General features: G+C 36.7%; 1 protein-coding gene across 1 annotated transcript; it reads right to left on the reverse strand.

The window, feature by feature from the left end:
• Window positions 1–35746: 35746 nt before the first annotated feature.
• LOC131151787 (lysine-specific demethylase JMJ26-like) lies at window positions 35747–116934 on the reverse strand. Its single transcript, XM_058103204.1, has 13 exons — window positions 116073–116934; window positions 115810–115922; window positions 114345–114441; window positions 114109–114250; window positions 113395–113458; window positions 112505–113249; window positions 101901–102230; window positions 89016–90110; window positions 88381–88453; window positions 88202–88287; window positions 43677–43796; window positions 36449–36510; window positions 35747–36235 (listed from the first exon to the last, which is right to left on the reverse strand). The coding sequence occupies exons 1-13, from the start codon at window positions 116772–116774 to the stop codon at window positions 36115–36117; spliced, it is 3750 nt and encodes a 1249-aa protein (XP_057959187.1). The 5' UTR covers window positions 116775–116934; the 3' UTR covers window positions 35747–36114.
• Between the last annotated feature and the right edge of the window lie 27245 nt (window positions 116935–144179).

Here is a 144179-nt window from a genome sequence, read left to right on the forward strand (position 1 = left end):
CCAAACTTCTTTACCCATAGGTGATGAATTTTTAGATATTTTTCCAAATGATTTATCGGGGCTGCCTCCAAAAGGAGATTGAATTTAATATTGATTTGGTGTTAGGAACTAAGCCTATATCGACTGCTTTATGTAGAATGGCATTAGCTGAACTAAGGCAACCTAGAGTGCAACTAGAAGATCCCCTCGACAAGGAATTTATTTGTTCTAGTGTATCACCATGGGTTGCACTTGTGTTATTTACTAGAAACATAATGGGTCCTTGAGGTTATGCATTGATTATTGTGAGTTGAATCACGTTACATTAAGAATTGGTATCGACTTCTAGGAATTAGTGGATTATTTGACCAATTGGAAAAATTCCAAAATTTTTGAAGATTGATTTGCAATCAAATTACCACCAATTGAGATTTGGGGATTAAACATCCCAAAGACGGAATTTAGCACACAATATGATCACAATAAGTTTCTTATGTTACTATTTGGGGTTACCAATGTATCTTACATTTTCATGGGTATGATGAATCAAGTTATTCAACCATACTTGGATCAATTTATTATAGTTTTTATAAATGATTTTTGATATATTCAAAGACTCAGGAAGAGCATGAACAACATTTGTGATTAATTTTACAAACATTATGGGAGTATCAGTTATATGTTAAGCGGGAAATGTGAGTTCTAAACAACTAGTGCGAAATATTTGGGTCATATCATAATCAAAGAATGGTTATCTATTGATTTTACTAAGGTTGATGCTGTATTGAGTTAGGAAACCCCTAAAAATGTGGCTTAAATTCATAGCTTCCTGGGTTTGGCAGGGTATTATCGCTGGTTTGTGTGGAATTTTTCTAAAGTGTTTGTACCATTGATTAAGTTTACAAGGAAAGGAAAGAAATTTGTGTGGAGGTGTAGAATGTGAATGAGAGTCTTAATAATTAAAACATCGATTAACAATAGTTTCAACAGTAATTCTTCCAAATAATGAGAATTAAAGTTGTTCGGTGTTAGTTATGTAGTAAGGGGTATTAGAGCATGTGATTCAATCCATCTGTTATCAGTTTTTAGTAGAGTTGTTTACGAGATTAACTTAAAGCTTGTTGGGTTAACGATGGATTTTATTTGGGGTTATATGTAGCAAATTTCAAGGAATAAATTTATATAAGGATGGGAGAATGTAACGAGCCCAAAAATATTATACCTGATTAGGGTTATGAACCTAAAAAAAAAAGTAATTAATTAATTAATTATCTAATAATTATTATTAATTAATAATAATAATAATAATAATAATAATAATAATAATAATAATAATAATAATAATAATATATACATATATAAACTTAACTCCTGAAGCTTAGAAGCTTTAGAAGCATTTACAAGAAGGATCCCTCCCTTTTCCTGAGAGCCTCACTGTCTCTCTCATCCCTCTCTCTCCTCCGTCCAACTCGTCCTCTCTCCTCAATTTTCTTAACAAACGTGTGTCAATTGAAGAACGAAAAATATCTTTGGGTTCCAATTTCGGCCACCAATGTTTTAATCGGGGAGATTTCGCGGTTTGGGCGTCATAGACACCACTCCTGAGATAAGGTAAGAGAAATAAATTATGTTAGTTATTTTTAAGGATTAACCGATTAAATTGGAAAATATGAGGATATGGATATCAGGTTGGTTGTTATTCCAAAATCTAACCAATTAAACGGGAGTATGTGAGCCTAAGGATGTTATAATAGTTGTTATTCCAAAGTTGAACCAATTAAACTAAAGTATATGAATACAAGGCTTTGTGCTCCGAACGCTGTAGGTATCGTTTCGGGATCCCTACAAACATATCTTCAGTAAACAGGTAAGGGGAATAGATTCTGTCAGTTATTTTCAGAAATTTAATCGATTAAATTTTAGTATGTGATTACAGAAATAATATATATGTTTTTTTTGAGTATTTAGGCGTATGGAAATGGAAATTTTGAATTATTATATGTGTATTCTGGGAACATTTCGGAATTCAGTTAAACTGTAAGGATTTGATTAAATCAGATTTTAGGAAATATTTTGAGATTAAATAAAACTGCAGGGATTTGATTAAATCAAATTTTTGGGATTTAATGAAATTAAATTATGAATTATCACCCAAATCGTATAGCATGAGTATATACTGATTTTAGAAAATGTTGTAAAAATTATGGAATTAAGATATGAGTACAAATGGCTGTGTGCCGATTACAGATGATCGTGTGTCAATTATAGACGGTTGTGTGCCGAGTACAGATGGTTGTGTGCCGATTATAGATGGCTATGTGCCGAGTAATGAAATAATGATTTTACAAAGAGTTATGAAATGATTGATTTTATAGAGAATTGTTATTATATCATATTTTATACAAATTTATAAAAAGTGATAATGTTACAATTTGACTATATGAAATATATTATATGGTAGTAGAACCTCGATGGACCAGTTATGATTCATATTCAGAGCATGGTACCATTGTTAGTATGATATGTCAGTGCAACCACACTATTCAGAGAGTGTTGGTAAAGGAAGTCGATTTGGCCTGTGAAGAGTAGAGTTACTGTTGGAATTAGTGTGTTCCTAAGAGAGAGGGGGGGGGGGAATTGAAAATTTAAAAATTTTACCTCCGTCAATTCAGATTCCTCAACCAGTATTGCACAAACGTAGGGTATTTCTATTTAATCAAAAACTTAATCAAATATTAAAACAATTAAACTCAAACATTCAAGTGCTATAATTTAAATGCAGAAATTAAAAGCAGGCACAAGAAATATTATTAGGGTTCGGCCAATACTACCCATGTCCTCGCCTCAGCTCGTAAGCCCGAGGTTTACCACTATTGCTCACTCAATGGGTGGAACAGCACCGATTACAACCAGGTCAAATTACCAGAGCTGACCTCAACCTTTACAACTTGATCCTTATGGATTAGATCAATTCCCCCTCAAGCCATGCCTAGAATACACAGAATGATATAAATTTTTATGTACAATTCAAATGCTTCTACACAAGTAGATATGCTCAATACAATTACAAATTGCACTTCCATATGATATGAAAGTATAAGCTCAGTGAAGTCTAAATGTGACTACTCTCAAGATAATGTCAATAGTATCAAGCAATATGTGGTAGTGGTGTGAGTATATCTTTGAGTTAAAAATGTGTATATCAATCACAAACAATAACCACAAAGAATTCAAAAGAACAAATATTAAGTATAAAGTATACGAGATATTTGAAATGAAGCTTGTTTGAAAAGTATTTCACAAAGCACAAGAACAAGCCTTTGAATACTTGCAATGATAATGCAAGACTCACAAGCTCTAGAGAGTATTCCCACTGAAAACTTATAAATTAAATCACAAGGGAAATCTCAAGCTCACTTTCAATAAAATCAACTACAATGAAAGTGTGAGCTAATATGAACAATCTTGGGTGGGCAATCATACTACAGACATAATAGTTTTGACTTAGCCTGGTAGGCCAGCCATAGCTAAGTCCAGCCTTCAGGCTACACAACCCAATCATAGGGGATTATACATGATGTTATATGATAGTTCCATCAGGGAAATTATTTTATGTATATATATATATATGTAGATTTATGGAAACATGATTATCTATTAAGTTAAAGTATGTTTGAGTAGAAAATATGTATTTAAAATTGTATAGGTGTGAGTTATGATATATAAATGCTTTTTCAAATTAATGTTAAATTAGTGGTTATGTTTTGCTTATGTAAAAACTCATCTGCCATACACTGATGATAATCTATTCCGTCTTACTGAGAGGTGTCTCACCCTATCATTATCTAATATTTTTTAGATGCCATAAGGAACATAATAGTAATCAGAGTAGTGCAATGGAAGTGTGGGCGGGATAGAATGTTTTATTTAGAATAGATCTTTATTAAATTATGTTTTTTATGTATTTAGAATTTTAGGGGTGTTAATTTTGATATTGGAAATGATATTGTTATATTGGGATAATTAGTACTCTAGTAATGTGTATTTGAGGTCTTCTGTTGTATGAAATATTCAGGTCACTGCAAGTGGTATCAGAGAGTTTTAAACGAAATTTTACGAGTCGCTACAGCCTAGATTTTCATTTTTGGATTTTGATTTATCATTAATGTTCCAAGATGAGTTTAGGGTTGTATGGTACACAATACTTACATTGTAATGATTAAATCCCTAAAGTTCAAATCTGTACAATGGACAATATATGCTATACTTTGTTGACTTTATGAGTCCTATCCCGTTTTGATTATGACAAATCCAAAGTATCTTACTTATGCATCTAGTTCTTGAACAGATAATTCTCTTAGAAAGCACGTAGAGTTGAGGTGCGATCAAAGCCATAAGGAGTTAAAAGTTCACTTCAAACCAGCATATGTCATGACAATCAGGAGAGCAAAAAGAGAATTAAGACATTTTCTATGTTGTACTATAATTGCATTTAATTTTGGGTCTGTAAAAATGCATTCATGCATGATAGGATTGACAGCTCAACAAAGACCATAGACTGACCTTAGGTCCCAAAACATTTCATGAAAAACCCCTAAACTTAAAGGCCATATTCATATATAGAGGGTTGAATTGTTTAAAGTCAAAATCAAGGCAAAAACATGGTTTTTCACTTACCTTGGTCGACTGACCCATGCAAGGTATATATGCCCCAGTCAACCGACCTTGCCACGTGAGCTGTTTTTGTAAACCCTAGGCCGATCGATCCTTTTTACTTTTGAAAAAGTCTAGCCGACCGACCATCATTGGCCGACCGACCATCGTCGGCCAATTGACCTAAATGACCTAAGAGTGCCCCAGTCAACCGAACCTCCGTAAGGTTAGATTTCCTTCTTGGCACAGCCGACCAACATTGTACCCAGTTGACCGAGCCCTCGAGCTTTTTCAAAATTTTATTAAAGGCCAGCCAAACGGCGCCTTGGCCAGTCGACCAAACCTCTTAGGCCGCCTGATATTTTTAACGCTAATCATCATTAATTTTTCAATTAAACAAATTTTAAACGACGAGCGTGTCCCCAATGGTCTGAAATCTCGGGGACTCTATATATAGCCCACTCCAAAACATGATTCGCACTTTTGATTAACAAGGAAACTCTATGAAATTTTTTTGTGTGCTATATCTTTCACACTCCCACATTTTCAAGCTTATTTTTTATTCTCTATTTTACACTCTATTGATTAAATCATTTTAGAAAGAGAGCACTGTATTCTTCATCTTCATTTGCAAATTTATTGCAACTTGGAGATTGTTTGAATACTCAATCTTGTGGGCATTCTTACATTCATTTTCAAAGCTAATACTCTCATTCATTCATTCATATTTGAAAATTAATTTTAGACAGTTAGCTTGAGCTCTTCCCACATTATTTGATTCATAAATATTTTTGGGAAGACTCTTTTTAGCTTGTGAATCTTTGTAAATTCATTGCAAGATTCAAAGGCTTGCTTTGTGATTATTGGAAAAATATTTTTGGCAAGTTAAAACCCTAATATCTCTTATACTCCATATTTGAAAAGAAAAAATCTACTTTTGAAATATTATTTGGGTTCTTAAGACCTTTTGATTATACACTTAGTGAATATCATATATCTTGAATCAAAAGTCATTTCTAAATACTCTCACATATTATCTCATACATAGATACATTTTTTGAGAGTTGTCATATAAACTACAAAATCTCTATTAAGCTTAATCTCTTATCAAACTAGAGTGCATTTGAGCTTCATTGTTGTAGACATTTGCTTGTTGAAGAAGTACTTTGCTTGTACACAAAAATTCTTATTTGTTGTATTCCAAGCATGGCTTGAAGAGGGAGACTCGCCCTATAAGGAGTCCCGATTTGGCTTAAGCCCAGTTAGGTGAGCTAGGATTTGCACCATCCTGTAAAGTGTGCACAGTTTGGCTCAGCTTGGTAATTGAGCTGAGGTGTCTCCCCCTCATAAGGAGAATTGGTTGTGGCTTAGCCTCGTAATTGAGCTGGGGAGTCTCCGCCCCATAAGAAGAATTGTAAATAGCGTCGCTTCGCCAGGTTGAGTGAGCATTTAGTGAATCCTTAGGTGGGTTGGCTTGAGGCAGGGATGTAGGCACAATTGCCGAACCTCGATAAAATCCATGTGTCACTTTTCCCTAACACTTTTTACATTTCAGTATTTAAATGCTTAAATTTATCTGCTGATATAATTGCTTGTGCGTTTTCTTTAATATTAATCTGTGTTTGATTGAAACATACTGGAATTGTGATAATTGTGTAAAGTATTTAAACGTTCATATATCTGTTGTATTAATAATTGATTAGACAGACCATAGGTTGAGTTATACGGATCGTGGCTATTAAAATAGAATACTTGACCTAGTAATTGTTTAAAATCTCCAATTCACCCCCCCCCCCTTTTGGGATTACACCAAAAACAACATTTGGTATCAAAGACTGGTTGCAATTAGCTTAACCGCATTTGCATGAAGATTTCAATGGCTTAGTTTGGTGGATCTTAGGTTTGTGAGGGTCGTTCCTTCTCAAGACCTCCATTGTTTTGTGGTGTCGATTACACTGCCTAGAAACAATGCAGGACTATTTTTATTCAATCTATTGACTGGAGGGCTTGGAAAGTAATTGCACAAGGGAACCATGTCCCAATGAAAATTATTCAAAATATTGAGTATCCCAAAAATTTGGATGAAATGGATGAGCACAATTTAAATTTATTGCAAATTAACTCTAGTGCCATGAACATGCTTTATTGTGCTTTAGATACTAACATTTTCAGTGAAGTCATGGTGTGTGAAAGTGCTAAGGCCATTTTGGAGGAACTCAAAAAGGGATATGGAGAGAGTGAGAAAAAGGAGTTCACTGCTCTAGAGGTATCAAGCTTAAATGTTAAAGAAGGTGAAAATCATTGCCTAGTTGCCCTAATCAATGAGGAGGTACATTCATCACCTTCTATATCTATTGTTGACTCATGTGCTATATCATGTGATAGATATGTTAATGAATCATGTTCTAAATTTGATCATGAATGTCTGGCAACTTATGAGGATTTGAAAATAGAATACTTTAAAACTCATAAGTTTCTTGTTAAAATACACAAACTTTATACTGATATGAAAAACAAGAATGGGGCAGCATTAAAAGATTTAGAATCTAAAAATCTTGATATAAAATAAAGGGATTTGAAAATCATGAAATTGGATAACATGAATGCAATGCTGCAAAAAGACCTTAATGATGTAAGATCCCACCCTTTGAAAACAAAAAGGATCTTCATATTTCTGATCTTGAAAATAAAGCAAATAGTATGACTAAAGAATTTGTAAAATTATAAGCTGTTTGCAAAAACCTAAAAGATTTGTAAATATTAGGCTTAGAAAAGAAAATAGAGGACCAAGCTAAGATCATCCATAAATTCACTAGTGGCCAAGAAATTTTTGAAAAGCTTTTAGGTTCACAAAAGATGACCTTAGACAAATAAGGTTTAGGTTGTAATGAAATTGAAAATAAGAAAAGAAAGAACTTATACATAGGGTACTTTGTAAGAGAATCTAAACATTATGCTAGTACCTCCTCCAGCCCATATGCTCACACCACCTGTGTCTTGTGTAAGAAGAAAGGGCACATAAAATTTGATTGCCCGTTTAAAAGGAAAGATGTGAAAGCTAAACAGGTCCAAAGAGTCAAAGAACCACCTGGTCCTAACCCATCGAGACTCAAGAGCAAAGGAAGAATGGGTTCCAAAGGGAATCACATAATTATTTAGAACAACTCTTCCATAGATTTTAGGTTTAGTTATAGAGGGAGTAGTGATGGCTAAAGGCTTGGGAAGTGGTATGTGCTTAAAAATTGAAATCCTAGTATACTTATGTCATACCAAGAACATTAGAGATTCAACACAATATGTAATCTCAAGTGATATATCCAATCTATTTGCCTAACACGTATATATCATTATGATTGGTAAATATATGAATATATTGGGAAAATGATCTTATCTTGTTAAATGATTTTTTAATGCTTTATATTCTTAATTATGAATATTTTAAATATAGCATATTTGTCCATTACACAAGCTTGAGCTTTGGGGAATTTATTATATTACTATCGTTTAACCCTAGACTCATCTTAGAGATTTATTGCTTAATCACATTCTAGAGTTGCTAGCTTTCCACATACTTAGTATGAACATTTTTTGTGGAATACTCGGATCGTATTATCAAGATAAACCTGAATCCTTTTTGAAAAAGCTATGTCTTTTAATTCCTAAGGATTTACTGGAGTTATCTTTTTCACTTATAAATTTGGATATTATTCTAGAATTCTCTTCCACCTTTCTCTCTAAGCTAGTGATTTTCAAATCATCTTCCTTTTTAGGAGTGACATGTGATTCTTTTGAATCTACTAATTCCTTTGCCAAGCTTTCATTTTCACTTTTCAAAATAATATTCTTTTTAGACATTTTTACTAGAATCTTATGCACTTTAAATAACTCTTTTTGAAGTTCTTTGGAAGAAGGCATGCTTTCATCACAAGAATCATCATATGATTCATCACAAGATTCATTACAATAATTAAATGAGGTAGAGGGAGAGATGTGTACCTCTTTGTCATTTAATGTCATCAAGCAACAATTTGCTACTTTTTGATCACTTGAGCCCGAATCATCCCAAGTGGTAGCCTTCTTCTCTTTGGTTCCTTCATATGTATTTTCTCGTTCTTCACATATTTCCTTAGCACTTTGAGAACTCATGATCCTATTAAATTCATTAGAATCTAAAGCACAATACAATATATTCATGGCACTAAAATTAATTTGTAATAATTCAATGTCATTTTCATTCATCTCATTTTCTAGTTTGGGAATTTCTATATCATTAACAATTTTCATTGGCACATATTTTCCTTGAACAATTACTCTCCAAGCTCTCTAATCCATTGTTTTGATAAAAATACTCATTCTTTGTTTCCAAGTGGTATAATTTACACCACAAAACATTGGAGGCCTTGTAGAGGTTTTTCCCACACAAAACAGGGATACACCTAGGCTTGCCATTAGATTTTTTATGCAGCCATTTGTTAGGTTTTATTGCAACCTCACTCTGATACCAATTGTAAGTCGAGGTGTGATCCCAAGAGGGGGGTGAATTGGGTATTTGAAATATTTGTGGAAGCTTAATCAATTTTTACTTTGATTTTCACAAGTTATCTAATTTCTCAATAACAATAGTATGCACAAACAGTGATATATGTCAAAATAAATATGTTTAAATTATGAGAGACTTTATGCTATGATTCATTAAGTGATCAAACTACCCAATATTGAAAATATTCACAACAGATTAATATTGATATAAATATGCTTAACTATAACAACGTATTTGAAATGATTTCAGCAAGTGACCAAACAACACAATGAATATAATATTCATAGCATTCACAGCAGTTAAATATCAATATCAATAAGCTCAAATACAAAAGAGTTAAGGGAAAGAGTGACGCCATATTTTTACAAGGTTCGGCAATCCGTGCCTACGTCCTTGTCTCAAGCAACCCGCTTTGAGGATTTCACTATCCCTCCTTCAATAGGCGGAGATGCCTCTCTCTTTTAGTAGGCGGAGATACCTTTCTAAAAAACTCCTTCAATAGGCGGAGTCACCTCTCTTCTTTACGTAGGTGAAGTTTCCTTTCTCCTTTGCTTGGGCGAAGCACCCCACTCCTTCACTAGGCCAAGTTGCCTCTCTCCTTCAACATGCAGAGATGCCTTTACAAATAGAATCAACAAGATTTGTGTACAAAGGGTGCTCCTTATTTGAGTGAATGAGTACAATAAGAAATATCAAACTAATACACTCTCAAATGAATATAGATGAAGCTTAATGAGTATATAGAAGGTGTCCCTCTTCAATTAATGAATTTCAAGAGTGATTTTGAGCAAGAGAGTGAGTTTGTATTGAAAAAAAGAACTAGAAATAGCAAAGTGCTTAAATAGATTTTTCAATGAAGATCAAAAGCTTGGATGTGTATAATAAATGTATATTCCTCTTTTCTCATCAATAAAAACAAGTTTTGAAACTTGTATTTGTAGGCAAGAAGGACAAGTAGCTGTTTTATGGTCATTGGGCTTTAAAAGATACTTTATTATTTCAAAAACTAGTCGTTTTCTAGTCATTGCGGCTTTCTGCCACAATGTTCGATTAACTGAGCTAAAGGTTCGGTCGCCCAAACCACCTGGAGATGGAAATTCTCAAAGTCAGTAGCACTTTGGTCAACTAAAGTGCTGGTTCGGTTGACTTAACTACTGGTTCAGTCGCCCGAACTTCAGGTTTGGTTGCCCGAATTTCTGAGAAATTTTAGCTGCAAACACCCTTCAGTATTTGGGATATAACTTTCACTATAAAACTTCAAAAGGGGCAGTCTAGGTATCAACATAAAGCTAAGAGAAAATCTCACAACTAATGTGTTGAATAATTTTGAAGATGGGAAGTTATTAAAAGAGAAAATTGCACATTAATTCGACAGAAGAAAAAAAAAGGAGAGGATTTGGAGAATCTTGTTTTGGGTTTTTTTTTTTCCCAAAAATGATTTTAACACTTTGAAAAAGTTTTTGAACATTTGTAAAATGATTTTTATGAAATTATAGAGTGCCCAAGGTCCAACTAAGGTCACTTGTAAGCTTCTTCACATAATCAATGATAGTGTACTCACATAGGTCCTATTTGCAAAATGCATGAAATAAATTCTTTTAATTTCTTCAAGCTTAGACTTCATGAGCTCCATAATCATAGCAATAGTCTTCAAGCTTGATCTTTATAAGCTCCATGTTCGTAGTCAAATAACATTGCCTTATACACTTAATGGTTTTCCAATTTGCATCTTGTATTGTGCTTAATGCCTTAATAACCGTGTATACACTTAGTAGCACAATTAGATGCGTTGGTTTGTCATTATCAAAACGGGATGAAACCTAGATAGGCCAACAACTTTGGCTAAAACTGGATAGTCAATACATATCTAAGTCATTGACGAACAAGTTGTATCTTAAGTAAAAACTATATTGGCTTAAGATGGCAGAGGGTTTGGATCTGAATCAACACATCAACTTAATCAATCAGATCATCAATGATCTAAAGCTAGTTGATGTGAAGTTAGAGGACCAAGACAAAGTATTGATGCTGCTGAATTCTCCACCTACGTTTCCCACGTACGAGAATCTGGTTACGAATCTGACATGGGTGAAAGAAACTCTGGAGTTGGAGAATATCACGAGTGCATTATTGAGTTTCCATCAGAGGAAGAAGGTCAGCGACGAGAATTCTCAAGGTGAAGGGCTTGTGGTGAAAGGTAATCAGGATCATGGGAGAAGCAAGTTTTGGGGTGGATTGAGAAACAATAAGGCTCAGTCCAATTCTAGGAAGAGGAAGGACATACAATGTTTTAAGTACGGGAAAAAGAGGCACATAAAACTAGATTGTTCAGAGAGGAAGAAGGGGAATACTGAAAATAAAGAAGGTTCATCAAACATGGTGAATATAGTTGAGGAAGGAAACTCTAGGAGCAGTGACGATGATATGCCCTTGGTTTTATCTGGTTCAGATGGTCTCTCGGATTCTTGGATCTTAGACTCGGCGTGCCCTTATCATATAACGCCAAAGAAAGACTAGTTCACCACTTATAGATTAGTGAATTTAGGTTCTATTTTGATGGGAAACAATTCTTCATGCAAAGTTTTCGTAATGGGGAACATCAGAATCAAGATGTATGATGGTGTGGTGAGGACGTTATGTGATTTTAGGCATATACCGAAGTTGAGAAAGAATTTGGTTTCATTGGGCACTTTAGACTGTAACGAGTTTAGTTACAAGTTTGAAAGTGGGGTACTGAAGGTGAGCAAGGGTGTTCTGAATGTGATTAAGGGACAAAAAGTACCGAGGAATATCTATACACTGCTAGGTACTATAGTTTTTGGTGGAGCTGCAGTTGCAGGGTCTGAGTCAAGTAGTCTTATAACATATGCATTTAGGGCATATGGGTGAGCGTGGAAAGAAGGAGCTTCACAAGAGAAATCTTTTGAAGGGGGTCAAATCATACAAATTGGATTTCCACAAGTACTGTGAGCTTGGGAAACAGAATAGGGTCCAGTTCATGGCAGCCACACACAAGATGGAGGGAATCCTCTATTACATTCATTCAAATGTTTAGGGGCTAGTAAGAGTATCATCACAAGGAAGGCATATGTACTTCGTGAGTTTCATTGATGATTACTCATGAAAGGTCTAAGTATAGTTCATGCGGCATAAGTCAAAGACATTTACCAAGTTTAAATTGTGGAAAGTTGATGTGGAAAATCAGACTGGGAAAAAGATTAAGTGCCTCAATTCAGACAATGGCACTGAGTACACAAATTCGAGTTTCTGAGAGTTTTGCGAGTAACATGGTATAAGGAGACATTTTACAGTACCCAAGATACCACAACAAAATGGTGTGGTGAAAAGGATAAACTGAACTCTAACTAAAAGGGCTTGGTGTCTCAGGTTGAATGCTGAGCTCGTTAAGAATTTCTGGGTCAAGGCGGTGAGTATGACTTATTTCTTATTTAATAGATCACCAAGGGCATCACAAGATGGGAAAGTTTCTAAGGAGGTACAAACAGGTAACGAGGTAGACTACTATAATTTGAGAGTGTTTGGGTGTCCAACTATGTGCACATTCCTAATGAGGAGAGATCAAAGCTTGAGGCAAAGTCTAGACGATTCATCTTTCTAGGATATCAAAAAAGGGTGAAAGGGTTCAAGCTGTGGGATCTGGTGGCGAACAAAGTGGTGATCAGTTGAGATGTGGTTTTCGATGAGAAAGTCACGTTGTAGCGTACTTAGGAAGAATAAGAGAAATAGGTGCCACAAAGCTGCAGCAGCAATTAGCGTGTGGTGTAGGGGGAGTTAGAGACTCAAGGTAGAGATGATAGTGGTCAGGATATAGGGAGTTCTAGCTCAAGAGACCAACAATAGCATCGTAATATAGCTATAGTAGACCTAGAAAAGTGGATCAGGTCAGATAATCTATGGCGAATAAGGCGGATTATCGAGTGAAGAAATCATAATCCATATTCGACTCGTTTAAGTGGCATATTAGGCGATTTCGAGTCGGATAATTCATAGCAGATGAGTGAATAATCTGTCTTTCTCAAATATAATTTTATTAATAATTTATTTTGTGTCATAATAATTTCAGTTGTATACGACAACTTGCGACTAGTTTGTGTATTAATTTTTTCTAGTAACTAGATCAATCATTCATTCCTTTATACTAATTAACGACTCCTGATTCATGTAAGTAAAACTGTAAGCATGAAACTCAAAATAAAAACTCAAATCGTGTGACTCGTGTGAGTCTCTCTAAAATATAAACATTATAGCTGTTCTTAAAGCATGCAAGTTTCTTTAAACATGACTATTTTCAAATCGTGTGAATATCTCAAAATAAAACTATCAATGAACTAAAAAAAAATCTCAATAAATCCCTCAAACAACTTCAAAATCATTTGAATGTCTCTAATTAATTGTAATGCTTTCATTTGTGACATCAAAGCTTCCATCTTCCTCTCCTCGTGTGCCTACCACGAAAGAATTAAAAATATAATTTAATTTATGGATCGAAAAATATAAATGGAACTTGTTAATTAGCATCTCAAAAGTTACAAGTTATCAAACTAGAAAAAATATTTTCAAATAATTTATTCAACACTACATGTTAAAACAATAAATAAACAATAATTTATTGACTACATAATTTTCAAAGATAAATAGAAGTGCTAGCTGCACTAGTGTAGTAGTGTTTAAATAAAGTCAAATAGAGCAAGATGATACACTAGATGAGGTACGCCCTGCTCTTTTAGCTTGAGCAATATCTTCAGCAAGTTCTTCCTTATCTACAAAATCTTCAACTACATTCAAAATTAAAAAGATAAATAAATAAATATTGCATAGTACATAGTAATTACAATGACATAGAAATATAATTAAATAAGCATACCTCCTCAACTATTCAGCCAATCACGAGTTAAAATGATAGTTTCAGCATTATCAGGCGTAAGAGAACTACGTGACATATTTATCACTTTTCCTCCAATACTAAATGTTGATTCCGATGCAATAGTTGATATTGGAATTGATAAGATATCTCTTGCCATTCAAGAAAGAATTGGATACCTATATTCATGACTCTTTCGAAAGTCAAAAATATCCAATTTTTTTTATCACAATCTACCATTCGTTCTCTAAAAAACATGTCTAGCTCTAACATTGGAGCTTCTTTTTCTTGATTAACAAAAATTTAAAACCCTAAAAACAAGTATATAACAATAGAAATATAAAAATTGTATAGATGTATAATAAAAGTAAAATAAAATGTGTACTTAAAAAACATCTTACTTTTAGTGTCACATCAACTGATGTTACAATAGGTCTTATATGACCTCGATCATGACTAGTCATTGCTTCAAAGGAAGGTATTTTCTTAGAAGTCAAAGAGAGTGGTGCTTCACATACTCATCAAAAAGAGAATACATCTCACGTCGGATGTCGTTTACTCGATCTTTCCAAGATATTGGTTGCACTTCTTTTAATCAATAAGATGCAAATTGTATTTTGAAACCAGGATCCAGAATAACAGTCATTGCCAAAATTTTACTATAATATGACCAATATTTGTCAAATTTTCCTTGCATTTGACAAGCCACGTCCCTTAAAAACACATCATTACCTAATGCTGCATTAAGTAAAAGTTACTTGTACCTTCCATACTCCTTGAAAGTACAAATTTGCAGTTAGATAAGATGTGCCAGAAAAAAATATTCGTCATGTTATAAAAAATCTTCAAGAAACAAGTAATTTTCTCAATTTCCTTCCATTCATCATCATTTGGGAAAAACTTGAAATTTTCCTTACTAAACTTGAATTGGCAAATTGCATCCCTATAGTACAAAGCACTTTCAAGCATCATACAAGTAGAATTCAACCTAGTAGGACAATCTTGGCGAAATCCTCTCGCACGTGGCACTCTCACATTTTCACAACATTCATGAAATCTAAACTTCTGATGTTGTGAATGCTTCACATATTTGACACAATCTCATATTTTGTCCACAACCAAATGAAATAATTTTATGCCATCTTGGACAATGAGATTTAATATGTGAGTGCAACAACGAACATGTAAAAAATTTCCTTCCCTTACCAAAGTATTTTTCAAGTTCAGATTAGACTTAAAAAACTTTGCAAAGCAGTAATTGGATGTAGCATTGTCCAATGTTATGGAAAATAGTTTTTTGTCTATACCCCAATTCACCAATAACTCCATGAATTTGTTACTAAGCTAGACCAATGTATGGAGGAGGCATGCTTGAAAAACTCAACACTTTCTTCTGAAGCTTCCAATTTTTATCCACAAAGTGTGCAGTTAAACATAAATAGCCATCAGTATTTAATAAAGTCCATAAGTCTGAAGTAAGAGAAATTCTACTAGAATTATTCAACAAAAGTTCATGAATATGTTCATTTTCCTTGAAAAAAACTCTCATAACATCAACTTTCGTAGCATTTCTCGTCACAAAGTTTGTCTTTGAATTTAATTCTAAAACCCATTCATAAATTCCTTCATACTCAAAAAAAGAAAAGGGCAAATTGTGTCTCACAATTGCCATTACCAACTTCCTACATTGTACAACTTGATCAAGTTTTTGTGTATGCAAAGACAACTTCTATTGACTTTTTGGGTTCGTCTCCTGTTTGGATTATGACAAACCACAGTATCTTATCTGTGTGCTTTGAGTATTTGAACAGGTTTATTTTTCTAAGCATGGATGACAAATGAGAAATGGAAGTCGAGAAGCACTTAAACGAGCATACCCCGACATTTTCCATGAAATTGCAAAGGAGCAGCGCATAAAGACTGATCTTTTTTTTAGTTGTATTATTATATTTTATTTTATTCATGTTGGTTCTGTAATAATTCAAAGGTTTGTAATAATTAATGCATGGCATGTTCGGTCGATTGACGCCAGATTTTTGGGTTAATTCTCAAATGTCTTAGACTAACCTTAGGACCCACATATTTGCATGAAAAAGTTCCCTATTGCATTAAAAATAAACATCATATGAATAGGGTTAATATATAAAAGGATCAGAACTAATATGCATAAAAGATGTATGTTCGGTTGACCGAACCTAAATGCTTGAAAAGCATTCGGTTGACCAAATTGGGAAGTGGTCAATAGTTTGACCATGGCTCGGTCAACTGAACAAGACCAGTTCAATTGGGCTGGTTGACCAAACTACCCCTGGTCAACACTTTGACCTTTTGGTCAACCAACCAGGAAAGTACTTCAATGCCCTGATCGACCAAAGGTCCTCGGGAGATGCCCCAACGCCCTGGTTGACCGAACTTCATAGTTCAAAGTGTCCCAGTCGACCGAACCGCGTTAAATTGGAAAATCACTTTCAAATCTCCTGAGATAGTCGACCAACAACTTAGTTTATTTTCTCCACGGTCGACTAAACTTGGACACTTGGTCAACCAAACCTTAAGTTCGGTCGACCGACCCTCTCGGATTGCTGAATTTTTACCGAGAGTTAAACTAGGTTAATTTTTATTAAACTCACTTGATCTTTTTCAAAAATACCCAGCATGTCCTCAACGGCTATATTTTCTCCCATTTCTATATATGGCCCCTCATTTGCTAAAATTAAGCATGGATTAGGATTTGAGATTAGGAAAAATTCTCTGAAAATATTTTTTGTCCAAATCTCTATATTTTCATATCTCTTCAATCCTATTGCAAAAATCTACCTCCTATACTAATCTAGTAATTTATCTTGAAAGAAGGTAGTATTCTTTATACTCTTTGCATAGGCTAAACTCTCCTTTGTTTTATTTGATTACGTTTTGATTTTTGGAGAGCTAGCTAAGGTTTTTCCCATAATATTTCTTTCATAAATATTTGATTGGAAAAAACTCTTGTGTGGCTTAAGATCTTGCATCCTCATTGTAAGTATCATAAGCTTGATTTGTGCTTTGACGGTAACATCTTTAGCAAGCTTATAAACCTTATTATCTACTGTACTTAGTATTTGAGAAATATTTTTGTGATATCTATTTAGGGTTGTAGAGACTATTTGATTGTTCCTACAAGAAGCATATTAGCTTGATAGCAAAAGTCTCACTCTCACACACGTACATTGATATACATTTGATTGAGAGTTAACACTTGAGTTAACAAAATCTCATTTGAGCTTAATGTCCCATCATATGTGAGTGCATTATTTGATTAAGCATGTTGGTTCAAATCTGCTTAGTGTAAGAAGCACTTTACTTATATGAAAATTTTTATATCTGTTGTATTCCAGGTGTGGGTCTGAAGAGGGAGACTAGCCCTGGTAAATAGTCTTGGATTGGCTTAAACCCGGTTAGGAAAGCTAGGTGCACCATCCTAGTAAGGTGTAGGTTGAGGTCAACCCCGCTAATTGACCTGATTGTAACCGGTGCCGCTCCACCTGTTAAGTGAGCATTAGTGGAATCCTTAGGCTTGCGAGCGAGAGGCGGGGACGTAGGCAGTATTGGCCGAACCCTGATAACATATGGTGTGTGCACTGTTTATTTTTCTGTAATTTATATTCCACACATGTATGTTTTATTGTGATGTTGTGCAGGATTTATTTCTCACATATTATTTTTATCTGCACATTTGGATTGCTTAGAAAGACCATAGGTTGTGAAATAATACTGATATCTGATTTAACCTAGGAGAAAAGTTAAATTCACCCCCCCCTCCTCTTGGGAGTACACCAATTCCAACAACTTCTCATCACCGTGACTCATTAGCATTTGTTTCGGATCATTGTTTTTCTTTTTTTATTCATTTTTTTATATGGCAATGTAAGTTTGATGTCCTAGAGTTCTTACTATGGTAGAGATATTTCTTAGGACAATACTTACATTGGACATATTGTTTATCTCCATCTTCAATTAACTCAAAATCTATCCAAATATTAGATATTTTTTTTCTAACTCTTTTTACCTGTGGAGTTGTTTCATTTGTGGGTTCTATGCTTAATGAATCTGGCAACCGAATTCCTTCTTCACTCATTTCATCATTTTGATAAATTGAATTCGCTATTGACTGAGACATTTTTTTTCCCTAATCCATGTAATGCACCACAAAAAAATAGAGAAATGGGAAATCAAATGCAACCATCGTTACTAATTAAAGTTACCAAACAATGAAACAAATAAAGTAAGAATGAACAAATAAATTAGAAGTAGTTTATGAATTAATTCTACGTTAGTACAACCATGTAAATTGAAAATTTGAACTTTACTTAAAATGATTAAGCAATGCCAGCTGCAATTAAGACATAAATAATCTATATTAGTCAATTAATATTGTTTATTTTTATATATAACATAAGTTGTGATTTAAATTGAGAGTTTGCAAAACTAATATTTAGATAAGTCTAGTCATCCAAGAACATAGAGATAAAAATCTAAACAAAAAAAGTGTAACAACCTGATTTTCATGCCATTTTTTTCCACATATATAAACTGTAAAATTTCACCATTCTGATACCTTTTAATATAAACCATAACATCATCACAGACCAAGTAAGGACTGTGGAACCTGTATAACCATAAACTACCTATGCAGCGGAAAGAAGAATACATATAACCACATCAATATATACAATACCAGAGTGTCAGAATTTTCCAGAATATACATACTTAACCATTCCCAAAATGCCCTCACCTGGATCTAGGGACTACTCAAAAAATGACTTCCCAAAATACTTACCCTCCAAACAGGGTAGTATGTCCCCTCTACCTACGAGCCTAATCTACTCGCCTATCTGGTTCACCTGAAAAATAATGGAATACTGGGATGAGACAACTCTCAGTAAGACGAAATATGTTATTACCAGTGTGTGGCAGATGAGTTTACATAATTGTAAAATCTGATTTAGAAATACTGCAAATAATTGAGTCTAAGGAAACACGTATAAATAATACATAGTATAGCTCATACCTATGTTATTTAATATAAACTGTTTTTTCTGAATATTCTATTCATAATACTTCTAATATTTATAGGTATGTCTACTGTTTCTATAAATCTAAATATATATATAATAACTGAGAAAACTTCCCTGGATGGATAATTGAAAGTCATGATTTAACCCCTCATGACAGGGTTGTGCGGCCCGCAGGCGAGACCTATCACTAGCCGGCCGACGAGGATAAGTCAATTGAACTCCGAAATTCAGATCGGCCTCCTCAACCCTAACTGACAGGGAGCCAGTCCACAACATAGGCACGATCGACTACTGAAAATCCACATACTATTTGAGTTATGTGGTTACACTCTAAACTGAAAATAGCTACGGTATCGTGCTCTGAAATTGATTTGGCCCATCAGGGTCTGATACTATATATATGTAACTGATATTTCTATATTATTGTTTTACCATGATTCTGATATAACTGAAATAACCATAACATGAAATAACTTATCTGAATGTGATGTATAATCTAAATATTGAATATCTGAAGATTTAAATACTGAATATCTAAAATGTTATGGTTTTGAAATTTGTAAATCATGGTATACTGAAAATGTTGTGTTATTTATTTTTCTGAATATATTCCATAAAATGTGATTCTGTGAAATCTGAGAATATCTATCTATCTGTAGATATTTTTTCTTACATATATATATATATATAGATCGTACATCATGATATTATGAAATTTGTATAAATTTGGTATAATAATATTTTCTACTAATATATTGTAAATCATGATATCCAAAAGCTATAAAAATACTATATTGTTTTGATACTAACTCATGCCACACAACTAAATAAAGACACTCTGTACTAAAATCTATACTTTCCCGAAACACATAAACCTACTGATAATATTACAAATTTAACTAGCATAGCAAATTTCCCTTACCTGACTATCTGAGTACTAAATGTTATTACCATCTCACACATGCGGCATTCATAATTTCAACATTTTGAGATAACACACGTATAATTTCCTAATCAAACAACTGAATTCACCTAGATAATTATTACATACATATTATCCCCAAATCCATATATGCACAATTTCTAGACTCTAAATCATTTATCATTTTACCTGGATTCCTAAAATATCACCCACTGGGGTCCTCAACCCATGCTTCCAGAGTCTCAAAACACTTTATTCCTAAAAATATAATACCCTGATTTTACTTCACAAAACTCCAGTATATTCTCAAATAATACAAAATCTAGGCTCAAATAAACTTGGTAATATTGACAATACCCAAATAATCCACTTACCCTGGTTTTGGGATAGTTCCTAAACTTCTCAAATCAACATTTTGCTCTGGCTATGTTGTAGAGAATCTCTCCAGGATCACCATGGTAGCTTATGATCGTCAAACCGAGGAGAGGCGGAGCTAAAAACCTAAAGAGAAGTGAGAGAAACCATGTAGAGAGAGAGAGAGAGAGAGAGAGAGAAACTGATAAAATGAAATTTCCTCACTAAAAATCCGTTTTCGGGCTATATATAGAGTGTTGTCCACGTGGCCTCATCGACGAGCCACGATACCTCATCGATAGGTACTATATGCTGATTCGTTGACGAGCACTTAACCCTTGTTGACGAGTTTCAAACCCTGAAAACAGCCTCTCGATAAGTTCTCGTTGATGAGACACGTGTCCACGTCGACGAGCCCAAGGAGGATTCTCATCGAAGAGCGCCCTGTGTTCATCGACAAGACCCTGTAAGTCCCCTTTTATAATTCCCCTTTTCTTTATTTCCCTTATCATTTAATTGCTATAAATTCTCCGAGTCTCTTCATTCTCCCCTCCTTATAAAATTTTGTCCTTGAAATTTTCTATCTGTATTGAACATCATTCTTAGCGTAAAACGGGCTACTTATTTTATTATTAACCCTCACTTATGGTAGAGGAATACCATGATTACATTTGAGGTTTTGGAAGATTACAAACATACAAGTACACAAGAAAATTCTCCCAAAACCAAAACACTACCTATCCTATAACCTAAAATACAACTATATATTTATCATTCTGTACTGAACAAAAATTATTTTTATCTAAACAATACTAGCTAATACTGTAACCCATTAAAAAGGTGTGGGTACTTCTGTTTGATCTCTTCCTTAAGATCCCACGAAACTTCTTTGATAGCATGATTTTTCCACAAAACTTTCACTAGCTGAATTTTCTTGGTGCACAATCCATGTTCCTTTCTGTCTAAGATATGCATTGGTGCTTCCTCATAAGCCATTGAATCTCTAAGCTCTATCTCTGCATAAATAATTATGTGGTATGGATCTGGTGCGTATTTATTTAGCATGGAAACATGAAATGCGTCGTGTATTCTAGATATATCTGGTGGTAGAGCTAACATGTTGGCAACTGATCCCACTCTCTCAACTATCTCGAATGGGTCAATGTACCTAGGGCTCAACTTACCCTTTTTTTCAAATCTCATAACTCCTCTTAGAGGAGCTACCTTCGAAAATACCTGATCTCCCATGTCAAATTCTAACTCCTGGCGGTGAGTATCTGCATAACTTTTCTGCTGACTCTGAACTGTACTGATTCTTTCTTTGATAAGTCGAACTTTGTCGTACGCCTACTGTACCAACTTTGGCCCCAAAACTTGCCTCTCACCAACTTTGTCCCAATACAAGGGAGAATGACACCTCCTACCATATAACTCCTCGAAAGGTGCCATGCCAATGCTGGTTTGATAGCTAGTGTAGTAAGTGAACTCAACCAATGGAAAATACTAGGTCTAGCTACCCCTGAAATCTAGCACGCAAGCCCGTAGCATATCCTCTAATACCTGGATCGTCCTCTCAATCTGCCCATCCATCTGAGGATGAAACGTCGTGCTAAATGATAATTGAGACCCTAGAGCTTATTGCAAGCTCTTCCAAAATTGTGACGTGAAACGTGGGTCTAGGGCTAATACTATAGACACTGGCACACCATGTGATTGTACTATCTCTTGAATATATATTTTTGTCAGTCTGTCCATGGAGTAGCTGACTTTAATAGGGACAAAGTGAGCGATCTTCGTCAATCGATCTACAAGCACCCAAATAGCATTTTATCCCTGTCGTGCCGGCGGTAAACCCGTAACAAAATCTATCGAAATATGATCCCACTTCCACACTGGGATGAAGAGTGGCTGCAACTGTCCTGTCGGCCTCTGGTGCTTAACCTTTACCTGTTGGCACATCAGACACTGCTTCACAAATTCAGCAATATCCCTCTTCATGCCACTCCACCAGAAGGATTCCTGTAGATCCCGATACATTTGAGTACTACCTGGATGCACTATGTATAAGGATCTATCTTCCTATTCTAAAATAATCCTCCTAATCTTAGCATCATAGGAACACATAGTATGGTACGAAACCGCAAGGCTCCGTCATCTGACATACTTAAATCCTCCTCTTGTCCGTCTTGCACTTTCTCAATCATCCGTTAATTCTACGTCATTCTTCTAGCTTGCTTTAATCTTTTCTTATAGCTTAGGATGCACCACCAAGTTGGCTATGAAAGCCTGGTGATCACCCTCTATCAGCTCCATGCCTAACCTCTCCAAATCCATTTGGATAGGGTGCTAAATCTCCACTACTGATATTGCTGCTCCTACTGTTTTCCTGCTTTGTACATCAGCCACCACATTTTCTCTTGAATGCCCATTAGATAGTTTTTAAGTACCCTCCTACATTTCACCACTGACCCAGTCGGCGTAGTTACAGGCAACTCAATATCTACAAACTGTGTCTCAAATCTAGACAATCTAACATACCCCGATGACATAAACGAGTGGGTGGCACCTAAATCAAACAAAACAACAACTTTATATGGTAAATCAATAAGTGTACCTGTAATAACGTCTCCGGCAGCCTCGGCATCTCCCGACGTCAATGCATAGACCCTTTCCAGTGTTGTGTTCCTCTGTTGGCCACCACGAGGCGCTTGATAACCACCATGGAATGGTCTAGGAGCTAGGAACTGGATCGGAGGTCCTGGACATACTCGTGCCATATGGCTGGGTCTCCCACAATGATAGTAGACATCTCTCCTTGCTCTACACTCTCCCAGATGCTTTCTCCTGCATGTCTGACACACAGGGTAAGTCTGCACACCCTAATTCTCATGAGGTCTTGTCATCTGTCTCTGACCTCCACTGTAACGATCTCCTCTCCATGGGCCCTGACTGGAACCCGCCTGAAAACCTTAAGGCATGGGCCTCTTTCTCTGACTCTGAGCCGTGGTGCCTCTCTACATGCCACTCTTAATAACCGCATCCATATCCACAACCTTTGCAAATTTCTGAGCCTGAAAACCAATAACCTACTCAAATAGATTCTACCTCAGACCTTCTTCAAATTCCTTGCCTTCTTCTCCTCGTCCAGTTCCAAATGTGGGGAAAATCAAGACAACTCAATAAATCGAGTTGCATATTGTGATACGTTCATATGCCCCTTAGTTAAGTGCATGAACTCTGCTGCCTTTACACTCCGAACGATAGAAGGAAAATATTACTCGAAGAACAATTCCTTGAATTGTCTCCACGTCACTAGCATAGATACGATCTCTGCTCCTCAATCGACCTCGTTGATCTCCACCAGCCTTTTGCCTCTCTTGTCAGTTTGAATGCCGCAAATACTACCTTTTGTTCGTCTGTACATGGAAGCACTGCTAACATATCCTCAATTTCCTAGACCTAGTTCTCAGCTACTAAAGGGTCTGCTCCTCCAGAAAATGACGAAGGTCTCATTCGTGTAAACTGCTTAATTGTGTAGCTACACTCCCCCGAACTCCTGACCATCTCAACCATCACTTGTTGGGTGACGCTGCGCAATACCGCATCAGTATCTTTACTTCCCATACTGGAATGTCCTGCTCCATCACCCCTAGCATTCGTACCACTGCTCCCTAGGTCCATCCTGAAAAGACAAAGAACACAATTTAAGGACCCTATCTCTCAAGCAGATCCAATTTATTTCATCTAATTGAATTCTCATATTCATGATTAACTATCCTCCCTGATCTTAATTCAAAATCTAATCCTACAACCTAGACACACGACCCGACAATAGTTTACTATGGCTTTCCTAAAATTGTCACCCCAGAAAAGACACAAAAACCACCACGAAAATCCTTTATTTAGACCACAGAACAAAACCTCAAATCCCTTCCTATACTCTAGTATTGCTTCCGCTACATTCTAAAGTCTACAGAACCTAGCAATTTAGGCTTTGACACCAAATTGTAACAACCTGATTTTCGTGCCATTTTTTTCCACATATATAAACTATAAAATTTCACCGTTCTGATACCTTTTAATATAAACCATAACATCATCACGGACCAAGTAAGGATCGTGGAACCTGTATAACCATAAACTACCTATGCAGCGGAAAGCAGAATACATATAACGACGTCATTATATACAATATCAGAGTGTTAGAACTTCCCAGAATATACATACTTAACCATTCCCAAAATGCCCTCACCTGGATCTAGGGACTACTCAAAAAGTGACTTCCCAAAATACTTACCCTCCAAACAGGGCAGTACTGCAATCCCCTCTACTTGCGAGCCTGATCTGCTTGCCTATCTGGTTCATTTGAAAAATAATGGAATACTAGGATGAGACAACTCTCAGTAAGACAAAATATGCTATTACCAGTGTATGGCATATGAGTTTACATAATTGTAAAATCTGATTTAGAAGTACTAAAAATAACTGAGTCTGAGGAAATGCGTATAAATAATAGACAGTATAGCTCATACCTATGTTGCTTAATATAAACTGTTTTTATAGAATATTCTATTCATAATACTTCTAATATTTATAGGTATGTCTACGGTTTCTGTAAATCTAGATATATATAATAATTAAGAAAACTTCCCTAGATGGATAACTTAAAGTCATGATTTAACCCCTCATGATAGGGTTGTGCAGCCCACAAGTGGGACCTATCACTCGCTAGCCGATGAGGATAAGTCAACTGAACTCCGAAAGTCAAATTGGCCTCCTCAACCCTAACTAACGGAGAGCCTGTCCACAACATAGGCACGGTCGACTACTAAAAATCCACATACTATCTGAGTTATGTGGTTGCACTCTAAACTGAAAATAGTTACGATACCGTGCTCTGAAACTGATCTGGTCCATCAGGGTCTAATACTATATATATGTAACTGATATTTCTATATTACTATTTTACCATGATTACGATATAACTGAAATAACCATAACATGAAATAACTGATTTGAATGTGCTGTATAATCTAAAAACTGAATATCTGAAAATTTAAATACTGAATATCTAAAATGTTATGGTTCTGAAATTTGTAAATCATGGTATAGTGAAAATGTTGTATTATTTATTTTTCTGAATATATTCCATAAAATGTGATTCTACGAAATTTAAAAATATCTATTTATCTGTAGATATTTTTACATATGTATATATATATCATACATCATGATATTCTGAAATTCGTATAAATTCGGTATAATAATATTTTCTACTAATATACTATAAATCATGATATCTAAAAGCTATAAAAATATTATACTGTTCTAATACTAACTCATGCCACACAACTAAATAAAGAGCCTCTATACTGAAATCTATACTTTCCTGAAACACATAAACCTACTAATAATATTACTAATTTAATTGGCATAGCATATTTTCCTTACCTGACTATCTGAGTACTAAATGTTATTTACCATCTCACGCATGCGGTGTTCAAAATTTCAACATCTTGAGATAACACACATATAATTTCCCAATCAAACAACTGAATTCACCTAGATAATTATCACATACATATTCTCCCCAAATCCATACATGCACAATTTCTAGAATATAAACCATTTATCATTTTACCTGGATTCCTAAAATATCACCCACTAGGGTCCTCAACCCATGTCTGCAGGATCCCAAAACACCCTATTCCTGAAAATATAATACCTTGATTTTACTTCACAAAACTCCAGTATATTCTCAAATAATACAAAGTCTAGGCTCAAATAAACTTGGTAATACTGACAATACCCAAATAATCTACTTACCCTGGTTTTGGGATGGTTCCCAAACTTCTCAAATCAACATTTTACTCTAGTTATGTTGTAGAGAATCTCTCCAAGATCACCGTGGTAGCTTCTGATCATCAAACCGGGGAGAGACGGAGTCGGAAACCGAGAGAGAGAGAGAGAGAGGGAGAGACTAATAAAATGAAATTTCCTTGCTGAAAATCCATTTTGGGGCTATATATAGAGTCCTGTCCACGTAGCCTCGTCGACGAGCCATGATACCTCGTCGACAAGTACTAGATGTTGATTTGTCGACGAGCATTTGACCCTCATCGACGAGTTTTAGACCCTGAAAACAGCCTCTCGATAAGTTCTCGTCGACAAGACATGCGTCCACATCGACGAGCCCAAGGAGGATTCTCATTGACGAGCGCCCTGCATTCATCGACAAGACCATGTAAGTCCCCTTTTATAATTCCCCTTTTCTTTCTTTCTCTTATCATTTAATTGCTATAAATTCTCCGGGTAAATTAATTTTGAACTTGTGTGAATGTGAATAAAACAAAATTTAAAATTGCATTAAATTTGGTTCAAGTTTTGATAAATTCAAACACAAACTACAATTTTAAAATGGATTTTATCCATTTTGCCAGGTCTAGTCTCAAACCAATTCAAAATAGAAACTTAAACCATGTGACTCTTGTGAGTCTCTCTAAAATCTGAATGAAAATTTCACCACACACATCTTTTGTTTATTTGTACATGAAGAATTATATTTATACACATACACACACAAACATCTTCTTTTTTTTTTTTTTTTGTTATTTATAAATGAATGAATAATTTTCTATTTTTTTGTATTTTTAAATGCTTTTTAAGTTGTCAAATAAACATAAGAGATCACAAAGTTACATATTTCTCAATTAATCAAATGAGGCAACATGGTAAAAAAATATCAATTTAGATAACTAAATAGATTAATATCTAACAATCTAAACTATTCAACTTTCAATAGTTTAAATAGATCATGAATTAGGCACACCAATTCATAAACACTGTAAATTTATAATTTTAAATTTCCTAAATTTAATTAAAATTGTCTTAACAAGTTACAAATGCACCTTAAATCTGTACTTTAAATTTACTTGGTCTCCATTACAAGTTATCGTGCAAAGAAAGGATTATTGCTTTATTAATGTTAATTATTTATGGATTAATCAGATATGAAGCACAACATGTGGGTGTATTCCTAGTGTATAAATATAAATCATTTTATAGAGGAGTGCAACATCATACCTACTTCCATAGACAATTTCCTAGGTACTAGGGTTGCAGATTACCGTAGAGTGGCAAATAAATGGGAATTGGATTCTCTGCAGGAACACCACAAAGATCTAAAAAGAAAAGAAAGGAAAAATATTTATAAAAAAAAAAAAAACAATTCTTCACTTCGTAGGCTTTTCTCATCTTTCAATGAACTATATTCAGGTTTAGTCATCAAGAAATATTGTTAGCTGTTGTTAACAAAAATGGGTTAGCAGAGTGAGGGAGTTTCGAAGGGGTTAGGTGCATTCGAACCCAAATTTTAGAAGGAGATTTCAAATTTCAAATTTCAAATTGAAACTATAGACTCCAAACTCAGAAGAAACATTTCACTAAAAGAGGGGGAGTTGAACTTGAAGTTGGTTCGGTGGTTTCGTGTTCGACTGTTGGCACTTTAGCAATTCGGCGTGTCGTCATCTTCATTGTGTAATGTTTGAATACAGATCTTAGATTATTAATGTACGTCCAGCCCCACATCGTCTCTGTGAGCAGTTCCAAAGTCAGTATAAGATCATCTTAGCCCTCTCTCCTTAATACGTAGGTTTTTAGGATAAGCTCTCTAACATGGTATCAGAGCTGGGCCTTGGGCTGCTTCACTCCTCCGTGGGTTGGACTTCTCCTCGCCTCAATTCCCCCCATGGGCTATCCTCGCCACATTTCCCCCATGGGCTCAAGGGGGAGTATTAATGTGTGTCCAGTCCCACATCGTCTCTGTGAGCAATTCCAAAGCTAGTATAAGATCATGTTAGCCCTCTCTCCTTAATACCTAAGTTTTGAGGATGAGCTCTCTAACATAGATCTACACTGTAAGAGTGTAAGGGTGATTGGGCGAGGCTGGCGAGCGACTCGAGGAACGATGAGCCATGGGTGGCAGCTGGTGACAAATCCTTGCGGTAATCGTGAAGTTGAAGCGATGATGAGCTGTGGGTTGCAGTCAGTAATGGCTACGATGACGAAAATGAAACCCTAAGCTGAATGAAGAATGAGAGAACTCAAAACTTGAAGAATCAGGTTTTAGTGTTCAATTGTTGTTGCTGTGTGGGTGTGGCTATGGCTTCTCTGTGACGCTTCTATCAATCTATGCTGAGAATTTGGGCCTGGGAGTGGGAAAGGGGGGTGTAGGCTGTGTGGCGCATGGGCCGTGTGGACTATGTCTGCGTGTATGTGGTCGTGGGGCGTGGGCGGTGGGCAGTCGGCTAGGTGGGTTGGGGTTGGGGCGTTGGGGGATGTTGGGTTTTATAGGTTTTCAGTAATGGGCTTTCAAGCAGATTGACAGATATCTACCAGGTAAACCCGACTCGACCTGCTAAAGGGGTGGATGTAAAATGGAAAACCATATTCGACTCATTTAACTAGTTACTGATTATAAGTCGATTAAAACGAGTCGAATTTGGGTTTGGATTAACGGATTTGTATCTATTTTTCCAGGTCTAAGCCATAAATAGATCAAGATGCATTATCTAGCCACCGCCCAAGTACGATTTTGATGATCTGGTGTCTTATGCACTTATCACTAGTAGAGGGAATCCTACTACCTTTCAAGAAGCAGTGCACTGCCACGAGAAAAGTAGTTGGATGGGCGCTATAGTAGAGGAGATGGAGCTTCTACCAAATGTGGGATTTCGTGGAACTTCCACCAAAAGTGGGATTTGGTGGAGCTTCCAGCAGGGAAAATGGCGATATGATGCAAGTGGGTGTACAGGAAGAAAGAAGCAGTTTCAAAAAGAGAGAGAAGTTCAAGACTTGATTAGTAGCAAAGGGTTATTCATAGAGGAAAGGATTTGACTATGATGAAATCTTCTGTCCTATGGCTAGACACATTTCCATCAAGGTAGTGTTGGGATTGGTGGCACATTACGACATGCATTTGGAGCAGATAGACGTAAATACAACATTTCTCCATGGTGATTTGGAGGAGCTTATTTACATGTCACATCTAGAAGGTTTTGCCAACCTGGACAGAAGCACTTGGTTTGTAAATTGAAGAAGTCACTTTATGGGCTAAAGTAGTCTCCGAAGCAGTGGTACAAACGGTTTTACTCCAACATGATATGTATTGGCTAGAAAAGGTGTGAGTACGATTGATGCGTCTATGTGAGGAGTCTTAAGGATGGTTCACTCATATTTCTATTACTTTATGTTGATGACATGCTGATTACTGCAAAGAATATAATTGAGGTAAATCAGTTGAAGACTCTATTGAGTAAAGAGTTTTACATAAAATACTTGGGTGCGACCAAGAAGATTCTTGGAATGGAGATTCACAGGGACAAAGTTGTAGGGAGATTATGGTTATCTCAAGACAGTTATATGGAGAAGGTGTTGGAGAGGTTTAACATGACTAATGCTAAACTGGTGAATACACTGTTGGCAAATCATTTTAGGTTGTCTACCGCCCAGTGCCCAAAGACAGACGATGAGGTTCATGAAATATCAAAGGTCCCCTATGCCAGTGCAGTGGGGTGTCTGATGTATGTCATGGTATGTACAAGTTTGAACTTGGCACAAGCTGCTAGCGTGGTGAGCAAGTTCTTTTCAAATCCGGGTTGACAAAACTGGGATGCAGTCAAGTGGATTCTTATATACTTGAGGGGTAGAACTAGATACAACATTATGTTTAGCAGACAACAGAGTGATCCATCAGTGGTAGGGTATGTGGATGCTAACTACACAAGGGACATGGATAACAAGAAGTCTACCAAAGGGTACATGTTCACCCTTATGGGAGGACCTATTTATTGGAGGCTTATGGTGCAGTCACTTGTTTTATCAATTACTAAATTGAAGTACGTGGGCAGTGGCTGAGACTGCCAAGGAAGCATTGTGGCTCACAAGATTGGTCAAGGAGCTGGGTATCCATCCAGGTGGAGTTCGGTTGCAATGTGGTAGTCAAAGTGCCGATGAAGAACCAAGTGTATTATGCGAGGACAAAGCACATATATGTACGATTTCACACGATCAAGGAACTGGTTGCTTCTAGTGAACTACTACTTAAGAAGGTGTGATGTTTGAGAATGCAGTTGATATATTGACAAATCCTGTTACAACGGACAAGTTCAAGCATTGCTTGGACTTAATCAACGTTTATAGTTACTAGATTGGAGGTGTCCCAATCTACTATCCCAGGTAGAGTTGTGGGTTATACTTTCGTATTTATCCTAAGTGGTAAATATTCACCAAGGTGGAGATTGTTGGAGTATGTGGCTCATATTGAGTGGAATATGTGCTCAGGGGAAAGCATAGTGAAGTAAGAACAAGACAGTTGAGCTGCAGGAAGAAATCGTCGACAATTGGGTCGATGGTTTGGTGATGGTTTTCTTTCAGGAGATAACCATTGATGGTTTCAGTCGGATTACTTCTGCCTCTACATTAAATCATCGACAATTTGTTAAAACCTTCGATGGTATTGTTTGGTGTTGATTACGGGATTTGAATCTCAAAGATCAGTAGATTGGGAATGTTAGAGGATTTTCCTCCAGGGATTACCACAGAAGTGTTTGAGATACATTCTAAGTATTCTATTTGCATAGGGTTAATATATAAACAATATTTGTAACCCTTGATTGTAGCTTTTGACATATGATAGTAAAAATCAGCCACTTGCTCCCGCGGATGTAGACACATTGCCGAACCACTTAAATTCGTGTCATGTGATTTGTTGCTTTGTTTTTTCGTATTGTTCATCATTGGTTGCCGCATTACACGATCCGATTCAATTTGTATTTCACCTAGTCACTTTAGTGACTAAATGGAGGATCACTTAGATGAGGCATAAAACAAACATCTCCTAGGCAAGACACAAGTTGCCTAAGGAATTAAAATGCATAATCACTATAATCAATTCCCTAACAAGTAATACTTTCACATTTTATTCTCTTGGGAAAATTTCATCGTACCTATCAAAGTAGCAAACAATTACAAGGGTTAAACGAATCACTTATCACCCAAGTTGTTGGAATTTGTGTATTCCCAAGAGGGGGGAGGTGAATTGGAATTTTAAAACTTCTTCCTAGGTTAAACCAAATATCAGCATTATTTCACAACCTATGGTCTTTCTAAGCATATACCAATTGCGCAGATAAAAATAATATGCGGAAGTTAAATCATGTGCAGCATTCATAATATATCAAATATAACATACATGTGCAGGAATATAAAGTGTAAGAAATTAAAAGCAGAAACACAATATGTTATCGGGGTTCGGCCAATACTGCCTACGTCCCCGCCTCAAGCTCACAAGCAAGAGGATTCCACTAAGTTGCTCACTTGCGGGTGGAGCGACAACATTTACAACAGGATAGTGCGCCTAGTTCTTCTAACCGATCTGAACCAGTTCGGTGCTCTCCTAACCAGGTTTGAGCAAGTTCAAAACTATTCACAAGACTAATCTCCCCCTTCCGACAACCCATCAGGAATACAACAGATAATCAATAATTTTGTGTACAAACAAATGTGCTTCTAAACTAAGCAGATGATGTACAACAATATGCTCAATACACTCATGTATGATATGAATTAAAGCTCAATATGAGAATGTGTATTTTTCACTCAAAAATATTTCTTAATAAAGACTGAGTGTGAAAAATAATTTTCTTATTAACAAAGAGTAAGAGACCTTCCAAGCAAAGATATTAAAATAAGAATATGCTCAAGGTACTCTTTTTAATATGCCAAGAGTTTACCTAAAAACTAGTTTTTCAAATAAAGCTTAGAGGAATTAGGATTCTTACTCAAAAATAATTTTGCAATGAAAAATATATCAGCTTTTGAAGTCTTGCACTATGTGTGCAAGATTCACAAGCAATAAACAAGTTTTCTCCAAAGATATATATCAATGAATATATATGAAGAAAACTTTGATTTACTCTCAAAAATGAGATATAAAACTTGAATAAGATATAAGAGTAAAAAGGATTTTTATTTGTAAAACAAATGCCCAAAGGAGATTTAAAACAAAGCTCTCTTGAAAGATTTATCAAAGTAATAGTAAAGAGAGGATCAAAAATTAGCTTAGAAAGATGAAAATATGATATAAAAATTTGAGAGGATTTTCTAAGTAATCATCTTGCTAATATTAGGTTATGAGGGGGTATATATAGACTTTGGTGAAAATATGATTGTTGGGGATACAAGGGGCATTTTTGAAAATGTTTGATTATGTTTAATGAAAAATAACCCTGTTTAATTGCGGTAAAAATTTCGCCAACCCGATAGGTTCGATCGACCATATTACTAAGTCCGGTTGACCGTGACAATTTTGAACTATGGAAATGGTCGATCGTCTCAAGGCGATTTTGAACCCTTCGTAGGTTCAGTCGACCATGGCTAAGGTTCGGTCGACCGCTCATACGGTTCGGTCAACCATGGCTAAGGTTCGGTCGACCGCTCATATGATTCGGTCGACCATGGCCAGTTTGAACTACACAAACAGTTGGTCGAAGAGTTGGGGGGTCAGACACGTTCTAGTTTGGTCGACCAAGGACGATACGTTCATTTTAGAACTGTCAACCGTGAGAAGTCAACTTGTTGACTTCTGACCGGTTCAATCGACCAAGGCTTATACACTGCCAGGGATTCGGTCGACTGAGTCTCAATCAAAATTTGACTTTTCAGCCATTAAGGTGTTCGGTCGACCAAGTTAGTTATTACTAGAATGGTTCAATCGACCAGGGCTACTTAGAAATGAGAATTTATGTCCTATTTAGCCCCTGTGCTTTTTAAACCTTGGTGAACATGCTTATGACATTTTAGTTTAAGGGTTTGGTTAATCGAGGCTTTTAATTGAGCCAAAAAAATTCGACGTTGGTCGACTGTAAACTTCATTTTAGCCCTAATATTTGACTTTAACCAATTAGTTATTTAAGAAAAGAGTTTCTATGAAAAGTGCTGGTCCCTAGGGTCAGTTTATAACCATCCTGAGCTTATCATCCATATCATGCATGTCATGCATTATTACAGACCAAAATATAAACTAAATGCAATACAATGAAATTTAAATGTCTTCTTCTTAATCTTTTGCTCTTCACTTCATGGAGTACGCCAGGTATATGTGCATTAAGATCCGTCTTGGCCTCCATTTCCCTTGAACCTTATATGTGTGCTGAAATATGAACATATTTGCAAACAAATATACACATAAGATACAAATACTTTGTTAGCATTAAAACATGAATCGGACTCAAAAAGTCTAACACAAGTGACCCAGGAATTGCTTGCAGTTTGCCAGATGATGAAGGTCAGCGCAACCATCAGGCAACGATGGTCACCTAGTCATCTAAGAGGTCACCCAGTAACCAGGCAACAAGGCAAGTAATCATTTAACACGACATATGAAAGTCAACTATAATAATTAAACCTCTAATACTTTGAAATAATTTCAATTTATGATTAGACTTTTAATGTTTTGAATTTATGATTTGTAATCATAAAATTTAGCAAGTATGTTTTGGGCACAATTAGGGACCAATTGTAACTCCAAGTTTGACTTGAGGATGGTATAAATATGTGTTTAGTTTCAGTTGTAAAGGAACCTTCAATTCAATTTACACAATGCAACGAATGCGCCGCTTTATCCCTCTACTTCTATCTTTGCCTTATCCTTGCACCTTCGATGGAAAATGCTGGAATAACGAGTCCATTTCACTCAATTTACTATTTTCCCGTTTCAATTCACACAATCATTTTAAAATGTGCTTGATTTTTTATCAAATATTTTTTAGCATGCTTGGTGGGACCATCATTATTGCCAACATTATTTCAAAAGATGTACGTTTTTTTTTTTTTTTTTTATCAAACATAATGAATGCCGTACAAAACAAAATTGAACCAGCGTGCTAAGGCATAAGCTCTCTAAACTCCTAAATTACAATCAGATCAAAATGAATAGTATTAAATGATTTGAAGGAGACTAAAATGATTGTAAAGGGAAATGAGGTATACTATTATATATATTTTTATTTGAAATAATGAAATAATATATTGAGTGTGTTCCCCGTTACCCTTGTAGAAGTAGGGGTCGCCATCATGGCTGGGCTGTGACTTTAAAGCCACCCACACAAAGATATCATTTTTGACGTCACCAACATGCTGCCACTGCGTCACCCATTTTCAAATTGCCCCAACCCAAAACCCAAGCCCTACCATGTTTTGCATGCTCCAAAAATGGAACAGGACATGGAATCTTTTTGGGTGAGGAGTCTCTTTCTTGTTCCTTTTCAAGTAAAAAAAAAAAAAAATTATATTTCTATTTCAGATCAAAATAACATTTGTTTTTATTTAAATAAACTTAAATATGTTGATTTTCAGATATTTATTTTCTTTATCACAATTGGCTGCTGTTAACTGTAACATAATAATTAATTTTCTTTTTTTCTTCAATATTTTTAATGTTTCATGTAGAACTTAAAAAGTTAAGAGACTATGGGGAAAGTAAATTTAAAGACAATTTTTTTTTAAACAAAAAAGCGAAATTTAAAGACAATTTTTTTTTTTTTTTAAAAAGCGAAATAGTTTTAATCTAATAAGAAACTAAGCATCGGTATGACATTAAAATAGAAGCTTAGAGAAAGTATCAAGTTCGATCCTCCAAATTAAAGATAAACCATGAGACAAAGGGGTCAAAACATAAGATAAATCAAAATAATAGCACTCAACTTAGTCAGGGTTTCGTTTGATATCATTATCAAAAATTACAAAAACAAAACCAAATAAAAAAAAAACTAAAAATTATAAATAAAAATTAAAAATTGAAAACCAACTTGTCTAACTAATATTTTTAAAACTTTACAATAATAATTTTTTTTATCGTATATGCCAAATTAAAAATAGTAAAAATATATTCTAAATAAATTTATAATTTTAAAATGTTTGAAAAATTGAATATTTTTATTTTAATTATATTTTAAACTTAATATATATATATATATATATATATATAATGAATGATTTAATACAAAAGTTTATTCTGGACATAAAATTACTTTAACAATAGGTTATCAAAATAATTAAAAATTATAGAACATAGTTTTTAATTTATCTAGAATAGTTGAAAATTGACAATTTAAACCAGCTCATGTTCATAATTCGTTTAGTATCCAAAAATAAACTAATAAAAATTGGACCAGACAAGGTATAAATGTGGTCAAATTTATTTCTATTTTGAGATTTAAAAAAAATTTTATATATATATATATATATATATATATTCAAGTTTTGACTGCAGTTAATTAAGAAAAAAAAAAAACCCATTCATATAGGTCCGAACTCGATCTGAAAGTTCCAAACCATCCGTCTACATTGTTTTTTGCGACCTTTCATGTGGAAAAGGAGTCACCATTTGACATTCCGAGTGAGCGCAGTTCGCCACTAACTATTCACTATTGCTAAACAATAGCTCAATGTAAACAGGTCCCAAATATAAAACGCCAGACTAGGCGGAGAGGAATACTGCAAAATACCAGTTACAGTTAGGGCGATACATACAAAAGATGTGGGGGTCGAACTATACATATGGACATGGACATGGTGGCATATAAGATAGGTTATAAACAGACATCGAAGCTAATGCTGCTCCTACATGTTTTTGAGTCCTCAAAATATGGATGTGCCCTGTGCCCGATATTTAGGATGCAAGCAGAGGAGATGAAACCGAGGAAGATGGAAGATGCTCCAACAGTTGACACGAGTTTGTACAAAGCTGATCAGTTCCCAATGATGGTGCCTGAAAATCATCTCTCTCATCCCTGAAAGATACTAACAGTTTAAAATTATACAGCTGACTAAACAGAAGCGCCAATGAACAAACTTCAATGATTTTAACCGTGCAGGAATTGACGCCACATTAGGACTCTACTTGACAAAACATAAAGTAAACACCAGCAGCTTGTGCGGAAGGCCATAGCAATATATTGAAGAAAATGCAGAATTTAGACAAGCACATTTTAAACTACTCTCACCCTTCGAGCTGCTCTAATTCCTCCACAGCCTGGTTAATTGCATAAAGAGACATCTTCTTCACCTGCCACAGAAAAAGCAGCTAAAATCATAACTACCATCACAAAATAGATGGCAAAAGAAGCAAAGAAGAATGAAAAAATGTTTCATAGACCTGCAAATCAGTTTATGCTAATTTGATATCAAAACAAAAGATAGAAGCATCGCCTCTTGCATTTTGGGCATAATTGACATTTTATGACTTCACATTGCTGGGTTTGTAAATAAATAAATAAAAAGGGCACCACCGGGCCACAAGGCCCTCTGCTTTGCAAGGATAGGAGAAGAGTTGTCACAGTGTATGCAGTCTTACACCTACTTTTAAGCAAAAGAGACTTTTTCCTTGAATTCAAACCTGTGACAGGTCAGGAAAGAGCAACCTTCCTGTTGTAGCGTAGGACAAGAAGCAAGACCTTGGGAAGATCCCTTACTCGAGAATAATTAAGAAGAATTGGGTTAAGGGATTGTTTGGTTTAATTGGAATTTTATTATGTATTTAGTTTAATTAGTATAATATTATGTGTATTTTGGGGGCTTGTTTGTAATATTTGTGTAAAGTATGAGTTAGTTTGTAGTTCATGTAGCTTTAGGGGTATGCATGTAATTTTATGTGTTTAGGATTTCTTATAAATAGTGTGTGAAAGCTGATATTGGCAGTTATTGATGAATTTGAATTGGAATTGATCGTGAGTTTTCCCTTGGTATCTTCTCACTCCTCCCTTCCCCTTCCTTCCTCTCTTCTAATTTCTCCATGGTTGCAGAACCCTCTGATGCTGCCCCTGCATCATTTGGTATCAGAGCCCAACCATGATCTTCATTCTTCCATTTCAGTTCACCCATTTTCCCTCACCCTTCTCCTCTTCTCTTCTTCTTCCTTCTCTCTTCTTCTTTCTTTTCTCTGCTTTGATCTCTTGCTGTGTCCTTAATTGCCTGCTGGCCAGCAGCATTCTGCCCTCTTTCTTCTTCTTTGTTTCCCTTCTCTTTTTCTCTTCTTCTATTTCTCACTCCATAATTCCCTTAGTTCTCTCACTTCTCCTTCCTTTCGCGTGTTACTAATCTAAACTCTCTCTTTTCTATTCTAATCATCTGTTCTTCCTCTTCCCTCCTCCTACCCTCTTCTATCTTCTTCTCTGGTCTCTTCTTCATTCCATGCTCCTTCCTCCCTCCAATCTCTCAGATTCAAACTTCTGGTTTTCTATTTTTAAATTTCAGAAAAAATAAAAAATAAAAAATAAAAGCGAAAAGCAGTTCTGCAGTTTCTGAACTTTTCAGAAAATTCCATTCGTGTCCCATTTTTTGAAACCCTGATTTCCAGACCACTTCCTGCAACACCACCGATCTCATAGAAAACAGAACCCCCAGAAACCCTCACCCTCAAATTTTCATCACCATCTAACCACTGGGGGAATCCCCATGCGCCAGCCAAGCCTACTCCAGCCATCAGCCTTCAAGAATCCATAGTGGCTTGTGTTTTTCTCATCACACCACCACCACCACTGTGCTCCCCACCCACTGATCCGCAGTCGCGTGAAGTTTCATTGCCAGAATCTTGCCACCAGTGCACCATGTGCTGGCGAAGCGCGTGAGAAAGTCTCCCAGAGTCTCCTGCAATTTCCTGTCTTTGCGAGAAATTGCCTGCAGGCACGATATTTTGAGTTTCTCCATGATAATTTGATCTGCAGCTTGATATTTTTTATTGTGGACACAATATATTGTAAGCAAGCATGATGATTTCACACAAAAACCTAGAAATTGTCGCTGCTAGCATAAAAAATCAGGTTTTATTGCTGCAATTTGAGAGTTTTGTAAGTGAATTTGTTTCATTTCAGCACGACACTCAAGATTTAATGTGAATTGGAGATATTTCTTGAAAATGAGGAGTCAAGTTTATGGTTTTGTACGATAAGATTGACAATTGTGGGTGCGTTAAAAACTTTTGGTGATACATAGTTGCGGTATATATAAGTTCAGCAATATGGTGACAAATTATTGGACAAACGAATGCCATATCATACCTTGGGCACAATTTCAAGCTTTTCCAAACCTTTCTCAAGTGTGGAGAAAAGGTTTGCAAAATCATTTATGATGGAAGATGTTCAATGAGTTTGGTCGCCATAAATGGAATCACTTAAAAGCAGCTTCATCCGGAACATCACCTGGATCCTTATGAGATGTCTTGGGTTGAAAACTCTATTGTACATGTTTATGAAAGATGTTTGGTTCCCATCCAAATGGGTGAATATTTGGCTAATGTTTGATGTGATATCCTACCTATGAATATTGACAATGTACACTTTGGCTCTCCTCGGTTGGATGATTTGGCTGTGACAAGGACTTGAGAATACATGTCTTCCACTATAATGGAAATAAAATCACTTTGAAGTCCATTACCAAGCCAAAAAATCAGACACAATAACTCAACCTGGAAACACTACAAGCAAGGAAAAGCATATGTTTGAAGACCTCCCCAATCTTTCAAACATTCCTATCGTTGAGTTTGTCATCTCCGATATTTTGAATGATGCTAATTCTCAACTAAAGTCTATGGTGCTGCCAATGGAACGTGGTTTCTTGTCTCATTCGAGCACTGGCTTTCAAAGAGTCCAAGTTAGCTTCTCCCCTTTGATTCTCCAACATTTCAGAATTCGAGGCCGAATTTTTTCAAACTGGAGGAAAGTTGATGTGGGAGAAGCAATACCATGGGAAGATCCTTGCTGGAGAATAATTAAGAAGAATTGGGTTAAGGGAATGTCGGGTTTAATTAGTAGTTTATTATGTATTTAGTTTAATTAGCATAATATTATGCGTATTTTGGGGGCTTGTTTGTAATATTTGTGCAAAGTATGGATTTGTTAGTAACTCGTGTAATTTTAAGGGCATGTGTGTAATTTTATGTGTTTAGGTTTTCTTATAAATAATTTGTGAACGCCATGATGGAGGTAGTTATTAATGAATTTGAATTGGAATTGAACGTGAGTTTCCCCTTGGTATCTCCTCTCTCCTCCCTTCCCCTTCCTCTCTTCTAATTTCTACAAGGCAGCAGAACCTTGATGCTGCCCGCCTGCCCCTGCATCATGTTTGATCCAAGGCCTGACCTGAGAAGTAATAATGGGCTTTGAGGGGTGAAAATTTCCTGTAGATGAAATAAGTGGCATTCCCCCGCACCATTTTTGGGCATTGTACTGGGAAAGGAAAGGACCGCAGAGAGACAAGGGATGTCTTCCATTAGGCTTACAGACCGTCTCCAGATTATTTGGTAGGCAAAACAATACTGACGTGCAGAAATTTTTAGAAGTCCTCGTCCCATTGCTGTGTATTGGTACTCCATGGATGCACTTTAACATAATTTGTGCAGTACTTATAATACACTTTCTTCTTTTCCTAAGAAACAATAATAAGAAGAGGAGTTCAAGCCTGCCAAGAATTCTCAGACCCGGGGGTTGAGTCAATTCACTTCAATTTTTTTTTTACCCTAATATTAGTGCAAAGGATCTAGTAGGTTGGGTAGCTTTTTCTTTTTCTTTTGTCCCCCTCATTTGGATTGCTCAAATTTCATTTTACCCCCTTTCCTTGTTTGTAATCAAGAGGCAGTGGAATGAAAAGGAGTCAGTTGATTGAACATCATGTTTTCAATCTCCTGCTACCTTCACTACCCGATGCAGCTGGGCTTTCATAGCTTCACTATCTATAAGGAAGAGCAGGACACAGCAGTACTAGTGCCAACAGGAATTGAATGGAATAACCACTCTCTTTCTGACCCAGAAGGGGGGTTTACTGCACAAGGCCCCTGAAGGGGAAAAGCTTTATCCTGATATTCTATAAACCACTTGTCTATTCTATAAAGCTTTGCTTTTGAGATACGCCAGAGATTCAGATCATTAGAATATGTCTTTCATGGCCCAAGATGGACCTCACCGCGAAAAAAAACATGTTATTCTGGCGCCTCAGTTTGATAGCCAGGCTCTGGGACATTAGTAACACAGCTAGTCAGCTACAATCAATCCGAGCCTCCTTGTTTCCCCACAGAACATAACCTAAGTAGGATTGAGAGGAAAAGAATAGGGCTCTTGCTAGTGCTGAGATGTCCAGCTGATTCCTGGGCCTTTACAAATGGCTGGCCATCCTTTACATTAGGAAAGCAAAAGGCCCAGAACACACACAAGGTCCGCTAGGAAGGCAAGAGTCAGGTAGCTACCTGAAACCAAGTCATTCTTTCTAGAATAATTGCTGGCACATGAAATGAGATTGGAACCAAGGTCAATATAATACTAATTGTTAAAGATGGGTAAACATGTTGGCCACCAACTTAAGAGTTCAAGCTTTTAGATGGCGTGGTAATCTAACATGGTATTAGAGCTATGGTTTACCTGCAGGTCCAGGGTACTAGTGTTGTTCTCGGCATTTATCATGCGATTAAAAAAAAAAAAATCTTATTTCTAGTAATGGATGTTATTTATCTCCAGAGTCCACACGCAATAAGGTTTGATATACAGCTTAAACTTAAGCTTACTACTACTACTTCTAGTACTACTACTTCTGCTGCTGCTGCTGCTGTAGTAGCAGTGGTATAATAACTGTTACATTTTAAGGTTTAGTTTCTAAGCATAAGAAAAAGGGAAGAGTAGGGGCTGCAAAAGAGAGACGGAAATAAATGATGGATTAGATTACTCAATTAGGTCTAATATTCGTATATATCTAGCGATAAAAAAGATGACTCCAGTGCAGGATGAGATGGTATGAGAGCCAAAATCCTGCTTATCTTAACTTCTGGTGATGAATTCCAGCTAGGATCTAATTAGTTTTCCACAGTATTTTTGACCTTCCAAAATTCTCTCTTTCCACATTTATACAAAGATTTTTATGGGAACTTTAGTTTTTTAATCAACAAGTTCTCCTTTTGAGGACAAAGGTAGTCTTTCAACTCATTAATAACAAGAATAACAATATTCCCTTCTTGAAATATTGTAGATCCAGATTTCTCCATTCAACAAGGACATGATATCTCTCCAGATCTTCAATTCCAGCCTATCTTGCTGAATCGGCTTAATTTGGTCCTAGACACTGCTTGTTGGCAAGGATTGGGTATGGTTGATGACAGTATGGATGCAAGATTGACGTACTAGGCAACAGCATTGAAGATTGAACTGAGCTTGTTTGGGTTCGAGATTTGGGAAGTTCTGACGTTCAATAGCACACAGAGACAGAATATGGAGAGCCGCAAATCTGTGATATTGGAGAAGTATAGAAAGCAGCTAGCAGTGCTGAGATTGTTGTAGGTGAAGCATCAAGGACCCTAGTGCTCTGGTTGTGGCCTATAATTGAAGGGGAAGGATATTTATGTGGATGATTTCAGGATTCAGGACAAACAATATTTCCTTTTTTTTCTTCAACCTTTGCTTTGAAAGAAGGGATTAAAACCAATGATATGCATTGGGCAGCTGCCATTAAACCAAGTCAAATACTTTACGAAATGGGTGGCTTCTCAATTGGCAATGAAGATGGTGGTGCTGCAGCAGCAGCGTCCTTTTTTTTTTTTTCAACCTGCTCTCTGCTACCTGTATTAACTTGTGAGCTTGAGGTAAGCTACGGTTTTGATAGGGGTATTGTTTATCAATAAATGATGGGAAGGGTTTTGTGTTGGTGGTGCTAGTGGCAGTGACCTTTGATAAGATATGTCTACGACTGAACAGAATAATGGCAGCAGTGCTGGATGCCTGGAAGGCAGAGGGTGGCTGGTGACTAATAATAGTGACAGTTTCGAAGCTGTGAAAGGGGATTGAGGTGAGGCTCTGATTCCAAATTAGAACAGGACGATTTGCACAGTAGAGGGATGCAGGAAAATGGAGAAAACTATAGGAAAGTAAACAGGAAATTAAAAGAGAATAAAAATGAAGAGCAAACTCAACAGAGATGAATGCTCAATATTCCAATCTGACCCTAAGGGTCACACATCAAGCCTTCATGTAGGCCTTCTCCCAATATTAAATAACTAAACCATCTCTAGCAATTAATAACCATTCCTAATCAATGGAACATGGTACCAGATCCCTAAAAATTGAAACAACATAAATGTAAAATCTTTAAATCATAAAGACCCTTCATAATCTACTAAACTATTAGCTTGTAAAATCCTACTATAAAAATGCTCCGAAAATCGGAAAAAAAATTTAAAAATAATAAAATATAAGATTGCTCAAAAATCATAAAAATGGCAAACATTTCCATCATCAGCCTTGAAGCTCATATTGTATCATTTGGTAATTCCAGTTAGTGGGGGATACCGACATAGCTCACCCAACATGCCTATAAAGCATTGCAATATTCTTCAATGAGAATGTGAGTTCATACAAGTCAAAATTGTAATACATTTTTCTCCATGGGAAACATTTCCTGGACAATCCTATATTTTTAGCAGTGTTAAAGACAACATTGGCACTCACAGATGGTTTCCCACTATATAATAACCAAGGAATGATAATGCAAACATCAGCATCCCATTGTTCAAAGCCTCAACAGGATCAGATGAGATATATATATCAGTTTCTTTCTGACTCCTAGAGCCACTCATGTAGCTTAAGCTCCCAAGTAATTAATACTATTCAGCTTCATTATTGTGTCTGAATCCTAAGCTGATTAGAGGACAAAAACAGAGGCTGACTTGCTGGAATTAGATTCAATCATCTCAAACAGCCATCACAAAACAAGCCAAGCAACTCTCAAACATTCCAACACCAGAACAACTCAAAAATAAAATAAAAAGTCCTATGCAATCAGAAAATGCAGTAACAGATAAAAGGTCGTATCAGAAAGCTTTTTGGGAATTACAACCCAGAAACCCACCACAAACTCTCGCACTACAACACACATGTTAAGCAGTGATTTGGAACCATAAAGTAACCCAAATAGGCCAAAATGATGGATCAGAGCAAATCAGTTCAGGAGAATGATGGCACCACCCTTCCATCACCTGTAGCCAATGCCACACAACTCTACTTTCCACCTCTCAAAAATAGAGTTGGGAAAAAAAAAAAATGATGGATCAGAGCAAAGCAGGTCAGGAGAACGACGGTACCACCCTTGCATCACCTGCAGCCAGTGCCACGCAACTCTACTTTCCACCTCTCAAAAATAAAGAAAGAAGCCACAGAAATATATTCACACAAAAAATTAGAAGAAACTAAGACACTGTACCTCCAGCTTGTCCTCCTTAGCCCTGTGATTCTGGGGAAGAACACGGAACTCCTCAGTCAAACGGATGCACTCGTGGAGGTTCTCAGGAGAGACAAAGTCAAGAGCCACCTTAATGCATGACTGCAAATCATAAATGCAAGATCAAAAGAGAGGAAGGGAAGAATGCAAATAGTACAAGCAATATCATCAAAGAATGAATGCTAAAGCAATTAAACTTGTATAGGGAAATTTCAGCAGCAAATAATTAATCAGATAGTGAAACCAATTCTTTTCCATTTATCTATAACTTTTTAAAACATGTGTAAAAACCAAACAAAAATGTTATTGAAGGAAACAAGAAATATTTTCCATCAGATTTTTTTTCCCACTATAAAATACGATGATGCTGGATGCAAGACAAGGACTCAAAAGTAAAAAACTCAAATCGAATTAATTCAATTCCCAAAAGACCAATTCTCAATAAACTTCTTTCCAAAAATTAAGAATACATACTTGCTTAAAATAAATAAATAGACATAAAATGAAATAAACCAAAACTAAAGTCTCCCAAATGGATAGGGCTTCTTAGTCCTGATAGACAATTCCCTCCACTATCATACTATCTCACCTATAAAAGGTTCAGCCTTGAACGTTGGTTAACTGAAGGATTCAACAACTGCAAACATACCCAAGACAACGCACCACTCTCAACTCTCAAGGGATTCCAACATTTGTAAGAAAGGTGGAACGCACAGTTCATAACAAAAAGACCCAACTTTGCTGAGCACAATATTTTTTCACAGGCATCATACATCATATGATGCTGGAACTATCATAATTTCACCATTAAAATGTTACACGCATGCAAGCTGCAGACATAAGAGCATAATTAGAAAGCAACTCTGCCCAACACTAAATCCATATCCATCCAGGACACATTATCCACAACCCTTCAGTAACTAGAAACTTGTAGCCCAAAGGGATGCAAACCTAATTGGCAAACAATGTGTTGATACCAAATTAATTTCATCCCATGTTCACAACGGCATGCACATATCAAAAGATAACTATTGCAGCATGCTCAAACAGCTAATTTAGCTTATTAGGAGACGGGTTAGGGCTCAGATTCTTCACACCCTGGCAAAGAACAACATAAACTTTTACAGTAAGGTGGTGTTTGGTTCACAGAATGCTTATTCCTAGATAATGGAAGATGGGAATGCAATAAAATTAATAGGGATATAATAATTTTAAAAAAGTCACTTGTGAAAAAACTAATGCACAGAAGCTCCCCCCACAGCAAGGACAGATCTCCAACAGTGTTGGCCTGTGACTGAAATTGGAGCCTACTGCAACAGTATTTACTCTAATGACAAGGTTTTCACCAGCCTGTGTTGGTTTTCCTTTTCCAAGAAGCTGCCTCTTGCTGCTTCTTTTCTTCAGTGCAGTGTTGATTGTCAATTCTTTCTGGTTGTTTTATTTCCTGTCACTGACAGCAGAACTAGGCATCGAAATGGTTCTATGGAATTGACAGTAGTAGTGTAGTTGGCACAATGATCGTAGTGATGAATGCCGTAATGGATGATGTAGTTACCATAGGTTCACCTAAGCAATGAATGACGATTTTTTCAGATTTTAGTTCCACTTCCTACCACAAGGGAGGAAGCTTGAAACCTTAATACAACTTGATGCCAAACGGAGATTTAAGGCCTTCAGTCTTTTAACCTATTGCAGAGACATGCCGAGTCTTCAATTTTTCTCAAACACATCGAGCAGATAGTGATAAGAACCTAGGGTTTTATCATAGGAAAACTGGGAAGATGGAAAATAAAAGAGAACATATGGTTGATCACTTCGAAGGGATCTACCTCCAAATTAGCCCAAGACTTTGAATTATGTTATTGCTTAAATAAAAAACACCTCATAGGGTTACATATATAGAGAGTAGAGAATCCTACTCATATTAAAAATGTGAAAAATCCCAATCAAATTCCTCAATGAACTTAATCCTAGTTGTTTTGGGAATCCTAACAAATTAAATAGAAATCATAATTGATTTAAGAATCATAATATTAAATAGAAATCTAATTGATTTGGGAATCCTAATATTCCCACCTCCTTCAAATCAGCAGGCTAAGTAGCAATAAACTCCGAAAATCTCTCCTCCAAGGATTGATAAGTTTCCCAAGTTGCTTTTTTTACTAGTAAGTGATACCGATGAACTAAAACTTTTGTTGTGTCCTGAATTCTGTGTTTGACCACTCAGGCATCCAAAATTGCTTGTGGCTGCACTTGTACCTCAATAGTAGGTGCAATATCAGGCGAGTGGCCCTGCACAGTAACTCACTCCCCTAACTTCTTAAGGCAAGAGACATGAAAATTGGATGTACCTTAGAACATATTGGGAAGTCAGGATGATAAGCAACATGGCCTAAATGTTTCAGGATCTTATAAGGCCCATAAAATAGTCACATATGTCTGACTACAGGGTTCTAGCCTGAGAAAATCTGAGTCTCCCACTTGTGAATTCCCTTTCACGACGATGCCTATCAATTTGTTGTTTGATACGAGCTTGAGCTACAATAAGATTTTTCATAAGGAGTTGAAGCACTTTGTCTCTATCATGTAACCACTTGTCAACTTGAACAATTTTGGAGGATCCATCTCATATCTAGCAAGGACAAGAGGGGGCTCGACCATAAACAGCCTTGAATGGGGTCAATTTGATGAAGGAATTATAAGTGGTATTGTACCACCATTTTCCCATGGAAGCCATCGCACCCAATCCTTTGGTTTTTCGCTAGAAAAGCAATGAAGACAAGTCTCCAAGCACTTGCTAACAACTTTAGTTTGTCCATCTGATTGTGGATGATATTTAGTGCTCATATTTAATTGTGTTTCTTGCAAAAGAAAAAGCTCTTCCAAAAGTTGATGGTAAGGAATATGTCATGGTCACTGACAAATAGACTGAGGAATTCCATACAAGTTGACAATGATCTCAAGAAAATCATGAGCAACACTTGTAGCAGTCATGGTTTTAAATAACAGTAACGATCTGCGTAATGGTAACAGTCACGGCCATCACAAACGTACTAACACACTCAATAATAATAATACTAAAAGACAAATATAACCTCTTAACACTCCCCTTCAAGCTGGAGCATAAATGTCATAAGCTCCTAGCTTATTACAAATGAATTTAACACGAGTACCCCCCAACACTTTGGTAAAAAAATCAGCAAGCTGCATGTACATAAACGGTTGTAATGAGCTTTTGCACAAGTTTCTACCAAACAAAGTCGCAATCAACTTCAATGTACTTCATCCGCTCATGAAAGACTGGGTTGGAGACAATATGAAGAGCAGCTTGATTATCACACATTAACTTCATAGGCTGAGAATGCGAAAAACCCATTTCTTCCAACATGTTCTCTAACCAGACAAGTTCACAGGTAGTGTGAGACATAACTCTATATTCTAATTCAGCACTTAACCTTGCCACCATAGTTTGTTTCTTACTTTTCCAAGAAACCAAATTACCACCAACCAAGATACAGTATCTAATGGTGGATCTCCGATTGGAAGGCGATCCAGCACAATTTGCATCTATATATCCATGGATATATAAGTGTGACCATGATCACGATATAAAAGACCTCTCCAAGGTGCACCTTTGAGATATCTCAACATGCAAATTACTGAGTCCCAATGATTTGTCCTCAGAGAATCTAGAAATTGACTCACAACACTTGTTAGAAAAGATAAATATGGCTGAGTAGCTGTCAGATAATTCAATTTACCAACAAATCTCTGGTATTGTCCAAGATTAGGCAGCAAATCACCCATATCCAGCATTAACTTGTTTTTTGGGTCCATGGGTATATCAACCGGTTTAGATCCCAACAAGCCAATTTCATCTAACATATCGAAAACATACTTCCTCTATGACACAACAGTTCCAATACTCTCTCAATACTTTTATACCCAAGAAGTATTTCAACGATCCCAAATTTTGGTTTGAAACTTAGTCTATAGAAAAAGTTCGAGACTCTAAATACCTTTATCATCATCGCCTGTAATAACAATATCGTCCACATAAACAAGAAGTAGGACCCTACCCAATGAAGTATGATGATAAAACACTGAACGATCCACAGTACACTGCCGAAGACCAAACTCAAGTACTACTGCACTGAAACGACCAAGCCATGCTCTGGGAGATTATTTTAAACCATATAAAGCCTTCTTAAGTCGACACACAAAGCCTGACTCCCCCTGAGCAACAAGCCCAGGTGGTTGCTCCATATAAACCTCCTCCACAAAGTCATCATGCAAGAAGACATTTTTCATATCTAACTAATGCAAAGGCCAGTGACAAATAGTAGCCAATGAGATGAACAGACGAACTGATGTAAGTATGGCAACCAGAGAAAAAGTATCAGAATAGTCCAGACCATACACCTGAGTGTATCCCTTAGCGATAAGACAGGCCTTTAGACGAGCCACAAAACCATCAGGGTTGACTTTCATAATGTAAACCGAGCGACAACCAACCACAAATTGGTTAGGAGGAAGAGGCATTAAGTCCCAAGTACCATTGTCACATAAAGCATTCATCTCTTCAACCATAGCATCCCTCCAACCTAAATGGTCTAAGGCTTCTAAAATAGATTTAGCAAGGGTAGTAGATGATACAGCAATGACAAAACAATAGTAGGATGGTCATAGGGAGTCATAAGAAACATAGTTGGAAATGGGGTGTTAAGTACATATGCGTTTACCTTTCCGAAGAGCAATAGGAGTATCAACATCATGTGAAGTATGATCATCAAAAGAGGAAACCAAAGGCATGGTAGTAGAAGCTAGAGGGGACTCTCTTCCTTGGAGCCTCCGTCGAGAATACACCTCCAAATTAGGATGATCAAGGCGATGAGAAGGACTCAAACTACATGGAGATTCAAATCGTTGGTAGGGCAAGGACAGCAACATAGAATCTGGAAGATTAGGCAAAGGAAGAGACTCGTTTAGCTCAGAAGCACTCAGTGATTGGGTGTAGTAAGGTGTAGACACAAAGAAGGTAAAATTAGCAGAAACAAAGAAGCGATGAAGCACAAGATTATAACAACGATATCCCTTTTGAGTATACAAGTAACCCAAAAAGACACATTTTATAGCATGAGGATCCAACTTATCCACCCCAGGAGTTAGTGATGAACAAAGGACACACCAAAATATACAAGGAGGAAGAAAAAATAAAGGCGAATTAAGAAAGAAAATGAAGTAGGGAATTTTACCACTAAGAATAGAAGATGGCATTTTGTTGATCCAATAACAAGCAGTAAGTATAGCATCACTCCAAAACACTTTAGGTATAAGCATTTGATAAAGTAAGCATGTGTGATTGCAAGAAGATGTCTATTTTTCTGCTCTGCAACCCCATTTGCTCGAGCATGGGCATAGGGTGATTGATGAACAATACCAAACTGAGTCATATAAGCAATGAACTGTGCACTGAAAAACTCTTTAGCATTATCACTTCGAAGTATTCGAATTGGCAAACCAAATTGAGTTCTATTTCATAACAAAAGGCAAAAAATACATGAAATAACTCAACTTTCTTCTATTAAATATAACCAAGTTATTCTTGAATAATCATCCACAACGGTTACAAAGTACCGTGAACCCAACTTGGACACGACCCTACTAGGGCCCTAGATATCTTAATGAACTAACATAAAAGGGCTTGCAGCCCGTTTATTGACCCGAGAAGCAAAAGAAACATGATGGTGCTTGGTGCTTTCCCAACTGACAAGACTCACAATCAAGACTAGACATAGAACTCAAACTAAGAACAAGGCATTTTAATTTTTCCAATCAAAGATGACCCAGGTGACAATGAATTTGAAATGGTGTGGCAGCAGTTGTGGAGGCAAAAGGAGATAGCTACTCAAAGTGATAAGAGTCCACCAGCTTCATACCCTCCACCAATCTTCTTTCTCATCTTCAAATCCTAAATAACCATAGAATCAGGGAAGAATGCCACTGAAGAATTCATGGATTTAGTAATTTTTCTAAAGAACATAAGATTAAAAGGAAATTTGGGAATATATAAAACCGAAGGAAGAGAAATAGAAGAAGTGGGATTTACAGTCCCAATTCCCTATACTGCAGTAGTGAATCCATCAACAAGAGTAACACAAGGTAAATTTTCAAGATATTGAAGAGTAGAGAAAAAGCTATGTGTACCTGTGATATGTTTAGTGGCAGAGGAGTCTATGACCCATGAACTAGGAAGAGAAGTACTAAATGACAGGCATACTATGTGATTACCTATTTGGGCAAGAGATGCAATGGGAAGAGAAGCTTGTTGTGACGCTTAATACTATTGGAACTTGGAATACTCTTCCTATGACATAGAGACAATACATTGCCCCCCAATCAACCCCAAAGGTGAGGAGCTGGTGGTGGCTGCATTGGCTGCCCCCAAAGGTGTGAAGTCAATGGTGGCTGCATTGGCATCACGTGAAGGTTTGCCATAAAGATCCCAACACCGCTCAATACTATGACTATTCCGTCCACAATAAGTGCACTTGCGAGGAGTACCTTTGCCTCACCCGTCTCTACCACTACGACTACTCGAACCACAGCGATAACTTTTGTGATTGTTTGGTAGAGAACTAGAATCACTCTTTGCAGCAAAGGCTGTCCTCTCAGAGCCGGATGCAAAAGTAGGAGAATGCGTGCTAAAGGAAGCACGAAGAACACAAGAATAAACATCATTAAATGATGGCAGTCGGCACTACTGAGTATCTGAGACCAAACTGCCTCAAAACTCAGGTCTCAAGCCTTCTAGAAATGTCGGCAATTATAGGTTGCACAACGTTAAGCTCCTTATGAATACGTTTCATCTCTCCAAAATAATTTGGAATGCTCCTATCTCCTTGTGGTAATTAAAAGTACTCCTGGGATAAATCATACACACGTGTAATGTAGTTGGAGTGTAGAAGTTTGACATAATCCCAAATCTCCTTGCACGTATCTAGATGTGTACACATCTGTGCAACCTGTGGCTCCATCAAATTCCATAAAAGGGAAACAATGAAGGCATCTTCCGAAATCCACACGCCATTTCTCTTCTCATCAGAAGAATCGGATTGGAGCAAGTGGTTAGATTTCCCCAATCCTGCTAAATAAATTTGAACATCTTTAGACCATTGAACATAGTTCTTTCCATCCAACTTTTGAGTCATTATTTTTGTAGGAAACAAATTTTCCCGGATTCATAGATTCCATCCCAACACTCACAAATCATCAATCATACCAAATACAACAAGAACAATCAAAACTAATTTGGCAATCACAAGCTATGTGAAGCACCCACACAACGACGGACGAGGTGAACAACTCATCGACGGATATAGCGCTGCCACATTACTCACAAATCAGCAACCACACCAAAAACAAGAAGAACAATCAACGATTGGAACAATGACAAACCACGTGAAGCACCGACGCAACCACAGACGAGGTGAACAACTCACTAATGGGTGTAAGACTGCCACAGCCTCGCAACTGAACATAGAACACTGCCACAGCTCCAAAAAACTCCTTCACTAACCCTGAACAGAAATTAATAGAATACCACGAGTGCATGTTCAAAAAAGATTGAATTTTAGCAAAAACCTGGCCTAACAGCTTGATAATATAGTCTAAAGAATGAATCAAAGCACGGCAGAAGAAAAAAAAAATTAGAGAGAGAGAGAGAGAGAGAGAGAGAGAGAGAGAAAGTGGCCAAAACTTAACTCGTGCGTCAGGTCGGCCCTGCTGGCATTTGATCGGCATGTGGGGCGTGGAGTGCTCTTGGACAATGGGGCTTTGTGGGGTGGGTCGTCTAGGGGGCCTGATTATGGGTATATGGTTGGTTTTGTGATTTAGTATGGGATGAAGGTGGATTAGGGAAGAACAGCCACAAGAATGGCGTTTTCTGGCGATGGTCAAGGGAAATAGGATTTAGATAGGATCATGCTCTGATACCATGTTAAGATTTGATTAAAAATGAATGGCGTAACTTGAAGATAGGTCTCTCCCTCTATTTCTAATACAAATTTAAATACATGCTAATGACAATAATACCCAAACTAACTCTCATTAATTAACATACTAACACACTCAATAATAATAATGCTAAAAGACTAACCTCTAACACGGTCCACAACAAGAAGAATAGTAGATTTACCAATAGAAGATGATGGTGTCTCAATGAAATCCATGGAGATATCAATCCAAGCTTCTTTGGAGTAGGAAGAGACTGTAGAAGGCTTAGACTTGCCACTATTTCACCCTTCTATCGTGGACAAACATCACATTTTGCCACCAACTTTTTGACTTCACCTTCATACCTTCATACCCTTTTAGCAAAGGTCCTAAGAAATGCACTTGTAGGTTCTAAGAAATACAGAGTGACCTACAACCACGGTTATTAAAATCGCGATATGGATTGTAGGATCATACGATTCTATGATCCAGATTCACCCAAACGATTCAAGTTGCAACAAAAATCGGAATCAAATATAATTGTGGTAGAATCATAAAAAATCAATAGAATCGTACAATCGTAAGTAGAATCGCACAGATCCTACTCTGTTACCTAGATTGGGATTTGTTTCCTTTTTGGGCTTCAATAATGTGGCTCAATACATGTTTTTATTCGCCCAAAGGCCCCAAAAGGTTTATGTTTGGTCCAAAGTCTTCTTAAACTGGGGCAAAATGGCTCCCAGCCTCCCTTCAATGAACAGATTCAGCAGAATCTGCACCTGACTTCCCTGGAGTTTGACACCTCAGTCCTCTACTACTCATTGAAATTCAGCAATCAGCTTCTGAATTTCTCTCCTGTTCAACAACCAGAGAGCCCTCCATCTGGTGACTGGTGTTTGATCAACAGCAGCTAGCAGTCTTGCTGTTTGATCAACAATTCTTTGGTGTTCAACAACCAGAGTTCTTGGGGTTCGACAAAAGCTCAGTCCTCGGTCCTCTTCCTTATTTGGTGTTCGACAAGAACACATCAGTCCTCTTCAACACAGAGTTCTTGTTTGATCAGCAACAGCCAAGAAAAGAGCCAAGCCAGCTCGCCCAGGAGAGCTGCAGAGGTATGCTTGCTGTTTTTCTCCTTCTTATTCTCCTTTTCTCACTCTTATTCTTTTTCTTCTTTTTACTGTTTGAACTTTTTATTGTATTTTTAACTTCTAATACTTACTAAGTTACTAACCAAGATTTTTGTCTTAAGACTTGTCATAAAGTTCCATGTATATAATTTTTTAATATTTATTTTACATTGAAAGTAGAATCTTACGATTCTCGATCCAATTCTACGATTCGATCCTGCAGACACCTCCAACAATCCCACTTAGAATCCTGATTCTAGCAACCTTGCCTACAACTGGTGATGCATGTAATTCTAGAATGGTTTTCTTGTAGGCTAAATTAGGCACTAATAATATCCTTCCCTTCTATAGTAAGTTTGAAAAAGAGTCCCAAAAGTAAGGAAAGAGCGAAGTTTGCTCTTCTTGTAGCCTTTGGATAATTTCTTGAGTCTTTGGACTTTGCCACCATTCCTTCCTAATTTGGTGAAGAGCAGTATCCAGATATAGAAATGGCTACAAGTTCAACATGCCTAGGAAGTTATGAGTGTATTTGCTACCACATTCTTAGCCCCTTTCCTGTAAATAATTCCATAGTCATGGCCCAACAACTTAATGGCCCACTCTTGTTGTTGTTGACTTTGTGAGTCCTATTCTGTTTTTGATTATGACAAATCCAAAGTATCTCACTTGTGCATCTAGTGCTTGAACAAATATTTCTCTTAGAAGGCACGTAGAGTCGAGGTACGATCAAAGCCATGAGGATCTCAAAGCTCGCTACATGATGGCAATAGCAAAAAGAATGAAGATATTTTATTTTTGTATTGTAATGCATTTAAGTATTGGTTTGCAATAATACATTTCATGCATAATGGGATTGAAAGCCCAAACACAAGACCATAGACTGACCTTAGGTTCCAAAATTTTCATAGAAAATCCTTCACTTAAAATATCATACTCGTGTGCACATATGGGTTGAAAATTTTGGGGTCAAAATCAAGGCAAAAACATAGCTTTTCAATGACCTCAGTTGACCGACCCTTAAACGTTCAAAATGCCCCAGTCAACCGGCCTGAATATTTGGGCTTATTATATTGCCCCAGCCGACCGACGACTTTTTCACCTAGGAAGCCCAGCCGACCGACCTATGTTTCGGCCTGTTCTTAAAGCGCCCAGCCGACCGGTTTTCTTAGAATTAAAAAGCCTCAGCAGACCGACCATTCAAAAGCCCAACCAACTGGACCTTGGCCCAGCCAACCGTCGGTCTTTTGCAAATCGCCAAAGGCCAACAAACTGACCCTTCAATTTTTTTGAAATATTTACAAAGGCCGGTCGACCGATGCACTCCCCAACCAACCAGACCTCTCGGGTTGAGCAAATTTTTCAACACTAATTGTCATTAATTTTTCAATTAAACTTTTCTAAAATGACGAGTGTTTTCCTAACGGTTATATTTTTTGGGAATTATGTACATACCCCATTCTAAAACAAGATTATCACTTTGATTAGCTAGAAAGTCTCTCTAAAATTTTTGTGCTCTCATTTCATTTATTCTCACATACTAAAGCATACATTCAAACTCTCTCTCATACACTTGTTTTTATCATTATAGAAAGAGATCATTAAATTCATCTACTTCATTTGCAAAGTCATTGCGGCTTGAAGATAGATTGAATACTCATTATTGTTAGCATTATACATTTCATTGCTAAGCTTATACTCTCTCTCATTCTTTCAAATTTGAATATCAATTTTTAGAGAGTGAGCTTGAGTTCTTCCCATACTATTTGATTGATAAATATTGTAGGGAAAACTCTCTACAGCTTGGGATCTTTGCACACTCATTGCAAGATTCAAAAGTTAGTTTTTGAGCTTATTGGAAAATAGTTTTTGTAAAGCTAATCATCACTATCTCCTAAACTTCATATTTGAAAAATACCCTTTGGAGATATTATTTGGGTTCTTAAGATCTTTGAAAATACACTTAGTGAAAATACTATATTTGAATCGAAGATCATCTTGAGCATCATCTCTCACATTATTCTATACGTATATACATTTTTTAGAGATGTCTTATAATCTCTATTGAGCTTAATCTCCTATCATACAAGAGTGCCTATAAGCTTAAATTTGTACATCACCTGCTTATGTAGAAGCACTACATTTGTACACAACTTTATTATCTTTGTATTCCCGGCGTGTGGTCGGAAGAGGAATACACTGTCCTATAAGGTGTAGATTTGGCTTCACCCGTAGGTAAGCCGAGGAGACTTCGCCTCGTAAGGAATAGTGTAAACCGTGTCGCTCTGCCAGGTTAAGTGAGCATTTAGTGAGTCCTCAAGTGAGTTAGCTTGAAGCGGGGGCGTAGGCATGGTTGTCGAACCTCGATAAAAACCAAGTGTCACTCTTTCCCTGTACTCTTTATTTTTCCGTATTTGCCTTCTTATATTTATCTGTTGATATTACTGCTTGTGCGCTTTAAATACAAATTTGTGTTTGATTGGGAAATACTGAAACTATGATACTTGCTTAAATTATTTTTATCTGCTAGATTAATATTGGATTAGACAAACGCTAGGTTGAGAAATACTGATTGCTATTGTAATTTGACCTAGTAATTTTTTAAAATATCCAATTCACCCCTCTTCTTGGGATTACACCAAAAATTACAATTGTTCCATAGAAAAGGTTCGTTGCTCCAAAAAATACTTTAGGTTGTTGTGATTAGTTCTGATTTGGAAATGCCGACCAATTAAATATGGTCTCTGCTTTGTAATTGCATGCACAATGGTTAGCATCTCTTTATCATAAACAAACACGTTGATATGGTATGGTGAAGGAGCCTTACTAGTAAAAGCAATGGGGTGTTTGCCTTGCATTAAACTGCACCAAGGCCAACTCCTGATGGATAAGACTCAATGATGAATACCCTATTGAAATCTAGCAAGACAAGAACTAGTGTGATGGACATTGTGTGCTTAAGCTTGACAAAGGCTTGTTCAGCTTCATCACTGCATTTGAATGAATCCTTTTTCAGTAGAGCAGTCAATGAAGCATTAATCTTTTAATCCTTGACAAACTCGCGGTACTAACTAATCGACCCCAAAAATCCTCGCAACATCTTGATCGTTTTTGGAATAGGCTAGTTTATGATCACTTGTATTTTAGAAGCATCAACTAAAACTCTTTCTTAGGAAACAATATGCCCAAGGCATTCCGCATGTTATCGAGCAAAACTGCATTTAGATTTCTTAACAAACAAATCATGCTCATAGAGCGGTGAGTGCAGTTTGCGAATAACATAAATCATCTTCAACAAATGAGCTATATACCAGGATATCATGCTAACAACCTTATGTAGGTAAGGTAAAAAAATGCCATTAACGTCACTCTAGAAGGCAGCAGACAGAACAGTAGGGCACTCATCCTACAGTGGGCTTACAACTTAGGTGCTTATGACACTCTAAACCCTTGGAACATAATGGCACCTCATGAGCATGGTTTTAAATAATGGTAATAGTCTGCTTAACAGTAATGGTCGTAGTGTATCAATTGGGCAACCGTAGGCTTTATGTTACAAGTAATGGACACCACATCTATGAGTTAATTTTTTGCACCAGCAAACTTCTTAAAAACATATAGATTTACATGTTTTGATCCCAGAATCCTATATACTAATGCTTTAAATGATTTTTTGTAAATTTTAATCAATTCAAATATAACATATACAACAAATATTGGATGTCATATAGGTTGCTTTACGATGGCGAGAAGAAGAGCACTTCTCTGTTTTTCACTACTTCATTGATTATAAGTCAAAATTTAAGCTAAGAAATCACAAATATGAAAAAATATAAAATATAGAATGCCATATTTTATAATCTTTTAGTCTTCAATGAAATTTTTGTTATCGATATGTTAAACAAAAACAATAATTCATAGTAAAAGAATGTAATTTTTGTCCCCAAACTAGGTGTAAGAAAATATGTAATTTAATGAGAGAAAAGTTGGGTTATTTGAATGGTAGTTATTAAAAAATAAAAACATACTAGATGTCGAGGAAAAAAACAAAAATAATGTTTTATAAAAAAATACTAATTAAAATAAACCATCTTAAAATTGACTTTCAAAGCTTCAATAAAGGGGAAAAAGAGGAAAAATGCAAGAAAAAAAGACTCAAAACCTGTTTTTGTCATTCACAGCTAGTCTGGCATTGTTACAGCCATTAAAATATCGTAACAGACAGTAACAGCCATTACAGTTGTGAGTGGAGGACCTTCGAGATATTGCCCCATAACAATCTCACAAGCCACTGATACATAATGATCATAACAGTCGCAACACACCAATTTTTCAAACTATGTTCAGGAGGCAAAAGCAACATTGAGACAAATTCCCGTTAATGAGCTTCTATTCAGTTATAGGAAGACTTATAGATAGATTTGGCTCTTTGGTGTTGTTTCTTGTTTGTATAGCCATTGTTCTTTACATAATGGGGTTGATTCTTCTTTTTGATTTCTAATGGAGAGAATTTTTCTTGGGATTTCCGTTTCCATAGAGCTCCTAAATAGTAGAGCTTTGGTTGAGTTGCACCTATGTTAAGGTCATTGGAAAGTGGTTATCCTTCCCATAAAGAGGATGTAAGAGAATGGAGGTTAGAATCTTTGGGCGGATTTTTTCTTGCAAATTTTTCTTTCGAGTTTTTTATCCAAGAAAAACTTGTCTTTTTCTCCATATCATTGCAGTGGAAGGCCAAAGTTACCTCTAAAATTAAGACTTTTATTTGGTTGGTGGTTCTTAATAGAGTTAACACTAACAATTTCTTGCAGAGTAGGAGGCCTTCTAAGGCTTTAACCCTAGATATTCTTCGGGTGATATTTCTTAATCTACCTCTCATTTGATTTTACATTTTTCTCTCTTAGAGAATTTGGGACCGACTCTTTTGCTGTTTTGGGGGAAAGTTGGGCTTGTCTAGGGTTGGTGGACAACATGTTGGTTATTCCTTTTAAAGACAGATCTGCCCTTTGAAGATGTGGGTCGTATGCTGTGTTATGGGGTTCCTGCATGGAAAGGAACAATTATTTTTCAAAGGGAAAAGACTTCTTGTTCTTTGGTTTGGGATAAGATTCATTATTTGACTTCATATGTGCTGTTGCTGCTGGCTGTTTCAAGTGCTTGTCTTTCAGGATGTTCGCATGATTTGGTTTGCTGATACATACATACATACATACATACATATATATATATATATATATAAACTCTTTTTAGTTTTGTTCTTTTTACGAGGAATTTTAATTCTCCAGTCTTGCACCACATTCTTCTTTTATAATATCATACTTCTTTTTTTACCTAAAAAATCTTCCCATTAAAGTGAGCTATTGGGAAAAATCAGCATGTTATCCTTCATTAAGCAATGGTTCTACTGCCAAAGCAATGGCTCTTCTGCCATTATCGGATCACTAAGGCCAACTATCATCCCTGCTCAAGTAGGTCTAGCAGTCAAGCTCTCTTCTGCCTTCATACTCATGAACCAATGAAACCTTTGTGTACCCAAGGACTTAAATTTGATGACTTAATTTTGATCAAAACATCAAAATTTCAATTTCTGAGGGTATCAAAGGGAAAATAACTTTAAAATCCATTTTAGAAGAATTTAAACTGAAATTTCAGAATTTTGGCACATTTTGACTGAAATTTCAGATTTTCAGTAAAATTTTGAGGGAAATTTTGAGTTCAACAAATTTAATACTTTTGAAATTTCAATGGAAAAATCTGGAAAAGAAAAATGAATTTTGAAGCCCCAAAGTAAGCATACCTCATCATCTCACCCTTGCTTTGAAGCCCTAAACTAATCACACCCCCTCACTGCTACTAATGTACCTAAAAGCTTAAGTTATTAGGTTGTGGGCCAACAATGTATATCAAGCTTTAACACTCCCCTCCCCCCCCCCCCCGGGCCGGGGGGGCACATGCAGCCCAACAACACGTGGAGAGATAAACAACTAATAAATAACACCCATTACACAGAATACAATACTCTTTTTTAAGCATCACGCAATGAACGTGGGACTAGAACCCAAGACCTCCTGGGTAACCAACTCTGATGTCATGATTGATTACCAATGTACCTAAAAGCTAAAGCTATTAGGTTGTGAGCCAATAATGTATATCAAGTTCTAACAATTATTATTATCATTATTATTATTATGTAATTAAAATGCCTGCTCATCTTGTTTTACTATTCTCATCCTCCCAATTCCCAATTAACCTACCCAATTACACAGAATACAATACTCTTTTTTAAGCATCACACAATGAACGTGGGACTAGAACCCAAGACCTCCTGGGTAACCAACTCTGATGTCATGATTGATTACCAATGTACCTAAAAGCTAAAGCTATTAGGTTGTGAGCCAATAATGCATATCAAGTTCTAACAATTATTATTATCATTATTATCATTATTATTATTATGTAATTAAAATGCCTGCTCATCTTGTTTTACTATTCTCACCCTCCAAATTCCCAATTAACCTACCCAATTACAACACTTAATTTACTACTCAACTATGGCCTTATTATTATTATAAATGTTCTTAACTGCCTTGCTTCGTGATATGCAATTAATATACTCTACACGCTTGAAAGAGTTGAAACTTTCCATGTATGCATTTTCTAAATTTCTTTTTTTATTCTAACTCATGCATAATCATCTATTTTAACATTTCCAAGAGTTCCATTGTAAATTTCCATCATTTACTATAAATTTCCATCATTTCTTTCAATTGAAACCGAAATCGAATTTTCTATCAAAATTTCAGTAAGTTGAGACCATCTAAATTGAATTTAAGTCTTTTCGTGTACCTACCTTAATCATATTAAACGCATTAAATTATTCTGGGCAGATAAAGGTATCTCCTTGGCCAAGAGAGGTTCTACCTTTTTACCATCTCTGCATTTTTTTCTCTTGATTAAAATGAAACAAAACAAAATTTATTTCTATAAGTTGTGTACCAGCAAAGCATAAAAAATGAAATAATGAAACATTGTAGAAATAAAATAAATTCAAATTAAATAATATTATAAATTAGCATTTTTTTTATAACAAAAGTATATATATATATAGAGAGAGAGTATTACATAGAAACATAAAATAAATAAATATTAAATGTTAGATAAAAACTTTCAAAATGCTTTTAGATAATAAAATAATTCTAAGAAAGATTTTAAGAGAAGAAGATATGGAGGATAAGGCATCCTCCGCAAAGACCAAAAATAATTACAACAATGCTACCTTCCAATCCCTTTGAAGATCATACGGCAATAACCCCAAAAATCCCAAAGGAATGTGCCCAAAAAACTTTATTTCAAAGAAAAATTGGAGAAACCCTCTAATCATTGAAAATTCTTGCGTTCCTCTTGAGCAATAGAATCCACAAAATGGCATACACTGCACAAGTCCATAAACTCCTCTCTCTTCCACTCTTCCCAAAACCCAAAAATCTCGCCAACAAAATATCATACCCATTTCGCAAGCCCACCCAATCCTCACCATAACAATAAAACGAAGTGTTCCAAAGACAACTCGCCACCTGCAATGAAGAAAAAGTGAGCATTAGTCTCGTTTGCCTGATGGCACTGCACAAAACTATATGCTAAGAGCCTTATAGGCTGTCCTTATCTTCAGCAAATCATTTGTATTAATCCTGTTGAGAACAAGAATCAAGATAAAAGCCCGAATAATGAAATTTTTGCTTGCCAAACAGCTTTACTCAAATGGAAAGGGCTAGCATCTAAAGATTTTATAAGATGGATAAAACGAAACTTAGGAAAGAAAGACCTCGAAGAATCCCCATTCCAAAGTGTGGCATCCTCCCTCGACGTAGGAATAAAAGAATCCAACACACCAAATAATCAAGTAAGCTCATCAACCTCTCTTTCATTAGAACTGCTGAAGAAATGGAAATCCCATGAAGAGAACCCCCCCCCCCCCCTCCGAAAAAGAAAAATCTAGAACTGGTTCAAGATGATCAGCGGATAGTCTAAATCGAGCCAGCAACAGTTCCAATTCTCTCCTACACAAACATCCTCATAGAAATGAATTCTATTACCATTGTTGTTTTAAAACAACTATGAGGAAAGAAGAGAAAAGCTACCTGGGAAACAAACTTCTAGGGGTTCGCATGGGTAACGCTGCTATTCCTTTAGCATCCCATCCATTCTGATGCATTCCATACTTCTCTTAAAAACATATGGCACAAGGTATTGACTCTAAATGGAAAATCTTTGGTCTAAAACTTAGTCCGTAGAAAATGTGTTAGGCCCTGAATACCATGATCATTATCACTTGTAATTACAATATCATCCACACACAAGATAAGAAGAATCACAATAAAACACAAAGTGATCCATTGCACACAGTCAAAGGCCAAATCATGCTCAGGGAGACTGTTTTAGACCATATAATGCCTTCCTGAGCAGACACACTAAAGCCTAATTCACCTAAACAACAAACCTAGGTGGTTGCTCTATATAAACCTCCACCTCAAGACCACCATGTAGGAAGGCATTCTTCATATCCAACTAATGACGAGGCCAATGACAAGAGGTGGCCAAGGAGATGAATGGACGTACTTAGGTAAGTTTGGCAATTGGGGAAAATGTGTCTAAATAATCCAAACCATACACTTGAGTATATCCTTTAGCAATAAGATGTGCCTTCAGGTGAGCCACAAAACCATCAAGGTTTACTTTCACAAGATATACCCAACAACAACCAACCACAGACTTATCAAGGGGAAGAGATACTAATTCCCAACTAACATTGTCCTATAATGCACTCACCTCTTCAACCACTGCATTCCTCCACCCAATGTGAGCTAAGCCGTCAAAAACAAATTTAGGAAGGGCAACAAAGGATAGAGTAGTAACAAAACAATAATAGGAGCACGACAAGAAGTCATAATAAACAAAGTTGGACATAGGATTTTGTGTACATGTGCATTTTCTTCCTTGGAGTGGCTGTCGAGAATACACATGCAAATTAGAACGATCAAGACGATGAGAAGGACTCAAACTACACTAAGACACATGTGGATAACCAGGTAAGGACAACAAACTAGAATATGGGGGATTAGGTAGAGGAAGAAACTCATTGAGCTCAAAAGCACCCATCGACTGAGTAGTATGTAACATATGCAAAATAAATAAATAAATAAATAAAATAGAAAATAAAAGACTATGCAAAGTAGGACTATAACAACAATATTCCTTTTGAGTACATGAGTAGCTTAAAAAGACACATTTTATAGCATGAGAATCCAACTTATCCATCCCAGGGGGTTAGTTGATGAACAAAGGACACACACCCGAATATAAAACGAGGTAGAGAATAAAGAAGAATTAGGAAAGAGAAGGGAATAGAGAATTTTACCACTAAGAACAAAGGATGACATCTTGATAAGATAGCAAGTAGAAAGTACAACATCACTCCAAAATGCTATAGGAACATGCATTTGATAAAGTCGGGTTCAAGTGACCTCAAGGTTGTCTATTTTTCCTCTAAGCAACTGCGTTTTTTGAATGTCGGCTCATGTGGGCTAAGGATGACTAATGAACAATACCAAACTAAGTCATATAAGTATTGAGTTGAGTATTGAAGTACTCTTCAGCATTATCACTTCAAAGTATCCAAGATGGAAAACCAAATTGAGTCTTTATTTCAGAATGAAAGGCACAAAATATATGAAATAACTTAGAATGACCTTTATTACATAGAGCCAAGTCATCCTTGAATAATCATCAACAAATGTTACAAAGTACACAACCCAAGTTGAACACAACTTGACTAGGACCCCAAACATCAAAATGGACTATTATTGACGCCTAAAATGGACTAATACAAACGGGCTTGTTGCCTATTATTGACTCCTAAAACAAAAGGGACATGAAGATGCTTTCCCAATTGACAAGGCTCATATGCAAAAAGCCACACGACTCAAATCAAGACTAGTAGTTTTTTCTCAAATGAAGGATGACCATGGCAACAATAGATTTGGAGTGGTGTGGCAACAGTAGTGCAAGCAGTAGAAGGAGATAGTGGCTCAAAATGATAAAGTCCACCAGCTTCATGCCCTCCACCTAAGGACCAAGACGAGAAGTACAGGATGACAAGCAAGTTGTAGGGTTACCTATCTAAACAAGCATGCAATGGGAAGAGAAGCTTGGTAAGATGCTTGCACTACTAAAAGTTGGAATACTCTTCCTTTGTCATAGATATAGTATGCAGCTCTCCACTTGGGCCCAAAGGAGTGGAATCTATGGTGGCTACATCGGTGGCACAAGGAGGTTTACCATAAAGATCCCAACACTGCTCAATAGCATACCTCCTCGTCCACATTGGGCGCACTTGCAAAGGCTCTACACCTGTCTAGCTCTTCCACCAGGGCCACTCAAACCACCTCAAGAATTCATGTGGTTGCTTGGTTTAAAACCCAGAATCACCCTACATGGCAAAATTTGTCCTCTCATAGCTAGGGATTCAAACACTATATGCAAGGGTAGGGGGAATGTATGCTAAAAGAAGCACTGAAGAACTTGAGAGTAAACATCAACAAATAATGGCAACTTTGTAGTTCCAAGCATCTAGGACCGACTTGCCTCAAACTCGGGTTTCAAACCCACTAGAACTCAAAAAGTAGTCATCTGCTCCCTCTACTTATGCATTGCATGAGCATCACCAGTTATAGGTTAGATAATGTTAAGCTCCTCATGAATACACGTCATCTTTACAAAGTACATTGTAACATTCCCATCTCCCTGTTGCAACTGAAAAGTACTCAAGCGATAAATTGTACATATGTGTAATTTTACTAGAATACAGAAGCTTGACATAATCCCAAAAGATGCATGCACGTCCATGCAATATGGAGTTCCATCGAGTTCCGCAAAAGGGAAATAATCAAAGAATTCTCCTGAATCCGCACTTTTTCTCTTCTTATCAAAGGGCACCAATTGGAAAAAGTGATTAGATTTTTCCTAATCCTATTAAATAGACTTAACAACCTTAGATCACTGAATATAATTTCTCCATCCTACTTTTTCATTGTTATCTATGGCAATTATGAAGGAAAGATACCTTTGAGATTCACAAACTCCACGCAACATTCACAAACTAGACTAATGTCAAACAAGAGGAACAATTAAACTAACCAAAGCAACGACAAACAAGGTTGTAGAATTATCTGAAAACTGTCAATCTTCATTAGAGACTGATCATTAGGAGATTTACAGCTAATAAATCAGTTGATTTGTTAGCTATTTTTGGTTCCACAATCCTAGGGGATTTGTGTAGCATGTTACATGATTAGGTAGATAGTCTTTCCTATTTTACAGCTTTCCATTTTAAATAGAATATTCTATTTTCAATAGGTTGTAAATATCCCTAGTAATTAGAAGAGAATTATCATCTATTTAAAGGGAATGTAATTTTTTCATAAGTGAGTGGAATATTCAATTTTCTTTTCCACATTTCAACATGGTATCAAAGCAACCTCAGAACCCTAATCTTCCCATATGACCAAATACGGTATGGCCACCGGAAGACGCGACTCCACCTCTTTAGTCACAGACATCACCACCAATCAGGAAGCCATGGTCTTAGGCAACAGCAGTAGTGCAATTAGCAGCCTCATGCCCATTACAGGACACAAACTTAATGTGAATAACCATGGTTTGAAATCGCGGTCGCGGGTAACATCGCGTAACGATCGCGGCTGTCGCGGGACTCGGGTGTTACGTAAAGGGAAGCGGGCATAACGGTCGTGAATTTTTTTCTCGCATGCACAACCATGCCAAAATCGAAAAATAAGCATGAAATCCATTAATACATGATTTTTAATGAATTTTAAAGGTCTTCATTCAACCTACAAATGCTTTTTAATAGGCATTATGATTTTTATATTAATTTTAGTGCACTGTTTACAAAAAAAAACATATTTTTTAATAATTTACATTACTTTAAAATTCACAATTTAACAAAATAAATATGAATTTGTAAATCTTACAATTTAATTATTTAAATGGTAATAGACTTGAACTTGAGTCACTTAAGAGTTGAGACTTGACTAATTGTGTACAAATTAGAATTTATTATAAATTGAATTGTAGATCTAATATTCAATTATTAATTGTCAAGGACCTCAAGGTATTTTAAAAAATAAATATGTAGAATATTAGTTAATAATTTTTTACTAAATCTGTATTCTAAGTTTCTAAGTTCTAAGTTCTAGGTTCTAACTCTCTAAGAGTCTAAGTAACTCTATAAATTTTATATTTTAAAAACTTTATACTAATTTTTTTTATTTTAATTAATAAATTCTACTTATACAATCATTAATAATTCATAATTGTTAATTTGTATTCTAATTAAATAATAAATAAACTAAATTTATATACTAATTATATTTATAAACTGAAATTATAAACAAAATTTACAACTTATATACTAATTAGTAATTAAATAAAATGAAATTTATAATTTATATAAACTATAAATTGAAATTATAAAACAAACTAAATTTAAAACTGAAATTTACAATTTATATACTAATTAAATGAACTGAAATTTACAATTTATATACTAATTATATAAACTGAAATTTACAATTTATATAAAGAAATAAAGCATAAATTGAAATAATAAAACAGAATAAATTATTAAGCAATAAAGCATAAATTGAAATAATAAATCAACAAACATATTACATACCCACTAGCCACCACCCACTACCCAGTTACCACTTACGCAATACCCACTCCCACGAAAGCTGATTGCCCGCGACCGCGAGAGAGCTGCTGGCCTGCTACAGCTGCAACCTAAAAGCCTCCAAATTTTGGAGGAATCAAAGGCTTCGAATGGAGGAATCGAAGGCTTGCTAATTTTTGGGTTCTTGGACAAAGGAGACGAATGACAGACTAAGGGAGACGAAGCTGTATGAAGCAGATTTTGGGGGTTTTAGGAATTTCGAAGCTTCAGATCAATAGATCGAAGCTGTACGTATGAAGGAGATGAAGAATCGAAGAGCGATTCAGGTGAAGAGGGAACTGAACTCAACTTGCGGACAACAGATGTAAGGGTTCTAAGGCTCGAAGCTGCATAACGGACATTACGTTCTGTAACGTTAGTGTAACGGCCGTTACCCATGTGAATTTTTGGCTTGCCGCTAATGTAGCCCGAAACGGTATCGGGGACCTGTTTTTCCGTTACATAACGGCCATTACGCTACATAACGGCCGTTATTTAATACCATATGAATAACTATCTCCAATGGTCCCATTCCATGATGATGTTTATATGTGGAAAGGGAAAGGATGATTATCTCTCAAGAGTTGCAGCCCAACCAAGCAAGGATGATGCAAAGTACAAAACATGGAAATCAGAAAATAACACGGTCATGTCATGGCTTATTAATTCCATGAAAAATGACATTGGAGAAAATTTTCTTCTCTACAAAACAGCAAAGATTTGGGAAGCTACCAAGGAAATGTATTCTAACAATGAGAATACATCTGAATTATTCGAGGTGGAAAGTGTTCTCTATGAATTATGCCAAGAAGATTTGATAGTGACCCTATGCTTCAACACCCTCAACTACTACTAGTAATAGCTGGACTTATTTGCGGAGCACTATTGGAGCTATCCCGAAGATGGAATCAGGTATAAACAAATTGTTGAAAAGAAAAGAATATACAAATTTTTGATTGGATTAAATAAAAATCTCGATGAAGTACGAGGAAGAATCCAAGGATCCAAACCACTGCCAAACATCCGAGAAGTTTTTTTCGAAGTTCGCCGAGAGGAGAGTTGAAAGAAGATAATGATGGGTCCTCAAGATTCTGCAACAAACCTAGAGAGTTCAGCCCTTGCAATTCGAGGAAAGGGCGGCCGTGGTGTGACCATTGTCGATGTCCTAGTCACACTGAGGACACGTGCTGTCCATGGTAAATCCACAGATTGGAAACCTTCCCACTTTGCCACCAACAGAGAAGGATGGGGAAATTTCGTCTCGGTAGATGAAAAACCAACACCATACGAGCCCAGTCTCTTTAGCAAGGAGCAACAAGAATTATTGCAGAAAATGTTCAGCCAATCTTCAGCAGCCCCTACCACTGTGGTTGGTTCTGGTTCTTTGGCGCACAAAGGTAATTTTTTAAGTGCTCTTAATGTTAAAAAGGAGAAGCTAGGTCCATGGAATATAGACTCAGGAGCATTTGACCATACGACGAAAGATAGAAATTTTTTTCTTTTTATAGTCCCTGTTTTGAAAATTTAATAGCAAGATAGCAGATGGTTCACTCTTAAAGGTGGTTGGTACAGGTTCTGTTAAAATTTCAAAGAACCTAACACTCAACTCAGTTCTATTAGTGCCAAATTTGGATTGCAATTTACTGTCTATTAGTAAACTCACTCCGAATCTCAATTGTGTTAAATTTTTCCCAAATATGTATAAATTTCAGGTCTTGGATTCGGGGAAGACGATTGGCAGTGCTTAGATGTGTTCGAGGCTCTATCTTCTCGAGGTTAATGATGCTCCTCAAGGAACAACTCACAAATCCGATTGTTTAGTGTCAAGAAGTCAAAGTTATTATTATGTCATTCATTCTAATAATGATAGTGCAATTATGTTGTGGCACTATAGGTTAGGACATCCAAATTTCTTGTATCTCGAGAAACTCTTTCCTTCATCATTCAATAATAAAAATCCAAATGATTTTCAATGTGAGATGTGTCAATTTTCAAAACATGTTCGCAACTTTTATGCCAACTAACCCTACAAAGCATCCCAACCCTTTTCAATGATTCATAGTAATGTTTGGGGGCCATCTAGGATCAAGAATATTACTGGATCTCACTGGTTTATATCTTTTATAGATTATCACACTAGAATTACCCGGATATTTCTCATGAAGGAAAAGTCAGAGGCAAGTCAAATTTTCAAAAATTTTAACACCATGATCCAAACACAATTCCAAGCAAAAATACAGATTGTGAAATCCATTATTGATGATTATCTCTTGAGTCAAGGTATAATACCCCAAAGTTCCTGTGTTGACACTCATCAAAATGGAATTGCCGAAAGAAAAAACCGGCACCTACTAGATGTTGCCCGCTCCCTCATGTTCTTGACATATTTACCGAAACACTTTTGGGGTGAAGCCATTCTCACTGCAGCCTACCTCATAAATAGGATGCCCTCTCGCGTTCTCAAATTCCAAACTCCCTGTTAAACTCTACTTTAGTCCTTTCCCAATACTTGACTCATCTCCACTATTCCCCTCAAAGTATTCGAGTGCCCAACTTTTGTTCATGTTCATAGTCGACACCGGGGTAAACTTGATCTTAGAGCCCTTACGTGCATTTTTCTCGGGTACTCTCCAAACCAAAAGGGTTATAAATGCTATTCACCAGCTACTAAAACATATTATCACTCCATGGATATCACCTTTTTTGAAGAACAACCATATTACCCCAAATCTAAAATTCAAGGAAAGAATACGCAGGAATTCCAGCTTTGGGATATTGAAGAGTTATCTCACCCTTTTTTCTAATTCTAGCCCTTCTCACCTATCATAAATTTATGAATATTCCAACTACTGACTCCATTTCTCCTTCACGCCCCTTCTTAGAATCTCCTGTGAAACATCAGCATCTGGACACTATTCAACCAACAAAAAATGATGAGTTGATTACCTATTCACGAAGGAGAAGGAACCAAAAGGAGATAGAACAACAAGCATCCCTTGAGCAAATCCAAGAGTCTGATCCGAGCCCTAGATCAAGTGAAAATCCACTAGGTAACTCTAATCCCGAGACTTCCCATAATGAGTTAACTAATGATGACAGTGATTGTCCTATTGCTGTGAGAAAAGGTGTGAGATCATGCACAAAACACTCAATATACACTTTTGTGTCATATCAGGGGCTGTCATCGAATTTTAGATCTTTTATTGCCAACCTCAACAAAATCGAAGTTCCTAATAACATACACGAGGCTCTCGGTACACCTGAATGGAAGTCTGTTGTTTGGGAAGAAAACAATCCACAAGAAAAGAATGGAACATGGGAGATCATAGAATTACCAACTGGAAAACATCTAGTAAGTTGCAAATGGATATTCACTGTGAAAAACAATGAAGATGGAAGCGTTAACCGATTCAAAGCTCGACTAGTAGCAAAGGGAGTCACTCAATCATATGGAATCAACTACGAAGAGACATTTGCCCCTATGGCCAAGTTAAATACAGTGCGGGTCCTCTTATCTTTGGCAGCAAATTTAGACTGGACTCTTCACCAACTAGACATCAAGAATGCCTTCCTCAATGGAGACCTAGCTAAAGAGGTCTATAGGAAATTCCTCATGGATTCGAGACACAAGCTACACACAACAAAGTCTACAAACTCAGAAGATCTTTATATGGGCTCAAGCAATCCCCAAAAGCCTAGTTCGAGAGATTCACAAAGGTAGTCAGGAGGTATGGCTATTCTCAATGTCAATCAGATCACACACTATTTGTTAAATACTATCCTGAAGGGAAAATTTCTATCTTCATTGTATATGTGGACGACATCATTCTAACGGGAGATTATGAGTCGTCTCAAAAGTCTTCTAGATAAAGAATTCGAAATCAAGGACCTTGGGAATCTCAAATACTTCCTAAGCATGGAAGTGGCACAGTCAAGGAAGGGAATCTTTGTCTCCCAAAGGAAATACATTCTAGATCTTTTGAAAGAGACTGGGATGCTCAGATGCAAGCTAGCAGATACTCCTATGGATTTAACAACCAAATTAGGGACCAAGGAAGACAGTGCACCAGTGGATAAAGGCAGATATCAAAGACTAGTTGGAAAATTATTTATCTGTTATACACCCAACCTAATATTGGCTTCTCTGTTAGTATGGTGAGTCAATTCATGAACAATCCCAATGAAGAACATATGGAGGTAGTTTATAGAATCCTACGATATCTGAAGCTAACACCAGGTAAAGGATTATTTTTTAAGAAGAATCAAAGAAGAGATATTGAAGTATTTAGTGATGTAGATTGGGCAAGATCAATACATGATCGAAGGTCAACTTCTAGGTACTGCACATATGTATGGGGAAACCTAGTCACATGGCAAAGTAAGAAGCAATCAATTGTGCCAAGAAGCAGTGCAGAAGCTGAATTCAGGGCAATGGCACACGGCATCTGTGAAGGAACATGACTAAGAAGGCTTCTAAAGGAATTAAAGATTTCAAGCGAAGAACACATGAAGATGTTCTGAGACATACAGTCTGCCATCATCATTGCAAAGAACCCAGTGCATCATGATAGAACAAAACATGCGGAGATTAATTGACATTTCATAAAATAAAAAATTGAGGAAGGAATAATCAAGATGTTGTATGTGCCTACATTTCTCCAAACAGCTTATATCCTTACCAAGGCTCTGCCAAGAAACAATTTTGATGATCTGAGTTCCAAGCTGGGCCTAGTCAATATTTACAGCTCAACTTGACAGGGAGTGTAGACTTATTAGATATTTGTTAGCCTTTATTAGAGGCTGATCTTTAGGAGATTTACAGCTAACAAATCAGTTTATTTGTTAGCTATTTTTGGTTCCACGAGCCTAGGGGATTTGGGTAGCATGTTACCTGATTTTGTAGATAGTCTTTCCTATTTTACTGCTTTCCATTTTAAATAGGATATTCTATTTTCAGTAGGTTGTAAATATCCTTAGTAATTAGATGAGAATTATCATCTTTTAAATGGAATGTAATCTTTTTCATAAGTGAGTGGAATATTCAGTTTTCTTTTCCACATTTCAACAAAGGCAAACCACCAAAACACAGAAGAGTCACAAACAAACTAATATAACACAACCACAGCCTCACAAAATCAACATATGAATGCTGCCACTGCTCCTAAAGACTCACGGATGGCCCTTACTAATACCAAACAACAACCTAATGAATTGCCATGAGTGCATGGTCCAAAAAGGTGGGATCTTCGAACAACAGACATGCCCAAAAGCTCGATATTATGAATATGGTATATGGAAGAAATCAAGGCATACTGGAGATAATCGCAATAAAAACTAGATGGAAATGCATCTCACTCGCTGATGCATGGGATCAAGACTTCCAACAATTGGCTAGCACGTGGGTGCACATGGGGTGGTTTCCAACGATGAGATTTTACAAGGTTAGAGATCAAAGGGTTATATTTTTAACTATGTGGTTGTTTCTATAAAATATGGAATGGTTCTTATGGTTCTATGAAGGACAGCGATGGCCACAATATTTTCCGGTGATAGCTAAGTTTTCCAGCAATACCTAGATTGGCTCCTAAGCTGTACGAGTGTGGTTGATCCTTCTACTAGTTGATTTGCATAGGATAACTAGGTATAGGGTTTTATTTGGTAGTAGGGTTTAAGGGTTTGGTTTGTTGGTGGTGATAGGGTTTGGGTTGGATCTTGCTTTGATACCATGTTGAAATTTAGGTAAAATGGAAGACCTAACACAACGGTAGGCCTCTCCCTTTATTTGCAAAAGTACATTCTAATGACCATAATACCCTTACTAATATTAGCATAACACTAATACACTAATAATTACAAATGAATAAAATAACCATTAACACCAACTAAAGAGATGTTTGTAGAAATCAAATCATCAAGCCCCAAAGCCCCCTCAGAGTTGGGTCTCCTAGCCACATCCCAACAACAAGGCCTCTTATCTTCCCAAAACCAGACAACAAGAATCTCAAAATTTTCTCCGAGGTCCCAACAATCCTAGCAGGAATTCTCAGAAGAAAAATAAATGGGAATTTAGGAAGGGAAGCACTAATAAGAGTAATCCCTCTTCCAACCTTCTAGTCTCTTTGTCACTCTCAGCCACAAGATCTCAAAAATAGTCAACAAAGGAATTGCCCCTAAAGGAAGACCTATATGATAAACAAAAAGTTACAACCAGCTGGAGATATCCAACTCACTACCACTCAAATTAATTTCCACCACCTTGCTTATCAACAAATTTACCTTCAACCCAGCATTTTTTGAAAAACTCTTAACAAAATAAGGACCTTGCAAAACTTCTCAACAGTATTTTAAGTAAGAAAATAGTATCAGCCGCAAATTGAAGACGAAACACCTACACCTCCTCCCTCCCAATCTAAAGGCCCTTAATCACCTAAAGTTCTTAAGCAAAATGAAATCATCCTACTCGAAACTATCAACCGCTAAAGTAAACAAAAATGGATTGGGAGGCCTCTCAACAATAGGGAGATGGTGGAATTGTCATTTTGTTATCTTTATTGAATCGGAGTAACCTTTCTTCCGGGGGGGGGGGGGGGGGGGGGGGGATGTTTGTTCTTGGTCTTTGAACCAATCTAGAGTGTATTCTTGCAAATCTTTTTTTAAATTTTTTATTCATTCCAACTCTTCTTTCCTGCTCTATTCTACTATTTGAAAAGCTAAGGTTCCTCCTAAAATAAAGGCTTTCACTTGATTGGTTGTGCTTAGTAAGATAAATACTAATAACTTGATGCAAAATGGAAACCTTTGAAGGCTCTCTCTCCCGATGCATGTCTGCTCTGTTACAAGACCTCTGGGTCAGCTTCTCATCTTCTTTTGCAATGTGAATTTGCTTTGAGGACATGGAATATACTTTTTGGTGTTATGGGAGAGAGCTAGGTTTGTCCTCCTTCAGTGGAAGACTTCTTAGATATATCAATCGTAGGCTTAGAAGGAAGGATAGCGCAGCTTTGTGGAAGTGTGGTTTGTTCACAATATTTTTTTTTGGGGGGGGGGGGGGGGGGGGGCTATTAAGGATGGAACATTATACCCAGATATTTTCTAGGAAAAAATTAAACCAGATGCTGGTTTGGGAAACAATAAAGTAGTTGGCCTCACTGTGGTGTGTCGGTTATGGATTTTTTTAGAGAGGCTAGCGTCCAAGAGTTTCAAAGAGATTGGAGGAACACGCAAACTAGATAATCCCTTTTCTCTTGGGTTTTTTTATTTGTCTAGGTTTGGAGTGTCCCAATTTATCCCTTGAGATATCTCATACTCCCTTCTGTAAATTCTTTATGTATTAATGAAATCTTCTTTTGTTGTCCGCAAAAAATAAAGGGTTAAAAAAATGGCAACAATGGATCCGTATCTTAACCCCTAAGCACATAAAATTATCCTACTCAAACTATAAAAGTAAACAAAAAAGGAAACAATGGATCCCTTTGTCTAACCCTCAAAAAACCATCCCTTTGTCTAACCCTCAAAAAACCCTAAGCCAAACCCTAGGTTGCCATTAACAATCACTAACATGTTAGTAGAACCAAGGAACCCTCTCATTCAATTTCTCCACAATGTCCCAAATGCCTTCTTCCACAACATCTTGTCAAGGAATTCCCAATTTATCATATACTAATCCTTCTCAAAGTCCAATTTAAAAAGCTTGCCCATCTTACCTATCCTTCTTACATCCTCCAACACCTCATTTGCCACCATAACAGCACCTTAAAATTTAAAAAAGATTTTCCAATCTTCAGCAAAGCTGAATTGGCTCATTATTACCATGTTCCCCCAACACCTCCCTAAGTCTTCTCAATAGAACCTTAGTTAAAACCTTGCAAACACTGGTCACTTGACTTATAAGCCTAAAATCCTTCACTCATCTAGAATTTTCCTTCAGGAATAAAGGTTATAAAAGTTGAGTTAACACTCTTTCCCACTACCCCACTACAACGAAACACTCAAAAAGACCTCATAATATCATCTTGCAACACTTCCCCACTATCATAAAAAAATCACATCGTTTAAACCATCCAAACCCGGTGGTTTACCTCTATACATGTCAAACACAGCTCTGCAAACTTCCTCCAATTGAAAAGGCATCTCTAACCATTTACCAACATCCTCCCATTCCAATAAAGACCCTCCAATATCAAACTATTTTTGCATCATCCATATGTAACATTTTATAAAGAATTTGTAATCTCAGCCCCAATTTATTTGTGATCCCTCACTACTCTTTCGAGTCTAACTCCAACTCCTTAATGAGAGTTTCTCTCCTCCTCCCTTTGGCCACCTCTGAACCAAACTAGAATCACAATCCCCTTCCTTCACCTATTTAGCCCTCAGTTTTTAACGCCTACTCCTCTCTCCCCTCATCAAAAGCACCTCCAGCTAATTACAAAGAGCAACCCTTCTAACTCTATCCTCCTCCCAACAAGCAAAGCTCCTCCAACCTATCCAACCAAATAATTTTTTGAAAAGCATTGTATTATTTTTCCCTCTCATATTCCCAAACACCTCTTTGTTCCAATCCTCGACTTATTTTTTACATACTTCAATTTTCTCATCACTTTAAAACCTGCCCTTGAACATGGAACTCCCAATCTCGGAAAGAAGGCTGTCATATATTCTCAAACCTAAAAGGAAAAGAACCCCAGTGAACGGGATTGGAATTCAAGAGTATCGGACAATGATCAGAAATAGGCCTAAACAGTGCACCTCTTGCAAAACATTTGGAAATAAATCTTCCCAAGCATTTAGATAAAAATCTACCAATGTGAGACAAAGCTAATCCATCCTTAGAAGCCACCCATATGAAGCAACTCATTCAAAGACACATCCCTAAGGCCACAATCCTAAAGAAGAAAATGTCAAATTTCCACCATCTAGCCCTCAGATTTCCCCCTCTAGTTTCTAATAACATGAAATCACCCCCACCACCCATTGTGGACTACAAAGACCTAACAAGTTGGCCAATTGATCAAAGAAACTACCATGCAGAGAAAAATGTGACAAGCAAGAAATTGATGTGTACCACCACTCCCTGAAACCCCAAATCTCTAACAAGATTGACAAAGAAAACCACCCAAAGCTTCTGTCTCCAAGCAAGGAAACCCTGTAGCCCAAGCTACGGCCTAAACCCCCCAAAGCTCCTAAAGAATGGAAAGACTCCAACTCTTTGAATCTATAATCCTAAATACTCCTATAGAACAGGCATCTATATCTCAAAATCTAGACTCCTACAAGAAAAGAATATCCATACAAACTCTATTAACCAATTCCTTAACCATTCTGCTCTTATCATCCCTCAAGCCTCTAAAATTCCAAGAAAGTAGCCTCATCTAATCTCATTGTTAACCACCAAAAACCTACCCTCTTAAATTGACTGAAAAAACTAATCTAACCAATCCCTACTCAATTTGTTGGTCTTTTTCTTCTCCACTCCACCTTCCTTTTTAAGCCTAACCTTATCCACTCCTACTAGGAAACACCATACTAAGACCAATGCCATCAAGGAGGTTTTACGGCGTTCTAGTTATATCTCTAACCCCCTAAAAGAATCAAAACTATTAAGAGTGCCCTCAGATTCTAACTCTCCATGGCATTTCAATAATTCAAGTTTGAATGAAATAAGAAGTTAATGGGAGAATTACTGGATTTGCAATATTCACCTCCCAAAAGGTAGTTCCTAGAGTCTCATCACCAAGCTAGGACTAGAATGAGGATTTGGAATCGTGGAATGTGAATTTTTTCGAATGATGAGCATTTGGAGTTGATGTAGAGTGATTAGTTCTCATTAACATCTGGACTTCATCTTGCCATGAATTCTCTAAATAGGTCTAATCCAACCCTTTCCATATAAAAGAGTGCCTAAATTTCTACTTTCATCAAGCCCCATCCTCCATAATCTCCAACTTTTCTTCCTCAAGGTTGTAAGAGGAAAATCATCATCTATGTAATTACATAACACATCATCTTGACTCTCCATGCACATCACATCCTTCTCTTTATTCTCGTTGCTTGAACCCTTAGCATCCATCTTTTTTTTCACTTGATCATAGACGTACAATAGTTGTTGTGATGTCTATCTCTACAAATCCATGCCCGAATCACTATACTCTATAAAATCCTTGAGGTTTAGACAACATTTTTCTTTGTCAGCACCATTCCATGTGCTCCTCATATACTGCCTTTTGTGGCCCTTCTTCTACTTCTCTATTTTGAATCTCATTCAATTGGAGCATTGACCTACCATACTGCTTGCAGCCCACCCAACCAATCAATGCTGAAAGCCCTCTTATTTTGCAAATAGGCCTTAGCAGAGCCCGTTTCTGGAAGCCTATTCATTAGTATTTGACTAGTAGTAGCCATCCCTCCTTTGGGATTTAAGAACCCAAACCCCCATTAATTGCCCCAGAATAGAGGGCATTTTTCGAGACTCAAGCCCACTTTTCTCCTTTGAGCCAATAAAATGTAAATGTATGCGAAAAAAAATATATATATATATATATATAAATATTAAATAAATAATATTAACATAAATAATAAAATAAATATTAAATATAAACATGAATATGAATTTTTCCAATTCAAGAAGTTCCTAAATTTGACGAAGCCTAAATTTTACTTGCATTTGGGGACTTGCATTGAATTTTAATTTATTTTGAAATCAAAAGAATAGCGAGGAGGTCATTTCATTTATGGATGTCGATATTGAGTTTTGAGGACCCATTTGGGTTGCCAACATTTGGTGGCCATTTTGAAATCAAACAAGTGTAGAGTACCAAACAACTAGTCCTCTAACTTGTCTCTTTTTATCTTTGAAAATGGAATCATCACTTTATTTTAATTTTTGAAGAGGCAAAACAAAGGAAAACCTTTTAAAAGATATTAGATTCAAAAGTATAATTGCAAATAGAGAAGGTAACACTTTAAATTCATTCTAACTAGAATTCAAAGCATTAGCACCCTAAATCACTCATTCATTTGAAAGAATTTTCAGAAAACAAACTCTTGAATTTTGAAAAAAGTTATAAATTAGGTTTTTAAAAAAAAAAAAAAGTGGTCAATCACCTGCAGAGGTCAGTCAACTACCCTCTGCAATTTTTTCTGTTTTTTGTTTTGCTCATTTCAAAAATATCCTCACCCTTACCCATTTTGAGAAGGCTTTTGTAGGGCTCATGCAGAGGAATCAGCCTCATGAAAGCCTTACTACTCTAATTTCAAATCAAAACCAAACATACAACATATGCAAATTAACAAACAATGAAGATGAAATGGGGAAGAGAAGGATGGATTTAGGTTTTTTGTATGCGATGGCTGGATCTACAAAGTAGACTGCCTACAAATCCTCATAAGAGGAATCAAGCCATCTGTCGTTCCCATAAAACATTTTCAATTCAAGTTCAAAAAAAAAAAAAATTGGGTTATTTATGAAAACACTTGGAATTTGAATGATTTTGGTTACTTTGGGAGGAAAACCATAAACCTAACTTGAAATCCCTTGTTTTATCTTCTAGAAAAAGAGGCTTTTTAATCCATTCAACAGCCACATCATGAATGGTTCATTAAAAAGGCAAATTATCTAAAAGACATTATGGTTTATTTAAGAAAAAAACCACAAAACCATTCTAAAAAAATGTGGATTTTTGAAAGGAGAACCATAAACCCAGCTTGATCGTCATTTGAAAAAGATTGGGGAACACCCAAATGTCTCATCATGGATATATCACCCCAAAAAATTTGAAATTTTTTTTATAAAAACATTGCTATTTTTTAGAAAATTCATGTAAATCCATTTGTTCTTAAGGAAAGAGTTATTTTTTATACAGAAAGAATGAAAACTCTAAGGAAAAGATCAATCAATGTTAATCAAACGTGCTCTACCATGTGTAGAAGCACCAACATACTTCAGATCACAAAAAATATCAAGTGAGAGTGCAAATGAGTACTCTCGGGAGTTAGCAGTAGACCACTAGCATGGACCAGTCAACCGCCTACAGCCAACGGCTATATTTTTTAAATAGCGGGCTTGAAGGCAAATTTCAACACACACACACACACACACACACACACAATTCTTTTAACATTTGAGCATGCTCTTTCACATGCAATCATGATAAAACATGTTCTACAACATTTAACATGCATTTTCAAAATAGGAAAGAAAATAAATCATGAAGTATAAATCATATGATTCAAAAAAAAACAATCATGCTTCAACATGCCAAAGTTGATGTAATAAATTGAAATGAATGAAGTAAAGGGTTTTGGCACTGACCTCTTTTAACAAAAACCCTCTGTAGATCAAGTGGAAGGCCCCTCACTTCAGATCACACCTCCAAAGCCCCTCTCAAAAGAAGAGGAATGTTGAATCTCTTCTTTCTCTCCTTCAATAAAAAGCCCCCTTGAAACCCAAGAATTTATCATGAAACTCTCACCTTGCCCCCACTTGGCGTGCTCAAAAGTCTCCCATGGGAGGTCCTTTTATAGACCTTCAATGGAGAAAGGGAAAAATCTTTTCGAATTTAAATTTCAAAAATTCAAATTCAAAAATAACTACCGATAACAACCAATCATCAACTGCCAATGTCAGTTGTTGACATGTGACATCAATGAGATAGATGGTTGGTCCAAAATCTCCAATCAAATGCATGAAGAAAACTCAAAAAAATTCAAATTTCAAGCAATCTGGTTTACTGTCTAAAGGGGCCAATCAACCACCTACAGGATGGCGCCAAAGGCTAGAACGGAGGGAAGGCCAGCTGACTGCCTAGTGCAAATTTTGCTTCTCTTTTCACTTTCCTTTGATTTTGATGTCTTCATTTGGGTCAAAATTTGTTTGGCCAAAAATTGAATATCGACAATGGGTTTAGGACAATGCAGTTCAACAGATGAGTGTAATAATTTTTTTGTTGAAAATAAAGGTTTAAACAAGAAAAATTAGAACATGCAATTTTTTAAGAAAATGCTAAAAATATTTAAGAAAACACAATCATTCGTCTCATACAATACATATCATGCACTAAAGCATTGACCTTACTGGTTGATCTCCCTAGATTGGGAGACAGCCCCCCTAGTTTTTTTGTTGGTCCCATGATGACTGGATAATAAAGTTATTTTTCTAGAAATGTATTTATTTTATCAACTTGCTCTCTTACAAAAATTATAATTGGAATTATTTGGGAATTTATATTTGAGGATCAATGAATGCTTTAGCTATTTATAAAAATTACATGAGCTACAACCCTTCTATAAAAAGAAAAAGATACTTTCCATGTGCATTAAAATGTCAATGAGAACATTTGCATGTCTGACCACCTATCAAGAGCCATGTCCAGAATGTGAAGACCATTGCTCTCTATGTACCACATCCCCAATTTTCCTAGTGTCTCTAATATTCTGACTGCAAGTGTTAACTATGCATGTTTCTGTTTGTATATTAATTCGAATGTATCCCCCAGACAATGTACTTGATTTATATATTTTTTCTAATAATTACATTCGTGATATATGTGATTTCTAAATTGTCAGCTCTGCTTATGAAGGAATAATTTTATTTTTGTAAATAAAACAAACTGCTTTCAAGCTATGTTTCACAAATATATGGTTTGGCTCTTATAAACCATTATCTTTCAGATAGCAAGAAGATGAATTCATTAGATAAAAAAAGAAAATACAGAAAAGAAAATAAGAAATCCTCCTAAACAAAAGGAATAAAATAAAATAAAGCAACAAATGAAGAAACAACGATCCGACTAACAACGCTAGCCAATCCCACTCCATATCAAAAAAGCTCACTCCTTTAAAGCAACCAGCAGAAGCACACCAAAGTGAGGCTAAGTAGTGAATCTTCCCCCACCATAAAGAGGAATTCAGCTTCTTCTCCATAAATTAAAGCATTTTTTCCCAGCCATAAAGCCCATGGAACAGAAAAAACCACACAACTCGACAAAATCCGCATCCTTCCTTCTATCACAACCAGAAAATGAAATGAGCAGATCCTCACTGAAATGAAACAAACCCTACTTTCTCCATAAAAGAAAAAAGTTTATTCCATATATTCCAAGCGAAAGAGCAATGCAAGAACAAATGAGAAGCTGTTTCAGAACATATCAAGACAAAGGACACACATCAGGAGAAAGTGCCTTTTAAGGTCACCTACTCTGCAACAGATTGTTGGCGTTAACTCTACTAATAACAACCAATCAAATAAAAGCCTTGATTTTTTAGGTAAATTTGGCTTTCCAAATTATTTAATGGAGCGGAAAGGACGCTAAAAGATACTAGCATCAGTCAAAAAATCAAAGAAGGATTTGCAAGAATAAACCCCCCAAAGAATCTAAAGACCGAGAACAACTATCCACCCTAAAGGAAGGACAACAATTCTCCAACATCAAGGAAAACAGCTCCTCCACCTCCCTATCATTTAGAGTTCTACGGAAGTGGTAGTCCCAAGAAGGCAAATGACCGTCTGAAATTAAAGAGAGGAAATAACCTCATTATTCCCCAAAATCAAGCAGCAAAAACAAGGAAAAGAATTGGACAAAGCATAATTACCCAGAGAGTTATCTTCCCAAAAACGAATTCTGAGAACCATTACCCAAAACAAAATTAGTGAGAAAGCAAGAGGTGTGAGAAATACACCTCCAAGTGCTTTCTAAAGAAGGTCTAATTCACATATTAGCATCCCACTCATTCACACGCAAGTTACATTCAATGACTTTATGCCTAAGAGAAGACTACTCTAAGGGTAACCGCTTCATTTAGCCAAAAGAACAATGTTTTTAAACACAACTAACCAAGAACCAAACCCCCATCCAAGAGAAAAGCTCACATTACCTAGGGGCACATCCATCAAACGACAATCTCTAATGAATCTATCGAAGTTCTCCATACTAAAAGTGAACCTCCCCCTTCTCTCTTCAGGAAACCTTTTTTTTTAATAGCAAAAGAAATCTGTTAGATAGAAAGAGGATGTACACTCAAGAGAAGAGACGCCTCCTTAACAAAGTATGGGAAACCCCAAGATAAACAAAAAAAGAAAATCAAAAGATGAAAAAACAGGCCAAAGAAATCAGCACATCTAAGAAGTCAACAAAGCAAGCCAATCTTATTTAATATCTAAGAAGCATATCCCCTTGAAATTACCATTACCCACACCACAGTGAAGCCAAAAAATGAACATTCTCCCGCACCAACAAAAATGCTAATTTATTCCCTGAAAATATACACGAGTTACGTTCCTCCCATAAACCCCAAAAAACAGCAAATAAAGCACTAATCCATATCGCTTTTCCTTCCTTCTTCCTCCCAAACCAGACAAAAGATATTGCCAAAAACCCCTCCATTGTCCCTAGACAAACCCAACTTTCTCCAAAATAACTGCCTAACTTGTTCCAAACATTCATCTGAAATTACAACGCAAGAAAATATGTGGAGAAGATTCTTAGTAGTTAAAACAAAGCACGCAAATATCTAGAGAGAGCCTTTAAAGACCGCCAAATCTGCAACAAGTTATTAGCATTTATCCTATTATGCAAAGCCAACCAAATAAAAGCTTTGATTTTTAAAGAGAGGGGGGGGAATCTGACCTTCCAAATAAATTTTATAGATAGGGAAGTAAAAGTTAGTGCTTACCAAGAATTCACAAAAAGATCTACAAAAATAGACCCCTGAGGGGTCCAAGAGCCCAAATCAGCTATCAAGTTTTGAAGATACCCGACAATTTTGCAACAAAACCAACAATGAAGATAACTCATTTGTTTCCCTATTGTTCAAAGATCTCCTAAAATGAAAATTCCAAGCAGGCAGAGGACCATCCAGATCAACAAAGAAAGTAATGAAGTCATTTTGTCCCGAGCTCAATCAGAATAGGTAAGGAAAAGAGGTGGACAAGACAATCTTACCAAACCAAAGGTTTTTCCAAAAGTGAATATTACACCCCTTGCCCAACACAAATTTAGTATGGGAAATAAAGATAGGGTAAATCTAAGAAATAGCTTTCCATAGATTTTCTAAAGAACATCTTGAACCCAAATTGATATCCCACCCATTCTCGTCAAGTCCAAACTTGCTTTTAATAACTTCATGGAACAAAGAGGACCGTGTTTTTAGACACCACATTCCCAAGACCCAAACCGCCCTCCTATTTAGACCTATAAACTACCTCCCAATTCACCAAGTGAACCCTGAAACCCCCAACCCCTAACCAAAGAAAATCTCCTATTATCCTCTTGATCTTACTAGCAACACCCACTAAAATTTTAAAAATAGAAAGAAAATGCAATGGTATAATAGAAATTCAAGCCTAAATTAGAGTAATCATACCTCCCAAGGAAAAAAAAATATCATTTGCGCCCATATAGACACTTGCAAACTCTCTCAACTACCGGGTCCAAAGAACCAACTAACCTAGGATTACCCACTAAAGGAACCCCTAGATAAGAGAACAGCCAATCCAGCTCAACGCACCCTATCTCCGAAGATAACACTCTAACACACACTACAGACATGTTAATTTTCACAATACCACTCTTCCCCATATCAATCTTATGCCCTTAAATCCTTCAAAAAACATGAAGAAGGCCAAAATTATTCAAAAGCAAAGGCCTATGATCCTCCAAGAAAAAGATGGTATCATCAGGGAGCTGAAGGTGTGAGACCATAATCTCCTCGCTCCCTAGTCCCTACTTCCAAACCTTTCACTAAACCTCTATCTACATCCCTAGCAACCAACCTATTCAAAACATCCGCTACTAAAACAAATAAAAATGGGGGCAGAGGCACCTTGTCTAATCCCCCTTATGGCCCAACCAAGATATAGGTTCACCATTTACTATCACTGAGTAAAACACGTTAGATATACAACCTTTCATCCATGTTTGCCATCTCTCTTTGAACCCCTTCCTCGTAAAATTCGTCGATGCCCAATTTTGACCCAAGGCGTTTTTACAGTAATTGATGAGCTTAAAGGAGGATTAAAGCTCTTCTAGGGAGCTTTTTTTGCAGCTTGGAGCCTTTTGGAATCTCTCAATGCTTCTCTGAGGCCTATTAGGGCCTCTCAAGGTCTCTCTGAGTCCCTCAAGGCCTCTTTGGGCTTCTCTGGGCCTTAATGAGAGTCAATGGGGGCCTTCTTGCAAATTAAATAGGCCTTGTTGGGCTCCCAAGGGCCCAAAAGCACTCTTTTTAATTATCCTTGCCCCCAAGGACACTCTGAGAATTTGTAGAAATTTCAAGAGGAGCCCTAGCTCCCTTTTGCCTATAAATAGGAAGGGGAGCTAGGGAGAAAGGGGCAAGAGAACTTACATAGAGAGGGGGAAAGGAAAAAAAAAAAAGAAGAAAATAGAGAGGGGGGGCTTACATAAAAGAAATTAGAAAGAGAGAAAAGAGAGTTAAGGGAAGAAAAAAAAACAAAGAAGAGAGAGAGTTCACGGCCACACTCAAAAAACTAAGTGAGACAAGGAGGGGAGACAAGGGAAGACTCAGAGCCAACCCTGGAGAGAGGAGATTACAGACAAACTTTGAGAGAAAGTACACAAGGGAGAAGAAAAGGAGAAGCAAAGAAGAAAGCCTTGGTTTCTTTAGAGATTTAAAAAGTTTTTTATCTCAAATTCCTTGCTCAACTTTTTGAAACAAACTCAAGTACGGTATGAACTCGTATATGTCATCCCATTTATTACTCTTTGCTTTGCTGTTTTTGCATTTGAGGAGAAATAACAAGTGATTTTGGGGGCCTTTTCAGATTAGAGTTATTTTTAGCCGCAGCCATTGCAAACTGTAGCAGCTGCATAGGGCTTGGTTGGGGCTTGGTCTTGCAGCAAGCATGGGTTAGGGAAAGCATAGAGGGATGGAGGCAGTGGCTTCACAGCAGGTAAGGGTTTTGGTTTAGGGCAGTAGAGAGGCTACGGGTAAGAGAGTTGGCAGCAGGCAGGAGCAGAAGCTGCAAGATGCAGCTGTTGTTTTAAATTTTTTTTTTTTTTTTTTTTTTTTTTTTGTTGGAGGGGGGGGGGGGGGGGGGGGGTTGGTTGTTTCTGCAGCAAGGTTAGGCAAGGCGATAAAAGAAAAGGGGGCAGCTAAGGTTTCCAAGGAAACCCAAGCCGTGTTGGCAGGATAAAGAGGTGTTTGGGAATTTGGCCAAGGGAGACAAGGGCTGTTGCAGAAGCTGCAGGTTGAGTTTGTACAGGGCAACAGGAGTATGAGGAAGCATGGGGGGATGGCAGCTAGCGTTTCCTTGCTGCATGGAGGGATTGAGAATGGCTTGAATATGCAGCTGTAATGATAAGGAGGCTAGGGTTTGGGGGTTCCGTGGTGGCTATGGCAGCAAGGGCTGCCCGTTAGAATGTTGATGGGGTGCAGCTGTAGGCAGGCTGCAAAGGGTTTCCTCTGAAACCCTAGTCTTGAATTGAGGAAGATGCTTGTTAGCCATGCAATTTTCACACCTCATTGTTTTGCATGCTAGGCACTATATATTGTTATACCATTTTTCTTTAACTCCTTCTAAGTGCTCCCATGACCTATTGTAGTTTGATTTGAAGTACTATATTTCATAGTCTTGAATGGATTGGATTCATGTCTTGGCTTTGATTGCTTGATGATTTATCATTTTTTAACAAACACCTTTGTTTTCTCATGGTTGTTCCAAATTAGTGCTCTTTTAAATTCCTCTTGGATGTATGAAAAGGGACCAATAAGATAGAATGATAAAAGAGAGAGGCATTGAAAATCATTCTTTGTTGAATATTGTAACATGCTTAAGTGTAATGATATATTGAAGGCGTCATGTTTCATTAAGGTCCCCCATTGATATGGAATGTATTCAAATTGCATGTAATCATTGATTATATATGGATCTAGTGGAAATTTTAAGGCATGGTCATGAATGATGCTTAGATTACTTAGGCATGCTTGATAATGGTGTTAAATTTGCCTATGTATGCTTATCCATCACCCTCAGTTGCCCATATTCCCTAATATGCCATTCTATGCGTCTCCCAAATTTGTTCAAGGCTTCTCAACCCGGCTAATGATAGGGGAGATCTCATTACATGGTGACCTTTCCCTTCTCAACCCTTGGCGAGGGACAAGTACTCTCCCTTAAGCTTGGATGGGTGAATGGAAGTCGGTGCTTGCACCACGAGATTGAGAAGCCCGGGGCAAACTTGGAATTCCCATTCTCAAAAACATTCCTTTTTCAAAAGACCATTCAAATTCTCTCTCTATGGTCGATGATGAGTATAGCAAGTTTTTGCAAAATCTTCCCATTTTTGCCAAATATTTCTACTTAAAAAGAAATTTTCCCTTTTTTCAAAATGTCAAATCTCTTTCATAAATGTTGATTGCCCCTATCAAAGAGACTCAATCCAATCAAACATTAAAACCCTGATTGTCAATTAGGGATTTTCAAATCTTCAATTAAGAGGTTTGACTCCAATTAGACATTAAGATCTTGATTGTCAATTAGGAATTTTCAAATTCAATTATAAGGGTTGACTCAATCAACCATTAAAACCCTTATTGATAATCAAGAGATCTTCAAATCTCCCATGCAAGGGTTGACTTCAGTCATTAAAACTCTTATTATCAATCAGGATATTTTTAAACCCCCATCAATGATTGACTTCAACCACATTCAAATCCCAATTGTCAATCAAAAGACTTTTGCAAATTCATTAATGATTGACTGACTTCAACTGTTCATTAAAACCTTATGTCAATCAAGAGATTTCCAACTCGGTCAACATTAAACTCTAATTTCAATTATGGGACTGGGACCACAATTTCCATCAATTTGAAATTCATCCAATAATCCCACTCATCTCATCCAATCCCTGATTGAAATAACATATTTTGAAGTTGACTTTCACCAAATCTTAACTTCAAAGAAAAGAGTCCTGAATGAATTTGCTTATGGCAGTCAATCAAAACTCCTTTTTTTATCTTTTTACTCTATATTTTCAAAATTTAGGATTATCTTAGGCCAAAAACCCTGTTTCCAACAAGAGAATGTTAAGAGTTTTCAACCCTATTGTTTGGACTCTTGGACAATGAGATTCTTCACTGAATGACCGAAAAGGCGTACCTTCTTTCTTTTCTTTTCATTTCCTTACTGTTAGTTAGAACACAATTACACAAAACAGTAACCGTTGGTAGAACGGTTTCTGGTAAGATGTTGGTTGGCTAATCACCCTTAGAAAGGTTGGTATGCCACCTTCTCTACGCAAAAATGTGCTCCGAACCCTCATTCTCTACGTCATAGACCTCATAGGGTTTTTGCCTTTATTTTTCCTAAATAATAATAATAAGGGTAGTGACTCCACATTTTCAATCTTTATATTTTTCTCAAGAGTCTTATCCACCCCTATTTAACTTTTCTTGTTTGAGGGATTGCCATGCAACAACTTCCCATTTGTCAACACACGCCCCTAAACCAGAATCCAATGTCAACAGCCAACTGAAGGTGTGGGACCGTAATTTCCTTGTTCCCTACTTCCAAACCTGTCACCAAGGTCTTAAATTTCAATTTCAACTCAAGTTTCAAAGCTCCAAAAGTATGGAAATTTTGATTTCGATGTCAATTTCAATTTCGATTTGAAAAAATAACAGAAATTACTAGTAAAGCACGGAATTCTTTGTGAAACTTTAGAAATGGTTAACTAACATAATAATATAAATTTTAGGACTAATATATTACAAATTAAATACATCTATGTTTTGTATGAGGTGGAAAAGTTGTAAAATAATGTGTAGCAAACAATATTTGTAAGATAATGTACATTAAACATATTCAATTAATACAAATGAAATTCATAAATCATTTAAATATTATTTCTTGTACAAATAACGATAATTTAGACATGAATGGTTAAATAAAATGTTATTGTAAGTTTACTTTTTCATATAATTTCAAAAGCATTTGTAATAATGTTTTGTTTCGATAAAATAAATAAAATAAGCTAAAAGAGAAATTTCACTTCACTCCTAAATCTCTCATTTGAATTCCAACGAAATTTCATTGTAAAGTTAAAATTTCAACAAGTTTCGCTAAAATTTCAAGATTTTGCTAAATTTTGGATGATTCATTGAGATTTTGACAGAAATTATGCAAGATGGAAATCGACTGCCATTTCGATTGGAAATTGGAAATTTCAATGGAAATTTCAACAGAAATTTCAACAATTTCTTGGAAATTTCAACAATTTCTTGGAAATTTAAGACCATGCCTGTCACTAAACCTCTATCTACTGCCCCATCAACCAACCTACTTAAAACATCTGCTACTAAAACAAATAAAAACAGGGAAATAGGATCACCTTGTCTAATACCTCTTGTGGCCCTACCAAGATTTAGGTTCACCATTTACTATCACCGAGTAAAACACATTAGACATATAACCTTTCATCCATCTTCCCCATCTCTCCCCGAACCCCTTCCTTATAAAATCTTATCCAGAAAGCTCCAACTCGCTCTTTCATAAGCCTGCTTGAAATCCAACTTGAAGATGAAGCCCTTCTTCTTCCTCCTTCTAAAGTCCTCAACAGCCTCTTTCGCAATCAAAATGGCATTCACAATTTGTCTCCCTTCCACAAAAGCACTTTGGGCCTCAGAAATTGTCTTATCAAGCACCCCCACCCAAGCTATTAGCAAGGAATTTGGTGATTATTTTATAAACATTGGACACTAAACTAATAGGCCTATAATCAAAAATTTTATTCGACCTACTTTTCTTCGGCACCAAAGTAATGAAGGTAGAATTCATACTCTTACTTAAAACCCCATTCCCGTAAAATTCGTTGGAAACCTTCATCAAGTCATTCTTCACTACCAGCCAACAATCTTGATAAATCACCACTTAAAATCCATATAAGGGAACAAAAGTCAAAACAGCATATAAATCACTAGAAAGAGGACCGAAATTGTAGGTCTAGAAGGACCATGAATAGATGAGACTTGCACCCACCATTGGCCCCTACCTTTACATCTACCAAAATTAAAAAGGAGAAAACCCTAATAAGGATGGGCTGTGACACACACTCTCATACATGAATCACTGAATGGTATAATTTTAAAACCCTTTCCTCTATGTGAGAGTTAAAATTTTAAATACTCCATCTGGATGGATAGGACCTACTGGGATGCAGTGTGACCCCGCAGCATTCGGGTGTGACTAGCATATCTTTGTGTGGACCATCAGTAATCAATAATCTACCTCCTTTCCTCTCCCTCTCTATTTGTGTTTGAAGGATCAGCATAACTCATTCATCACTAGGCATGTTAGGCACAAGATGACCACTTTTCCCACAAATGCCTCTCTAAGTAACCAGCATGCCTTACAACTAGCAAGCAAGGTTCAGGCTACAGCTGCAATCTTAGAATTCAAATTGGTCCTATACTTCTATCATGTTACTAGATTTTATGTCAATTTTCCTTTCATGTGATAGCTGATATTTATATTAGATATATCAAGCAGAAGCAGCAGAAACATGATGACAGCTTACAATCAATGACATACTGTAAGCTAAACTACATTCAATATTGCAGGGACTAAAATGTAAAACAACTCTATCCTCGGATACCTTCAGATTTCGAACTTGGTGAGGACATCCTGCTGGAATAAAGACTGCCTCTCCAAGATTTTGCACGAAAGTCCAAGGCTCAACACCTACACAAATTATCCAGTAGTATAGATGGAATAAAAAACTAGCTAAACTATATTCAAAAAAGCCAACAGAACTCCAATAAATTAGAAACTAACCGAACTCCTCCTTGAGCTTCTGCTTGTGACCCAATGTGAGGTAAAAGGTCTGATCATGAATAGGGTGAACAACCTGTGACATGAAGAGAAAATAATGATTATCGATGATATTCAGTGTTTCATATACTAATTTACAAATAACATCTTCTCGAATAAGTCAACTATAAAAATTTAACCCACCCCTAGTTGAAAAAATAACAACAAAAACTAATATACAGCAACACCAGCAACACCACCATAAAGTATTAAGTTGCACTAGATAGGGTTGACTATAGGAATCTTTTCCACCATTTTTACACGATATAAGGCATACTCAGAAACTTGGAGTCCTGTCAAATCTATTCTCACTGCCTCTTACCAAGTTATTCTAAGAATCCACAAACTTCTTGTTGACAGTTCAAAGGATGCTGGGTAAAAGCAATGTCTAATACCCGTCCATAAACAGTAATTAACATTTGCATAAGACATGCATATACTTCATAATAAAGATGTAGTGATGATTATTTCATAATTCAAACACAATATTACCAACAGCATACGATTCACATAGCCAACCCCATGTTTTAGAACTTAAGACTTTATTGTCACTGTGGCTATTGTCATGGTCGCCATAGTTGTTAAAAGGTTTATGGTACCTGCTCCACTGGAGAACAATGAACATGTCTGAACTCCCTGTGGTGCTTTCTGAGATACTCCTGAAGCTTAGGGACATCTTGCCTCCGAAAAATATCCCAAACAGCACCTCCCTCTGCTTTTTCAAGACCATCCAACTTCTTTCTAGAAACCTCAGCAGGCTTGTCAGGCAAGGCACCTTGCTGATGTGTTTCATCTCTTAAAAAATGCATTCTAAAAGAATCAGCGTGACCCTCATCTGCACTCCTTTCACCTTGAACCCTTGAAGTTCCCTCCAGAGTCTCAGATTTAGTAGCACCAGCAACCTTGGTAATAAAGTTTTCTGAACTTCCATCCAAGTCATCAAAAAATTTCCCTTTTTTTCTCGGTCTACCTCGGGCACGTCTTCCCCCTTCTACACCCTTTCTAGAAGATTTCGCATCATTGCCAATTTTGCTTTCTGAATGATTACTTCTAATACCTGAACAGCTAGCATCACTGACCCCAACCTTTTCAGATTTTATGGCTATGGAGAGACAGCCATTTTCCACCTTAACTCCAACACCAAGCATGTTACCAGTAGGCTTGACACTGGACCTATCTGCATCATCTTCCTCCATTCTCAGGCAGCTTCCAGGAAGTTTGTCAAGTGGAGGCAGCACAGTAGACATCACAGTTGATTCTCCATCAACCAAAATTTTTTTATGGGAGACATCCGCATCTCTCATGGCACATATTTCTATCACAGATTTTTTATCTTCATTTATGTATGACTCATTCAGGATTGTATTGATTCCAACTGGAATATCATCAGTATTCTTCTCTCCAAGATCATATGATTTATTCTCCACTAAATTCCTACAAAGCCTACCATTTTCAGATGTTGAAGCTTGAGGTAAGTATATCTCTTCATCTAGTGAGTCAGCGCCATCAGGCTTCGACTTGATCTTCCCTTCGATGTCTGATGGGTCCTGGTCCTCATCATTTTGGTCACCTGCATGATTGGCATTGAAAAGTTCATATAGGTCTTGGGTTGCATGTTTTTTCTTCAACTTTTCAATTTTTGCAGGCTGCTCAGAGGTGAGAGTCACTTCTGCAGTATGAGTCAAAACATTCACCTGAGAAGTGCATTAATATTCCATAAGTATTTATAGTAAACTGCATGATTAAGAACAGTAAATTTAAGCATTACATGATATATTAAAACAAGAGAGGAAAATTAAGGTGCTTGCTCCACATGGAAATCCTAAAGAACTGCACAACAGACCAAGATCAAATCCCTAAAAAAAATAGAAACCTGACACGTATTGGATATCCGCACTTCAGGCTTCCAGAAGTGTTGGTGTTTTCTAGATTGCCACAAATCCTAATGCATTTACACCTTCCAAAACCTCTAAAGTCAACCATCAAGAAAATCTCCAAAGAGTTGAGTCTCACCAAGCACTCTCAACAAACCAAAAGTTTGATCCATAAACACCAAATTAAGGGACAGTGCAGAAATAAATACACAAACCCTAAACCCTCATTACTTCAATGGCACAAAACACAGACATATCTAGAGATAAAGCCATGTATAACATGGTTTTGAAACCCAGATCGGACCAGCTGGTCCCACCAGGTTGGACCAGAACTGGCCACTCTGCCAGCCAGCCGGACTATGGCAACTGATCTGGTGAGCCCGCCAGGTTACCCATTCTGTCAGAAAAATAAAAATGGAGTTTTGATGCCAGCAAGATTTGATACCATGACCTGGCGAAGGGAAAGGATGTAGCTTACCACCTTGACCATTATTTTTAGTGTATTAGCTGAACAACTCTATATGTAGTATGCAAACAATAAATCTATCCAGATATAACCATACACATAATATTTTATCAACTCTCTAACTCTTATTTAATGTTTTATGAATTACCCCATGATTAGGACCTTAAATTGCAGTTCATGTGAATTTGGATAAAATGCAACACAAAATTGCACTAAGGTTGTGTTTGGAAAATGAAGTTTGGACCTCATGTCTGGATTTGTACTCAATTTTGTCCAAATCCACACAAATACAAATTCAAGGCTTGAAATTCATGCTCTCAAACACAACCTTAAGTAAATCTTAAGTGAATCAAATCACCACTCGCTATTATTTTAGATTTCTTTGACTTCTAAATGACAATAATAATAATTATTATTACATCATCATCATCAATCAAACAATGCATCAAAAAATAATAATAATAAAACAAAAATAAACTGCACACCACCATAAGCTCCACAAACCCTTAAACTTCTAAAAACCTCTTAAAAAATCAATCCGCAGAAAAGCCTCCAAAGAACTAAGGCATACCCTACACTCCCCAAATAATCCAAAAACCTATTCCATATATTCCAAGACACAGAGCAATGAAGAAATAGACAAGCATGATTCCAAGCAACTACATAACATGGCACAGAAACATCAGGAGACAGCTCCTTTTTATATATCAGCACAGACAAAACTCTTTGAAGAGCACCAAAGAGGCGCCACCCATTTGCAAACAGTGACAGTAAAAATCAACTGTAATAAATCATGCCAAAAAATTCAAGAATTGTAACTGTGTCTATCACTAACAAGCCACTATATCCTCTAGTTACAGCAGTAGTCAATCTTTCTTTGATAATATTTAAGGGTGTGGCCATTCCTTCGAAAGCTCTTTCATTCCTTCCCTCCACACAATCCAGAACAGTATGGAGGGTAAGAGTCAAAGCTTTCCTTCTTTCCTTATTTAAATGAATGCATTTCCAAGCCCATGCTTTTCCTTCCACTGGTCCGGAAGTAACCCCCTGCAGCTTGATAAGAGCAGTGGCCAGCTCTAAATGTTTCTGGTCCAAGAACAGTTCAAGAGGATCTACTCAAGTGTCTCAGAATTTTCCACACATAAATACATATGCTTTAAGAGGCAGTCCCCTTCTCTGCAGATTGACTATTGTAAGAATATTCCCAAAAGTTGCCTCCATGCAAAAATAAAATTAAAAAATAAAAATTTAGAATAAACAACCTTTGTAAAATGTCATGCCAAACGAAAACTCTTTAACCTTCATGTTGAATTTAATAAGGGAGAAAAAAACAAGAGAATAAAGAGAAATAAAAGCAGCCCAAAAGAAGAAAAAAAAAAGAGGGGGGGGGGGGGAAGCAAAAATCCCCAAGTCAACAACCGTCTTCCACTTTATATTTGGTGCATGGAAACGAAAGAGGAGATAGTGAGAAACCTGCAAAATAAATTTCCATGAGTTTGCATCGGAAACTCTAACTCCAAATTAGCATACCACTTATTCGCTTAAAAGACAATGTTATTATTGATAATATTTTGCAAAAAGGGAATTAGTTTTTCAAAGGGAAACATTGTGAAATTAGGAATAGCTTCCCAAGAGGAGGGTGAATTGGCTTTTAAAAATTTCTTTTAAAGTCCTTAACTTCTTTTAATATTTAACCAATTCTTTAACTTGTTTATCTATTTTGTCAATCAAACAAGAACTTGGTTTCTTTTAAACAATCAACAAGACAACTAATAAAACATTCAATCTTCAACCACACAAATAATTAAACTAGTCAAGCCAATCAACCACAATGCTCAAACCAACAACCAATTTGATTGCCAAATATAAATTCACTTCAGCACTATTTGATTAATGGAAGCATTCAAGATTAGTATATCTAACTTTCAACTTTTATGTTGTGTTCAGCCCTGTGGTAAATATGAGTTTGAACAAAGCCCTGTTATTTGAAATTTCTTCTTCAATATGATGTTCAATGTAAAATCCAATTACTCTTTCCAAACTTCAGAATTCAAATAAACTCTTAAGTTAATTTATCTTTGGGATGTTTAGCCAAGTAACGTACTCCCGTATGGTTTCCGCAAAGAATGGTTCAACCAACGTACTCCCTTTCGGTTTCCGCAACCCAAATCAAAATTAAACTTTAAGTTTGTTTGATTTCCAAATATACGTAGTTTATATGATTTTCAAATTTAAACCATCCATGCAATTTAAATATGCACTGAAAATAAAGAACAGGGAAAGAGAGAGTGAGACGGAGATTTTTATGAGGTTCAGCTTATACCCGGCCTACGTCCTCGCCCTTGGCAAAACCACCAAAGGATTCACTAAACCTGTTCCGTTGACGGGTGGAACAAAACCTTTACAAGTGATACCCCTCGCTCAAACACTCTTTCACTAGGCTAGAGCCCGCCTCTCCAAACGATGTCCCCTCGTTCGGTCACTCCTTTAGGCTAGAGCCCGCCTCTCTAAGTGATATCCCCTTGTGTAGCCAACGATCCAAACAATCCTTGAAACATCAAAGAACTACAAGAAACAAGATATAATATGCGTACATATATACTCTCACAAAGAGCAAGTTAGTACAAGTTCAGCACTATATACTTCAATGTAAAATATCGATATGAAATATAATGAAGCTTAAGTGTAGAATTCACCAATATCCTTCTTAGATGAGGATTAGCAGTAGGAATTCAGAGAATGAAGGATTAACACTTCAGAATATCTCAGTAAAAGAGATTTGCAATGAGTGAACAAGAGCGCTTTGGAAGAACAAGAGTGCTTTCAGCTTCTAAAACAAATTTTTCAATTCATTGTTGAGTTCTGATTTGGAAAACCATGTATTTATAGGCAATTAGACTTGTTTCCATGTTACTAAAGTTTCCTTGGAGTGTTTCCCAAGTTTTTAGAAAGTTTGGAGCCCAAGCAAATAATATTTAAAAAATAAAATTTTTGAAATTTTTGCCCGTTAACAGTGTTCAGATGACTGAAGTCTCGGGTTCAGTCATCTGAGGTGGTTCTGCCTGTTTAAAAAATTCAGCAAAAAATCTTCAGATGATTGAACTTAATCTTCAGTCGTCTGAAGTTATTCTTCAGACGTCTAAAGTTACACTTCGGTCGTCTGAAGTGGCTCTGTCTGCTGTTCAGTCAGCTGAAGTTCCTCCCATGAACAGTGTTCAATTGGCTGACAGCTGTGACCCCGCTTCAGTATTTTGCTCATAACTTTTTCTGTATAACTCCAAATTAGGTGTTCTTGGTGTCAAAAGAAAGCTAAGAGAAAATCCTACAACTTTCATGTTGAACACTTTTTAAAATAAGGAGTGTTAGATAGAGAAAAATGCACCTCAATGCGGATGTATAAAAACTGACAGCATTTGGAAAAACCTCCTTTTGGTGCTTTTCATTCCAAAAATAATTTTAACCTTTTTGAAATATATTTTAACCTTATGAAAATATTTTCCAAGTTTTTTAAAAGGTATCTAGGTCCAAGAAGTTAACTTAAGAGCTTCATAATATTTCAAACAATATTTAAACATTAAAGTACTTACATAAAGACTTCTAAAACTTGACATTCTAAACACTCAAGTCTTCATGCGTGCTTTGACTCTTTCTTGGTCTTCAAGTTTTAATATTCTTTGGGCTTTCTCACTTTGTTTTTCTTTGGCTCTTTTGACTTTAACATTCCTTGGCTTTCAACAAATCATTCATGTTCTCATATTCTTCAAGTTTTAATATATCATCTTTAAATCCATGCTTTGATCTTTAAATCCATGCTTTGACTCTTTTAAGCTTCATTTGATCCTTGTGAGCACTTTGACCTTACTTTCTCATATATGAGCCCTGAGACAACATTACTCACACAAATATGTTAAATTCCACTTGTTTGTTAGCATCAAAACAAGATAACAAGATTTTAAACCATGTAAGGCCAACACACTGTAATCACTTACCCACCAAAGCTTTGTTTTTGGACACCAAATTGCCAAGAACTATGCCCCACTCCCCCTCCCAGACCATGAAAAAAACATAAAAAATAAAGAACCTTAGACCAACCAATAACCTCCCAACTCACAAGATTGGTCACTCCTCTCACGTCACCTAATCAAAGAAAGTCCCTCATAATCCTCCAATTTCACAGCATCCCCTATAAGAATCTTAAAACAAAGATAAAAATAAATGGGAATCAAAGAAAGGAGGCAATCGGATCTTCTATGAGCCCCTTGAGGCCGAAAACCAAGAGTTAGGTTATCCATTAGTGCTCACTAAAAAAAAATGGAGGTAGAAGAAAGGAAACCCCTAATCCAACCTCTCCATCTTGAGCCAAACCCCTTCACATCTAAATACTATAAGCCACTAACTCATCCCATCATAAGTTTTCTCTAAATCTAGCTTAAACACAAATCATGTGTACTTAAACCTAGCATCTTCAACAACTTCAATTGCCTCAAGCACAACATCCCACCAAAAAAATCAGAGTGAAAACTATATATAGTACCTAGCACCTCATTAAGCTTATCAACAAGGACCTTTGAAATAATCTTATACACACTCAAGATCATTAAACAAAATTATAAAATAATTAACCCTAAAAGAATGATCCTTCTTAGGGACTAAGGTGATTAAAAAGTGGAGTTCATACTTTTATAGACAACTCCATTACCGTAAAACTCCTCAAAAACTTTCATCAAGTCAATTTTACCAACATCCCTACACTGCAGGGGGAAAAACAAACAAATCCATCTGGCCCTAGAGCTTTCTCCCCTAGCCATACCAAACACAACCTTCCTAACCTTCTTAAAAGACCACTTTAAGTACACCACCTTATCACCAGAAATGGGGCACCAATCCAACCCCCTTCAAACACAGGGCAAACCTCAGGACTTTATCTTCCTCAGAACAAAGATTTTTATATAAATCAGAACCTCATCCACATTACATTCAGATCTCTAAACACTTCTCCTCCACCAGTATTACATCTAATTCTTTTATCACATTCTCCCGCTATCTATCATTAGCTACCCAATGAAGCAACTTAGTATTACAATGCCCCTCCTTAGCCAATTTAAATCTAACCTTTTGTCTGCAACTCATTTCATCCTTCAGCAACAATTCCTCCATGTCATACTTAAGAGTCATTATCCAAAATGCCAAATCTTCTAACAGAGTACTCGAACCCCCCACGTGATCAATATTTTCAATCTCATTTAAATATTCAGACTCCCTAATCCTCACATCACAAAAACCTTTGCATTCCAATTCTTCAATACTTCCTTAATATGCTTCAACCTATTCATAAACCTAAAATTTGCCCCACTCCTGACATTAAAACATGGATGAGTAAGCCACAGTTTTAAAGAAAAACAGAGAGGGAGCCCATTAGAACATTACAAATGCAAGGAAATTGATCCAAGACTGGCCTATCAAGGATTTCCTTTGAAAGATTATGGAAAAAATCATCTTTGATCGCTACAGCACAAAACTCCATCTAGACGACCATCCACGTAATGTTCCCCTCCCACAAACTAAGGAAACAAAGCATTAGCCAAAGGAAACTCCTCAACATACACTACCTATGAAATCTGTCAAAAGATTGCATATTAGAAATAATCCTAGAGCCCCTGATCTTTTTAGCAGGATATCCAATGACACACTAAAATCCCTACCTAAAACCCAACTGAAGCACAAGAACCAACACACAATAAAGCTCCTCTCAAAACAAAGATCTAAGAGCATATATTGAAGGCCTGGAAATTGAGGAAATCCACCACTGTCCCAAAAGATCCTGGAAGACCATCCACTATAAAGGCACGCCTCATATCCCACAAGACAATCTGGCCTCCAATGGCACCAAAGGAGCATCCACAATCCTTAAAATGCACATCCAAAATACACCTAATCAAACATTTATTAACTTCAAGAGAAGCTCTCCAAACAACCTTTCTAATTGCCCACACTCATTCACAACCCCTAACCCCTCACATTCCATCCAAGGATCCTCATAAGAATTATCTACTATAACCTTTATAACATCCCCCCCCCCAACCCAAAAAACTCCTCCTTAAACTCTTAACTGCGCATGCTAAATTTCTTTTAATAGGAAAAGAAGCTTTATTAAACAAAGCAAGAAAACAGATATAAAGCAGAGTAAAAGTCCTCACCCAAAAACAAGGAAAAGATAAGAATACATCAACAGAATAAACCCACCAAATCTCGGATGACACCCTGAAAGCAACAGCCCCTATAAGCAGGCTGCACTATAAGCCCAAAGTGAACCCAAGTATCACAACCTGTCCTAGGGAAGCCCCAATTTCTTTGCAGTAAAATTCCAGCATTCTTTTCCAGCCAAATTCCCCATAACACAGCACAAATAACACACCTCCACAGCTGTCAACATCCTGAACATTAATATCCTTAACCAAAACCATTAAAAGAAATAAGCAAGAACACCCTGAAAGCAACAGCCCCTATAAGCAGGCTGCACTATAAGCCCAAAGTGAACCCAAGTATCACAACCTGTCCTAGGGAAGCCCCAATTTCTTTGCAGTAAAATTCCAGCATTCTTTTCCAGCCAAATTCCCCATAACACAGCACAAATAACACACCTCCACAGCTGTCAACATCCTGAACATTAATATCCTTAACCAAAACCATTAAAAGAAATAAGCAAGAACTCCTCCATGACTTTGGACAAACCCACTTCTCACCAAGAACTCAAAAAAGTGAATTCCACAAGCCCCAAGCAAAAGAACAGAGAAGAAACACTACCACCCTAACCCCCTCTTCCTTACCAATCCCATTATTGGCTGTTCCAAATCCTCTTCAACAAACAGACTTTCTGAAAAATCAATAGCCTCTTCTGCTATCTACCTAACATCAATGACCCACTCCCCATTTCTCAACTCTGTTTCTCTAATATAACAGTGCCTCATATGCCCTTGTGAAAAAAACTTAGAATTACAATCCCCTAACCCATCTAAACTCTGTTGTTTTTCCTCCAACTCCTAACCTCCTTCAAAAGAACACTCCCACCAACTCATTCTTCAAACTGAGTTTCTTAACTTCCTCTTCTCTAGAAAGTCTAGAAAGCCCTTCCTTAATCTCTTTCCTATTTAACACACTCAACCCACTCAAAACAATCATGTTTTCACTCCTCTAAATTACACTTTTTCAGCACCTCTTTAGTACCCTTAACCTTCTTCATAAATCTAAAACCCTCCTATCCAACATCCCAACTACTCAAAGTATCCTTTATTAAATTACAAAAGTCGCTATGATCCATTTACATATTCTCAAGCTGGAAAGGAATACCCCAAATAACCTTCTAAGACTCCAAACACAGGAAAATGATCAGAAATTGATCTATCTAGTATCTCTCAACTTTTGAGTGAGAACAGGAAACTACTTTTCCCACCCATTGCTAAATAGAAATTGATCTAACTACAAGCCTCCCCTGAATATCTCTCAAACTGCCACTTGCTTGTTCCTCCTCCTCTCTTATCTCAGTTGATTTTGGACAAAATGTATCTTTTTGGACACACAGTCTACTATTTTTTTCTTATATTTCTCTAACTGGTTTTCAAATCTAATTTTCTATTTGGTTTGAGAGCCGTCTTGGGACACTCTTCCTCTCGGTTAGGCAGTGCAGCATCCTTGTGTGTATTTGTGGAGGTTTACTTATGTGAAGTCAGTTGTACCCAGTTTCCAGTAAACTACTATTGCAGTTGGGCAAAAGACACTCACCTACCCTAAGATTTGGCAAAAAGATAGAGAACGTCCCCTGAGGTTTCAAAAAATGCCATAAACCTCCCCTGAGGTTTGACAAAACGACATATACCTTCCCTTAAAAAACTTATCTTTTTGCAAAATACAAGGGGAGGTTTGTGTCTTTTTGACAAACCTCAAGGGAGGTCCCTGAAATATTTGAAACCTCAAGGGAGGTTCATGGAATTTTTGAAACCTCCAAGGAGGTCATTGTCTTTTTGTCAAACCTCAAGGGAGGTTAGTGTCTTTCACCTATTGCAGTTCTGAAGTTCCACTCAATGGCTGTGGCATGATGAGGCTGTTTTGTTACCACATGCGTATATGATTGATTGCTTGCAATCTTGTATCAACTTCTGGTCAATTTCAATTCGTGTTAGATTTTATTTCCTCTTCTTGCATGCACTTGGTTCTAGTTGTCGCCAGCCATAATGCCTGTGACTTCTACCAGGTTGCCTATTAAGTGCATGTGATTCTTTGTTGTGGTCTGCCCTATTCTATATGGTCAAGTGATCCCTTCTAGGCTAGGGTAACTTCAGTTTTGTGGTCATAGATGCCCCTTGAAGTTCTTGATATTTGAATTTCTGAAGTGCTGTTCCCTGCTAGCATGGCTGCCTGATTCTGCATTATTGTGGTATTGTTCATTCCCAATAGTGTGTTGACTGTAGTGTACTAGGGTTGGTTTGATGGCCCCTACAAAGAGAACTTTGCCTGATTTTTGTTAACGTACAGATCACAGCCATCAAATTGGTTAAATCCTCCAACTTGGTGTTGTACTGCATGTGTATATGAACGTAAAAGGGAAGTCCAAGGATCTGCTGTATTCTCCTCCATCTATAGGCTGAAAAGAATATGAAGATTGGATGAAACAGAATGAAATATTGGTTATGCAAGGAACCACTAATTGCTGTGAATGTGATGTTTCATAGAATAGTCAAACCCGTATGGGATGATCTCCATAAAAGCTTCTCACAAGATAAAATCAAACTTGTGTTATTGAAATTTTTCCAAATATGACCAAGAAGGTAGGTCCATTAGTAACTATAATATCACTCTGAAGACATGTGGGAGCAACTTAACATCCATCAAATCCATCCCTGAATGAAGCATATGCTCCAACAGCTATCTTGGTTGAGTCATGGCCTTCAAAACATCCTCAATCAGATTCTTGCCAGTGAATCCACACCATCCATGAATGAAGCATATGCAGAATCCAATGGATGGCTCTCAATCTTCTTCTTAGGCTTCTTTCCGGGATAATTCAGCAATGGTCACTGCTGCCTTGAAGGGTCACGGAAGTATTTGAGAACGAGGTTTGGATGGCAGTTGTGGCAAAGGTAGTGTATCAGACAAGTTTGTCAGGGCAATTCTTGCATTTGCACTCATTCTGGCAAGGACAATTGAGGATCTCCATGGAAAATCAACTTGGGCCAATAACTCTCCTGTTGAGAGTGATTCTACAGTTGACAGTGCATCTAACCACTCTACTAGGGAGTTGAGTACATTATCTACCATGTCCCAGGAGAAATATAACAATCTGGTTCGCATGGTTCAACAACTCCAAACCTAGTTTTCCATCGTATATCAACTATTTTAAATTCAGTCCCGATACTAGAAAAAGTTAACAAGTATGGCACACTTATAAAAACATAAAAATCAAAAATAAAATAATAAATAAAAACTTCTATCCACTACTGAAATGGCAATCAAGGTAAAATATCCTCTCAATAAAACACAGGAAAACACAAAAATACCACACAAACAGTGAATCCTTTTTTATTAAGCATTCAATTTAATGCCCTCCATTTAAAAACTCACTCATTATGCTAGCAATTCTGATTTGCCATCAATTTTTCCAATTTCTGCTTTCAACACTCAGTCCTTTCTCAAACTAATCAAGGCTGTCAACCATGGGAAGTCGGACACTATTAACGTGCAACCCAGCTTGAGCATGTGAATGTGCTCAGCTTTTTGCCACTGTATGCGTTATCAGCCACACCAACACAGGTGGGAAAAAAAGCTTCATTCATCAGACCTACACATACTGCAGAGAGAGGATTAAGTTTAAAAACTGTGTTTTTGAAATATTGGAAGGTCAGTTTTTCAATTCTTCCCATACTTGGATAGACAATTAGGTAAACAGCAAAAGGGATAGTTCTAAATGAAACCCATAAAATTGGGGAAAAGAAACAGTTCCCACGATAATATTTTCATTGGTAAGCTGGTAAACACATATTCTGACAATTTTCTCCTTTCTGAGACAATTTTATGGAAAAAATGAAAAAAAAAAAAAAAATCAACAAGTGCAGAACCCCATATTTTTCACCCAGAAACACAGTTTATCAAATTAGACATTTCATCAAATCTCAGTATAGATGGTTGACAAAGAAAATCTGAATTGAACCCATTCAATTTTTAAAGATAGCACAGAAACCACAACTTATTCAACATATCAAATCCTCATCCACTCAGCGCCTTGTAGTGAATATATTAATGCTATCACAAAAAATGTCATTGTCTCTTTCAATCAGTTCAGTTTATTTCTGCAGATTCTTCTAATTGCTTGATTCAATGTCAGAGAAATCATTGAGTTCCTTTTTAATTAAAATTTCAAGATAACAATACTGATTATATCAACTGCAAAAAGTTACAACAACAACAAAACCAAGCCTTAGTCCCACTAAGTGGGGTCGGCTATATGAATCCTTTTCCGCCAATTTATGCGATCATGGACCATTTCTTTTGATAGATTCAAAGATATTAAATCCTTACTATCTCCTCCCAAGTTATTTTAGGTCTACCCCTACCCTTTCTACTGCCCCCCACAATAACTAAGTCACTCTTCCTCACAGGTGCACTATAAGGCCTACGTTGCAAGTGTCCATACCATCTGAGTCGTCCTTCCCTCATCTTATCTTCTATAGGAGCTACACCTAACTTACCACGAATATGTTCATTCCTTAATTTATCTTTCAATGTTATACCACTCATCCATCTAAGCATCCTCATCAACTGCAAAAAGTTAAAAATTAAAAATTAAAAATCTTGTAGATGGGGAAAAAAAAAAAAAAGCAAAGAGAAATGCAACAAAAATAAAGAAGAATGTCATTGAAACACTTAAAAGAATGAGCGAAAGAGGTTCCCTTCACGCTAAAATTTCTTTTTTAACACTGACAATGAAGACTGCCCAGGACTTTTAGGATTAGTGGGTTTACATGCACAAGGAAACAGTTACCCAAGATAAGGATATATGCATTGACTAGTGCATAAGATTAGTCCTAAAGAAAGGCAGTCTGCAGTAATTTCCTGAGATAGTAGGGTATACAATTGAATTAAAGATATCATACCGCATCAGACATGTCACAGTGAAGCTTTGTTACAGAATCTCCCCGGCCAAGCTCCTCTGCAAATCCATATGCAATATATGTTTTGGGGCCCAGATCTGGCTTCAGAATATCAGCAGGCAACTTTGCAGCAAGATTGAGTATACCAGAGCGTGGATCAGTGTATTCCAAATATGGCAAGGCATTAGCAAACTCAGCATCATGGCGTGGCAATCGTTCCCCAAATAAATTAGATGGTGGCCAATCTTTTAGTTTAAGCATCTCTGGCCATAAGTTACTGTGTGCTCGACCCTCTGAATACCCTTTGAAAAATTGATGAATATTTATCTCAACCTAAAAACACACAAGAATATCAATGTTCAATACCATTGCCCATTAAGAACACAATTAATAACAGGTCAAAGAAAACAAAAATAACACATTAGGACTAGAGATAACAAACATATGGTACATATTATTCAGTAGTAAAGGGAAAAAAAAATGTGTACGAGAGAGAGAACAAGTATTAGAGTCCATTTTCAAACCTTAAACCCCACCCACCCCTAAAGTCTACCATCTCTCCACCAAGTGGTAATGAACTCCTTGAAAGAAGGGTGTGTCAGACTAACAGCCACATACTTTCAAATCTGAACAGAGTAGGACCCAATTTCATGGGATGAGCTCCAACAAAAACTGGACAATGGTCCTAAACCAGCCTAACAAAGCATCTAGTGATTAGAAAATGGTCAATTTGGGAGGAAGAGCCCAGAGGGAGAAACAGCCAAGTAAAACGACCGTTGCTCAAAGCTACATCCCTAAGCTCACAATTGCGAATGGAAGAGTCAAACATCCTAGTCACCCTAGTACCTCCTAACTTGTCATCAGCGAGGCAAATGGCATTATCTCCTCCTATCACACAATGCAGACAATATAGGCCACAAAAACTAGCCAACTCATCAAAGGACTACCCACATGGTAGATATCGTGGTCCATAAACCAAAGTGAACCACCAATACCCAAACCCATTAAGTTTTAATAACAAAGAAAAACAAAAAAAAAAAAAAAAAAAACCAACACACAATCCCGGAAGGATGCTACCATGGTGTCCCATGCAATACTTCCCTAGGAAGGGCAAAACACTCAATGTCTCAACTCTCAAAAACTCCTCGCCAAAAGTTTATCCACCACCTCTACCTTAGATTCCCATATAAACAAAATATCAAGATAAACTCTATTAATTAAGCCTCTAGCACTCTACACTTCCTCGTGGTCCCTAAACCACAAACATTCCAAGAAAGGAGCATCATTGATTAATTCAACTATTACCTAGCCATATGTCACCTTCTCATAATTAATGAAGGAAGCAAGTTACCTAATTACATGCTCAATCTAGAGGATTGTTTCCTCTCCCTTGTACCCACTCTACCAATCCTAACACTTCCCCATTATGATTCACTAGTCAAAGATCTAACTCTTCAAGAAGGTTTTCAGCCTCCACATTGCGCCTCTCATCACCTAGAAGATCCATGGTATGAAACTCCCCCTCTTTGATTGATTCCTTATGACACAAATGGGAACTAAAAGAAGTAATCATATGCTTTGGAGTGGGACGGATACCTTCAGAATTGGCAGTGTTTATTAAGTAGATCCCAAGAGATTCATTGCCCAAATCTCAAAAATGCTTCTGAAAAGGTTCTGAAATCAAACTTGGGACAGCTAAAAACCCATCCTGAGACTAGCTATGTTCCCCTAACATCCAAAATTATTCAATAATATAAACTCTCTCCAAACTCTTAACACCAAGACCTTGTTGGTCTAAAGATTCAAGATCCAAACTCAACCCATCCATCTCCACCTCCTTACAATCCACTAGACAGGCCTGTTGCAAAGATTCCTCATCTGCAAAGTCAGACAAATCCGCATGCCACAATTGATATAATAACAACCCACCCCCCCCCCCCCCCCCCCCCCCCCCCCCCGCCCCAAAAAGAAATTGTAAACTTATGATTATGTTTCATGTCAATTTGTTACAAATAAAGAGGTTTAGGCCATCCTTCCCTTTCCTCTTCAACACTTCATCCCCCACTCTCAAAAATTCCTTAGCCTCACATGAAGCTCCGAAAGATGTTGAAACACTGCATTCTGATCTGAAAGAGCTTCTACATTTTTACCATCTTCATAGCTCAACTTCCAAAGCTTTAGCCTCTGAATCCTCAGCTCCAGAAGAAATCTAATATGCACATTTTCACCTACTCATTCTACTCCTCATGACTTCCGTTCAAAGAAAAAGAGTTCTTCTATTTCCAATGGGCACTGAGGTACTTGTAACGTCAAGGGCTTTATTTGGCCCACCCGCTAAAGCTCCGTTGAGCTAAGGTCTTTTCGTTGGGTCTTCATATGTTGAGGCCCCTTGTTTGGATTAAAAGTCTTCCCACCCAATATTAGTTAAGTCGAGCCTTATTCGTTTAGGCACATTATAATAGACATTAGGCCTAAGCCCCACAAATTCTTTTCTGTTGCTACGCAATCTGTAATCTCCTCTATAGACTTTTACAAAAAATTTCCCATTTCATTCACATGATTTTCTAGCAATATCCCTGAATTTCTTCCCCAATTTAACCTTCCAAAATTGATGTGCTGTCCTCCTCACCTCTGCTCAAGGAAAACTCCATCACCACTGCCAATAAATCCCCACACAATTGAAAACTGAATGTCAAAGCTTCTCACTCCTTAAGAGACAATGATTCTAAACCATGGGTCACATTTGTAGAACCATAATCCAAGCATCTGGGTTTCTTCTCCTCTTCAAACTTCTCCTTAATTTTCCTTATGGTCGTTTGCTAATTTTGCTAGCCTCTACACGCCCCTCCAACAGTTCAAACATGGACTTCTGCCCTCAAGCTTCCCTACTGTCGAGCAAAAAAATCATTTTGATGGCACCTTATTTGAAATATTCTATATAGAAATGAAATGGACAAATCTGTACGTTCTTAGCTGAACCATCATGAAATGGTTTGGTACCATGAGATATTTCACCCATGAAGATGAGGTTATGATGAATTAAAAATAACGTAACTCCATCACATGCCATCTTTGCTCCTTTAACGAGAGTATAATGGAGTAACAAATCTACTCGTTGGTCTCAGCAATGTTGAATATCCTCATTTTTCCTTCAAAAGAAATTTTTTTTATAATTCCCATGCAAACCTTGTAAGGGTTTTTTTTAATAAAAGAAGAAATTTTGAATAGTCAAAAACAAAATTGAAAGAAGGACAAAAAACTACTTGAGTTCATCATCATATAAGGCACTCTCTCCCCTTCTCCTTCCCTTCTTTATTATTACCAAAACCCTAGAAAAAATGTATAAAATCTCCAAAGATAATGTCCAAAGCTCCCCAAAAACTATACACAAATTGTTCCAAACAACCCAAAAAGAGAAGTACAGTTATAGTGTAAATCTTTTTAAGGGATTGGAGTCCAAGTAAATGTTCCAACTTTGGAAGAACTCTTAGTTTTCCAAATAAAAGAATGCGAGAAGAGAGAGAGAGAGAGAGAGACAGATTAGAAACTTGAATCAACTAAGCAAAGAAATATTTATGAGAGAGAAACTCCCAAAAGAATCCAAATCCAAAGCCAAACATCTTATCTCACTCCCCACATAACACCAGAATAACTACAAAGCAATGAACCATGGAACAAGATCATGAATCTCCCTCTCGTTCAAATTTCTAGCAAAGGGGAAAAGTCAGATTCCCTTGATTATTAGAATAATCAAATATGAAAGCATCATGGAGATTAGATAAACAGAAAAAGTCAGGGAAAAGCTGGACAGATACAGATTTCTAGTCCAAATATCCTCTATAAAAGAAACACCCTCCCATTGACAACTCACCAGATAGGTAAAAGCGATTTTAAATTTCAAAACAAATTTCCAAGGGCTCGCATGGCTAACCTTAATTCTAGCTTCAACATCTCCCACATTCTATAAAGCCTATACTTACTAAGAATTACCATAGACCGTAGGAAATGATGTTATAAAGGGAAATTCCAACCATGTTTTCATTAAAGAGAGATTCTTCAACACCAAACTAGCCAAGCCCAAACCCCCTCTAGAAAAAGGAAAAAAGGAGAAAAGAAAACAAATCTTGGGCTTACAGCCATGCAACTAACAAGATGATCAATTTATTATCACCTAACCACGCAACAAAGTCTTTCATCAAATTCTCCAACTTGTTAGCCACCTACATGGAATTCTTAATAGACACAAATAATACGACATAAGAAAAAAGGCAAACCTAAACCAACAAAATCTAACCATATAATGTAAAGAAAGCAACCGTCAACCCATCCAAAGTCTTACAGATTTTCTCAATCACTAAGATCCCAAAAAGGAGAGTCACATTATTAGCTAAGGTAAGAGATCAATTCAAGATAACCACATCCTACCAACAAAAGATAACAAGAAAACATATTCTTCATTTTCTTTCAAATGCCAACAATTTTATAGATGTTAAAGCTTGAATGAACCTGATAGCTTACATTTTAGGTAAAATGGTAATCTGACAAGGTATCATAGCAAAGTTACCACAAGGTCCTTGGTTCTAATCTTGTTGACAATGTTTGTCATGTGGTGTTTAAAAATTAGAGTACTCCTTATAATGGGTGTTATTTATTGTTTGTTTATCTCTCCACATGCCATCCGGCTCCACGTGCAGGGAAGTGTAAGGCTTGATATACATTGTTGGCTCACAACTTAGTAGCTTAAGCTTTTAGGTAAAGTGTAGTCTACCAATAGAAAGAAAAAAGAAAAAAGAAGAAGAAACATAAAGAGATAACACAAACAGTAAAAATCAAACTAACAAGGCCATCAATTCCTGCTAAAAAATCTAGAAGCTCACTCCTTTGAAGTAACCAAATGAAAATGCACATAGAGAAGCAAGAAAACGAACATTATCATAAAGCAACTGCAAGGCAGAGATCTGTCCTCAAAGATACAAGCATTCCTCTCTAGCCAGATACTCAAAAGTACTGCAAAAACAACACAATTCCATTGCGTGCTTGCACCCTTCCTCCTTCCAAAACCTTTAAATCGAAACAGAAAAGCCTTTAGGGAATTCAGAGACACCCAACATTCACCAAAATAACCAAGCAAACTATTCCACAAGCTCCATGACATAGCAACACAAAACAAGACAGTGATGCATCTCATCACTGTCAAAATGCATCAGACAAACATCTACCCTATTATCCTTTCGAGAATAAGGTCAAAAGGAATCCCATATACCCAACAAAAGAAAAGCTCAACCATCTCCCAATCATTTAGATTCATGGGAAAATGAATGTTCAAGAAACCCCATCCCCTTCACAACCATGAAAGAAGTAACAGGCGCTTCCAAAATTTCAATAAGTATATTTTATATTCTTGTTTCAAATTCTGAGGCTTAACATGATTTCATAAAGTCTAAAAACTAGTAGGCATTCTCTAATCAAATACATATTTTATATTCTTGTTCCAAATTCCGAGGCTTACTATGATTCCATAAAACCTAAAAAAATAACAGACATTCTCTAATAAAATACATCTCCTTTCTAAAACCTACAGTTTCATAAAATAAATCCTGATTACAGTATGCACACATCTCAAGTGTACATATGCACCTTTTATTTTGTAAAACAATGATTTTTTTTTTTTATCAAGGAAGTAAAAATTCATTAATGGGCACCAAAGGTTTGTCGCCCAAGTGCAAACAATGAAAGGAGAAATTACCCACCCTACAGTGTGTCAAAAAAGTCAAGAATTGTCTCTACCAAACAAACAAAAGCCACTCTGTCAGCCAGTTACAGTAGTAATCAATTGGTCTGTGATAAAATGTACAGGCAGCCAATTCATTGGATGCCCTTCTATTTCTTTCCGTCCAAACACCAAAAGATGGCAAGGAGAAAAACTGTCAAGGCTTTATTTCTTTCCTTGCATAAACAATTGCCCAAGCCCATAACTTCCCTCCCCAGTGCTGCTTCCTGGTCAGAGTCATGGCCAGATTTCAAAGATGTCTTGTCCAAGAGCGGTGGGAAAAGGATATGCTCAAGCAACTTAGGAGATGTTCAATTGACTCAGCATTTTCCATACAAAGAGATGCACCTATTGACAAGCAGCAGTCCCCTTCTCTGCAGGTTGTCTACAGTAAGAAACTTTCCAAGAATTGGCTCCTAAGTAAAGAAAGCAATCTGTGGAGGCTGCTGTTTCCAGATGGGCTTCCAGGGGAGTAGAGAGTTAGTATTGGTTGCTGTCAGGGGAGCGAGATTTCTTGGTAAGATCTAACTGTAAACCCTGTCATATTTATCCAGATCCACATGTACTCATTAGGAGTGCTCTGATATTGAATTTTGTACAAGCAACCATAAAATTTTGTAAGGTGGTCAGTTTCCCACTAGAGGGCATTCCTTACCAAGGGAATGGTCCACGATATCCAATGATCTGTAAATTGCAGGTCATTGCTGATTAAGGCTTTTTTGTCGCAAGCCAAACTGAATTTGCAAGGGAATTTCATTTCATGCCAAAAGGAGAATCGCTGCACCAAATGTCATGCCAAAAGAAAAACACTTTTCATTCCCCACTTGGAAATGAATAAGAGAGAGAACAGAAACAATCACATCCACTCCCAAGAATCTCTAAACTGAGAATTCTCTCACAACCATAGGGGCCAAACCATTATCATGAAGACAATTTTGAACCGCTAATTTTCCTCCAGAAGTGATCCTTTTCCTTCATGAATCTCCAGAACCATTTTTCAAGGTGGGCTTTATTGAAGGTAGCAACAGATTTTAGCCCTAAACCTCCATTTCAAATAGGTTGCTTCACAGCCCCCCATTTGACAAAAATGGTATTTGAAGTCCTCCCTATGCTTCCCTAAAAGAATATCTTCTGAATTCCATCCATTCTTTTAGCCAATGAACGAAAATGGGGCAAAAGGGACATTTAGTACACCATACACCAGGAGGTTTGAAAGAGTATTATTGATGGGATAAGTTTTGCACCTGATAGATAATTACTTTTCCAACCAGCAAGTTTTTCCTCTCAAATCTTTCAGCTATGGGTCCCAAAATCCCTTGTCTTTGAGTTTGGCTCTAGCAAACTTCAAGAGGTACACCAAGGTAGATGCTAGGAAACACCCCCAGTTAGCAACCCAAAAGGCCCACAAAGAGAGGCCCTTCAATGTTGTTCCCCACTAGAATAATTTCACTCTTACCCAAATTCACTTTTAAACCGACATTAATACAAAACCAAGGAGAATACACCTTGAGTATCCACTTCCCAGAAAATGATGGTGTCATCCATAAAAAAAATGCAGGAGGGTGACTTCCATTTCTCTCTCATTCCTTCAGGTACTTAGACCTTTAAGGAGGCCTCCATTTTTTGACAAAAGACTCAAAACTTCCACTACCATGATAAACAAGAAGGGGGAGAGTGGATCACCTAGCCTCAACCCTCTTGTGGAGTGGAAAAATACGAACGGCAACCACTAAAAGCATAGAAAAAATTGGGGTGGTAATGCATAGTTGAATCTACTTGCACCATTGTTCCCCAAATTCTTTTTAAGAATGAGAAGAAGAAAGCCCCAACTCACATGATCAAGTCTTCTCCATTTCAAACTTACAAACCATCCCCCTTTTACTTCCAGGTGCTGGCCAATTACCTTCAGGATCACTTCTTCGAGCCTTGCAGCAAGGACTTCAGATAGGAGCATACCCCAACAAGGCATATATAGTGGAAATTCTTAATACTGCAAGCATCTGCTTTCTTGGGGAATCAAGGTAACAAAAAAAGTGAAGTAAATTCTGCTCACAGATCAGACTATTCTGTGAAAATCATCAAAGATATCAAATCCTGTTCGAGAGGCCCCAATTTGCTTGGTGGAAAGCAAAAGTAAAACAACTGGGGCCAAGCACCTTACCTCCATTCGTGTCTTTGAGGGCTTAAGATTTTTGCTCCTCACTGAAGGCTGAAGCGCTTTTCAAGCCTTACGTTGTGTCGTGAAAAGATTCTAAGTCCTGAAAGTAATTCTATCCCCTCTTGGTCTCCAAGTATAAAGCTTCTTATATAAATCACAAATGCCCTTATTGATGCAGATCTACACAAAAAAAAAACACACACACACACAAATGTGCTTTTTGATGTCCTCTTCTTCTACAATCTCTCCCTCAATTTCATTTCTAGTCTAAGCGTTAAACCTACAATCAGCATTGTGCTTCAGCAAAGGAAACTGGTGTTTCGATCCCCCTCCTCGAGCCACAAGGCCCTGGATATTTGTCTCCAGGTAATTTCTTCCATGCTAATGACATGGACCTCTTTTATGAACAAAAATATTCTTGCCTTACTCTCCGCATTGAAGCCTTGAGGTAGTTCCTCGTCATCCAACTCCTTTAAGCCACTAAGGATCGTATCAATTTTCAAGTGAATATTCCTGAAAGTGTTCTCATTCCACTATGTCAGTTTTTTCTTGGGCCACTTCAATTTTGAAGCAGCTACAAAGCTCACTTTCCCCTTAGAATGAAGTGAAGACCACCATAATTTGACCCTGATCCCTGGAACCTTTGTTCTTGGGCCACATGTATAACATTGTTGTCTTGAACTCACTAATATGAGGAGAAAAAAGGGAGGGGGGGGAGAGGAAGGAGAGGAAACAGCACAACACAAATTATATCCAAAAAGCCAAACCCAAGAACAATATTGACAGGATGGCACTATGAAGTATATAGAAAAGCCAAACAAATGGAGGTAGCAGAAATATATAGAATTAAAAACCAAAGAGATAATGAACTCTCCATGGTTTTTTTGGCAGCATTAGCATGTTGCTCTCCATGAACAAATGCATTCAGGCGGATACAGGAGTAACACAACCTCAATTAGACAAGGGTCAAAGAAATATACGAGCATATAACACACTGCCCAATACAGGTAGTGTATAATTCCCAAGCATGCATTTATTGCAATGTGCTTAAATGTATTACAAGAAACAGCCCACCTATCTTCTACTTGTGTGTTCACATAATCAAATGCATTTGAAAACTAACAACCATTCCACATGATGCAAGAGATAAAAACTGAGGATTTGCAGGTTTTGGGGACACCAGATGCACGTAGCAGATTTCCTGCTCAGCTTATGGTTTTAGGCATACCAGATGCATCCAGCAGATTTACTGCTCATCTAAAGTTTGTGTAACAGAATCAAAGACTACAGAGAATCCATTTTTAACAGAGAGTATTAAATTGCCATGAAAACTAAATAACCAAACTGCAAATTTCACACAAATTCTTAGAGAAAATTTTCCATATCCTAAACATGACAGTACATCTTTAAAAAGTGATGCACACCAAATTTGAAGTGGGGAGGGGTTCCCAGATTTGTTTCTGAAAGAACCATGGCTCGGAATGTTTTTTGTTTCCACTTCTTTTCCTCGTCCTTTTAGACTGCTCTGAGCTGAACAGAGTTATTTCTTTTTTTGTGGATAATGTGAGTAGCTGTCTGGTCTCTTAAAATCTTCATTTCAGGAGACTCTAAAAATGATAGGGAGATCGGAGAGTTGTCTTCATTGTTGTCCACATTGAATAAATACAACTTATCTTTGGGAAGGGATGTTCATTCTTGGTGTTTGGATCAATCAGGAGGTGTTTTCCTATAAACCATTCTATGAATTTTTGACACATTCAAACTCTCCTTTTCCTCTATATCCTGTTATTTGGAAGGTTAAAGTTTCCCAAAAAAATAAAAGCATTTACTTGCTTGGCTGTGCTTAAAAAAATTAATACCAATAACTTACTGCAGATTAGGAGGCCTTTGAAAGCTCGCTCTCCAGATGTTTGCGTGCTCTGTTATAGGAATCCAATACAGCCTCCCATCTCTTTTTGCATTGCAAATTGTGTGGAGGATATGGAATAAACTATTTGGTTTTATGGAAGAGAATTGGGTTTGCCTCCTATTCAGTGGAAGACTTGTTAGTCATTTCTTTCTTTGGATTTGGAAGAAGGAGGGATAGAGCAGGCCTGTGGAAGTGTAGCAGGTATGCAGTTTTATGGGGTTCATGGTTGGAAGAAGTTGAGTTCGTCACTGGTGTAGCAAAAGATTCAGTTTTTGTCTTCTTTATGGTATGTCAGGTTTGGTAATTTCAAGGAAGCTAGTTTTTCAGGTTTTAAATAGGGATTGGAGGAACTAGTTGGCTTGGTCTTTGTTGTTTTAGTTTTCCTTTTTTTTTTTTTAGAACCAGATTTTTTTTTGGGAGATTTCTTATTCTCCCTCATAAATTCTTTCCTATTAATGAAATTTCTTCTGCTAACAAAAAAATAAAAAATAAAAAGTGATGCACAGCATCTCAATTGATTAGGTATTCCATCAAATAATGCTACAGCCCAGAAAATCTCAATATAGTTAACACCTCCTTCAAACCAAGCCAACATAACTTCATTGTTGATAGGACAAACTTCTTACAGTTATGCCAAGGCAAGCCGTATATTTGCTTGAACTCAAACAACACCATAATAACAATTTACAAAATGAAAGAACAAAAATTACAAGCACAGACACAAAAGAGATTATAATTTACAAAGAGATAAGCAACTTTGATGAACTAACCTCACACCAGTCAAGGCAATCAATTGCCTTTACAGCCAAATCTGAGGAACCCTTGGTATATTTAATCTCACGAAAGGCACGCCACATGACCATTGGCTCCCAGCTCAAGCCAGATGTGCAGTCAAGAACATTCCTTACAATCACTGGCTCTCCCTTGTTCCAGTGCTTTTGGAAGTGCTCAAGATCCCCTTGATGGATGTCACTAGCTGAAGGACAATACAAATAGTTGGCATCAGAATCTTCACGAGAAGCTGCTTTCCTTAACTTCATGTTACCACAATCAACCTCGCCATCCAATTTAGAATTGCAGCAGCACCGTGAAGAAATTTTAGGCACATTCAGTTCGTGGGTTTTAACCACTCTTTCTACTTTCTTCTTCAGTTCTGAAACCCAGCTTTCAGAAAATATACATTTCAACTCCAGCCGACAACGTCCACAACCACCCAATTCCTTTGATGGACAAGGGATATCACCATTTTTCTTTGCTTTCCACTCAGATGTTGGTCTCACACGAACATACGAGCTTGAATTTCCAAATGAATCTGGATGACCTTTTCGTTCTACAGGCAAACGGAGTTCTCCATGCAAGTAAGCTTTTCCTCTGTCAACATACTGCACAGTCACTTCATCAGCACATCCTTTCAAGCAGCCATCCCGAATCTCACGGCAACAAGAAAGACAGAGATCATAGGAACATTTAGGGCAGTTTCTGTGAAAATCTACTATAGATGTCCTGCAGTTATCACTGCCACACGACAGGTAATATCAGAAAATTGTTAACAACATTATGCAAAATAATGAGTTCTATATAAAGTTGCACAAAATACATAAATACAATAATAATAATAATAATAATAAATAAAAGGAATTATTTTAGGATAGGATGATACCAATACACACGCTCATCCTTCTCACAACCTGTTTTCTGTACCTCTATCTGTAATGGTGATAATCCTGTCAATATAACCATCAAAATCAGCAAACTAAGAGAATGCAACCTTTAATTACTTCTGATTTTGAAGTCAATGTGATGTAGTAGCAGAGAGAGGCAGAGAGAATTATACATGAGCAAGGAAAATGCAAGGGAGATTATGTTTCAGATTCTCAATTAATTCTTCAAAATCTAACTCATTAGTCATTACATCAATAAGCCTATAGTTTTGGCAAATAAGAAGCCCCAAAAATCAAGTAACCAAAAATTACTACATAACTCCTAAACTTACAAAATCAAAAAACAGTCAAATGTACCAAATCAAATAAATCCCTAATTTTCTAAACCCACAAACCCTTTTAAGTATGCCTATAGGGTGGGACTGGGCAATCAATGCATAAATGTCACCTAGAGACTCTCTAGGGAATTGCACTATTCATGATTATATCATGTTTTATTTCGAAGATGACACAATGCACATAATTCTATGTCTTACTGTATAAGCAGCCTCCTAAATTTCCAAGAGCAATGAGGCTACAACAACCGTGCAAACGCATTGAAAACAAAGTTTAAGGCCTGTCTCTATTTCTTATCCTGAATATAAGTCACTTCTCTTGTCATTATCTTTATCTAGTTGCAAAACCAAGCCAACATATATAATAAAAATTTTTACCTTGAATATAAGCCTCCGTCTCCTTTTCCTTCATTTGATCATGATCAAGTTGTTTCAAGAATGGATAAAGTTCATGTACCATATAATTCAAGTGTTGTATCTTCTCATTTCTACTTTGAGGCATTCCTGAATATTTGGCATCCTACAGTGAATTATGAGAAATGCACTAGACATCAATTACATAGCAAAGAAGTACAATGTCGAAAAGACAAAGCACCTATGCTGCCAATACAAACCTGAGGTATATCTTTTCGCAAGCATGCTTTGCAGTTGCAATTTCCACGACAGAATGGGCAAGATTCTGCTATTGCGTCCTCTGACATTAGAGGGTACCTATATTTTATAGCACATAGAGAGAAAATAAGCGACAAACCAGTTGACTAGGTACAATGCTGGAAGGAAGTTTTATTTGTTAGTTAAGATTTACAGAAGCCAAACATCATCTTTGCACAGATAGAAAGTTTGAATAATTTTAAGTCTGTAATGGGATTTTTTCCCTTTTTGAGAACTTAAAACATGCATACTAGGTGCTCGATAAAAAATCAGATATCATCCACCACCCCAGCTCAATTTATGGTTTAACGACACCATGAGTTCAAAAGGAATTAGATAGAAAAACAATTACCAATCCCAAACATCAACCACAACAGCATCAACAGTTAATGAAGAATATTTAAACTGCATGTATCCAACAAAAAGAAAACAATATCGCTCCTAAAAATGAACAAATGAAGAACAGAAGAAGAGTTACAATCACTAATAAACAAAGCTGATACTATGATTTGCCAAAAAAATTTATAGATTACCATATAAGAAATTAGAAAAAGCAATCTAATATTTTGAGGAAACAATCTTTAGCTTTTCATATTCAAATGCAATTAGATGATGGCTCAAATAAATCGCAAACCTAGTGACTTTTTTAAGATAACAAAAAATTCATTGAACTAAAAAACAGACATAATTACAGAGAAAAGAGGATGAGGTATCTTCCTACAAATAAAACAAAACCTGGTTACAAAATTTAAATTTCAATTAGAATCATTTTGAGACAAAGACTCGTCACATGTCAAATAAAGAAACAAATTGCAAATCATCTACCTAATTCCATGCTATCAAGAAGAAAAGTGAATCATGGTTACATGGGAAATTAGATTAATTCCCTCACTGTTTTCATCTATTGCTCAAATTAGGCCTTTTTCTTTTACTTCTTTTAAACACTTCTCTTGGTATAACACAGCATACAAGTTGAAATCATAAATAAATCTTTTCCTCGAGCATGTCCAGCCAACTGTGTCACATCACTATTTCCAGATCAGCACAGGAAAGTCAAACATGAGTGTGATTAGTAGGTATTATTCTCACAGCTGATATATATCCAGTAGTTGCAATCGCATCACATTATATTACCATTCACTTTTTTTCTGAAACATTTTCCTCCAGTGTAGAGTAACATCAAAACCTAAGAATGGAAATAAAATATTCCAGAAACTCGACTAAAATCAATACCTAAAAGTACATATGACTCACACTGAGAATGGAATTAATTAAATATAATACATGTACCTTACTGCTATTTAAACCATTTTAAAGCTGAAAAATAATCAGCAACAAACCTAGGCAATTAATGTGCAGACATCTTTTGCACATATAAAATCAACATTATTTTAATTTTTAGACAAAAATAGGGAAAAAGGGAGTTACCATCTCTGAATGCAAGGGCCACAAAAACGTTTGCCTTTGCACATGCGGCACCGCACCACCCTCTTATCGCTCCTTTGACACTGATGGCACATCTGGCAATCATCTTCGTCCCCCTGTTTTACACGCGGATGAAGGCAGAAATCAAGAGCTTTAGAAATAGAAAGACTCTGTGTGCGCGTGCGGGAGTGGGTGTGGGTGTGTGTGTGTGTGTGTGTGTGTGTGTGTGTGTGAGAGAGAGAGAGAGAGAGAGAGAGAGACTACACCTCGGCACTGAAATGCTTCCTGCGACCATCCTTTAGCTTGGAACCGGACCTTCTCGCGCCAAGAGAATCCTTATCTTTATGCTCACCTTTCTCACGGAAATCGTCTTCTTCGTTATCTGTTCCCTGCTGTTCGCGTTTCTGTAATCCCAATTTGTTCCGTCGGCTATAAATATGTCGAATGTCCACGGCTGCTTCCTCCTTGGCCGGCTTCCTCTCCTCCTCCTTCTTCTTGTCAGCATCGGTCCTGACATTATTGTTTGGTCTTCTGCCCAAACTGCCCTCCCATTTCTGTCCTCTGGCCTCAGTAGCAACAGCACCAAGCCCCCTCTTTTTCTTCTTCGGAATAACCTCATCTGACTCCTCTCGGCATTCCGCATCTTCCAGGGACACCTTCTCTCCGCTTCTCTGCTTGGTCGACAAACGATCAGGGATTCGGTGCTTCCTCGCGGAAGCGCGGCCAGCATCATCACCTCCATCGCGAGCTCTTTTCTCGCGGAAGGAGGAAGAGGAAGAAGCTCTAGCTTTGGCTCTTTGAGCCTTGGCCTGAACCTGAAGGTAATGGAACTCGCAGAATGTCTTGTCGTGGATCCTCCAGCGGTTGCAGCGCCACAATTTGCCGTCATTTCGGTGGCAGCGGAGGTCATCCGGCGGCAGTTTCGACTCTATCTGCGCTTCGCCCTGGCCTTCGCTCGGCTCCGCCATCCTTTCTCCCGCGCCTGAATCGTATTTCCCGGCTATGTTAATCTTCTTATTTACCACCTTTAAAGACAGACATGAACTTGAGTTACTCCGTACACCTGAAAGCTTGGGAGCTCAGCTAGGGCTCATAGTCATACATAAATATGCTTTCTCGCCCTTTCATATGCCCCACCTACGAAAAGTGTCGTATGGAAGGGGACCCAACGTCCGAACCCTTTTGCCAGCACTTCAAGAAAATAAAAATAAAAATAAAAATAAAATAAACAAAAACCGAAAAATAAGATTAACCAAATGAGATAAAATTGTATGTGTTCACATAAAATTTAATACGTTTTGAAATTCTCAACTAAATAAAAATACATAGGAGGGCTAAAGTATACAAGGAAAAATATTTTTTGAAATTATTTTAGCCAAATTTATTTTTTAAAGAAATTGTTTTTTCTCGAGAAAAGTAAAAAAAATAAAAATAATATTTAATATATTATATATAATTTTATATAAATATTAAATGAATTATGTTAAAATAAATACATAGTTTTATATATTAAATTTATTATTTTAAGAAAAATATAATTAACTATAAAAGTGCCTACATTTTGCACCAAAAAACACATACAATTTAATCAAATAAGGAAAAAAAAAAAACCCTTATGAATCCAAATGTGTGCATATAAAACCCTCCAATCAAGTGAATGAACATAAAGGTAAAATGTAGAAACTGTTAAAGAAAAGTAAAACCAACTCCTACATAAGTTATAAATAATGAAAAATGGAGCATGTCAAGCTGCTCATTGGTTGATATATAAACAATACGAGAATGCATTAAGTATGATCATAATTTCAATCGGTAGATATATAAACAATACATGTAGTGTCAACTTCCAACTACATGTCTAGCCGTTCTCCTCCATATTAGCATATATTGTTTACATAGATTTTTACAAAAATACATCACCTTGAATTAGGACTTTGAGACTATTATTTATATTATATGTAACTTCAAATAATATTTCAGCATATGTTATGTATAATACTTCAAGTTTGTAGAGAATTCACTTTCACAAAAAATTGAACCCAGAACTTTCTATTATCAGGAGACTTACAATTCGCGCCATGTTCTTGAGCCAACCCAAGGGAAAATTAATAATATTATATTACAACTAAATTTATAAATTAAAATAGTTTATATTTAATTCAAATCTTTTATATTTTTTATTTAAAATTTCACTAATTATAACTAAGAATAGTTAAATATTGCTTATTTTGCAAGTATTTATAGTCAATACTAATTTTTTGAAAAAAATTAGCTTCTTGTGAAATTAAAAAAAAAAATGTAAAATAGAATAATTATGACATAATAATTGACTAAGAAAATAATATATAGGTTGAAAGCAAATCATCAAATTAAAGCATTTTTAATTGCTTTGAATAATGCAACTTTATGTCTAACGAGCAAAAAACTTATCCTACACACAGTAGCATTGTATACTCAACACTAATGAGGCATTGTAGTTTTGATTTGTTAGGTCTCAATTATTTAACCACCCTATAAATCTCACAAGATTGAAATAAAATCCATCCTTACATGGTCAAAATCTTCCCAATATACACTCAATATAGGATTGCAACGATCTCCCCTAATTAATTTTTATGTGCTCATTAAAGTGATCCACACCTCTATCCATATGGCAATATCCTTAGCATGATTTTGGCTCCAATATCAAATATAACAATCCTGACTCAATTCCAACAAGACATTGCTCATTTTGGTCTGATCACATAGTTAAAAGGCACTTCATCGAGTTAAACATAATTTATCCCTACGTGATTAAGATCCCTCTAGTATAGACTTGACCTAGAATTGTAGCAAGCTCCCCATTTGATCTTTGACTCCCTCACTAAAGTCACCCACACCTCTATGTAGCATCCAACACATGTCCTAAGACAACTATAATACCAAAAGTAATGGTCTCAATTTAACTTTGACAAGGTATTGTTCACTTTGGCTCTTAGGACTCACAATTTTTCCCTAAAAAAGGCACCCCACACAAGGTTGAAATCCAATTGACCTTTACATAAGCAAGATATCCCTAGTGCGCACTTGATATAGGATGATGACACTATTCTAGGACAATCTAAAATTGAAAATGGTATGATTATATTAAGCCACATTATTGTTTATACAATTAGTGTAGCCCTGAGGAAGTATAGGGAAGGGACTAACAATCAATTGAGCAAGCTGAACAATACACGAGTAATTGGCTGAAGATGAGGGTTAACCATCGCCCACAAATTTAGGAGGATGCGTCGCTCCAGGTCAATTGAATAAGCACTAGGCCTAATTGAGGGTCGCACAGTAAGAACTCACAACAAAATTTGTTCAGGCAAGAGGGATTGGCCAAGGAGACTTCATAATAATGTCCTTGAAGGTCACTAATCAAAGATCTCAGTTTCCATATGATCATAGCCAACAAAATCAATTTGAGGATTAAGTTCACCAAGACCTCCCAAAAGAAGGTGCTTCCTAAATTTGGAAATAGTCAGAACTATAATAAATGATGGTATTTAGGGAATCCTATAATTTAGGAAGTTATTTTGGGATGATAGTAGTTTAGGCAATAACAACTAATTAACGGCCTAGGATGGTATAAATAGTCATTGTAAATGTTTCATAAAGGACCTTCAACACATCTTTAGTGCTAATACAATTGACCTTAGTGCTTCTTATCTCTCTCTTCTCATTCTCTTTCCCACTAACTCAAATCTCCTTAACTATATGTCTCCTTACTCCCATACACTTTTCTATCAAATTCTATTTACCTTCATATTTTCCATCCTCTTTCTATGATTTATAGTTTTTGACAATCCTATTTCCCATATTTTGTGAGGTATGTCCTTACTTAACAGGACAATACACCTACACCTCTGAGGGGACAAGCATAAAATCCCAATTGCACTATCCTACTACCAACAACCATATGTATTATTCACATGTAAAATTTTGTTTTGTTACCAAATCATCACTATCATTTAAGAGTTGCTTAATTTGGTTAAACAATTATATTCCAAATTTGCACAAATAATCAAATGGCCACCAATCCACCGAAAACTCCAACTCAGCATTAAAAAAATAATTAAATATATGAAGTGAGAAAGAACAAAATCTTGTTGCAAACAAAGGAAGTGACTCACTTATATAGTCAGCTGCTATGGCATATCATGCCACTCTAACCCTCATTAGAAAACACCATAATATGACCCTTGTCGCAACATTCCAGAGAAGGGTTTGGAATGGCAAGGGATAATAGATATTGAAATTTGAATGGAGTCGCCACTAACCTATTATTTACCTTGGTACGGTTAGAACACCTATTCACTACTCATTGATTAGTCTCTAGACTATTCCTAAGTCAAGGAACCAACAGTTTCAGTCTGCTTTACCAAGATCGGGGTTGGGAGTTCAATTATACGAGGGGAAGGTATCAGCACCCCCTATACACCCGTTCTATGAACGGTACCTAATTAATTATGAATTATCCCTAAATTAAATTTTAATTGTCTTAAATTAACTCCTTTAAAGTAAACAAATAAATTAATTAATCAAAATAAATAAATAAAAATAAACAAATAGATAAATAAATAAATTTTAAAAAAAGAAAAAATGCAGTGCGATTAGGAATGTCTAATAAGACCTCCAAATAACATCTTGTTAGATAAAACCCCATTTAGAGCTAATACACGTGAGATCTGAAAATACCTCTTTACCCTTTTTTTGAAATTATTGAGACGTCACTAACACAAAAAACAAGTAAAATTATCAAAAATCATATTTAAAAACATTCCCAAATTTTTCAAAATCTTTGTAAATATTTTCTGAAATTTCTCAATATTTGTCTAAAATTTTCTTAGATTTTTAAAGATTTTTCTTTATTTTTTGGTAATTTATTTTTTTATTTTTATTTAAAAAATCTCAAGTCAAAATGACTCAAAATATTTTTCGTGACTTCAAAAATATTTTTTCCAAATTTTTTTTATTTTTCTTGATTTTGTTTTGCAATTTTTTGCTATTTTTCTCTATTTTTGAAAATTTAAAACTAATTAAAAATATCAAATAAAATAATATATAAAATAAAATAAATTAAAAAATTGGTGACTTAGGTCAACTCGTTCATTTAAAATGAATTGGGTTAAACCAGTGGGTGCCATGTGTCCACTCACAAATGTGACACGTGGCATTTTTTTTCCTTTTTTATTTTTTATTTTTAAAAGTACTATAAAAGGGTGACGTTAGCACAATACGTGTCACCATGACACGTGTCACTCTCTAGGGGCCTTCCTTTTATTCTTAAAACTTATTCTAAAATTTTATAAGACCTTTAAAGACTTTTTCTTACCTGAGACTACTGCTGCAATAAGGCTGTTGTCTGAGTCAGACAACCAAAGTTATAAAACTGCAAATAACAAGCTGACCAATCAGAATTAGGAAGGATTAGTCATAAACAATGTTAACATTTTGAGTCTGATTTCTGTTTTAATATTGACAAAACACTTGTATCTTATGTGTGCATTTAGTATGTGAACAAGTTTTCATTTCAACACGAATATAAGATACCAAAAAATGGAAGCCAAGACGGGACTTAAAGTGTACACATAGCTTGGCATATCCCATGAAGAAAGGGCAAAAGACGAAGACATTTATTGTATTTGTATTGTATTTAATTTTTTTTCTTTGGTTTGTAATAATGCATGCATTTGTATGATATGGATTAATGCTCAGATCGACCATAGATAGACCTTAAGGACCAACACATTTCACCAAAAACCTTTTTTCTAAAAAGACTAAAATCATATAAATTTTTTGGAATAGCTTTAGAGACAAAATAAAGGCAAAAATGGATTGACTGACGCTAGATTTTTTAGGAAAAATATTCATTATTAATGCCCTCGGTCGACCAACCAGTTTGAGCTTTAATCAGCTCGGTCGATCAAACCATTGTTTGCCCCAGAGTCAAAAGTTTGACTTTCCTGATTGACTGAACCTGTGGCGTTATAATTGCCATGGTTGACCGAACCATTCGGAAGTCAACATTTTGACTTCACGGTCAATCGTTCTGGAAAATAAACGTATCGTCCACGATCGACCAAACCAACACATGTCTGACACCCCAGCTACTTGGTCGACCAAATTTACAGTTCATTTTGGCCACGGTCGACCGAACCTAGTTGAGTAGCCGATCGAACCTTACCTTGGTTGACTAAACCATATGTACAGTCAACCGACCTTACCTTGGTCGATCGAACGCACAAAGAGGTTCAAAATTGCCCTAAGTTGGTCGACCAAATCCCTAGTTCAAAACTGCCATGGTCGACCGAATTCAATATAGTGGTTGATCAAACCTTTAATATGGTCGATCGAACTTCTCGAGTTGGTAAATTTTTTACTGTAGTAAACGACATTGTTTTTAAAGTAAACATCATTAATCTTTTTCTAAAATGACCTTCGTGTCCCCAACGGTTATATTTTCACCTAACTCCACATATACCCACTCATTTGCTTTAATTAGCAACTTCGATTAACAATTTTTTCTCTCAAATTTTTACTTAAGCAAAGATCTTCCACTTACACTTTTATTTCAATAATCATTTTGGGGTTATATGTTTTATACTCTCCAACTCTCTTTCATTCATTTTTGAAAACACATTTTACAAGAGAGTATTTTATTTGAGTTTTTATTTGCTTTGATAACCACACACTCTCATATTTTATTTATTCTTGAAAATCATTCTTGAGAGAGTTTGCTTGGTGTTTCTCCACTTGTTTCATCTTTATGAATATTTTTTTTTTTTGGAGAAACTCATTTTTAACTTGCCAATATTTCTGCACACTATTTCTTAAACTAAAGATCATACATATTCTTTTGTGCGAAAATTTCTCTGAAAATAAACCCTAAGTTCTCCTGATTTTTATTGAAATATATTTTTGGAGAAAATTTCTTCTTAGGGTTTAAATCTATTTAAGCATCATTTCTCTACTGAGCACATTTTATATCATAATATAGTGTATGTATTTAGAGCTTTAAAGTTATACATCTCTGCTTGTATTTAGGAGCATATTATCATGTACAAAAATGTTTTAAATATATAGGATAGGTTCAGCCCAAAATTGAACCAGGGAGTCTCAACCCCATAAGTGAGACCGGTTGGGTTCAACACGGGAAATTAAACCGGGGAGTCTTCACCTCATAAGGGAGACAAGTTGGGCTTAGCCTTGTAATTGAGCTGGGGTTTACCTTGCTCCGAAAGGAAAGGTTGTAACGACTTCTGCTCAGCCCATTTAAGTGAGCAGGGATAGTGTAATCCTTGGGGGGTATGCCCAAGGCGGGGACGTAGGCTGGTTTGGCCGAACCTCAATGACAAATATCGTATGTCTCTCTCTCCTTATCTCATTTAATTTTTGCACTTTAATTTCCATATGTGTATGTCTGTTCATTTACAATTATAATTATTTGCATGCACACTTATTTTAAATGAGATACACATGTATGTCTGCACTAATAGCTTAATGATTTTACATACACGCTTCCAATGTTGAATGGGATATGAATTGTGGTGAATCAATAATATTTAAATTAGCCAAAAAGTTTTAAAATCAAATTCACCCCCTCTTGGGATCACACAAATTCCAACAAACAACCTATAATAATTTTTGCTCAATCGGACAAGAAATCACCATCCGATCGTCTAAATCAAGCTAACTGCGCAAGTACCTCCAATCTTGAAGCTGCTGCTGCAATGGGACTATTGTTCGAGCCACAAAATAAACATTTCAAAGCTTGGAAAAACAGTCGAACCGATTAAAATTAAGAAGTGCCCATGCACAACTTGTAAAAATTTTAGCTCAATTAGGTGAGAAATCACCATCCGATTGTCTAGATCAAGCTGACTGCACAAGCACCTCTAATCCTAAAGTTGCTGTTGTCATAAGGCTGCTATCCAAGGCACAAAACCAAAGTTTTAAAGCTCCAAATAACAATTTAGCCAATCAAAATTACTAAGGGTGAGTCATATACAACATGTAAATATTTCAGCTTAATTGGACTAGAAATCACCACCCGATCATCTAGATCAAACTAATTGTGCAGGCACCCCCAATCCTAAAGCTGCTATTGCAATGAGACTATTGTCCAAGTTAGAAAATCAAAGTTTCAAAGCTTCAAATGACAATTAGATCGTGCAGAGGGAGGGAAAATGAGTCAAGCACGACCTGACAAAATATTAACTCTGTAGAGACCCGAAAAATATAATAAATAAAAGAAATTGGGAAAAAATAGATTTTTGGTTGGGAAAAGAGAAAATCGGCGACGATTTTCTAGAGAGGTTAGAAAATCAGCGATGGTTTTATTTTTGGCTAGGAGAGGAGAAAACCGACGATGATTTTCTGGAAAACATAGGAAACCGGTGACGGTTTTTGGAAATTACCGCGGGACGGCAACGGGTAAACGGTAATTTTGGGCTGGTTAATAGAAAACGGGTGACGGTTTTATGAGAGCCAGGCAAAATCGTCGATGGTTTTGGCTGGCGGTGCTGAAGATATAAAGAACCGAGAGTCATTTGAGAAAATTAAAAACAAAACTCTTTCTCTCTCTCTCAAACCCTACGGTCCTCCACCCTTCCACCTTCGATTCCGGCCCCATTAAGCTCCATTTTGATGATCAGGAACCACAACAGGATTCCTAGGAAGATTCTCTACAATGTAGGTGGAGCAGATTTTCAGTTTGGGGTTCTAGGAAACCACTCCAAAACTGAGGTAAGAGTATTAAATATTAGTTTTAATGGTTAAATTGGAATATTTAGGGCTTAGGGAATATTGAATGATAAATATTCTGGTGATTGACCTGGTTAATCTGGGAAAAATATAATTTCAGGGTTTTTGAGCCTTGGATGTTGAGGGGTGTAAATTTAGAATTTTAACAAGTTTCGCAGGAATTAGGTAAGGGAATAGATTAAGTCAAGCTTTTTAGAAAATTTAACGTTTATTATACAGTATATGTTTCAGAAATTATATGTATGATTTTGGGAAATACTAATGTTAAACTGAGTAAATCATGACTTTATATTTAATAATATTTTATAAGTAAATTATGTTTTCTAGGCTAGATAATATTATATAGAATTTCTCACTTGTGTGGCATGAGTATAAATTGAATGTATTAAAAGTATATCAGAATATGTTTTTATTTCATGGAATAAGCATGATATTACAGTAATTTTAGAAAGATTAAAGATACTTCTAGTATATTATGATATGTTGGCCGACGCAGATGTCAAGGTAGGATAGTTGGCGCAGATGCCGAGATATGATACTGGCGCAGATGCCATGATCAGTATTATTATGATGTTATGATTTAGAAATTATGAAATAACAGTTTTATTTAGAAATATGTAAAAGTCATATTCTATTTCAGGAAATATGAAAATGTTATTTATGAATAGAAATATATATGTTATGTGAAAGGCATTGTATAGTGTCAGAACCTAGATGATTTCTTATGTTAAGAGCATGGTACCGTAGCTAGTTATTCAAATCAATGTAGTAGGATACCCACTGAGTGCCGACCCCTAGAGGTTGTCGGTGAATAGGCTGGGTGAACCAGATTGGGTATAGTTGACAGTGCAACCACACTATTCTAGAAGTGTGGGTCGGTGGCCGATTAACCCGGAAGTGTAGGCGGTGTAGTAGGATACCCACTGTGTTACCAACCCATAGAAGTTGTCGGTGTAGTAGGCTGGGCAGACCAGGTTGGGAGGGCAATCGTGCATAGTTATGTTATGTTTGCCTTAACCTGGTTAGCCAGCCAATGTTAGGTCCATCCTTCGGGCCGCACAACCCAGATCATGTGGGGTGGAGTCATGATACACAGACATCCGGGGTATAATTTCAGTATTATAAAGATTTAACAGACGATTTAAATGTTATGTAAATTCATTATGATTATATTTATAAGTACAAATTTTCATGTATTATTAGCTACAGCTTAAGTCAAACTACAATTAAATTATTTGCAGTATATGTTTATAATATGACAAACTCATATTGCCACACATTGATATTAGTCTATTTCCTTTACTGAGAGGTGTCTTACCCCTAGTATTATAAATATTTCAGGAAATCCTGATAGACAAGTGGAGCGAGCTCTGTGATAGAGGAGTTCGTAGGTTCTACCCAGTTGCAGGGTAAGTAGTCGGGTCAAACTCATGATGGTTTTTGGGGTTTATATATGTATATGTAGAAACAATGAAACTCTGATATTGTATATATATATATATATATATATATATATATATATATATATAGATAAAGTGTATTTTGGTTCCACTGCTGAGGTAATATGTATGTATAAACAAGTAAATCCCCGGTGCCTATGGGTCCGGGTTTACTTTGACTATGTATTATGGTATCGGAGTATTATTAGAGTAATAACATTGTATGTAAAAAAAAATGGTTCTAAAGTAAGGGCGTTACATTTTGGTATCAGAGCCTAAGTGATTAGGTTCTATAAACTTTAGTGTGTAGTGAAAGCAATACCAGAGTATAGGAATAGATTAGAAATTTAAAGAGTCAATGCTAGGTAAATTAAGATGAATATTTAGGGTTTCGTTCTGTAATCGGGAAATAGAATTTTCGTAGTGGTTTTCGTGTCTTTCCTGGGGTGACGATTTCAGGAAAGTCATAGTAAACTATTGTCGGGTTGTGTTTCTTAATTGCTGGATTGAATCTTAGATTGAGGATATAAGATTTCAATTAGATAAATATGTTGGTTATGTTATGTAGAAATGGTCCTTAGACTATGTTTATCTTATTTTTAGGATGGACCCTGAGGGTAGTAGTGCAACGCCAGTGGTGATGATGGTGCACGCCCCTCTGGCGTGGGTGGCGGTGATTCAGATGCAGTTCTGCGTAGTGTGGCTCAGCAGGTTATAGCTGAGATTGCACGTAGCTCTAGGGAGTAGGGAGGACCAGCAGCAGATCAGCGTTGTCCTATAGAGAAGTTCGCTAAAATGAATCTTTCGGCATTTTCAAGAGGAGTTTGCAGTGATTGAAAACTGGATGCAGGAGATTGAGAAGATATTGACAGTTCTTCATTGCACTGATGAACCAAGGGTCCTATATGCTACATATAAGTTGACTGGAGTGGCTGAGAGGTGGTGGACCTCCATGAAGTTACTTGAAGAGTAGAGACCCGTACCAATGGTCATGTCAAGGAACCGATTCAAGGAAATGTTCTTTGATCATTATTTTCCTCCCACTGTTAGAGAAGCCAAGATAGTAGAATTTCTGAATCTAAGATAGCGGTAACTCATAGTGTAGCAGTACGCAGCAAAGTTTATCGAGCTGTCACGCTTTACTCCCTACATCATTCTAGATGAGGTGAAAAAGGCTAGAATGTTTGAGAGGGGTTTGAGGCATGACATCCATAGACAGGTGGCAGTCTTAAAGGTGCAAAAATTTTCCGAATTAGTGGACAGGGCCATAGTGGTAGAGGAAATCAGTCAGATGGATGTAGGGACATCGAGGTAGGGGAAGAGGCCCATGCCTTCAAGATTCCAGGCAGGGACCGGTTGAGGCCCTTGGGGGGGAGACATATATGGAAAAGCTCAGAGGCAGGAGACTAAGAGGAAGGAATTTCAAGGCGAGCAGGTGTATCCAGCTTGTCCTACATGTGGGAAGAGACACCAGGAAGAGTGTCGAGCAGGGAGGAACGTTTGCTACTGATGTGGTAGATCGGGTCATGTGGCACGGGACTGTCATATGTACTATAGTACTGCTCCTGCTCCAAGGCCATTTGGAGGGAATATTTAGGCACCCAAGGGTGGCGGCCAGCAGAGGAATACAGCTCCGACGAGAATTTATGCGTTAATGCCGAGAGATGCTGAGGCTGCAGGCGATGTTGTGATAGGTATGATTATTGATTTATCATATAAAGCTATTGTTTTATTTAACTCAAGTGCCACCCATTCATTCGTGTCATTAGGATATGTCAAGTCAATTGGAGCTAAGACACAAATATTAGATACTGATTTGTCAGTGGCCACACCAATTGGATCCATAGTGAGATGTGGAAGGGTGCTTAAAAATTATCCAGTGGCCATTCAGGCGAAAATCTTACCAGCCGATCTTGTAGTGTTGGACATGCAAGGACTCGATATGTTATTGGGTATGGACTGGTTGACAGCTAACTATGCCAGCATTGATTGCCATAAAAAAGAGGTGATCTTTAGACCCCTGGGAGAATAGGAATTCAGGTTTGTGGGATCACGTATGCACGCGTCGCTACAGTTTGTGTCAGCTATTTAGGCCAGGAGGCTACTTCAGGATGGTTCCTTGGGGTATGTAGCTTATATAAAAGAGATGCTAGAGGAGGAATTGAAACTTGTTGGTATTCCGATAGTCAAATAATTTCCAGATGTATTTCCAGAAGAGTTACCTTATTTACCACCAGATAAGGAGATGGAATTTGCTGTGGATTTAGTTTCAGGAAAAACACCGATATCTAAGGCACCTTACAGGATGGCCCCAGCTAAGTTAGAGGAGCTGAAAGACCAGTTGCAAGACATATTAGATAAAGGGTTTATCAGACCTAGTGTATTGCCTTAAGGAGCACTAGTTCTGTTCGTAAAGAAGAAAAGTGGGACTATGAGGATGTGCATTGATTATAAAGAGATAAATAAAGTGACAATCAAGAATGAATATCCTCTTCCTAAAATTGATTATTTATTTGATCAGCTTTGGGGGACCCAGGTCTACTACAAGATTGACCTTTGATCAGGATATCACTAAGTGAAAGTTAAAGTAGAAGACATTTCGAAAACAACTTTCCGAACTAGGTATAGGCATTACGAGTTCTTGGTAATGCCATTTGGGCTAACTAATGCACAAGCAGTGTTTATGGATCTAATGAATTGAGTGTTCCATTAATATTTGGACTAGTTTGTTGTGATATTTATTGATGATATACTAGTCTACTCGAAGAGTTTTGAGGAGCATAAGCATCATTTGAGGCTAGTATTACAGGTATTAAGGGAAAAGAAGCTATATGCTAAATTAAAGAAATGTGAATTATGGCTAAGGCAGGTCACTTTCCTTGGGCATGTGATTTCCGGGAATGACATATCATTAGATCCGAGCAAAATAGAAGCAGTTGTGAATTAGGTGAGACTAGTGAATGTTCAGGAGATTAGAAGCTTCCTAGATTTAGCAGGGTATTACCAGAACTTTATGGATGGCCTTTCCAAAATATCGAGTCCATTAACACGGCTCACTAGGAAAAATGTGAAGTTTGAAAGGACCGACGAGTGTGAACTGAGTTTCCAAGAGTTGAAACAACGACTTGTTTCTGCACTTGTGTTATCTATTCCATCAAGGGAGGATGGACTTGTTATATACAGTGACGCATCTCTGAAGGGACTCAGATGTGTGTTTATGCAGCATGGGAGGGTTATTACATACGCTTCTCGGCAACTGAAGGAGTATGAAAAGAGTTATCCGGTACATGATTTAGAATTAGTTGCAGTGGTGTATGCTCTAAAGATCTGGAGGCATTATCTTTATGGTGGGAGATGTGAGATCTTCACTGACTATAAAAGTTTGAAGCATTTCTTTACCCAGAAAGAATTGAATATAAGGTAGAGAAGATGGTTAGAACTTATTAAGGATTACGATTGCACCATCAGATACCACTCGGGGAAAGAAAACGTGGTGGCTGATGCTTTAAGCCGGAAATCAGTGGGAGCAGCACTATCAGCAGGGATGATTCAGCATTCGATACAGATGGATTTGGAGAGGCTCGGTGTGGAACTAGTAGAGGATGATCACCAGGCATTTATTGTTAGCCTAGTGTTACAGCCTACCTTGTAGGAGAGGATCAAAGCTACTTAGAGGAATGACGCAGAATTAGTAGAGTTGATAGATGGAGTGCAGGACGGACAGGGAGAGGAGTTTAAAATTTCATATGCTGGAGTTATGAGGTTTTGTACCAGGCTGTGCGTACTTGTAGATGCTAAAATTAAGAGGACTATTCTAGAGGAGGCGCACAAATTTCTTTACACAGTGCATCCTGGAAGAACTAAGATGTACCGAGACCTCCAGGAGTCATTTTGGTGGAGCGATATGAAGAGAGAGATAGTATTATTTGTGGAGTAGTGTTTGACGTGCCAACAGGTAAAAGCTGAGCACTAGAGACCAGTAGGACAGTTGCAGCAACTCCACATTCCTGAGTGGAAGTGGGATCATATCTGCATGGATTTTGTTACAGGGTTATTGTCGGCGTTGCATGGGCATAATGCCATTTGGGTGATTATAGAGCAGCTGACGAAGACTGCTCATTTTCTCCTTATTTAAGTTAATTATTCCATGAGCAGGCTGGCGAAATTATATATTAAGGAGATAGTTCGACCACATGGCGTGCCGATATCAATAGTTTCAGATCGAGACCCACGATTCACGTCAAGATTTTGGAGAAGTTTGCAAGAAGTTTTGGGGTCTCAGCTATCATTCAGCACAACCTCCCATCCTCAAACTAATAGGCAGATGGAAAGGAAAATCCAAATACTTGAAGATATGCTCTGAGCATGTGTATTGGATTTTAGGGGTAGTTGGACCCAGTATATGCCGTTGGTTGAATTTACGTACAATAATAGTTATCAGGACAGCATCGGGATGGCACCTTATGAGGCATTATATTGTAGGAGATGTCGTTCTCTGTTATACTGGGATGAAGTGGGTGAAAGGCGAGTATTGGGACCATAATTGGTGCAGCAAGCATATGATAAAGTCCGACTTATCAGGGATAGAATCAAAACGGCATAGAGTCGGCAGAAAAGGTACGCAAATACTCGCCACCAAAAACTTGAATTTGAGGTAGGAAACTATGTGTTCTTGAAAGTAGCTCCAATAAGAGGAGTTATGAGGTTTGGGAGGAAGGGTAAGCTGAGCCTTAGGTTTATTGGCCCATTCGAGATACTTGAGAGAGTGGGTCCAATCACCTACAGGTTAGTTTTACCGCCAGCTCTATTCAGGATTCATGACGTATTCCATATTTCTATATTGAGGAAATACGTCACAGATTCCTCCCATGTAATAAGTTATAAGGAGTTAGAGCTTCAAGATACTTTAGTATATGAAGAAATACCAATGCAGATTCTGGATAGAAAGGAACATGAGTTGTGCACCAAGAAAATTTCGCTAGTGAAAGTATTATGGAGGAATCATGTAGCGGAGGAGGCCTCATGGGAGTTAGAGGAGGAGATACGATAGAAGTACCCACATCTGTCAAGTGGGGACCAGTATTAGGCAGGAAAGAAACGGTAATAATTCAAGTAAAATAAGCATAGTTTGGTTTTATTTTATGCAGGGCAGGATAATGTATGTATAATTGTGTTTTGGTGTATAGGGTATAGTGGGTTTTGGGAGAATTTTGGTTAGTTTTTGTGATCTCTCAAAACAGTATATGTAACCATGGTATTCCTCCACCATAAGTGAGGGTAATTAATAAAATAAGCAGCGAATTTTTCCTCAGATGATGGTGTACATGTATAGTTAGCAATTTCGAGGACGAAGTTTTCAAAAGGAGGGGAGAGTGTAGAGGCCCGAAAAATATAATAAATAAAAGAAATTAGGAAAAAATAGATTTTTGGTTGGGAAAGGAGAGGAATTAAGGAAAGGGGGATTCAAGATACAAGTACAATCAATAAAAAAAGAAGTTCAGTAACCTCACCAAAAAAAGGAGAGGGGTGTTCTGGAGAGGTTAGAAAACTGGCGAAGATTTTATTTTTGGCCGAGGGAGGAGAAAACCGGCGACGGTTTCTAAAAATTACTGCGGGATGGTAAACGATAATTTTGGGTTGGTTAATTAAAAATTGGCAACAATTTTCTGAGAGCCAGACAAAACCGTCGACAATTTTGGTTGGCAGTGCTGAAGATATAAAGAACCAAGAGTCATTATGAAATTTTAAAAAAAAACTCTCTCTCTCTCTCTCTCCTCTCTCAAACCGTACGGTCCTCCACCCTTCCATCTTCGATTCCAGCCTTGTTAAGCTCCGTTTTGACCATCACGAACCACCATAAGGTTCTTATGAAGATTCTCTCCAACGTAGGCAGAGCAGATTTTCAGTTTGGGGCTCCGGGGAACCACTCCAAAATTGAGGTAAGGGTGTTAAATATTAGTTTTAATTGTTAAATTGGAGTATTTAGGGCCTAGGGAATATTGAATGATAAATATTTGGTGATTGACCTAGTTAATTTGGGAAAAATATAATTTCAGGGTTTTTGAGCCTTGGATGCTGAGGGGTGTAAATTCAGAATTTTAATAGGCGTCGCAGGAATCAAGTAAGGGAATAGATTAAGTCAGGTCTTTTAGAAAATTTAACATTTATTATACAATATATGTTTTAGAAATTATTTGTATGCTATAATTAGTTTTGGGAAATACTGATGTTGAACTGAGTAAATCATGACTTTATATTTAATAATATTTTATCAGTAATTTATGTTTTCCAGGCCTGATAATATTATGTAGAATTACTCACTCGTGTGACATGAGTATAAATTGAATGTATTAAAAGTATATCAGAATATGTTTTTATTTCATGGAATAAGCATGATATTATAGTAATTTTAGAAAGATCATAATTAGTACAAAAATTAAAGATACTTTTAGTATATTATGATATGTTGGCCGGCGCAAATGTTGAGGTATGATAACCGGCACAGATGCTGAGATATGATAACCGATGCAGATGTCGTGATCAGTATTATTATGATGTTATGATTCAAAAATTATGAAATAACAATTTTATTTAGAAATATGTAAAAGTCAAATTCTATTTCAGGAATATGAAAATATTATTTATGAATTGAAATATATATGTTATGTGAAAGGTATTGTATAGTATCAGAACCCAGATGGTTACTTATGTTAAGAGCACGGTACCATAACTAGTTATTCGTATTAGTGTAGTAGGATACCCACCGAGTGCCGACCCCCAGAGGTTGTCGGTGAGTAGGCTGGACGGATTAGATTGGCTATAGCTGACAGTGAAACCACACTATTTAGGAAGTGTGAGTCGGTGGCCGATTAGCCTAGAAGTGTAGGCAATGTAGTAATACCCACTGTGTTACTGATACCTAGAGGTTGTCGGTGTAGTAGGCTAGGCAGACCAGGTTGGGTGGGCAATCGTACATAGTTATGTTATGTTTGACTTAACCTAGTTGGCCAGCCAACGTTAGGCCCAGCCTTTGGGCCGCACAACCCAGATCATGATGGGTGGAGTCATGATACACAGACATCCAGGGTATAATTTCAGTATTATAAAGATTTAACAGACGATTAAATGTTATGTAAATTCATTATGATTATGTTTATAAGTACAAATTTCCATGTGTTATCAGCTACAACTTAGGTCATACTACAATTAAATTATTTGCAGTATATGTTTATAATATGACAAACTCATGTTGCCACACACTAATATTAGTCTATTTCACTTACTAAAATATGTCTCACCCCTAGTATTATAAATATTTCTGGAAATCCCAACAAATGAGTGGAGTGAGCTCCGTGATAGAGGAGTTCGTAGGTACTACCCAATTGCAGGGTAAGTAGTCGGGTCAGACTCATGATGGTTTTTGGGGTTTATATATGTATATGTAGAAATAGTGAAACTCTGGTATTGTGTATATATAAAGTGTAATTTGGTTCCGCTACTTAGGTAATAGGTATGTATAAACAGGTAAATCCTCGATGCTTATGGGTCCAGGTTTACTTTGACTATGTATTATGGTATCGGAGTATTATTAGAGTAATAACGTTGTGTGTAAAAAAAATGGTTCTAAAGTCATGGCGTTACATTTTGGTATTAGAGCCTAGGTTGTTAGGTTTTGTAGACTTTAGTGTGCAACGGAAGCAATACCAGAGTATAGGAATAAATCAGGAATTTAAAGAGTCAATGCTGGGAAAATTAAGATGAGTATTTAGGGTTTTGTTTTGTAATCAGGAAATAGAATTTTCGTAATGGTTTTTGTGTCTTTCCTGGGGTGACGATTTCAGGAAAGTCATAGTAAACTATTGTCGGGTTGTGTTTCTCAATTGCTGGACTAAATCTTAAATTGAGGATATAAGATTTCAGTTAGATAAATATGTTGGTTATGTTATGTAGAAAGGGTCCTTAGACTATGTTTAACTTCTTTTTAGGATGGACCCTGAGGGTAGTAGTGCAACGCCTGGGGTGATGATGGTGTAGGCCCCTCTGGCGTGGGTGGCGGTGATTTAGACGCGGTTCTGCGTAGTGTGGCTCAGCAGGTTATAGCTAAGATTGCACGGAGCTCTAGGGAGCAGGGAGGAGCAGCAGCAGATCAGGTCTGCACTATAGAGAAGTTTGCTAAATTGAATCCTTCGGCAATTTCAAGAGGAGTTGATCCTGCAGTGACTGAAAACTGGATGTATTAAATCGAGAAGGTACTAACAGTGCTTCATTGCACAGATGAACAGAGGGTCTTATATGCTAGACATAAGTTGACAAGGCTGGCTGAGAGATGGTGGACCGCCATGAAGTTGCTTGAGGAGCAGATACCCGTACCAGTGGTAATGTCATGGAACCGATGAATGGAAATGTTCTTTGATTGTTATTTTCCTCCCACTGTTGGAGAAGCCAAGATAACATAATTTTTGAATTTGAGACAGGGGCATATGACAGTGTAGCAGTATGCAGCAAAGTTTATTTAGCTGTCACGCTTTGCTCCCTACATTGTTCCAGATGAGGTGAAAAAGACAAGAATGTTTGTGAGGGATTTGAGGCATGACATCCATAGATAGGTGGTCGTTGTAAAGGTGCAAGAATTTTCTAAATTGGTGGATAGGGCCATAGTCACAGAGGAAAGTAGTTAGATGGATGTAGGGATGTCGAGGTAGGGGAAGAGGCCTATGCCTCCGAGGTTCAAGGTAGGGTCCAGTCAAGGCCCTTGGAGGGGAGACATATATGACAAAGCTCAGAGGTAGGAGATTGGGAGGTAGGAGTTTCAGGGCAAGTAGGCGTATCTAGCTTGTACTGCATATGGGAAGCGACACTAGGGAGAATGTTGAGCAGGGAGGAACGTTTGCTATCGATGTGGTAGATTGGGACTTGTAGCACGGGACTGTCATATGTAGTATAGTACTGCTCCTGCTCCCAAGACCATTTGGAGGGAATATCCAGGCACCCAGGGGTGGCGGCCAGCTAAGGAATACAACTCTGACGAGAGTTTATGCATTGACGCTGGGAGATGCTGAGGCTGTAGGTGATGTCGTGATAGGTATGATTATTGCTTTATCATATAAAGCTATTGTTTTATTTGACTCAGGTGCCACCCATTCATTTGTATCATTGGGATATGTCAAGTCAACTGGAGTTGAGACACAAATATTCGATACTGATTTGTTAGTGGCCACGCCAACTGGATCTATAGTGAGATGTGGAAGGGTGCTTAGAAACTATTTAGTGGTCGTTCAGGAGAAAATCTTACTAGCCAATCCTGTAGTGTTGGACATGCAAGGATTCGATATGAAATTGGGTATGGATTGACTGACAGCTAACTATGCCAGCATTGATTGCCATAAAAAAGAGGTGATCTTCAAACCCCCAGGAGAAAAGGAATTCAAGTTTGTGGGATCACGTGTGTGCGCCTCGCCACAGTTTGTGTCAGCTATTCAGGCCAGGAGGCTACTCCAGGATGGTTGCCTGAGGTATGTAGCTTATATAAAAGAGATAATAGAGGAGGAATTGAAACTTGTTGATATTGCAGTAGTTAAAGAATTTCCAGATGTATTTCTAGAAGAGCTACCTAGTTTACCACCAGATAGGGAGATTGAATTTGTTGTGGATTTATTTTCAGGAAAAACACCGATATTTAAGGCACCTTACAGGATGGCCATAGCTGAGTTAAAGGAGCTAAAAGACCTGTTGCAAGATGTGTTAGATAAAGGGTTTATCAGACCTAGCGTGTTGCCTTGGGGAGCACCAATTGTGTTCGTAATGAAGAAAGACGGGACTATGAGGATGTGCATTGATTATAGAGAGATAAATAAAGTGACAATCAAGAATAAATATCCCTTTCTTATAATTGAAGATTTATTTGATCGGCTTTGGGGGACCCATGTCTATTCCAAGATTGACCTTCGATCGGGATATCACCAGGTGAAAGTTAAAGCAGGGGACGTTTCGAAAACGGCTTTTTGAACTAGGTATGGGCACTACGATTTCTTGGTTTCACCATTTGGTATGACTAATGCACCAGCGGTCTAATGAATCGGGTGTTCCATAAGTATGTGAACCAATTTGTTGTGGTATTTATTGATGATATACTAGTCTACTCGAAGAGTTTTGAGGAGCACGAGCATCATTTAAGGTTGGTATTATAGGTATTAAGGGAAAAGAAGCTATATACTAAATTCAAGAAATGTGAATTCTAGCCAAGGCAAGTCACTTTCCTTGGGTATGTGATATTCGGGAATGACATATCATTAGATCCGAGAAAGATAGAAACAATGGTGAATTGGGTGAGATCGGTGAATGTTGAGGAGATCAGAAGCTTCCTAGGTCTGGCAGGGAATTACCGGCGCTTTGTGGATCACTTTTCCAAAATATTGAGTCTATTAACACAACTCACCAGGAAAAATGTGAAGTTTGAATAGAATGACGAGTGTGAATAGAGTTTCCAAGAGTTGAAACAACGATTTGTTTCTGCACCGGTGTTATTTATTCCATTAGGAGATGATGAATTTTTTATATACAATGACGCATCTCTGAAGGGACTCGAATGTGTGTTGATGTAGCATGAGAGGGTTATTGCATACACTTCTCTGCAATTGAAGGAGTATGAAAAGAACTACCTGGTACATGATTTAGAATTAGCTGCAGTGGTGTATGCTCTAAAGATCTGGAGGCATTATCTTTGTGGTGGGAGATGTGAGATCTTCACTGACCATAAAAGTTTGAAGTATTTCTTCACCTAGAAATTATTGAATATGAGGCAGAGGAGATGGTTAGAACTTATTAAGGATTAGGATTGTACTATCAGATACCACCTGGGGAAAGCAAACGTGGTGGCTGATGCTTTAAGCCGGAAATCAGTGGGAGCAGCACTATCAGTGGGGATGATTCAGCATTCGATACAGATGGATTTGGAGAGACTCGGTGTGGAGCTAGCAGAGGATGATCACTAGACATTTATTGCTAACCTAGTTTTACAGCCAACCTTACAAAATATTATCAAAGCTGCTCAGAGGAATGACGTAGAATTAGTAAAGCTGATAGATGGAGTGTAGGATAAATAGGGAGAGGAGTTTAATTTTTCAAATAATGGAGCTCTGAGGTTTCGTACTAGGTTATGCATACCTGCAAATGCTAAAATTAAGAGAACTATTCTAAAGGAGGCACACAGATCTCTTTGCATAGTGCATCCTCGAAGTACTAAGATGTATTAGGACTTTTGGGAGTCATTTCGGTGGAGCGATATGAAGAGAGAGATAGCATAATTTGTGTTTGACGTACCAGCAGGTAAAAGCTGAGCATCAGAGATTGGTAGGATAGTTGCAGCCACTCCACATTCTTAAGTGGAAGTGGGATCATATCTCCATGAATTTTGTTATAAGGTTTCTACCGGCATTGCATGGGCAGAATGTCATTTGGGTGATTGTAGACCGGCTGACCAAGACTGCTCATTTTCTTCCTACTAAAGTCATTTATTCCATGAGCACACTGGCGGAATTATATATTCAGGAGATAGTTCGACCACATGGTGTGCCGATATCTATAGTTTTATACGGAGACGCATGATTCACGTCAAGATTTTGGAGAATTTTGCGGGAAGCTTTGGGGTCTCAGTTTTCATTCAGCATAGCCTCCCATCCTCAAACTAATGGGCATACGAAAAGGACGATCCTGAGTTTCACCCATCATGCTTATTTTGAATTCACTTTGCATGCATTTGGAAAACTCATTACACAGATCATCATTAGTTGCTCCAAAAATAATATCATCAACATAAATTTGAACAAGAAACATATCATATTTTTTAGATTTGATGAAAATTGTAGTGTCAATTTTGCCCTAGGTAAAACCATTTTCTCAGAGAAAACCACTAAGCCTCTCATACCAAGCTCTAGGAGCTTGTTTTAATCCATACAAGGCTTTGGATAACTAGTATACATGATGAGGATATTTATGATTTTCAAAATCGGGAGGTTATTCTACATACACTTCTTCATTTATATAGTCATTTAAGAAAGCACTTTTAACATCCATTTGGTACAATTTAAAGTTCCTAAAATCGACATAAGCAAGCAACCTATGAATGACTTCCATTCTAACTACAAGAGCATAGGTTTCCTCAAAATCTATCTCTTCTTTCTAATTATATCCCTGGACAACTTGTCTACCTTTATTTCTAGTTATTACCCCATTTTCATCTTTTTTATGTCTATATACTCATTTAGTTCAAACAATAGTATGATCATTAGGTCTAGGAACTAGGGTCCACACTTTACTTCTTTCAAATTGGTTAAGCTCTTCCTGCATAGACATTACCCAAGACTCATCCTCTATGGCTTCCTTAATATTTTTGGGCTCTTCCTGAGATAAGAATGCAAAATGGCTAACTAGGTTTCTTAAGGAGGATCAGGTTGCTACACCACGTGAAGGTTCACCTATAATTTGATCTAAAGAGTGGTTCGTAATGAATTTCCAATCCCTAGGAAACTCTTGAACCTCACTTTCAACTTTATTTTCTTTAGTTGATTTATCATTAATTTCTGAATTTTTGTTAACATTATTCTCAATAGATAGCTTATCTAATCCCTTTCTAATATCAATATCATCTTCATAATCTCTTTTAGAAAATGGAGTAGATTCATCAAACACAACATGAATAGATTCAATAACAGTTAATGTTCTTTTATTAAAAACTCTATATGCTTTACTGTTAAGTGAGTAACCTAGGAAAATACCTTCATCATATTTAGAGTCAAATTTCCTTAGGTGTTCATTATCTCTAAGTACAAAGCACTTACAACCAAAAACATGAAAACAGGAAATGTTAGGTCTATGGTTGTTCCACAATTTATATGGAGTCTTATTAAGTGAGGGTTTGACTAATACTCTATTCATTACATAACAAGTAGTGTTCACTGCTTTGGCCCATAAATATTTGGGTAATTTGTGTTCATTAAGCATGGTCCTACCCATTTCTTGCAAGGATCTATTTTTCCTTTCTACTACATTTTTTTGTAGGGTCCTAGGTGCAGAAAAATTATGTGAGATGCCCTCTAGGTCACAATAGTTTTCTATGCCATCATTTTTAAATTCAGTTCCCCTATCACTTCTTATGTGTGTAATTTTATAGCCTTTTTCATTCTGAATTCTTTTACATAGTCTAGTGAATTGTTCACACGATTAATCCTTATGAGAAAGAAATAGCACCCATGTGAACCTAGAATAATCATCCACAATAACAAAGCATACAATTTTCCACGTAGACTTTGAAATTAGGACCAAATAAATCTAAGTGTAGCATTTCAAGTGGTCTAGTGGTGGATGTGAATTTCTTTTTCTTAAAACTTGATTTGGTCTTTCTTACCCATTTAACATGCATTACAAATTTTATCTTTTACAAAATGTGTTTTTTGTAAGCCTTTGACTAAATCCTTTTTCACAAGTTTTGACAAGAGATCCACACTAGCATGTCCTAAACGTCTATGCCACAACCAACTAGCTTAGTTTATTGCAAAGAAACATGTAACTTGTTGAGAAGCTAAATTATCAAGACTAGTGGTGTATACATTTTCATAACGTTCAGCAGTAAAAAGTATTTTATTATCATATTTACTCTCAATAGTGCATTTATCATTTTCAAAAGATACTTTATACCCTTTATCACACAATTGGATAATACTCAACAAATTATGTTTCTAGCCATCAACAAGCAATACGTTATCAATAACGAGAGAGGGTTCTTTACCAACTTTACCTACGCCGATGATTTTCCCCTTTGCATTGTCCCCGAATGTCACGAATCCTCCTTCCTTGGGAGTGATGGATGTGAGCTTGACCTTGTCGCCGGTCATGTGCCGTGAGCAGCCGCTATCCAAGTACCATTTGTCCTTGGAAGAGGACGACCTTAAGCATACCTGCAAAAATATCTAAGTAATTGACGCTGGTCCCCAAATTCTGTTGGGACCAAAGGGGTTAGTTCCTTATTCACCTTTGACTCTCCACGCCTTTTTAATTTTTAAATGGACAGTCAAAATGAATGTGACCAATCTGTTTGCATTTAAAGCATATCAATCGACACCAAGGATCTTTAGGTGGAATTTGGGAGTTTGATTTTCGAGTAAGGTGTCCCAAGTAAAGATTAGGTCGTCTCACGTTTTCAATACCATTAAATCTGAGACCTTCTTTACTAAAAGAGTTTCTTTGGGCCCTAAGGAGTTTTTCAAAACTGCATTGACCCTTAGTAAATTTATAAATAATTTTGGAGCTATCCTCAAATTTTCTTTCAAGTTCTACCATTTTCAAATTCTTTTCTTCTTGCCAAGAAGAATGAATAGATTTTCCCATTTCAACAAGCTTTGAATAATTTTCACATTTCTTTTTCAAAAAATCATTTTCCTTGGTCATTTTATTTAGCAATTTTGTCACGTAAATATATTCCTATTGCAATTCTTTATAAGTAGGCATGCCATTAGAATCACAATCATCATCAGAATAATATGAAGATAAGGAGCAAGAAGAAAATACCTCATCACTATGTGCCATCAAGCACAGGTTAGCAACCTTCGAATCACTGCAGTCCGAATTTGAATCATTGCTACTTAGTTTATCCCACGAGGTGCCTGCTTTCATGGCTTTCTTCTTTTTCCTAGACTCCTTCTCCAACAAAGGACAGTCAGGTTTGATATGCCCAACCTTGTTGCAATTACAGCATGTGGGAGCATTCGATTTTTCTTTTCTTTTACTAGACTCTCCCTTCTCAGATAATGAATCTCTAAACTTTTTGTATGGCCTATTGTTCTTCCTAAAGAACCTGCTGAATTTCCTAGTGAGTATAGCCATGTCATCTCTAGATTCAGGTTCACTACACTCACTAGATGTATTAGTAGATGTTTTTAAGGCAGTTACTTTATTCATTCTATTGTGCTCATTTAATCTCTCATTAATAGCTAACACATAGGCAATAAGTGAGCCTATCAGTTCATCTAGTGACATAGCCTTAAGGTTTCTACCCTCAGATTCGATCATAGCCTTTGCTTCCCAAATAGGAGGCAAACCCCTAAGGACTTTCCTAATCATTTCATACATAGGATATGTCTTACCTCATGCATGTAGTGAATTAATGATGTGTGTAAATCTAGTGTACATGCTCTGTATGGACTCACCAGTGTTCATCCTAAATGCTTCATACTCATTGGTCAACATATCAATCCTACTATGTTTTACATCTTTAGTACCCTCATAGGTGACCTCTAACTTATCCCATATTTCTTTAGTAGAAGAACATGCCATAACTCTATTAAATTTATTAACATCAAGTCTACACTAAAGATTATTCATGGCAGTAGCATTTAAACTAACAGCTTTCATATCATCATCAGTATATTCATCTTCTATCTTAGGGACTTTAGTTTCACCTTCAGTTTTCATAGGAACATAGTTTCCCTTAGAGACAACTCTCCACACCATCTAGTCAATATTCTGAAGATAAATGCGCATCCTCTTTTTCCATAAGGTGTAATTGACACCATTGAAAATCAGATGGCGTGTGGAAGAGGGTCCCTCAGGGAAAAGGGTTATAGTCTTATGGGCCATCTAGATCTTTTGCAAAAAAATGTTTAAGTTTAAGCTACTAGGCACTGATACCAATTGTTAGCTTTACTATAATCCCAAGAGGGGAGGGGTGAATTGGTATTTTAAAAATTTCTCCCCTAGGTCAATCAACTAGTAGCAGTATTACACAATCCTAAGGTCAATCTAGTGCAGATAAAATAAATCAATATATATTTAGCAAAAATTAAACTTCACAAATAAACTAATTAACCATGCACAATAAAGCTGTAAAGAGAGATAACACCAGATATGTTATCGAGGTTCGATAACAGTGCCTACGTCCCTGCCTTGGCTCACAAGAACAAGGATTATACTAAGACTCACTTAACGGGTGGAGCGGCACCTAAATACAACTAGGTCAATTAGCACAGGGTTGACCTCAACCTTTACAACCAATCCTTTCGGGTTGGATTAACACCCCCTCAGGCCACCCCTGGAGTACAACAGAATCATAATATAATTTACGTACAAATATTATGTTTTTCAATCAAGCAGATTTACACCAGTAATATCAAATACACTACAGTATGATAGGATATGATAAGCTCAATGTAGTTTTAATGTCTACTCTCAACAAAAAAATAATGCAAGTATAGCAAATGAGAGAATTTGCTAATTATATTTGTCAATTCGGTGCTAATCCATGCAAATGAGGGGGTATATATAGACACCCCAAGAATTATAAACGTTTGGGACCTATCTGGTATTTTTAGGAAAGTTTAAATAGGGTTAGTAAAAATTAACCTCATTTTAATCTCGGTAAAATTCGAGCAACCCGAGAGGGTTCATCGACCATTTTTAAGGTTTGGTCATTCGGGTTGCTCAGTTCAGTCGATTAGGGTGTATTTGAACTGAGGATATGGTCGACGATACTTGAGGCAATTTCAAAACCTCTGAGGTTTGGTCGACTGGACCAAGTTCGGTTGACCGAATTAGGATGTTCGGTCGACCAGACCATTTTTCTTCTTCAAGTTCAGTCGACCAGGGTGTTGGGGTTTCCTCATGTGCTAGTTTGGTCGATTAGGGCGTTACAGTTTATTTTAGAGATGGTCGACCAACTAGTCAAATTTTTGGCCCTGGAGAGGTTTGATTGACCGATGGTCTCAGTGCATTTTGGTTCGGTCAACCGACCATATAAAATTTTCAATTTAGGTCTTATTTTTCTTTTGAAATCTGTCTTATTCTCAAGATAATTATTTCTAAGGTATGTGGGGGCTTTTTCATGCAATATATTTGGACCTATGGTCAGTATAAGGTCTTTGAGCTTATTTGTCCTATCTTGCATGCAATGCATTAATTATTACAGACCTTTCTTACTTAAATATTACAGACCCAAATTAAACTTAATTAAATTACAATAAATGGCTATTCTGGGTCTTTATTCTTCAAGTCACCTCATGCCATCATATGATCTTGCCAATATTATCCTGCACACAAACTTGATGGATATTAAATACTAGAGTATTTGTCATAATCAAAACAGGGTATGACCTATAAGGTCAACAATATATATACAAAACCCCTTCCCATCACCTTTCTTTAAAAGATTAATAATATTAATAATAATAATAATAATAATAATAATAATAATAATAATAATAATAATAATAATAATAATTATTATTATTATTATTATTATTATTATTATTATTATTATTATAATTGAAGGAAGGGGACCAAATCCCTTCCCAACATGCTTTCTCCTTGTTTTCTTATGACTCTCTTATGGTAATTGAAATTGTCACAGCCCCCTAGCAATTTTGCCATTGCTTCCTAACTAGAAAAATTTAATTTTAAATTGGACCCTCTCCACTACCTATAAATAGAGAAGTTCTTTTTACTGAAATCTCATAACTTCTACGTGAAAAATATTTCCAAAAGGAAAAGCGAGTGAAAGGATTAGTGGTAGAAAGAAAATTTTTATACTTAAAAAAATTCTCACTCATCCACTTTTTCTAGAACTCATTTTAAGAGTTAAAAGTTGTTGTAACTGTTTCACAAAGATAAATCAGAGTAAGTAAATTTTGATTATGTTAGGTTTTTGTTAAATTTTACCTAAATTTTTTTACGTGTATTTAATTATATCAGTTTTAATTTTATTATATTTGCGTTTATTTTTTTTGGGTTAAAAAATGTTTTAATCCACTCGGGTAATTTTTAGCATTACTTTCTATTCAAGAAAATACTTTTAACACGAAAATCGTGTGGAATGAGTTTATTTCTACATTGCAAGTTTCATGAAAATATGAGTAAAAAAGAGATTTTCATGATATTATTTTAATTGCATAATAATAAGATGTTTTTAAAACCCCTTATGGCGAAGAAAGTTCAAAGTTATAGATGCTCGGTTCCGTAACTTAAAGTTTAAACGGATCAGAGTGCACCCACACTGTTTATAGAGTGGTTTTATATGGCATTGGATTTCTCCTGAGTGCACACCTGGTTCTGGGTTAGGACTTAATAGGAAAAATCTCACTTAATGATGATATACGTTTA

The sequence above is a fragment of the Malania oleifera genome, chromosome 3 (assembly GCF_029873635.1).
Source record: "Malania oleifera isolate guangnan ecotype guangnan chromosome 3, ASM2987363v1, whole genome shotgun sequence".
In the NCBI taxonomy this organism is placed as follows: domain Eukaryota; kingdom Viridiplantae; phylum Streptophyta; class Magnoliopsida; order Santalales; family Ximeniaceae; genus Malania; species Malania oleifera.

What these genes read in the sequence shown, in the direction of transcription:
- LOC131151787 (XM_058103204.1), bottom strand. Translation starts at nt 116,774, where the DNA reads ATGGCGGAGCCGAGCGAAGGCCAGGGCGAAGCGCAGATAGAGTCGAAA. An exon ending in CTAAGGAGGACAAGCTGGAG is followed by an intron (nt 36,511 to 43,676) that starts GTACAGTGTCTT and finishes TTTCTGTGGCAG; the next exon opens with GTGAAGAAGATGTCTCTTTA. An exon ending in GAATTAGAGCAGCTCGAAGG is followed by an intron (nt 36,236 to 36,448) that starts GTGAGAGTAGTT and finishes AGTATCTTTCAG; the next exon opens with GGATGAGAGAGATGATTTTC.